Source organism: Gobius niger (assembly GCF_951799975.1).
Source record: "Gobius niger genome assembly, chromosome: 16".
NCBI classification, from domain to species: domain Eukaryota; kingdom Metazoa; phylum Chordata; class Actinopteri; order Gobiiformes; family Gobiidae; genus Gobius; species Gobius niger.
The window spans coordinates 9,426,817-9,542,362 of record NC_136867.1 but is presented as its reverse complement, the minus strand read 5'-3'; the positions used below and the strand labels follow the sequence as shown (position 1 = coordinate 9,542,362).

The window sequence follows — 115,546 nt, the reverse complement described above, 5'->3', positions numbered from 1 at the left end:
TGCATACAACAACAAAAAAGTCAAAGCACTTGGATAACACTAACAAACATATTTGTATACAAATTTTTCATTTTTTTATATGTACAAAAACCAAACTAAAACAAACACAAAAAAAGGAGTTAAGAGAATAAATAAATAATAATTAAAATAAAATAAAAATAAAAAATAAAAAAAAAGGGAAGAAAAATAATATTAAAAAGTAAAATAAAATTAACCCACAAATAATTTCAATATAAATATAAACAATATATATTTAAGGTGCAACAAAAGTAAATACAATTGGTATGTAATTGCGAAAATAATAATTAAAAAAATTAAAGCGTATTAGTAGTAATTATGGGGCTGCTTTTTTTGTTATGCTAATTTTTTCTTTGTTATGCTAATTATGTGTAAACAATCACACCTCCCTAACCCCCATGGTGTCTAGACACAATGGCGCCACTACAGGTGCATGGGCAAACCGGTTCACACCTCTGTAGACCCCTCTCCCCTCTCACCTGCCCTCCCCTGCTGCATTCCATATTAAGATCTCACACCCACTGTGACATCATAGTAGACAGCTATGCTTTAAGAGCTATACTATCTATTATTTTATTTTAGTGAAATGTGTGCGGGCGTAAATACGGGATTCTGTAAACAAAACAACATAAAAATAAATCGTTTTTGTTTACCGTTTGAACCAGCTGAAGAGTCCTGACCACCTAGGTGTCTAGACAAGGCTGACACCTGACATTAACATACAGTATGCGCATGATCCTCACCCCCCTCGCCACCTGCACGGTGAAAAGGAGTTTGCTCAAGGTTCTATCTGATTCTGAAAAAAGAAAAGAATGAACTATGGATCAAAGCAAAGCTTTTGCATGTCAAAGACTGACAAAGACTACAACTCCAACCCAAACCAAAAGTCATGCAAACTGCAACCACTCTTAACATAATGGAAAGTACACAAACCAAAGAAAGCACTCCAAACATCCAACCTGCGATCAATGCAGCAGACCTTCACCACCAAAATTTGACAGAGATCACAGTTTACTGGTATATTTTTCTTTAAAAGCAAAATGAAATATCAGACCTGCTCATCAAACGACAAAAACAACTCAACTACCACGGCTAAATGAGCTCAATTTGTCAACCAAAACCATAATCACAAAGCTGCCAAACAAACTGAAAGAACAGTTCAGATATATTGCATAACAGTAATTATGGGGCTGCTTTTTTTGTTATGCTATTTTTTTCTTTGTTATGCTAATTATGTGTAAACAATCACACCTCCCTAACCCACGTGGTGTCTAGACACAATGGCGCCACTACAGGTGCATGGGGCACCTGCATGCAGGTGTATGGGCAACCGGTTCACACCACAGCAGACCCCCTCCTCTCACCCTTCCCCTGATGATAAAGCATGTGACCCAATAGCTGTAACGACAATTGGTTGACGATGTTGTGTGTGACAAACTGTTTTTAAAAGTTTACTTTTAAGTAACATTAAACAGCTATGCTTTAAGAGCTAAGCTGCAATGTTTCATTTTTATTAGTCTTAACTTAGTTATACTAGTTTTGGCTATTCCAAAGTCATTTTGATTGTTAGTTTGTAAGCTTTACTTCTGTAATGTTTCTTTAGTGGAATAATACAATACTAATAAGAATAGTGATAATAATATATTTTGTTGTTTTCATTATTTTATTTTAGAGAAATGTGTGCGGGCGTAAATACGGGATTCTGTAAACAAAACAACATAAAAATAAAACGGTTTTGTTTACCGTTTTCCATAGGAAAACAAACACTGAATTAACGTTACAGATAGAGCAGTGTTTTTGTGTCTGACTTGGGTGTCTTTGAGCTAATGCAGTAGTAGTAGTTCATTCCTTTAAATGTAAAAACATTTCCAATTCTTTGTGTACAACACGACCGAAAGGGTTTAGGCTGAAGTGAAAACTTATTACGTCTAACCCAGTTTACCCAGACTTCCACCAGAGAAAAACAAAACACAAACATTAATAATGAACAATATCAAGTGTCAAACAGAAGAGAAATAAGCATGTATCTGGAGTTAGTAACATAAATTTCTGTATTCCAACAAATATGTATACATACATTTTTAATTTAGTTGAAACTAAATCATGTCATTATTATTTTTGATTTATTTTTTCTTACTTTATTCATCCTAAGCTGATATATTCTTGAATTTTAGCAGCTTTAAACAACTTTTTGAAAGCTTTGACTGTTTGGGACAGTTTTAACTGATCTTCCACAGATTAACACCTCTTACAGAAATACATCCACTCTTTTTATTCTTTTTAGCTTTTTTGAAAATAGCAGTTCCTCGGAGGTTATACTGACTTTTCCTGTGTTCAAAAAGCTCCTGGATGGGAGGGGGGAGAAGATTATGCTTTGTACACTATTACTAATGTATTTAGATCAACAAGATCATGGATTTTCAGTAGGCTCAGCTCTACAAAGATAGGGTTCGTTGGTGCATAGAAATCTGCTTTAGTGATAATTCTTATTGCTTATTTTGGAGTACGAAAATAGGATGAGTATTGGATTTATTATTTTTCCCCATATTTCCAGGCCATCATTTGGGTAAGGAAGTATGAGTTATACAGTAATAGAAGAGATTTTTTATCGAGTACAGTTTTCAATTTGCCAACTACAGCAATGTTTTTTTCTAATTTTGTTTTTTAAGATAAGATAAGATAAACCTTTATTGATCTCACAAAGGAGAAATTCACTTGTTACAGTCGGCGTTACTTATATATATATATATACTTATATGCGATTTCCATTCAAGTTTACCATCAATGGTAACTCCTAGATACATGCATTGTTTTGGCATGGCTGTAGTGATGCAGTGTCTGCCTTCTCAGACTACTTAACTCGCTTAGCTGATGAATATGCATGTGGGCTCACGTTGCTAAAGCTAGGGGTCAAGAAATCTGTTGTTTGAAGCCTCTTCAGAGGGATCATGTCCCAACATAGATCTGAAGTGATTTTAATCTGTCTGTAAATAAAAACCCGTTTTTAAAAGTTTACTTTTAAGTAACATTAAACAGCTATGCTTAATATCCAACGTTTTATTTCTGTTAGGGTGCTATTGTTTCTAACTTTTAATCGCACAAACATGCTGATGTAAGAACTTTTTTCAAAGTATGCTGCACTTTGGTTGTTTTTATAAGTTATATTGTATTTTGCTTCAAACTGTGTTCCTTTTGTGGTGAGAATGGGGACATAATGGCTTTTACAATAATTATAACATTTAGTTTTTTTATTTTAGTGAAATGTGTGCGGGCGTAAATACGGGATTCTGTAAACAAAAACAACATAAAAATAAAAACGGTTTTGTTTACCGTTTGAACCAGCTGAAGAGTCCTGACCACCTAGGTGTCTAGACAAGGCTGACACCTGACATTAACATACAGTATGCGCATGATCCTCACCCCCCTCGCCACCTGCACGGTGAAAAGGAGTTTGCTCAAGGTTCTATCTGATTCTGAAAAAAGAAAAGAATGAACTATGGATCAAAGCAAAGCTTTTGCATGTCAAAGACTGACAAAGACTACAACTCCAACCCAAACCAAAAGTCATGCAAACTGCAACCACTCTTAACATAATGGAAAGTACACAAACCAAAGAAAGCACTCCAAACATCCAACCTGCGATCAATGCAGCAGACCTTCACCACCAAAATTTGACAGAGATCACAGTTTACTGGTATATTTTTCTTTAAAAGCAAAATGAAATATCAGACCTGCTCATCAAACGACAAAAACAACTCAACTACCACGGCTAAATGAGCTCAATTTGTCAACCAAAACCATAATCACAAAGCTGCCAAACAAACTGAAAGAACAGTTCAGATATATTGCATGTGGCGTCCAAGAAGCACTTTCACTGACATTATAATTTTTGTTGAGTGTCAGTTAAAAATCATCACTGATCCCTTATTTGGTGAACTTCAAACTCAAAGTGTCGACTAAGAAACTGTGAAACCAAAAAACAAGACACGAACCAATCTAATATCAGATCTGTAAAAGTTAATAATCCCAACTCTACGTTTTTGTTCACAACCTGAATCTCATTATTTAAGTTGTTGTCCCAAGTTCACAACCCTGCAACATAATGGGAAGATTAATTTTGTTTAGGAAAAGAGACTTTGCTTTAAATGTTTTGGGTATGGACATTTTACTGTTTCATGTAAATGTTTCAGTGGATAAATCTATCAAACAGTGATCTGTCTGAGCTCAATCCTGATGTCCATAGTACTTTCTCAACAGTTGAATCACAGCAAGCCCAAACGGGGACCAGTGGAGTTGGTAAATTTTCAATCATTCCAGTTGATGTGAAATCAAACAAAGACAATAAAATAGTTCAAACATATGCATTTTCAATAACATCAACATCAAGTTTCTGCACAGAATCACTTCTGCAAAACTCAACTTGAAAGGACAGAAAACAATTAGCAAACAATGTCACCTCAACAAACACAATCTACTTAACCTGACAATTGATCTTTCAGTTTTCCAGTTGTGATGGTAATGACTTCTATTCCGGGGAGTCAAAAGACAATACCAGTGACAAAAGTGAGTTTGCTTAAGTCATGTGGATCTTCCAGAAATTGAGTCAAATGTTGAATTGCTAATCAGATTGACTGCTCCAAAGTTGCACTAGCCACAAAAAACAGTAAAAATGATGGCCCTTTTGCTGTTAAAACGTCATTAGGATGGATTGTAAATGGTACTTGTACGTGACATAAACATGTCAACTTTGGTCAAACTGTTCAATAATCTGCTCTATGTCACTCTGGTCTGTCCACACTCGTATTTGCTGCAAACACTTACTTCACATGCACATCTGTGAATACACTCACACTGTTGTTCTATGTTCTATGTTCATGTGTTTTATGTTTCAAGTTGCACGATCTAACGAAAAATAATTCCTAGTTGTGAACCTGCTCATAACCATGACATTAAAAACGATTCTGTTTCTGATTCAAGCAAAAAGGATTGACAAAACGGGGAAGGAATGAGAGACAAAAGTGGCAAATAATGTATACGGGAAAAACGACAATGCTATTAGCAAATTGAGTTGTTTATGGTATTGTAAAGGTTTCGAAAAACAAAGATGACAAAATAGCAAAGTATGAACATTAGTTTAGGGAAAATCTAAACTAAATGTCCTAAAGTTAAATATGGTTGCCGATGGTTTAATATGGTTGCCGATACACACAATCTACATAACCTGACAGATGATCTTTCCGTTTCCAGTTGTTAGGGCAATGAGCGTGTTGTAAACTCAAAAGACAAAACCACAGTGTCTAAATCCAGTGTTAAACCTAGACCGAAACACATGTCAGCAGCAAGCTGAATAATGCAACGTACTGAGAACAAATCTTAACCATTTTCACAATAATTGCATAATGTTGCCTGAGGAAGAGTCCCAAAAGAACTATATTGTAATTAGAGTAAATTCATGAGTCACAAATTAGAGTGAATATCTTATTATAAAAGATTATTCACACCAGTTTGTTTTTCATTTGATACAGCTAATAATATTCTTTTACCTATTTCTTTTACATAAGATGAAAGTCATAATGATAACAGGCTGATTGTTCAAAAGGTTTTCTTTTAAAACAACTCTTAAATAAACTTATAATCAATTAATCTCTTGTTTCTTTGTTGTGAGCCACACGGTAAAGGATTTGAGAAATTCTCTGTATTTTCTTCCTTAATTTCACGAATAATCACAAAAGGGCAACATTTTTCTACACAGTAATCGTAATTTAAAATTTTAGGATTGTGTAATTCATTGTTAAAAAATGACTCAAAATGGGAAGGTTGTGTTTCTACTATGGACTCCTTGATTGCCTCTTGTTTATTTTGCATAGTTGGCAAACCTTCTCGGATTTATAAATGTGTTTGTCTTCAAGGGGGCGTCTGTGTCACTTAGACAGTAAAATGAAAACAAAAAAATGGAATTTGAATATTTACAGTATAGTTAGGTTCATTACAGCACTATATTAATCAAGCTGCACAACAGTCAGAATATTAAGTAATACTTACTATTCACAAATATAAAGAAACCACTTTTCTGTGTTTTTTATCATGTACACATCATAAGACGATGTTTACTGTCCATTGGACATGTATTTGTGTATCCAACTCACAAAAGCAGAAACTTCAACGTGATTCAGCATTTAGCTCAGATTACCCTTTTTTAGCTAGTACAGGAGGTAAAGGCAAATCTTACATTAGAAAAGTTGTACTTTTTAAAATGCTTATATATGTTGTGATTTATATTTTTTGCTTAATTTAAACGTTTTTGTTAAATGTACACAGGATACCAATGTTATTATTTTTTGTTTCATTCGAAAGTAACAATAAAAACAGCTCCCCAAAAGACTGAATGAAAAAAGAGCAGAAAACAAGAATATGAATCTGTTACTTTACAGTCCCTTTACATCTGTCTGTTATTTTGTTCACGTCCAACTTTTCTAAATATTTGCAGTTTTACAGATGTCGTGTGCATTTTATGTACAGCATATACAATATACAAGTAAACATGTTTGTTCAAAGTAAATATCTCACATTATCTATGTTCAAGTTTAATCTACATCCTTCTTTAACATTGCAGCGTATGCATTCTTGAATGCCATGAGAGTTCCTGACTCCTTTACTTCTTTCTGAAGTTCATACCATAAACTAATTCCTTTCACAGTTTGTTCCATTGTTTTGGAATTGATCCTGTGTGTGAAAGTTTTGAAGACTATCTAGTCGAATAGTTTTTATTTGTAAAAAGAAAAGGTTTAGTGTGCTATGTCCATAAAGGTTAAATTGTTTTATCTTTATAAACTTACTAACATTTTAATTACATTTGAATCAAGTTATAGGATTAGTAAGACAACGTGAAACTAACATGTTTTACTAAGACAAAAAATTTAATTGATATTGTAAAATTTACTTCTGTGGTAAACGACTGCCTTAAGATTTACATTTCTGCTGAATTATCAGGGTAAACTGTGTACAGACACGGTATTATGGCGTTAAAAAAATACTATTTTGTATTTCTTCAGGGCCATCACTAGCTTTCTGCTATCGTTATATGTTGTTTGGGATGCCTATTTGCCAAACTATTGCACAATGACTAGGCTAATTGCTAAAAAATGCTATTTAAAACAGACAGTACAGGGAGGTAAACTAAAACATTTTTGTTTTTGTCTTTTTAAAGGAAGATGTTGAAATTATATTTTCCATACAACTAAGATGTATTTGAGTACCATGACCTTCAACAGAACCACAAAAGTTGCTTTGTAAATAATCAGCAGTATCTTTAAAATAGGCAGTAGCTGGAGGTTAAAGGGACTATAAGGAGTTTAAAAATGTTAAAATTAAGTATTTTCCTCCCCCTACATGTTCCAGCCATGTCCTAATGTGTAGAATGAGCTCAGACCTGTTCACCACAACTGCCTCTAAAATCCTGTACGGTCACTCAAAAATGTGTCACTTCGGCCCGAATTGCCGTCATGCACGGGCTTAATATAGAAGGTGCAGTTACACATATGGCCTGAGGTGGCAGTAGTGAGTATAAAATGGCGAACTTGCTTCCAGCCCCTTTAAATAAAAGGCCAAAAGGTCTAACCTAAAAAACGGTTGAGATTCACTACCTTGCATGAGCCACAAGCAAATACTTTTATGACATACAGTACATTGGGCAAAGACAATAATGTGCACTGGGGTCCCTTATAGATCCAAATATCCCGAAGCTACCGGTTATCCCGAAGCTAACTTCCAACTATATAAATTCACTTCACAAAGAATGTTATGTGTTTTTCCTCATAAATCTCTCAACTGCCATAACAATTTACAAATAATCAAAACCAAACACTGTTTGTTCCTTTGAAACTTCACTTATTATTATGAGTAGTCAACCTCTAACAACTTGTTTGTTGTGTCTCCCTACATTTCACTATCTGGTTCCATAAAGTGATTGGACCAAAATAAATCTAAAAACAAAATGAAGAGCGAGACTTTCCACTTCATATAAGATAAAAACTGAATTGATCTCAAATTGGAGAGACTCTCTTGATAGCTGCTCCTACACTGTGAGGTGCATATAAGAAAACGATGCAATCAAAGAACTAGGTAATGTGCACAAACAAGTATAAGTAAAGTATTTTGTATAAATAACACACTGTAAAAATAGCCTAATCCATCACTCTGTTACATAAAGTCAATTTCTCGCAAATCAATCTTCTTGATTTGCTCAGAACTAAATTTTACAATATCAATTTATTAATTTTTTTGTCTCAGTAAAACATGTATACTTTCACGTTGTTTTACTGATCAAGTTATAATTATTATATTATAATCTTAAAGATACTGCTGATTATTTACAAAGCAACTTTTGTGGTTCTGTTGAAGGTCATGGTACTCAAATACATCTTAGTTGTATGGAAAATATAATTTCAACATCTTCCTTTAAAAAGACAAAAACAAAAATGTTTTAGTTTACCTCCCTGTACTGTCTGTTTTAAATAGCATTTTTTAGCAATTAGCCTAGTCATTGTGCAATAGTTTGGCAAATAGGCATCCCAAACAACATATAACGATAGCAGAAAGCTAGTGATGGCCCTGAAGAAATACAAAATAGTATTTTTTTAACGCCATAATACCGTGTCTGTACACAGTTTACCCTGATAATTCAGCAGAAATGTAAATCTTAAGGCAGTCGTTTACCACAGAAGTAAATTTTACAATATCAATTAAATTTTTTGTCTTAGTAAAACATGTTAGTTTCACGTTGTCTTACTAATCCTATAACTTGATTCAAATGTAATTAAAATGTTAGTAAGTTTATAAAGATAAAACAATTTAACCTTTATGGACATAGCACACTAAACCTTTTCTTTTTACAAATAAAAACTATTCGACTAGATAGTCTTCAAAACTTTCACACACAGGATCAATTCCAAAACAATGGAACAAACTGTGAAAGGAATTAGTTTATGGTATGAACTTCAGAAAGAAGTAAAGGAGTCAGGAACTCTCATGGCATTCAAGAATGCATACGCTGCAATGTTAAAGAAGGATGTAGATTAAACTTGAACATAGATAATGTGAGATATTTACTTTGAACAAACATGTTTACTTGTATATTGTATATGCTGTACATAAAATGCACACGACATCTGTAAAACTGCAAATATTTAGAAAAGTTGGACGTGAACAAAATAACAGACAGATGTAAAGGGACTGTAAAGTAACAGATTCATATTCTTGTTTTCTGCTCTTTTTTCATTCAGACTTTTGGGGAGCTGTTTTTATTGTTACTTTCGAATGAAACAAAAAATAATAACATTGGTATCCTGTGTACATTTAACAAAAACGTTTAAATTAAGCAAAAAATATAAATCACAACATATATAAGCATTTTAAAAAGTACAACTTTTCTAATGTAAGATTTGCCTTTACCTCCTGTACTAGCTAAAAAAGGGTAATCTGAGCTAAATGCTGAATCACGTTGAAGTTTCTGCTTTTGTGAGTTGGATACACAAATACATGTCCAATGGACAGTAAACATCGTCTTATGATGTGTACATGATAAAAAACACAGAAAAGTGGTTTCTTTATATTTGTGAATAGTAAGTATTACTTAATATTCTGACTGTTGTGCAGCTTGATTAATATAGTGCTGTAATGAACCTAACTATACTGTAAATATTCAAATTCCATTTTTTTGTTTTCATTTTACTGTCTAAGTGACACAGACGCCCCCTTGAAGACAAACACATTTATAAATCCGAGAAGGTTTGCCAACTATGCAAAATAAACAAGAGGCAATCAAGGAGTCCATAGTAGAAACACAACCTTCCCATTTTGAGTCATTTTTTAACAATGAATTACACAATCCTAAAATTTTAAATTACGATTACTGTGTAGAAAAATGTTGCCCTTTTGTGATTATTCGTGAAATTAAGGAAGAAAATACAGAGAATTTCTCAAATCCTTTACCGTGTGGCTCACAACAAAGAAACAAGAGATTAATTGATTATAAGTTTATTTAAGAGTTGTTTTAAAAGAAAACCTTTTGAACAATCAGCCTGTTATCATTATGACTTTCATCTTATGTAAAAGAAATAGGTAAAAGAATATTATTAGCTGTATCAAATGAAAAACAAACTGGTGTGAATAATCTTTTATAATAAGATATTCACTCTAATTTGTGACTCATGAATTTACTCTAATTACAATATAGTTCTTTTGGGACTCTTCCTCAGGCAACATTATGCAATTATTGTGAAAATGGTTAAGATTTGTTCTCAGTACGTTGCATTATTCAGCTTGCTGCTGACATGTGTTTCGGTCTAGGTTTAACACTGGATTTAGACACTGTGGTTTTGTCTTTTGAGTTTACAACACGCTCATTGCCCTAACAACTGGAAACGGAAAGATCATCTGTCAGGTTATGTAGATTGTGTGTATCGGCAACCATATTAAACCATCGGCAACCATATTTAACTTTAGGACATTTAGTTTAGATTTTCCCTAAACTAATGTTCATACTTTGCTATTTTGTCATCTTTGTTTTTCGAAACCTTTACAATACCATAAACAACTCAATTTGCTAATAGCATTGTCGTTTTTCCCGTATACATTATTTGCCACTTTTGTCTCTCATTCCTTCCCCGTTTTGTCAATCCTTTTTGCTTGAATCAGAAACAGAATCGTTTTTAATGTCATGGTTATGAGCAGGTTCACAACTAGGAATTATTTTTCGTTAGATCGTGCAACTTGAAACATAAAACACATGAACATAGAACATAGAACAACAGTGTGAGTGTATTCACAGATGTGCATGTGAAGTAAGTGTTTGCAGCAAATACGAGTGTGGACAGACCAGAGTGACATAGAGCAGATTATTGAACAGTTTGACCAAAGTTGACATGTTTATGTCACGTACAAGTACCATTTACAATCCATCCTAATGACGTTTTAACAGCAAAAGGGCCATCATTTTTACTGTTTTTTGTGGCTAGTGCAACTTTGGAGCAGTCAATCTGATTAGCAATTCAACATTTGACTCAATTTCTGGAAGATCCACATGACTTAAGCAAACTCACTTTTGTCACTGGTATTGTCTTTTGACTCCCCGGAATAGAAGTCATTACCATCACAACTGGAAAACTGAAAGATCAATTGTCAGGTTAAGTAGATTGTGTTTGTTGAGGTGACATTGTTTGCTAATTGTTTTCTGTCCTTTCAAGTTGAGTTTTGCAGAAGTGATTCTGTGCAGAAACTTGATGTTGATGTTATTGAAAATGCATATGTTTGAACTATTTTATTGTCTTTGTTTGATTTCACATCAACTGGAATGATTGAAAATTTACCAACTCCACTGGTCCCCGTTTGGGCTTGCTGTGATTCAACTGTTGAGAAAGTACTATGGACATCAGGATTGAGCTCAGACAGATCACTGTTTGATAGATTTATCCACTGAAACATTTACATGAAACAGTAAAATGTCCATACCCAAAACATTTAAAGCAAAGTCTCTTTTCCTAAACAAAATTAATCTTCCCATTATGTTGCAGGGTTGTGAACTTGGGACAACAACTTAAATAATGAGATTCAGGTTGTGAACAAAAACGTAGAGTTGGGATTATTAACTTTTACAGATCTGATATTAGATTGGTTCGTGTCTTGTTTTTTGGTTTCACAGTTTCTTAGTCGACACTTTGAGTTTGAAGTTCACCAAATAAGGGATCAGTGATGATTTTTAACTGACACTCAACAAAAATTATAATGTCAGTGAAAGTGCTTCTTGGACGCCACATGCAATATATCTGAACTGTTCTTTCAGTTTGTTTGGCAGCTTTGTGATTATGGTTTTGGTTGACAAATTGAGCTCATTTAGCCGTGGTAGTTGAGTTGTTTTTGTCGTTTGATGAGCAGGTCTGATATTTCATTTTGCTTTTAAAGAAAAATATACCAGTAAACTGTGATCTCTGTCAAATTTTGGTGGTGAAGGTCTGCTGCATTGATCGCAGGTTGGATGTTTGGAGTGCTTTCTTTGGTTTGTGTACTTTCCATTATGTTAAGAGTGGTTGCAGTTTGCATGACTTTTGGTTTGGGTTGGAGTTGTAGTCTTTGTCAGTCTTTGACATGCAAAAGCTTTGCTTTGATCCATAGTTCATTCTTTTCTTTTTTCAGAATCAGATAGAACCTTGAGCAAACTCCTTTTCACCGTGCAGGTGGCGAGGGGGGTGAGGATCATGCGCATACTGTATGTTAATGTCAGGTGTCAGCCTTGTCTAGACACCTAGGTGGTCAGGACTCTTCAGCTGGTTCAAACGGTAAACAAAACCGTTTTTATTTTTATGTTGTTTTTGTTTACAGAATCCCGTATTTACGCCCGCACACATTTCACTAAAATAAAAAAACTAAATGTTATAATTATTGTAAAAGCCATTATGTCCCCATTCTCACCACAAAAGGAACACAGTTTGAAGCAAAATACAATATAACTTATAAAAACAACCAAAGTGCAGCATACTTTGAAAAAAGTTCTTACATCAGCATGTTTGTGCGATTAAAAGTTAGAAACAATAGCACCCTAACAGAAATAAAACGTTGGATATTAAGCATAGCTGTTTAATGTTACTTAAAAGTAAACTTTTAAAAACGGGTTTTTATTTACAGACAGATTAAAATCACTTCAGATCTATGTTGGGACATGATCCCTCTGAAGAGGCTTCAAACAACAGATTTCTTGACCCCTAGCTTTAGCAACGTGAGCCCACATGCATATTCATCAGCTAAGCGAGTTAAGTAGTCTGAGAAGGCAGACACTGCATCACTACAGCCATGCCAAAACAATGCATGTATCTAGGAGTTACCATTGATGGTAAACTTGAATGGAAATCGCATATAAGTATATATATATATATAAGTAACGCCGACTGTAACAAGTGAATTTCTCCTTTGTGAGATCAATAAAGGTTTATCTTATCTTATCTTAAAAAACAAAATTAGAAAAAAACATTGCTGTAGTTGGCAAATTGAAAACTGTACTCGATAAAAAATCTCTTCTATTACTGTATAACTCATACTTCCTTACCCAAATGATGGCCTGGAAATATGGGGAAAAATAATAAATCCAATACTCATCCTATTTTCGTACTCCAAAATAAGCAATAAGAATTATCACTAAAGCAGATTTCTATGCACCAACGAACCCTATCTTTGTAGAGCTGAGCCTACTGAAAATCCATGATCTTGTTGATCTAAATACATTAGTAATAGTGTACAAAGCATAATCTTCTCCCCCCTCCCATCCAGGAGCTTTTTGAACACAGGAAAAGTCAGTATAACCTCCGAGGAACTGCTATTTTCAAAAAAGCTAAAAAGAATAAAAAGAGTGGATGTATTTCTGTAAGAGGTGTTAATCTGTGGAAGATCAGTTAAAACTGTCCCAAACAGTCAAAGCTTTCAAAAAGTTGTTTAAAGCTGCTAAAATTCAAGAATATATCAGCTTAGGATGAATAAAGTAAGAAAAAATAAATCAAAAATAATAATGACATGATTTAGTTTCAACTAAATTAAAAATGTATGTATACATATTTGTTGGAATACAGAAATTTATGTTACTAACTCCAGATACATGCTTATTTCTCTTCTGTTTGACACTTGATATTGTTCATTATTAATGTTTGTGTTTTGTTTTTCTCTGGTGGAAGTCTGGGTAAACTGGGTTAGACGTAATAAGTTTTCACTTCAGCCTAAACCCTTTCGGTCGTGTTGTACACAAAGAATTGGAAATGTTTTTACATTTAAAGGAATGAACTACTACTACTGCATTAGCTCAAAGACACCCAAGTCAGACACAAAAACACTGCTCTATCTGTAACGTTAATTCAGTGTTTGTTTTCCTATGGAAAACGGTAAACAAAACCGTTTTATTTTTATGTTGTTTTGTTTACAGAATCCCGTATTTACGCCCGCACACATTTCTCTAAAATAAAATAATGAAAACAACAAAATATATTATTATCACTATTCTTATTAGTATTGTATTATTCCACTAAAGAAACATTACAGAAGTAAAGCTTACAAACTAACAATCAAAATGACTTTGGAATAGCCAAAACTAGTATAACTAAGTTAAGACTAATAAAAATGAAACATTGCAGCTTAGCTCTTAAAGCATAGCTGTTTAATGTTACTTAAAAGTAAACTTTTAAAAACAGTTTGTCACACACAACATCGTCAACCAATTGTCGTTACAGCTATTGGGTCACATGCTTTATCATCAGGGGAAGGGTGAGAGGAGGGGGTCTGCTGTGGTGTGAACCGGTTGCCCATACACCTGCATGCAGGTGCCCCATGCACCTGTAGTGGCGCCATTGTGTCTAGACACCACGTGGGTTAGGGAGGTGTGATTGTTTACACATAATTAGCATAACAAAGAAAAAAATAGCATAACAAAAAAAGCAGCCCCATAATTACTGTTATGCAATATATCTGAACTGTTCTTTCAGTTTGTTTGGCAGCTTTGTGATTATGGTTTTGGTTGACAAATTGAGCTCATTTAGCCGTGGTAGTTGAGTTGTTTTTGTCGTTTGATGAGCAGGTCTGATATTTCATTTTGCTTTTAAAGAAAAATATACCAGTAAACTGTGATCTCTGTCAAATTTTGGTGGTGAAGGTCTGCTGCATTGATCGCAGGTTGGATGTTTGGAGTGCTTTCTTTGGTTTGTGTACTTTCCATTATGTTAAGAGTGGTTGCAGTTTGCATGACTTTTGGTTTGGGTTGGAGTTGTAGTCTTTGTCAGTCTTTGACATGCAAAAGCTTTGCTTTGATCCATAGTTCATTCTTTTCTTTTTTCAGAATCAGATAGAACCTTGAGCAAACTCCTTTTCACCGTGCAGGTGGCGAGGGGGGTGAGGATCATGCGCATACTGTATGTTAATGTCAGGTGTCAGCCTTGTCTAGACACCTAGGTGGTCAGGACTCTTCAGCTGGTTCAAACGGTAAACAAAAACGATTTATTTTTATGTTGTTTTGTTTACAGAATCCCGTATTTACGCCCGCACACATTTCACTAAAATAAAATAATAGATAGTATAGCTCTTAAAGCATAGCTGTCTACTATGATGTCACAGTGGGTGTGAGATCTTAATATGGAATGCAGCAGGGGAGGGCAGGTGAGAGGGGAGAGGGGTCTACAGAGGTGTGAACCGGTTTGCCCATGCACCTGTAGTGGCGCCATTGTGTCTAGACACCATGGGGGTTAGGGAGGTGTGATTGTTTACACATAATTAGCATAACAAAGAAAAAATTAGCATAACAAAAAAAGCAGCCCCATAATTACTACTCGTATTCATTCATCATAATTTAATGAACTTACTATATATTGCGTTGGTATAACACTTTACCTTAAAACAAATAAATAAAAAATAAAATAATAATAGTAATAATAAAATAAAATAAATAAAATAAACTAGAGTGTGTTGGAATTGGGCTTAGTTAGCCTGGAAAAATTGCATAAATGGTTGCCATTTATTGTGAAATTTTGCGAGATTACCTTGTTTGGAGTATCTTATTTTTTCCAATTTTAGAAAGGACATGATCTCAGTGATCCAAAGTGTGTTGGACGGGGCATTTGTTGCTTTCCAATTAAGGAGAAGATGGCGTCTCACTATCAAGGAAGTGAAAGCCAGGACCTCTAGCTGCACTAATGAAAAACGGGTGTAGTCTTGAGGAGTACCAAAAACAGCTAAATGAGGGGATATATCAATGGTCTTGAGGAGAACTTTAGACATGGTGTCAAAATAAGTTTGCCAGATATTCACTAGAGTTGGGCAGAAGAAAAACATATGTGCAAGATTGCAGGGTGAACCAGAACATCTGTCACAGACATCAATTATATTTGGAAAAATTTGTGATAGCCGGGTTTTTGAATAATGACATCTGAACACTACTTTAAATTGTATTAAGGTCAAGCGGGCGCAAATGGAGGTTTTGTGAATACGGCCCAAAACCGAGTCCCACCAATCAACATTAAAGGTTAGGCCCAACTCTTTCTCCCAAGCCTCCTTTATCCCAATGGTTAAATGATCATCATAAGACTGGATAGTACCATAGACTTTTGAAATTAAAGATTTTTGTGAAAGATTCAATCGTAAAAGATCATCCCATGTCTGATCAGGGGGGAGTTGTGGGAAATTAGGAAATAAAACTTTTACACAGCTCCTAATTTGAAAGTACCTAAAAAGATGTGATGTTGGGAGATTGAACTCGCTAGCTAGCTCTGTAAAAGAACAAAAAACACCCTCTTTATAAAAATCCTTAAAACATTTCAGCCCCTTGTCATGCCATAAAGTGAAAGTAGAGTCAGTTAATGCAGGTTTGAACGCATGATTCCTCAACAATGGGCTTGATGAGGTGGGAATGAGAAATTTAAACTGCTTCCTAAATTGAAACCATATCTTTAATGTGGAAATGACCACTGGGTTACTAGTAAAGCCAGAGGGGTTGACTAAAGCTGCGCCAGCTAGTATCGCCAGTAAAGAGGACGAGGGACATGATTGTATTTCCAACTGACACCAAGGTATGTTGACCAATTTTAGCCAAAATATAGTTCTTGTTATGTTCGCAGCCCAATAATAAAATTTCAAATTTGGTAGAGAAAGGCCACCATCAAATTTGCAATTCTGAAGAACTTTTAGCCTAACTCTAGGTCTCTTACCATTCCACAGAAATTGAGTTATAATTGAGTCCATGCTTTTGAAAAAACCTTTAGATAAAAAAATAGGTAGGCACTGGAACAGAAACAAGAATTTGGGGAGGACATTCATTTTAACCACATTAATTCTACCAATCAGAGAGAGGGGGAGGGAACTCCATCTTTGGAAATCAGCTTTAATCTCAGTCAATAGGGGAGAGAAGTTCACGGAATAAAGAGATTTGTAGGACCTGGCCACATGAACCCCCAGATACTTAAATCCTGTAGGACTCAGTTTGAAAGGAATATCAGATTGAGAGAGCTGCATTGCTAGGGCATTAACCGGATAACATTCACTCTTCGAGACATTGATCTTATATCCCGAAAACAAACCGAATCTGCGAAAGAAAGAAAGAATAATGGGGCATGCCATTACAGGATTTGTGACATATAGTAACAAATCGTCAGCGTACAAAGAAAGTTTGAATTCGACACAAGAACGCATAATGCCATTAAAAATGGGGAAAGACCTCAGATAAATGGACAAAGGTTCTATCGCGAGAGCAAAAAGGAGGGGAGATAGAGGGCAGCCCTGCCTACAGCCACGATTTAAGGGAAAATAACTAGATTGAACGTTATTAGTTGTAACACTGACACAAGGTGATGTATAGAGAAGGTGCATCCATGATATAAAAACATTCCCAAATCCAAATTTCGTCATAACTGAAAACAGGTAACTCCATTCAACTCTGTCGAACGCCTTTTCTGCATCAACAGAGATTACAACCTCTGGAGTGGCTGCGGCTCCTTTCGAGTAGATAACATTTAATAATGTACGGACATTATAAAAAAGCTGCCGTCCCTTTATAAAGCCCGTCTGTTCCTGCGAAATAATTTTTGGAAGCACCCTCTCTAGACGACGTGCCAAAGCTTTAGCGAGAATCTTGGTATCGACATTCATTAAAGAGATAGGTCTATAAGAAGTACACAGTTCGGGATCCTTTTCCTTTTTACAAGTATTTCATTCTTGATCTTGATCAGCGAGGAATCACTTATACTTAATCGGCTCATTGTCTCATTGTCTCTCTCCACCTCTTGCTAAATCATCACTACAGTATATTATCAGCGAGCAAGCACATTTATGACAAATTTCACCAAAATTATTTCTCAAAAACCTGGCCCTATTGAACACTCATTGTGGTTCTCCTCTTAGTAATTGTTGCCACTTGTTATGGTTGAGGTGTTGCTCCTAAAATGGTGCTCAGTCTGAAAAGTGGGAGTTGTTGTGGTAAATGTGTTGCACGCTTTGACCTCTGGCCAGCCTCCTGTGTGGGGTATTTAAGCTGCACATCAGATCCATGCATTACCCCCATCACTGCAGGGTTAGCTCTGACAGACAAGATGAACTGCTCTTCACTCGTGCTCCTCGGTGTCCTGCTCATTTGCTCAGGTGAGATGATGATGTTCATGGTCATCGCTTTTGGTCAGTAATCGTCAAGGTATTTCTTAACTCTTATCACTGTTTTTAGTGTGGATGATTCAGGGAAAACGAGTGGCAGTCGATGACGGCCCTCAAGAACAGGATGAAGTGGACACCACTGAAATGAAGGTAATGGAAGTAAATTTATAAGATTGTGAGTCATTCCTTAAATCTCAGGAAGCTTAAAGCAACACTGCATAGAATTTTACCCAATAAATCAAATTGAAATACAGGCCTTTATTTTATGACAGATATTTTCATCATCAGCTCGTCTCCATGGAGATGTCGACTAAAATTCAATTCAATTCATTATTATTTGACAACTAATTTCACAATGAGTCAAAATAGTTCATTCTCTCGTCCTTGTTGTGGAGCAAGGGGTGGGGAGTAAGGGGTGGAGGCACATATAGTCCAAAAGGTTGCGCAGTGTGCCTTTAAAGTATATGAAATTGACTGTAAATACCTTTCACATTTTTGTCACTCCCCGACAGTGCCTGAATTTATATATTTTAATTTGCTACAAATTTGAGATTTAACTTTTGCCATTACTTGCAGTTGCCAGGCCTATGCTGGGCCTGTAAGTGGGCTTTGAACAAGGTGAAGAAAGAGGCTGGGAAAAACGGCACCGAGAAGGTAAGAGAGCCTCGTCTTCTCCTCCACAGAACTCAAGACTCTAAAGTGAAATAAATGTGGCTGTTTTCTGCAGACGTTCAAGTCCAAGCTGCTGTCCGTCTGCGACAAGATCGGATTCCTCAAGTCACTCTGTAAGAAGTTCGTGAAGGCCAACCTCGAGGTGCTCGTGGAGGAGCTCAGCACCACGGATGGCGTCCGCACAATCTGTGTCAACGTCAAGGCCTGCAAGTGAGTCCCAGCTCAGGATAAAGAGTTACTTCAGTATTATCATAGTAATGCTTATGTTTACCTCTCCTCAGGCCAAAGGAAGCAATGATGGATGATTACTTTCCAAAAGATGGGACCTTCAGTGGACATGGAGGAGTCGGCTGGCGCAATTCAGAAAACGCTTTAGAAATATAAAAATAGAGGCTCAGATTTGCAGAGGTGAAAAACTGTAGATTAAAGACAAAGTGTTTTTGCTGCTTCCTTGTGTGGTTATTTTACAAAGTCAACTCACCCTGGCCTCTAGCGTTGCAGTGCATTGTATGGATGTTGTGTTCACATTATTCTGTTATGTTTTATATTTACCTACATATTTGCTAAATTTTGCTTGCATTTTGCTAAATATTAAAGATAAAGTTTGCAAAATAATACAATATGTTTTCTTGCAATCATTAATTATAAGGTCTATTTTCCTATAGACTCATTTCTAGGCACAAAGGTTATATTGAAGTATTCCGATGTGTTTAAAATCAGCCAGTACACGGCTATTACTTTCTTTTTTCTTTAATTTAAAACAAATTCAGAAAGCCAGTCGTAATATATAATATATTAGTGATGACAGCTCTAAGAATGTCATATGTTTGTATGACATATTACTGCTTCAAAAATGTTGCTAAGTTGCACTATTTTGAGTTACTTTTGGAAAAAAATAAACTGGAAATAGCAATAATGCCATTGAGCAAATGTGCAGTCAGAGACTTTCTTTTCCTTCACTTTCAACATTCTCTCTGTTTTCTGCTTCTCAGTCGTACAGGAGTTGTCCATCTTCAGTAAAGGTTCTTGAGTTATCTTCTGTCCTCTATAGTTGAAGTGTCGAACGTTTCGCCTCTCATTCAAAAGGCTTCATCTGTGCACTAAGGTTCCAGCTCAACCCGCAGCCCAGATAAAGACCACAGGGATGAGTTCAGCTTGGCTAAGTCCCTTTCCTCTATTAACAGCTACTCTCACCTGTGGGTAAACATCTTTGTAGTTAAAGGAACAGGCTGCCGTTTTTACATACTGAGATATGTTTTTACCTGAGGTTAAACGAGTTGATGTGTACCTGTCTGGTCTTTGCGCGTGCCCTCAGTCACGCAAAACGACCAAAGATGATGTTAGCATTTGATCTCTCCCAATGTATTCCTATAGCTCCAAACGGGGGTGAAGTTGGAAGCTGCCACGCTCTTCCACGGGCACGCACAAAGACCAGACAGGTACGCATCAACTCGTCTAAGCTCAGGTAAGAACAAATCTCAGTGTGTAACATCGATGGCCTGTTCCTTTAAGAGACTTTGTAGTTCTAAGTCCTAACGACCAAACCCACACCCGAGTTTCAGTCTAAATGGTCATAATCTCCACTGAATTATCAGCGGAGAATTATCGCTGACGAAGCCTTTTGGATGAGAGGGGAAACGTTCGACACTTCAACTACAGAGTACAGAAGATAACTCAAGGACCTTCATTGAAGATGGACGACTCCTGTATAACTGAGAGCCTACACAGACATCAATGTCCTCGATCAGGGGCGGACTGGGACTGAAAAACAGCCCTGGACTCTGACCAGCCTGGCCCAAATGAGCGTAATTGTGCACTTCCACAAATACATATTTTAACCTCTTACCCCTTGCCTTAACCGAGCGAATATTCCCCAGTTCGGTTTATTATTATTTTTTATTGGTATAATCAGCAAAAAGAACTGGAAAGGTGGTCATAGAAACAGAAGCAAAATCATTAATATAAATAAGAAATAATAATGGTCCCAAAATTGAACCTTGTGGTACACCATACTCCACGGAATTCCTTTTAGATTCATGCTTTTTTATACTGGGCTTTACCCAAATCTAAAAGCTTCTCGACTGGACGGCAACAATGTAACGCCTCATTTGAAAGCTAAGACCTACAAAAGTGACGGAAACTTTTTGTCACGTTGCCACATTTTTGTCATATTTTTGTTGTTTTTTTCATTATTTTTTGTTGTGTTTTTCTCACGTTTTCGTAGCCTTTTCATCACATTTGTTGTCACTTTTTTGATGCTTTTCCGGCACATTTTTGTTTTGTTTTCATCCTCTTTTTCTCGCTATTTTGATGCTTTTCTTTTTAGCTTTTAGATTTGGGTAAAGCTCGGTTGAGGCAGGACCGGTGGCCCTAGAGCCAGTGGCCCTTCTGTGCTCTTCCAGAATGGACATATGGCCAGTCCGCCCCTGCCCTTGATATTATTTTATTTAACACTCACAGTGTTTCTCATCTTGGGGAAGCTGCTCTGAAAGTGGTGCTCAGTCTGAAAAGTGTGAGTTGTTGTGGTAAATGTGTTGCACGCTTTGCCCTCTGGCCAGCCTCCTGTGTGGGGTTTGTAAGCTGCACATCAGATCCATGCATTGTCTCCATCGCTGCAGGGTTAGCTCTGACAGACAAGATGAACTGCTCTTCACTCGTGCTCCTCTGTGTCCTGCTCATTTACTCAGGTGAGATGATAATATTTGTGGTCATCATTTTTGGTCAGTAATAATAAAATTGTATCTTAATTGTGATAATTGTTTTTAGTGCGGATGATTCAGGGAAAACGTGTGGCAGTCGATGACGGCCCTCAAGAACAGGATGAAGCGGACACTCCTGAAGCGAAGGTAATGGAAGTAAATGAATACGATTGTGAGTCCTTCCTTAAATCTCAGGAAGCCTAAGTGACATTACAATAAAAAAAAAAATGTAGTTTTGCTTAACATATTTATTCTTTTGGCTGTTCCGCTCCTCCCTGACTGTGCCTGAATTTGTACATTTTGATTTGATAAGAATTTGAGCTCTTTTGCCATTACTTTCAGTTGCCGGGACTATGCTGCTGGGCCTGTAAGTGGGTTATGAACAAGGTGAAGAAAGAGGCTGGGAAAAACGCCACCGAGAAGGTAAGAGTTCTCTTCCACAGAACTCAAGACTCTAGAGGCAAACTTTTTTTTTCTGGGACTGGCAGGGAAGTAATAAATGCGTCTGTTTTCTGCAGACGCTCAAGTCCAAGCTGCTGTCCGTCTGCAACAAGATCGGACGCCTCAAGTCACGCTGCCTGAAGTTTGTGAAGGCCAACCTCCAGGTGCTCGTGGAGGAGCTCAGCACCACGGATGACGTTCGCACAATCTGTGTCAAGGTCAAGGCCTGCAAGTGAGTCCCAGCTCAGGGATAAAGAGTAACTTCAGAATTATCATGGTAATGCATATGTTTACTTCTCCTCAGGCCAAAGGAAGCAAAGATGGATGACTACTATCCAACAGACAAAAGCTTCAGAGGACATGACATGGAGGAGTAGACTTCAGACAACGCTTTATAAAAATTAAAAATAGAGGCTCGGATTTGCAGAGGTAAAAAAAACTATAGATTTAGGTGTTTTGCTAATAGGATGCACAGATGTGGGTATTTTCAAAGAATCAAAATTACAAGGAGTTTAACTTTTCAATGTAGAAGTGCAGTGTGTTAAAAACTGAATTTCAGACAGTGCTTAAAAAGGAACTCTTTATTCCCCACAGCTACTCATGTGTCAAGTCAGACAGAGCTGTTGCGGAGTAAGTGCCACCTCAAATTTCCTGCATCATTGTGTGGTTATTTTACAAAGTCAACTCACCCCTGGCTCTTATCGTTGCAGTGTATTGTATGAATATGTTTTATTGTGTTCACATTGTGTTTATTTTTGTTATTTACCCACATATTTGCTATATTTTGCTAAATATTAAAAATAAAGTTTGCAGTAAGTAATGCAATATGTTTTCGCAATCATTAATTATAAGGTATAATTTCTCTGCACAAAAGGTTCTATTTAAGTATTCTGATGTATTTAAAACCAGCCAGTACAAGCCCACTACTTTAATATTATTTTTTTCCATCTAAAACAAGTTGAGACAGACACAAAGCCAACATAATTTCACACGGTCACATAAATAGGTACACAAAAGCATCCTCATATACGTAGGGAAAGACATTTAAAACTATGACAAAAGTGAAGTTCATGTTCGGATGAGTCTTATGTGCTGGACGGTACGGCCATGAGAAACTTGGCGCCCCTGTCCAAAAAGTGTCCCCGTGTGTCTCGCCGGTGTCTGAGGGCGTCCCGGTCCAGCTTGTTGAGAGTGAGAGAACAGAGCCTCATGTCCCTGACCAGCTCCGTGAGAGAGTCCAGGCCCGAGCCGTCCCATGGGCCGCACACCTCACAGCCTGAGCACAAGGAGGAAACATCAGTACTTGAGTGTTTTTAGCTAATTTAGCAGCTAAAATAGAACAAATGATTGACAGTTGTAATGTAGATACAGAATATATATCTACCAATATAGATTTTTGTGGTCCGATACTGGATGATGGAGGTTGGTGTGGCCGATAGCCGATACATAGGCCGATATTTTAAGTAATTTAATGTGATGCAATTTTTTTTTTTAATCTCTCAAACAGCCTATAGTTAAACATCTATTATTATAGTAAAGGTTTCAATCATAGAAGTACATCTATTAGAGGTCGACCAATGAGGGTCGTGTGTTGGCATTCTCCATTACTATTCAACCACATTTTTCGTTTCTCTGCTCAGTTTGATTGTGTCTCACTCACCCTGAAGATTGAGCAGGCTCAGGGATCGGCCCGTTTCCTTCAGAGCTGCCAGTATGCTGTAGAGGCCTGCAGAAGTAATGGCGGGGTTTCCTGAGAGGTCCAAACTCTCCAGAGTGGGACAGGAGGGCAGTAATCTACAGGACAAACACAAACAACACTATGCACCATCTGTTGCCCATGCTTCAGAAGGTATTGAGCTAAAATAACAAACCTGGCCAAAGCAACCACACTGTTGTCCGTCAGTCCGTTTGCTGCCAGACTAATGTGAGTCAGTGAGCACTCGTTCTGCAAAATTAAAACAAACCGTAAAAACCGCCACATTACATATCATAATAGAGATTAGAGCAGACTCAGACCTGTGAGAGGACTTTGGCCAGTTGCTCCAGTGCTGGGTGATCCGTCGGCCCACCGCGCACTGCCGATAGGTCCAGGTGAGTCAGGCTGGTTAACGGCAAAGTCTTCAACACCAGCTCGAAACCAGTGGAGCCCAGGGCATTGTGGGAGAGGCAGATGGACTTCAAATGGCCCGATCCTGTAAAATAGAAAGAACAAAAGATTATATCAATTATCGTCAATTTGGGACCATATGGGAAACTAACAGTGACCCACATGAAGAAAACCGTTACCTGCGAGGGCTTGGGCGAGCATCAGCCGGTTCTGCTGCAGGAAGCGTGCGGTCAGACCACAGGCCTGCAGTGTCAGCCTGGCCAGGAGGGGGCAGCAGCTGAGCAGGCAGGACAGGGGCTCAGAGATACCGTCGCCCAGCACGTTCATACTGAGGTCCAGCTCCTCCAGGCACTGGCAAACAGAGGAGCATGTGAAGGAACAGGCCACCGTTCTTCGATACTCGTACCGGTCTGGTCTTTGTGCGTGCGCTCAGTCACGCAAAAAGACGTTGAGAGACGTTGTTAGCATTTAGCCTCTCCCAGCTTATTCGTATAGCTCCACACAAGGGTGAAGTTAGAAATGACAAAGCTCTTCCACATTTTTCCTATTTAAATACAGTGACGTGAAAAGTTGCACGATCAAAGTATAGTTAGACATAATTAAACATGTCGATTTAAAGTCAAAGTGCTCCTATGGTATTATTAGGCCTTTCCATATAGTGCCCCTTTTTATCCGCTTTCGACATGTTTAATTTTGTGTAACTATACTTGTATTGTGCAACCTTTCATGTAGCTGTATTTAAATAGGGAAAACATGGAAGAGCTTGGTAGCCTCTAACTTCACCCCAGTTTGGAGCCATAGGGATATGCTGGGAGAGGCTAAACGATATCAACATATTCGGCCTTTTTGCATGACTGAGGGCACACACAAAGACCAGACAGCTACGCATCAACTCGTCTAAGCTCAGGTAAGAACATATCTCGGTATGTAAATACGGTGGCCTGGTCCTTTAACAGTGAGAAATTGGCCTTCTGTGTGATGTGTGTGATTTCAGTTTGACACAGGAAAGGGTAGCGCTTCTCAGTCACTCACTTTGGTTTAACACGTACGTATGAGGTGTTTTTACGAGCCGTTACATGTGTAATGCAATACGGAAACTACAAGGTGGCACCCGTCAAGTTAGTAGAACATTGTAGACAAGACACATTTTTGTAGACTATTCATCAGTTTTTGTAAAAAGGTAAAAATTATAGCAAGAGATCAAGAATTATTTTAACAAAATAGGATCACTGAAATAATGTCTTCATTCTTATTACATTTAAATTTTTCCTCACTATTTGCTCCCCCTGAGTTCCTTGGGAGCCGTTTTATCAAGTGAATTTCTCCATTGACAGTCACACAATGGACATACACAATGGAATAACTTGTATAAGCACTTTTGTAGGTACATAATGTAATAATAATGTAATTAGGGTCAGGGCTTAAGGTTGGGGTTAGAGTTATGTCTTTTTACATTATGTACCTACAAACTACAAATACATATTATTCCATTGTGTATCTAACCCATAGGTACAACTTATTAGACATTGTTACAGAGCACATAACATTGTACAATATTTAGTTAGGCACAATGTAACAACTGTAAAATAAAGTGTTACTCTTTTTTTTTTTTTATTCCAGGAAGCAATACTAATCCGGGTTTATTGCATTGATAGTTTATGATGAGTTGATTTTACATATAGAGCCAAAACTTCTAAAAATGCACCGTCATGTTTTTCTGTTATGAAGTGGTAAAATGACTTGTGTGTGCTGATTTACAGGAAACGTGGGATGACTTTGTCCCCTCAGAGCGACAACTGCTTTCTCCAGTCCCTCCCCTGTGATGTGGTTGGCTGAGATGTCCAGCAGCCGCAGCCGGGGCATGGTGACGATGGTGGCCATGAGCTCGGGCAGAAGGCTGTCGCCGAGACGGTTACCGGAGAGACGCAGCTCGGTGAGGCTGGCCTGCAGCTTGAGCGCCCGCAGGAGGGGGGTGAGTGAGGAGGCGGGCAGGCTCAGGGCGCTGACCGACACTGACGAGCCCCCGCCTTGCAGCTCACACAGTCGACTCACACGCCTGTTCTCTTCTGCTCCAAACAGAACAGATATAGAAATAAAATCTGCTGGGTATACAATGTAACTATTGTTCTTTGATATTGCAACCTTTAATTGCAGGTGATTGCCAAAGTGATTGCTATAGCCATAGCCATAGCAATTTTAAAATTGAAAGTGACTTAAGATTTGACTTTGTAGATAGTGTTTGACATTGTTTGTAGAGTGTTTTCCAATTGGCATATCTCCTATGTTTAAATTAAATGTGTTTTTTCTCCTGTTCTTACCCACAGCCAGGCTCTGACAGGCCTTTTTGTATCGCTCCGGGAGAGGAGGCAGATCCCAGGAGCAAACCTCAGCCACGACCTAAACCAGACTCAAATAAATCACTTCACGTCATGGCTTACTCTAAACATACGGCCCTCTTCCATAACACTGACCTCTTCGTTTGTGTGCAGCACGGCCAGCAGCAGGTCCTGCGGTGACAGCAGAGCGCCCTCTTTCTGCAGCGAGAGGCGAGGCAGCAGACCACACTTGTGGTAATACCGCTGGGCCGCTTGCTCACACAGCCACGCCACAGTGCATGAGTCAGCCTCACTGCACACGAGAAACAGGGTGCAGAGCAGACTTGACTGACTCTCCACTTAACACGATTTTGTTGTAAAGCACTTACTTCAAATGTATTGCAACAAAACCAACCCAGTGACACTTTTTCCATCTCCATTATCCCACAGAAGTAGTTTTGCATGTTGATTGTCATTTGACTCTTTGCATAGCTTCAACTCATAACAACGCCGCCCAAGGAGTGATTTCCTGTTTCGATCAAGCACACCAAAATAAAAGCACTATCTTATTCATTAGTTAAATTTCGTTCTGCCCAACTATAAACAGACACAACACTTAATATGTGTGTATTTAATTATATTCTTGTAATGTTGCAAGTACCTGCTGAACTAATCAATGAGACGAGCTGTGTGCTTTTATTTTGGCGTGCTGGAACAGGAAGTCACTTCTTGGGCGGCGTAAAGTTATTCACAGTCAATTACCACCCAAGTGTACAACAGATTGCACACTTGCTGACTGAGGACATTTCTTTAATAGACTGTGCTTTGTCTGCTACTTATGTAACCTGTATGCCCTTATGCTCCTACAGTGAATAAAAATGAGTCCGCCTTTTTCTCTGTGACTGACCTCTGCAGCACCGGGATGAGAAAGACGTCCTCCTGAACTCTGACCCTCACTCTGATTGGTGCAGGCAGAGCGCTGGCCATCGGTGTGACCATGGTATGGGTTGAAGGCTAAAATACAACATGAAAAACATAAAGAACAATAGCGTCAACATGAAAATGAGATCATGAGTACAAATAGTTTTCTTTACCTGCGAGTACATGTGTGGAGGTGGGGGAGGCGTCTCTGCCCGCAGCTCCTCCTCATCGGTCATGGTGGGGCTATGACAGCGATTGACCTCTCTCCGCCCCAAGCGCACCATCCCGGGCATCTGGGTCATCTTCACCTGCTGAGGCTTCACCGAGCTGGGCCTCTTCACAGAGAGACTCCTGCTGGACGAGGGTGGAACTGCACAACAGAGAGAAGAGTATTTCATCCCCAATAAACTCTTACTTCTAGGGGGTGACCTAAGTACCTCTGCTGGTTGGCTCCGCGTGTGTGTATCTGCTTTGACTTCTGCTCGTTGAAACGCTGCTCTCTGCTCTCACTCCGTTCTGTTCTGCCTGAAGCCTCCTCTTCTTCTTTGGCTGCATATCCCCTAGGTCGTCCTCCAGCCAATCATCCGCCACGTACTCCTCCTCGGGCACCAGGGCCGACTTGTTGCTGGTGGACGGGGGAGGAGCGCTGGAGAACTGCGGCTGTGAGTTCATGAGAGTCCTCGCGCTGCCCAGGCCGCGGATGGCGCTGTGGTACTCCTGTCGGGCGAACACAGTCGGGGCGGGGGTGTCTCTGATGCCGTCTTCAGCGCAGTTTGACGAGACGTTGTGACTGCTGGCGAGGGGGGCTTCTTTTTGAGTGGAAGCAGTGTGGGTTCCGTTGTGCCTGGGTCGGACGGGGCGCAGGGGGCTTATGGGAGAGTCTGCGTCACTGTCTTCTGAAGAGCTGTCGGCCTGAAAAAGACATAAAAAGAAAAGAAAGCCTGAGTTCACAATCTATCTCGGACACTTTTTTTTACACTATGAATGCAGCATATACTAACTGAGTGATTGATGGAGGTTGGAAAGCAGACATTTGCTAAATGAATAATGCAATATTAAAAGACTTGAAGTGTCCTGAATACGGAAACATGAATCCAACACATTTACATTGTTTATGTAAATCAGTTTAGTCACCCCTCACACATAATTTAGGACATAGTTAATCTGTGACCCAAAGGCAGATTAATACCCCAAAGAGAAGCTGTGTATCTGTCCCTCTGGCCCGCTGCCTGTGCTGTGGTTTGGGGCTGGCTCCTGCGCTCCCCTGTGAAGCCCTGCTAACGGGGGCCCAGTCCTGGCTGGAGGAGAGGCCTCCTCTGGAGGATGTGAGCGGCTCAGAGTTCTCCGCATCAAACAGCTGGCTGTCCTGCAGGGCATCCAAGGGTTTGGCGGAAGCAGGAGCTGGAGTGACTGAGGCAGACAGGAAAAGGGAGCTTTGAGTTCGACACAATGCGAGACAGCAAGAAATGTGTAGTATTTTTATAGATGTGAAAGGGACCGAAATACGAAAACACAATAAGGATGAAAAAGAAGAGAGGCGCTAATGAGAATTATCAGTATCTGCCTTCAAAATATATAGTATTACTATTAAATCAAATTTGGGACACACAAAAAAAGAAAGAAAATGCATTTCTTTCTTTTTTTTTTTTAACAAATATTCTCCCTTGATTGACAACAAGTGACTAGTACTATAAAATGTGTTTGGGTTATTTTCCACGGTTAAATCTCTCACCTAATCCTGCCAGTGCTTTCCTTACAAGTCTCTCTGTTGCGGCACACTCTTGTTTTGTTTCTCTGTCCAACTCTCTCGAGTATGTTCTTTGCCACTGGTACAAGGTGTCCATGGCAGAATGACCCTTTAGAAAATAAAAAATAACTAAATAAAAAAATATAAATCTTGCTGTACATTTTAATGCCATTTATACTTTAAGCTCAGAGTTTACCTTTGAGTTGCGTAAAGTGACAGATGCTCCTCTTTCTATCAGGAGCCGGGCTACAGCCAGGTTTCCACAAGCCAGAGCGTCATGGAGAGGAGTCACCCCCTCACACAGAGGGCCCCCGGGGTCATTGATGTAAGCCCCTCGATCCAGCAGCACAGCTACAATGTCTGCAAAACACAGAGAAGATGAATAACAAGAAACTTAACAAGAAATGTTTTGGGATTGGAACAGCTGTTACCATAGTGTCCGTGATTACTGGCTTCATGTAGAGGAGTCCAGCCACAGTAGTCTCTGGGGTTCACTGGATGACCCTGACCACACACAAGAGGTTTTGTAAAGAACACAGCAAATCCAACAGTATCATTCATTTAAGAAGTGTCTGTGCATTGATTAGGTTTATGTATTTTCTGGGCATTTTACCTGCTCAACAAGATATTGGACTTGTTTGAGGTTTCCATCTATACAGGCTCTGTGAAGAGACGTCTCGCCCTTCTCATTCCGCTTGGTCCACTAAAACAGAATAGATACACTTAAAAAAATTAGGCTATCAAAGTGAGATCATGAGATCTGTACTTTGTGGCAGGTAAAAGTGAACTTACTCGGCCTGTCTTTCGCTTTCCTGTCACCATCTTGTCATATCCTTCCAGATCATCGTCTGTAAAATGTCAAGGGCTCAGCCATAAGTGTGCGTTATAGCCCCTAAACATTAAGTACAGAGTGGTGAGTACCTGAGTCAGAGAGGATGACATCACTGTCGTCCAGTGGCTCACTGTTCTCCATCTCCTCCCCTTCATCTTCCTCTCCCTCAGAGTCATCTGGGCTCCAGCCCTCGGCAGCACACAGCTCCTGCAGCAGCGCCTCTGTATCTTCACATTTAGCAGAGCTGCTTCGACGCTGATATGAAAGCCAACGCCTCAACACGCGCTTCTGTGTGAAAAGAAATATTAAAGGCTTTAGAAAAAGCTTGAACTGATTGTCTTGATGAAGTAGTTGTCTGACCTGTAGTCCGGCCTGTCCAGACTTCTGCGCACACTCTAGCGCTTTACTAAAACTGAGCTCTATGTCCATGAAGTCGCAGCCACTGTCCTCCTGAACCACTGCAATGTTCTGCCAGGTGCTACATTCCTGCCGCGAGGACAAAAAAACAGGTTATGTTGACCCTTACTATTGTGATATGAAGAAGTAAAATGCAGGTTACCTCCGAGGCAGTGCCCGATCTCAGGACGAGTTCCTGTCTGTAGTGCTCCACTGCCTTGCTGTACTGTTTCAGATCTGTGTGGGTCGCAGCCAGTGAAACGTGGATCACAGCCAACTCTCGAGGAGGCTTTCCCATCGCCTCTGCACCAGTTAACTAAAAAACAATTAGCATGTTTGACAAAAGCCAGATCTAAGACGTTTATGAACCCATTTGTGTTTTACTTGGGCTTGATATGCATCCAAGGCTTTAGTGTAGCAGCCCACTTTACAGTACAGGTCTCCCAGCTGCTCGGCCACCTCCACAGCCTGATGGGGGCTGAGTTTTCTGCCCTGATCCTCCCCCAACTCCTCCTCCAGTTTAAACCCCTTATCCGCTGCAAAACAACACCGACTATGAGCTACATGAAGAAGCATTTAAGATAGTAATGTCAGACAGTAAACAATGACTCCCTTCACCATATTTAAAAACTTTCTTCACTGCTCGTTTGTCAGCAGGCTGCTGCAACCCCAGCTGCAAGGCCCTCTTCAGAGAACGTCTGGCAGCCACGAAATCTCCGAGACACAATTGCACCTGTGATGAGATAAAAAAACAAACCTTTATCCAACAACAAAGTCTACGGAGTTAGTTTAGTTAGTGCTCGGTGGGAAGATGTGATTCCAAACCTTTCCAATGCAGTGATAACACTCGCTCTCACTGAACTTGTCTTTCATTTTCCTGGCACACTCTTTGGCCTGTTCTAAGCAGCGCACCGCATTTGAGGCTTGGCCATTACGGAAGAAAATGTTGCCCAGATTGAAATTGGCTCGGTAGAGATCTTCGAGCAGCTGGCTCTTCCTGAACATCAAGAGAAGAAGGAAATCAATTCATATGCAGTCGGGGGAATCCAAGCCAATCCAGATTATATAAAGAAAGAGACAATAATAATAATCATACTGTATTACACATGCAAGAAAGGTATTTTCTTACTCTGCAATGAACACACTGCGCCTTATGAATTCGCTGCAGCGCTTGTGTTCTCCCAGATGATCACAAACCAGACCAAGATTCAGGAAGAGGCGCGCTTTCATCTCACAAATCTCACGCTCTGGCACCATCCCTAGAAAACAGATGCAAATCCGTGTTAATTCAGTGATTATATAGAACAAGTGGCCTTGCATCATGAGGGTACAGACCGTCAAGGCGGTCATTAACAATGGCCAGACTCTTCTTAAAGGCATCCTCCGCTTGTTCCAAACTGCTTCTCGACTGGTCAGACTCATAACGGAATAAATAAGTGCGACCAATAGTGGCCAGGGCTCTTTGTTCCTCCGCGTGATCTGAGACTGAGCGGGCCAGGTCCAAGTGCCGTCTCTGGTGCTGGTCATAGAAATACAGAATTACTAGCATTCCGTTTCCCCAGAGAGATGGCAGCATTAAAGCAAACACAGCCAAGGCCATGACTTACTTTCAAAGCAGCCTCAATATTTCCCAACTCAGCGTAGCATTCTCCTATTTTACGATTGGCTACGGCTCGACCAATCACATCGTTGAGCGCCTCGGACAGGGACAGTTCCTGTTGGTGCTCCTGAATAGCAGCCTGATAATCGCCTAAGACAAATCAAATACCATATTAAAACAGCAGCATTTTAAGGTAAGACAATTTAACATTTCCTGCTTATTCAGACACTCTGTCTATTTCTAAAGACCTGTAAACCCTTGCCTGTTTGTGGTGATCCTGGGTTTTTAAAGTCCAGACAGCTTCATATTACTTATTTTGATCGTTTCACTGTACAAATTCCCAACGCTACTTCACTATTGATGACATTATTTAGGCGTTATGTGTATGCACAACCCCTCCTGGAACCGCCACCTTAATGTGGTGGAGGGGTTTGAGCGCCTGAATGATCCTGGGAGCTCTGTTGTCGGGGGCTTCGTGCCCCTGGTAGGGTCTCCCATGGCAAACAGGTCCTATAGGTGACGGGTCAGACAAAGAGCGGTTCAGAAGTCCCTTATGAGAGACCAACAGGCCCGGGTTAGAACCATGAGGCCGTCCTTCCGTGGACCCACCACCTGCAGGAGGAGCCATAAGGGGCTGGTGCTATGTGATATGGGCAGCTCCAACAGCTGCCCCCACGACCCGGCAACGGAAAAGTGGAAGAAAATGGATTAGACCGGGAGCCAGACCCCCTCCTCAGGCACATTTTTGCTACCTTTTCCAAACTAGTATCTTTCAATAGAGTATATCCTGGGTCATTACCAGTGGGGACCCCCCATTGCAACTCAGCCCCGTTCGGCTGTGGGACCCCAAAAACCACTTTAACGGGACAGGCTTCAAACGGAACTTTGTGATTCTCTCCAAAGTAGTGCTGTGGTCACATACAGAGTCACAGATGAATGAAATTTAAAACAAAGAAAGCGGACATGATGAGGAACAAAGGAATATGACAGTTTTGGGCTTTAGCTTTTTCTTTTTCCATATATTCAACTATATATCTGCAAAAATGAAAAATAAATGTCATATAGATAAGAAAAACCTTTTCAAATATAAATAGAAAACTGCCCCAACTCATTAGCTTCACATTAAGCCCAAGATGAGCTCAGTACCTCAAACGGATCATCAGGATGGATGGATGGTGTATGCACATAAATTAATGCAGGCGCACTTTAATGTAATACTGATATTCCCTTGACTATGGTAGGTCCGTTGGATAAGGTGGCTCTGAATTAACGACAAACTATTTAAGATAAAATAACAATACCAACGTGTCCAAACAATGTCTGAAGATGTAATAGATAGAACACACTAGTGGTTTAACTACAATGTTATGCGTCTCAAACACATCCACAGAAGACGTCACTCCGGGCAGTAAAACGATGACATAGTGGAGGCATTTATGTTACAATAACAATAGCTGGCCTGGAGATGCTTGACAGCCCATGATCCATTCTGTCACTGAACTAGAACTGGACTCGCAAAGCTATTTGGACTTCTCTTACCATTTCTTGACAGCAGTTCACCCAGCTGATTGCAGAGGTTTGCTTCCTCCTTGAGGTTGTTGCTGCTCTGGGCCTTGCTCTTTACTTTCTGCAGCTCTGTGGCAGATGATCGATTTCTCATAAATTAGTACTGAGCTATATTTGTAAATCAGTTAAACATAAATGTGTACTTACGTTTGATTTCTCTGGCAAGACTCATCTTGGCGAAAAGAAAAGGAGAGTGTCCTACTACAACCAGCCCAAGCGCGGCTCTAGCTTTGTTGTTGTTGCATGCTAACGGATAACTTTACCACCTCGCACACGCACCTCATTAATATTGTTGACTTCATCTGTTGCCAATTTCAGAAATCTGCATCAATTCAATGTCTGATCAGACATTTGTACCACTAGATCAGACGCGGTGATCTTGTAGTCGCTGGATATGTGTAAATTTCACAAAGCCCCGCCACTACCGCGGAAACCAATGGCTGCGCTGTCATGTGACTGTTTCTCCCTGAGCACTGTCTTATAGGCACTGGCAAGGAAAACAACACAAGACCAAAACACATACAATAAAAAGATATTATGAAGATTAACTAAAAATAGACCAAAGCAAATTACATCATCTCTGTGTTCTCGTCACTGTTGTCACTCTTTAAAAATTGCACTAGTTATACCTGAGAGTCAAGAATTAGGGAAAGCTGCAGATCCGGAGCCGAGGCGGATCGAATCCACCGTGATAGTGCGCCCTCTGCTGGATTTAACGGATCTCGACCGATCAGCTTTTAGGAAGATTGGCGTTGATATGTTGATATTAAAGGAGCTATACCTGATTTTGCTTATAGAAATGGAATGTAATTTTTTTGGTCCTCCTATAGTATATATTGTAAACTCAAAACGTTTGTGGGGGAAAACAGCTGCATCGCACTGGAAAACATTTGTATCAATTTCATGCTATTTTTTTTTATTTATTTTTTTACATTTTTGTGAAAGTGACCCTGAAAAGTAACTCCACAAGTTGTGAAATGTGCCTATAAACCTGTCCCTGTAAAGAATGTGGATGTTATATATTAAGAAAGTTACGATTGAGTCGCCTTTCATTGCTTGCAATCAGAAAATCAGGTGCTATTATAAACAGCCCAGATTTTGAAGAGAAGAGACTGCCCAGATGAGGAGAGTTTGTTTTTTTCAGTTGCACCACTATTAGCTACATTTCTTTCATTCACTAGTTGATGATAGTTTGTGCGGTGGTCATAACAGCATAGCCTAGTTTTGTGAAAAAAGAGAGTCACAAACACCAGGGCGTGGACACGGGCGGCAGGCTGGAGAAGAAAACTCAAGTGTCACACACAAACAGCTTTTTGAAAAGGATGTAGGTTTATGGTTCTCCAATCACAACCTTTGAAACACTAATTTACTGTATTACTGTCAGAGAACTCATCACAAAGAAGCAGCATTTTAAAAAATCCACAATTTTGTTGAAGGCACCAATTCCAGGAAAGTGAGAAAGTTGTCAACACTTGTATAGTACACTTCAAGTGTATGCCATTATTATTGATGCAGACAAAATATTTCAAAGCAGTAGCCTATGCCTACTCCAGTATACATCAGATTACTCACTGCGGACACAGATGTGCTTCATCACCGATGTGTGGCTAAAATATTCCATGTAATAAAATAGGCAACATGATTGTAACCAGTCAAAGACGCAATCCATCCACTTCAATATTGTTTGACTGTCACTACTGAATCGTAAATCAGACTTTTACGCAAGTACTGACAGTATTCAAGTAGGAGTTTCCCTAAAGACTTGATATTACTGTTGTCTCAAAGTAACTTGAGTTCATATTTTTTTTTAAAGTTCATTCATTTGGAACTTTATCTTCTGTGCTGACATGAAAAAGACCAATCATCCCAGGGTGTTTCTCCAACCCAACATTCAACTGCAAATCCTTCAACAACATTCATCAGCTCCCATGTATTGACAACATAACTACTTCCACTTTATTACAATAAAAATGACATTAAATTCCTGGTGGACTGTGAACAAAATCTTAAACACAAAACTATAGCATTGTATAACAAAAGTATTTGTCAAAACAATGGCACAATCAGCAAACATATCATACAACTTTAGAAATCCATCTCCAAAGTACAATAAGACCTGCTACCTCTTTGTGCAATGGAGCAACAAAATTAAAATTTAAATATTTTTAATAACAGGAAGAAGAAGACAGACATTGCTCTCCATCTTGTTTAAAAAATATTTTTATTAAAAATAATAAATAAAATAAATATATATATATATATATATATATATATATATATATATATATATATATATATATATATATATATATAAACCGCAATTTTTTTTTACTGTCACTTTGACGCCCGAGTGAGAGATTACACGAGAGGTCTGTATCGTCATTTCTCACTTTCAAAACGCTTTCTAACACTTTGTTTCTGTGCTTGTATGTGTTTTTCCAGATTTACTGAACACACCTCAGCTCAGATCATGGCACGGAATCTGCGGCTCTTCCCTGGTGGTAAGTGTCTATATCATACTGTATATCAACAAATGTTGCAAAAATAGCTTGAATTTTCAATGTTAGGACCTGTTTTGTCCGTGTGAGGCCAATGCGGCTTTTGCTCATGCTAATGTTTTTGGCAAAAGCGCTCAAGTTGAAGCTAATGAAATTGGTCAGGTTTAGTTACTTTCACTCGACGATTTCATTTTTGGGCATGGCTAATACCTGATAAACATGGCTTAAATGTATCAGTAGGAGTCCTAAGTAAAAGGTTATCGAGGAATTTGTTGGAAACTTCAGGTAGTTTAGTTTCACGACATCTTGTTGTGGTCAAAAGTGGTCAAGCTAAACTGCACCTTCATATACAAGGCGTTTATATTTAGCGTTTCATTCATTCACTTGAAAAATGGCTGTTTTTTTCATGTTTCGTTTTTTGATTTGCAAACCAAAATTGAAAAACAACTTGTTTTTCCATTTTTTAATTTTCATTCCAATGAGGAAAATTCAAATACCCAAAAGTACACTGACCGAAGCTTGTACATTTTCAACATTTGATTGTGCTTTTGCGACATCTGACATTTTCAACAAAAAAAACATTTTTAAAGGTGGTCTTTTATGACTCAATTTTCAAGAGATGCACAAGAGTTCAGAGCAACAAATTCAATCTTTCATTCCAAAGTTGTATGCGTAAATTTGGTGCGGTTCATCTGGTGGTGCGTAAAGGTACTGCATCATTAATCCAACTTTTGATTCCTCGTCGACAAATGTGAATCTTTTATTGATCGCTATCATCAAACTCTGATCGTTTGGCCGTTTTCCTTTACAGCATTAGCAATCATTTTACGCACAATTGTCTTTGAAGAGCAGATATTTGTTAGTTTGTTGTGGGCGAGGCAGCTTTCCCGCTGTAGACTCCACAGAACAAAGAGCTGGATTAAACAATCTTTACGATGCCATCCGCGCATGAATCTATATCCTTCAGATCTTGATCCGATGAATCCTCCTTTAGGTCCACGGGCAGGTTTTTTACTTGTGTAGTGAGTATTTGTCAACAACAAAAAAGGAAACTTAAACTGCGACATAAGAAAACTTCAAATAAACACTTAGACGCACCCTGGGTTTTTTGGTTTTACGCAGCATTCAAAAGAGAACAATATCCAAACAAACTAAAAGGTTCAAAAAGGATTTATTTTCCAGATTTGGACGGCAAACAGCAAGATTTCATGTCAAAGGCCTACTTGCTTCCTCTCCGACGTGACTGGTAAAAAACCATTAGCCCACCCAGGTGCGTGTTGGACATGTGCGCTACTATATCCTATATATACCCTATATCCCGTAGGTGCGCAATAGAAGACTAACCAAGTAAAACAGGGGTCCTCAAACTACGGCCCGCGGGCCAAATCCGGCCCACACTTGTAGAGCACAAATCCCTGAGTAAAAGTAAGTCTTTAGCCCATTCCTGTGCGGAGTTAGGATATTTTAACTAAATAACCAGTTTACTCATTCCAGCCACTAGGGGGCAATTTGAATAAATAAATAAAAATTCCACAGGTGTCCAGCAGAGGGAACTTACATGAGAGATCAGAAGATAAACACATTATAGCCACGTGGTAAATGAAGCTGATGAACTCATGAATAATGACTACAGTACTTTGAGAAACTTGTGACACAGGCTTGTAAAGCACAATACAAGTGTAAGAAGTTATTACTTTGGTCACATTACATGATGTTTTATTTGAAAATATAAATAAATGGAAATTAAAACAAAGTGTGAAGACTTGGTCACTATTTTTACAAACCACTACAGTGAAACAAATCTGTGCCTGAATCAAGTGTTGATCTTGTGGATATAGTAGTGGGGACGACTGTGCAGGCGAGTCATCTCTACTTCACAAAGAGGCATTTTGCTCTGGGTCATACAATCCTGTGTTATAGCCAACCCGGTCTGCCCCCCCATCACAGTCAGGAACATTAATTTGGCCCCCAGAGAAAAAAGTCTGAGGACCCCTGCTCTAAACGGTACTAAGTGCTAAGTTTTTTAACAGTAGCAGGGATAAAACCGGAGCTTATAAACAGTAGCTACTAAATAGTACTTAAACAGTGCTAAAATTAAACTAAAAGTAGATAAATGCAGATGCAGTGAAGAGACTCACCAAAAGTTGTCTTTGAAGATTTTGTATTAAAGTATTAACAGGCAATAGAGAATGTGACCTTTTATTGGATGGACGCAAGCCAGTTTATGGAGACTCAAAAGCCTTATTAATGACCTGCTATCAACCTTTGGAGCCAAAACATGCAAGTAGTAGAAGTTCTACTGGTTACCGGCATGAAATTGGAAATAGTTGAAGTGGATGGTTATCGACTAATGATTATAGACTACTGACGGCTCCTTAAAAGGTCACAGAAAATAGCTGCTGTCTACAAGGGCTTCACTAAGAGTTCGAAGCCTTGGATAGTTTCTTAAAGCTCAGAGTTCAGAAAGTCTTTCAGATTGTCGAGAGCAATGCAGCACCACGATCTCCGGGCGGCCAAGGAAGAGTGTCTGACGCTGGCCTCTCTTCCTCCGCCACCAGGATGAGAAGGAGGGATCTCTTCTCCATCTCTCCATCTCTCCATTCCTTGCACCTTCTCGCCTCTGTGCACCTTCACCTACATCACCTCCGCATCCTCACCCCGTCTCTGCGAGATGCTGTCACCACAGGCGACCCCGTTTCAAGACGCGGTGACACATGCAACTCAAACACATCTGTTAACAACGTAGCAATACTTCACAAATTCAAAACATCAAATAAAGTCAAAATGTTTCCTGTATCAAAATCTCTCACTCGTATTCAGGTGAGAGCAAAAGTAATATAGCAAAATGATAATTATAAAATCACACATATAAGAGTAATGTGGTAAGAGTAATAAATCAAAATAACACGTCAAAATAATACTTTTTAAGAGTAACATGTATGAGTAATGTGTACACATCAAGGGGAGGTGACTTCATAACAGGCCAGACGCCCAGCTTAACGATAACAAAAAAGAAAAACATACTTATGTGTAACTAATAAACAAAAAGTGACATTTTAGCTTTAAATAAAAAAACTGACAAATAGCTCCTACACTGACATATGTTCTTACCTGAGCTTAGACGAGTTTATGCATAACTGTCTGGTCTTTGTGCGTGCGCCCAGTCCCACAAATAGACCAAAGATGTTTTCAGCATTTAGCCTCTCCTGAGACGTCGAAGTGCTCCTAGTATTATTACGCCTTACAATATTGTACCCCGAGACAGTTACGCATCAACTCGTCTAAGCTATGGTAAGAACATATCTCAGTCTGTAAAAACAGTGGCCTATTCCTTTTTTGTTTTTTCATAGATGAGTTTCCCTCTACTCTTTTTCTGTCAGTGACTGGCAACATCCATCTTAGTTTGGACTTTTTTGTTCTGACCCACTGTGAATCATGCACCAGCATTTTTCTGTTAAAAGCTTTGGCGTGTCTCGGGGCTGAGGAAGCGTGAGGAAGAATATTTGTGACCGTCGTTTCCACCCCCACTTGCAATATCATCAGAAGAAGCAGCACTTATCACTGATTCTTAAGACTATTGCTTCTTTATCGAATACAAATGGATATTAATGCTATAGGGCAAGTTGACACAATGAACATTACTATTACTACGCAAAAAAATAATCTGACTGGCACTTTGTGAGTAGCAAATTCCAACACATTCTGTTGTGGTGTTAGCTTTAGTAAGTGGTGGCACAGCTTGGATAGGGAAGGAGATTTGGCAAACTTTATTGTGCTGCTTTTTAACTAATAGACCCAAAGCTGTAAATTAGCAGGACATTTTTTATTTGATATTCCTCACTTTACGTTGTGCTGCTTTAAAACCACAAAACAGCGCAGAACTGATGACTCAAACTGCTGTACTGCATTTTGGAATATCATCCTTTTTTTTTAACTTATCAACTGTGTTTCTAAGTATCCAAGACTTTTTCACATGAAAATCATTTCAGTTAAAATGTTTATTCCTATGTCATTAATCAACTAACATCTGTGACCTTTGCAAAGTCACATTCTGTAGCACGTTGTAGCCTATTTGAAAATTTGAACTTTACATTTACGTAATGAATCGTTTGTATAATGTTTGTCTGAGTATTTGAAACAAAATAAATAAACAAAAAACAACTAGCTTAAATGACCAAAAGGAAGAAAAATAGATACTGTTATGTGGGGAAAAGGCTTGTGTAAGTCTTCATCTGTTTTGGGTGGTTTGGGCTTTGTCAACATTATAGTAACAGTTTGACAAATGACAAAGCCTTGGTGAAAAACGTCCAATACTCTAAAACTACCCAGTACAGATGACAACTTGAAAATCCACTCTCTAAAAATGGAGCACTCCTACAAATTTCTCATTCATCTTTTCTTATTTGAGCGACTGAGTATTTAGCAGATGAGTTGACGAAAAGAAATAACAGGTATGACGCCCCAAAAGTAGTGGCCCCCAATCCAAACTGACATATCCTGTCAGTCCATGTCCTTGAATCCAAGTGTATTAGAAGTCAGTCCTTTGTATAGACAGAAAAATGCATGGACACTTCGTTATATGTAAATGAAACAATACAAAGCACACACAGGCAGGTCAGCTGTTACAAACACATAATATGCTTCACTTTCTCACAGGCAGCAAAACATCAAAAACCATCCCCGAGCAGGAGGGTTTGCTTTGTCTTTTTTTTATTTTCATTTTGGCACTAGTAACTAACCATTTCACACGTGTTACATGTGACGGCTTCAAAGCGGGACCGCCGGAGATGCCTTTTATCTTCTGGAGGCTGCCTGTTCCGCGCGCCGTGCCTCATCCCAAACGCATTGACCTCACAAATGCTGCATCACCGTGAGGATTGGAGCAGAGAGAGAGAGAGAGAGAGGGAGCACATCACACATGCGAGCAGCGTAGGATATGTGTGCGCAGCGGAGCTCAGAGGCAGCCACATCCGCCGCTGGAAGGGATCAAATCTGGACCATCTGACGCGCGAGGATTTATGGCTTTAGTCAAAATTGCTTTTCCCACTGTTGCAGATTAAGCACCGTAGGATGTTTTCCGCACAGGCCATGTAGAGCGGTGGCGGTGTTGCTGCTTGCCGCCTCTGTAGTACTGCTGTCTCTCTCCACTCTTGCAGGCGCTCACAGCGGGGGCAGCAGGGGAATGCGCGAGGGCACCGGCGCGCTCTGGCTTTTGGAGGGGAGCGATTTTTGACTGCCGGAGAGGCTCGTCCTCCACGGAACAATGCGGGTGGATGCTGTTGTGGCGCTGCTGTGTGTTTGGCACCTGTCCTGGGCTGCCGCGAAGTTGACCCAGTCTAGGAGTCGCAGGCTGGAGACCTACAAACAAAGCAGGTAATACTTGACTGGGGGAAAAGATAGTGGAATGGCTGTTTAAATTTGGGCACATTGGGGTTTTATATAGTATATCAAATTAGTATACCACAGGTACTAAAGGTTAGGCATCCCAGGTCAAAATGAATGTTAATGTGAACCAGTGTTAATTTTGACAACATATTTTATTTTAGTTTTAGTCTTCGTCTTTTGACTAAAATGTAATTTAATTTTAGTCAAGATTTAGTCAAAAAAAAACGTTTCAATTTTAGTCTAGTTTTTGTCGACTAAAATTAAGACTAATTTAGTCGACTTATATTTATAATATTCATTATAATCATATTTAATCTTGGTCCTCGACTTCATGGAGTTGTTTCCACATGAATAAAGCTCAGAGCTGATCATTTGGCAGTGAATTTAAATGATATGAGGCTCTTTCAGACGGTCTATAGAAGTTTGGATGATTTTAGTCTCTCCCTTTCATTTTTATTTAGTCTTATTATAGTCGACTAAAATATCTGGACATTTTAGTCATAGTTTTAGTCTCATGAGAAACTTTTAATTTAGTTTTAGTCCAATTTTAGTCGTCAAAAATATCACTTTGACTAAAATTTAGACTTAATATTTTAGTCGACGAAATTAACACTGATGTGAACATGAAGCTACAGATGAGACATTCCTGTTACATTTCAGACTACTTTTTGATTTTTACTTTTACACAACAAAAAGAAAAAAAAGGCCACAGCAAAAGTTTGAGCGCCCTGCCAAGCTATTACCTAGTAGCCCTCCCTTTGGCAAGTGTCTCAGCTTGTGAATGCCTTTGTAGGCAGCGAAGAGTCTTTGAAAATGTCTTCTCAGTTGTGAGAGATGTCTGGACTGAAGGTCCCCCCACAGATGTTTAGGTCAGGAGAATGTGAGGGCCATGGCAAAAGCTTCAGACATCCTCTTTATAACATCAGCTTTGTCACAGATGGTGTTGCGTTTGCTGCCCGAATTTGCTGAATTCAATTGAATCCCTTCTTTCTTCACCCGTTAAATATTTCCTAGCCTGTGACACTGGCTGAGATACAAACCCAAAGCATGATGGATCCGCCCCTATGCTTAAGAGTTGGACAGCCGTTCCTTTTATGGAAATGTGTGCCCTTTTCTTCTCCAAATAAATGTTCTTTTTTGACTTTCAGACGGCTGATTTTTGCCTTTTCAATGCTATATAATGTCCCTAACATTCCCCAGCTATTTCATATGAGCGTGAATAATAGTTATCTGTGTGTGGTGCTTTGTTAGCCTTGTGTCCAGAGGGAAACCCGCCAAAGGCCCAAAGTTCTTTGCCCCACCCCACAAATCACTAAGTAGAAAATAATAAGCAGCTGGTTAATAACACACAGTAACGGTCTTCATTACTCAAGACATGATTCTTATAATACCATACGGTCAAACTGTCTTGTGAATGTCCCATCCCTTCAGATCTCAGAAGCGAAGCAGAGTAGGGTCGTGTTAGCACCGGGGTGGGAGACTAAGGAATACCGGGACGCCGGTGTGAATGAGGGTCGACTCCAGGGGAAACTGTGCCTACATACGTAGCACCGCCCATTAAAACATATATGTGTGTTTGCAGTTTTGCCCAGTTATATCAAAACAGTATTTTGATATATAGAGAGTATTTATAAAAGGGCAGATATTACAAGATTGATCTTCTCTTCTGCTCATTTTTATTCAGACTGTATTGGATTGGCAGTTATGTTGTAAAAAGTTGTTTCATTGTCACTTTTGAATGAAATTAAGATGAAATATTCACAAACATCTGTTGATTCTGCGGCCCAATGAAAACGCTCCTGTGGATCACGTTTGAACCTCTGGCCTGCTGTAAATATCAACTTTTACTCAGTGGTAAATGTGCAATTCATCTCAATCCATGGATACATTTAGTAAGACATAAAGACTGCAGTTATTTATGCATCAGTATTTTGTAGTATTTTCCAACGTTTGAAAAAACAACAGTGAGCTTCGTAGTTTAGACCTCCTCAAACCTTTTCTGAACTCTGTCGGATTCTTCTATTAGTGACGCTTCCGTCTCCTCTCAAATGTTAACGCTCTTGCTAATGTTTAAATCGTGCACAGTGAAGCGAATCATGATTTCTTTTTGTTTTTAATTCACAGACATACATACTCACATCACCACAGAAATTGTATAAATAAAGTCACAGTCAGGTCCTGTACCAAATTGTGCAGGAAGGTCGGGGGTTCGAATCCCACCTCCTGAAAGTGCACATTGTCGTTGTGTCCTTGGGCAAGACACTTCACCCACATTGCCCCCAGTGTCTGCGTACATTGGTGTATGAATGAGAGTATGAATGGGTGAGTGGATCCTTGCTGTAAAGCGCTTTGAGTGCCTAATGTAGGTGGAAAAGCTATATAAGTTGAGACCATTTACCATTTACCATTTACAAAAATAAATACAATCTCACCATCTTCAGCTTGAACAGCAGTTGATCAAATTGAATAATAGAAATGATGTACTTGCCACAAATCCTTATTCCATGCTATTTTTCATGTCAAATGTAGCTACAAGTGTTCAATTAAAGCGCACGAGCATTTCACACTGGATATGTCTCTGCAGCACCACCACGTTTTGTGTTGTCATATCTTGGTTCTAGGTCAGGACTGAGCCGGTCTCTGTTGTTTTACACGATGTTGCCCTGTGTTCCGTGTGGTGACCTGCGCCGCGTGTGGAGAGAGGGGCAGGGGGAAGGGGGGGGTTTGGCCGCTGGGAACGCTTGCACTCAGACGCCAGATTGGAAGAGAGAGAGGGAGACCTAAATCCCCGCATCTATTTCTGTACTACTTCTCCATGTTGTGCTCTCCTGGCCCACAACCGCCGCGGGCCAATCAAAATCCATTCAGCCCCCCCCCGGCGGCGGCGGTCGAAGTTGTTTTGGGGCCCCGTATTTGGGCTAATTGCTGCCCTTTTATGCGTCACCGCCGGTTTTAAATCATTTGGAAAACGTTTGGAAAGCGTCAGCGTCAGCCTGGCTTTTTGCAACAGTTGAAAAATGGATGGAAGCGGGTTTGATGTTCGGAAAAGCTGTGGGTGATTGCAGATGTTCGAAGATTTGTTCACAAAGTCGACGGTTTCGAGGGAGAGGATTTTCTTGTACTTTGCATTAGAACATTTTTTTTTGGTCAGCGCATGAAGCTAGATAATCCACTACTATAGGTCATAAGCCGATGTACTCCTTTGCACCAGTCCTAAATCCTGGTAAATATGAGGAAGGGTAAATGCCTGAAACGGGAGAATCACCCAAAATCCATTGATCTGTACCAAACTGAACAGTATCATATTAATATCTATCTATCTATCTATCTATCTATCTATCTATCTATCTATCTATCTATCTATCTATCTATCTATCTATCTATCTATCTATCTATCTATCTATCTATCTATCTATCTATCTATCTATCTATCTATCTATCTATCTATTTATCTATCTATCTATCTATCTATCTATCTATCTATCTATCTATCTATCTATCTATCTATCTATCTATCTATCTATCTATCTATCTATCTGTCTATCTATCTACAGTGCCTCTCGAAAGTATTCATACACCTTGAACTTTTGCACATTTTGTCATGTTTACAACCCTAAACATGAAGATTTTATTTTGATTTTTTTACTGAACGTTCACACACAAGTAACCAACAACTGTGAAGTGAAAGCAAAATGATACATGATTCTGTTCATTTTCAAAAAATAGAAAACCGAAAAGTGGGGCGTGCATAAGTATTCATACAGCATGAATGAATACTTTGTGGAACCCCTTTTGCTGTAATAACAGCAGCAAGTCTTTTGGGGTATGACTCTACAAGGTTTGCACATGTAGAGACTGACATTTTAACCCATTCCTCTTTACAAAACAGTCAGATTAGAAGGAGAGCGTTTGTGAACAGCAGTTTTCACATTATTCCACAGATTTTCAATAGGATTTAGGTCAGGACTTTGACTGGGCCATTCTAACACATTAATATGTCTTTATTGAACCATTCCATTGTAGATGTATCTTTGTATTTAGGGTCATTGTCCTGCTGGAAGGTGAATCTCCGCCCCAGCCTCAGTTCTCTTGCTGACTCCAGCAGGTTTTCCTCCAAAATGTCTCTGTATTTGGCCCCATCCATCTTCACAACTATTCTTACAATCTCCACAGTCCCCGCTGAGGAAAAGCAGCCCCACAGCATGATGCTCCCCCCGTATATTTGACACTGGGGATGGTGCACTCAGGACGATGAGCAGTGTCAGGTTTGCTCCATACATAACGTTTTGCATTTGGGCCAAAAAGTTACATTTTTGTCTCATCTGACCAAAGCTCCCTCGTCCACATGAAGCTGTGTCCTCCATATGACTTCTAGCAAACTTCAAACGGGATTTCTTATGGCCTCCTTTCAATAATGTCTTTCTTCTTCCACTCGTTCATGAAGGCCAGATTTGTGTACCACTTATAGTTGTCCCATGTACAGATTCCCCCAGCTCAGCGGCAGGACTTCACAGCTCCTCCAGAGTTATCTTGGGGCACTTGGTTACATTTCTTACCAGTGTCCTCCTTGTTTGATCTAATATTTTAGGTGAACGACTGTGTCTTGGTAAATTGGCAGTGGTGCTATACTCTTTCCATTTCTGAATGATGGATTGAACAGTGCTCTGGGAGATGTTTAAATCTTGGGAAATCTTTGTATAACTTAATGACCTTGACCTTCATGATGTTGTTTAGTGACCAATACACTCCGACCACAGCTCTGAGGGCCTAAAAGAACAGCTGAAATTATACTGAGGGTAGATTACACACAGGTGGCCTCTATTTAATGGTCAGGCCAAGGTGTGAACATTCTGGAGTCATTAGGAATGTTATAAAGGCAATTTAATGCACTCAGAAAATGCTGTATGAATACTTTTGCACGCCCCACTTTTCACTTTTCTATTTTTTGAAAAATAACGGAATCATGTATCATTTTACTTTCACTTCACAGTTGTCTGTTACTTGTGTGTGAACGTTCAGTTAAAAAATCAAAATAAAATCTTTATGTTTAGGGCTGTCAACATGACAAAATGTGCAAATGTTCAAGGTGTATGAATACTTTCGAGAGGCACTCTGTCTGTCTGTCTGTCTGTTTGTCTGTCTGTCTAACTACGTCATAATTACAAAAGGAAAAACTGTCATATGCACTTTAGCAGTTATATTCAAATAAATAAATAAGATGTAAGCCCTGTGCACTTGTGTTGGTCTTACTGAAACGAGATTTTGAAGAGCACAGAAATCTGCAGTGGCCTCTGCTCTCCCTGCACACAGTGTTACTTGTTCAGCTCTTGCCCGCGGCGCAAGTGCCAAGTGTTTGGGAGTTCATCTGCGGCGTGGCTGATAAGGTTCGCCCGGCGAGGCAAAGTAATGAGGCTGTATCAGCATCGACTGATTTGCTTTTCAGCGCGCCCTCGTCCCATCCTAATCCCACTGCTCTTTGATATCACCAAAACATATCACTGCTCATGCTTCAACAGCTGTTATTTATGTAAGTCTGCCTTCCGATTATGAACGTACTTCGTTGTATTGAACATTATGCTTTCATTATGAAATGATTGGTGACGTGCAAAAATGCCATCTGATTTACCCAGAGACAGTATTTGAAATCCCACAGCTCCAAGGCCATATGCAAGTGCTCGCTCCTTCAAGAGAGCACCATCCTTTTGCAGGTGCTTTGTGTGCACCTGCAAAGCTCAGGGTTGTGTGGTGTGGAGCTATGAAGGTTATAACTTACTTTTACCCTTTCGAGAAACATTAATGAACGCATGCGAGGTATCATTTATAATTGTAACAAGGTCAGAGTCAGCTAAATCTTTTGTGTGTATCACTTTCCACGTTGACCTTTTAGAAAATGCTGCAAAAAGCATCCCATTACCACAAATTTGAGGTCAGTAGCTGTGCCGGTGCCTCCAACGGAAGCAGAGGATGGTGAGAGTGGATTGGAGCAACATTTCTGCCAAGAGGATTAAGAACCAGATGCTGTATACTATAGGCACAGATGACTAGCACTACGGGCCATGAGCACCCAGCAGCACGAGCACCCACACGCCTGCTCACCTCCTGCCTTTGTGCCTTTGCGCCTTTGTGCTCGCTCCTTTCCTCTGGAAGTCACGACGGTCTTCCCTTGCCTTGTAAGCGCTGCTCACGGGGATTTGTCCCGCCAACTGCTGCATGCTCTGCTCTATTAATCCAGTTTAGGGTTTTTGGAAAGCATCTTTTCTTCCTGCGCGTGGCCTAAATAAGCAGCTGAAGAGATGTTCATGCGGTGACGCTAATTGTGCTCAGAGGAGACTCTTTTGGTCATTTTATTGTGCATGAAATGACACTTTGGTCAGCTAGAATTTACTGTTTCCTCTTGACATCCCCCATTGTGTGTTTTTGAGCTAATTCATTATTTTAACTATATTGTTTTCTTTCCTTTTGAAGTTCTTCCAACAGACCAGTGCTTGTTTTCATTTTCTTTAAGCAATGTGACTGAAAAACATATAAAGGTGTGTTAGTTTGGGACACTGTGAGACATTTTGAGTATGCTCTTTCCTACAGGGTTTAAATGAATGGGCCGGACTCCCACATAGGGTGAAAATGTTGTTGGTGTCTTTCCATGAGACTAGGATTATTCCTTTTGCACATACGTACATCTATAAACATTAAACTGGTCGTGTCCTGCAGTTTTCATTCACTCATTTACATAACTTCTTTTTTTTTATATCAAAGGTCACGAAGAGAAACTCTAATGGATGAAGGCGGGGGCCGCAAGTCTGGAAGGTCCGTATTTTCTCCCACCATACTTCCAACAACACATTTGCTTTATAAATAAGCGAATATCCTCTTTTTTTTTTTTACTTTTACAGTCCCATCTATAAGCGAAGCCCGGACATGACCAAGTCTCCCATGACCAAATCAGAGCAGCTGTTGAGAATAGACGACCACGACTTCACCATGAGGCCGGCCTTTGGAGGTAAAGCGCATTTGATTTGGACGTAAGCGCCCGCGATGCCGGTTGTGTGTGATTATGTGTCATCCAGGGCAGCGGGATAAGATGTTACTGGTTGTTCCTGAGGCTTAAAGCTCGGCGCCTTAATGAGATATCCGTGCAGCTGTGGTGGACTTTGCGCTTGTTACTCTGTCTGCACGGTCTTCTCACGTGTCTTTTATGCCCCTGTTTGTTTAAGGGATTTGATGTCCATTTTTTCTGCACAGGAGTGAAGTCACAACAAAATGAAGGGATATGTAAATCATTTCGAAGTCAAAGTGCTTGATTTCATAACTTCAGTAAAAGTACAGATCCTACTGGTCAAGTTTTGCTCCAGTAAATGTAAAAGTTGATCAGTCAAATTGTTGCTAGAAAATGTAAAGTATTATCTAAAGTATTCAAAGTAGAAAGCCCAAATCCATTTAACCTCTTAAACTTGAACAGAGCGCATTTTCTCCAGTTCAGCTTTTCCCAGTTCTAAAAGCTTCTTGAAAAAGGCAAAATGGAGACAGAAACGAGGATGAAAATGCAACAACAAAGTGACAAAAAAGTGGCAAAAGAGAGGACATAACAGTAACAATAACACAATAAAAAAAAGGACAAAACCACGACTAAAGAGTGACGATAAAGCAACATGAAACCCAAAAGAGAGCGACTAAAAATGTGACAAAAACGTGACAAAAAAAAGCCACAAAAATGACACAAACACACAAAAAAAGCGAGGAAAAAGCAACAAAAATACAACAAAAAAAAGAGACAAAGATGACAAAAAGGCTTCAAAAATGTGATACAATTGCGGCAAAAAAGTTACAATCAGTCATGCAGGTCTTAGCTTTCAAATGAGGCGTCACACTGGTTTTCGGTTTGGGAAAAGTCGAACTGGAGAAAATGCGCTTGGTTAAAGTGGGGGGGTCAAGAGGTTAAATAAGATGATTTCACCCTACGGCAACACAACGGGGACAAACCTACTGTCTTGATGTGACTCAGTAGCATTTGACACTAGTTTCAGGCTTTTGAAATCAAGAAAACACATGGGCAAGTAGAATTTTTACCTTGGAGCCTTTTTTGTTTTAGAAAGTGGAGTAGAAAGTATTATAATAGTGATATAATATAGTGATAAAGTCTGCTGCCTCTGCATTTTAGACCTCCACAAATACAGTACATTGCAGAGTCTGTTTAGCGGCTCATATTTCATTCTGAATCTCGAAAGATGAAAAAAGCACTTGCTATGCATTTCAAAATAAACGCAAATTCAAAATTTTCCCGATGAACTGCTCGCCCGTGGAATAACTGCTCATCAGCTGTGTTTGATCCGAGCTCGCTGTTAGGCTTGTGTATCCTCTGAGACTTAATGAAAGCAGCACATGCTATTTTACTCATGCGTCAGACCGCTTTTTTTAATCACGCCACAATCTGTTGCTGAAAGTGACCTGGCGGCCCCTTAGTGGAATCCACGTTCACAGGGTCCCTTCAGGACATCGACTGTTTTTGCCCCAAAACAGATTTTAGCCACCACTGCATCCACTTTGATTCATTAGTGTGACCTGATTGCGTGGGGAGGAAACAGCAGTGACGCAGTAGTTTAAGCACTCGCCCTTCAGCCGGAGTAGTGGTAGTTCAAACTGCCCGGCCTAAATGCGCACAGCGTTTGTGTTTGTGCCAGCTTCCGACTCCGCATCGTGTGTGACTGTTGTGCATGAGATAGATGTGTCAAAATAGATCATGTGTTGCACTGTTTCAGGTCCTCCCATTCCTGTTGGAGTGGATGTCCAGGTTGAGAGTCTTGACACGATCTCTGAAGTTGACATGGTAAGGAATAGAAAACAATTAGTACTTGAGAATCCAATTGCAGAGTATGAGAAAACTTTAGAAGGCCACGTTTTGCCATGGATAAACAAATGTGTTTCTCTATCGTTTCCTCTCCTGTCAGGACTTCACCATGACGCTGTATCTGCGTCACTACTGGAAGGACGAGCGCCTGTCGTTCCCCAGCAACAATAACCAGAGCATGACGTTCGACAGTCGGCTGGTGAAGAAGATCTGGGTCCCCGACATGTTCTTTGTGCACTCCAAGCGCTCCTTCATCCACGACACCACCACGGACAACGTCATGCTGCGCGTCTACCCCGACGGCAACGTGCTCTACTCCCTCAGGTCTCACTCTCCCCGCGCTCAGTGGCTCCAGCCTCATTTTTAAGGCGCAGTTCTCGCACAAAGTCATTCACCGGTGCCACTAAATATGTGTCCTTGGTACGCCTGTCCTGATCCTCGTCACACCCCCCCCCCTCACCAACGCAAACCACTGATCAGGATGTTCACAGCTTCAAAGGGAATGGGAAATGAGCGGTTTCGGGGAAAAAGACTCGCTCCTCTCCTGCTGCGTTCTGATCCAAACATCAATGCGCCCAGAACGACCCCCAGTGCACTCAAAACTGACTTACTAGTTATGTCATGAGGAGACAATATGCTGCATTATAGAGCAGACCAAACCAAAACAAATGACTTTAAAGTCATATAAACATTGCGTAGTTATGGGAATTGACTGCACGGCAGGTTCTGTGTTGAATGTTTAATCTGGTTTTGGGCATTGATGAAGAAGAGAGATAAATGTCAGTGTTAAATGAGGGATCACTATCTCTCTGTAGCATCGAATCACTGCAGGGAATGTAAATGATGCCCTAGTTTGAGCCAGAATTCATATTTGATGATTCCTGAGTAGTTTTACACACATGAAATTGGCTACGAGGACTTGAGGACTTGTTTTCTGTACAGGGTCACGGTCACCGCGATGTGCAACATGGACCTGAGCCGTTTCCCGTTGGACACGCAGACGTGCTCCCTGGAGATCGAAAGCTGTGAGTTCAAATGTTCTTCCGCGCAGAGAGAAACGGGGCGCAAAGATAGACTGACTGAAACCTGCCGTGTTTGCAGACGCGTACACGGACGACGATCTTATGCTGTACTGGAAAAAGGGCAACGAGTCTCTGAACACTGATGACCGGATTTCTCTGTCGCAGTTCCTCATCCAGAAGTTCCACACCACCACCAAGCTGGCGTTTTACAGCAGCACAGGTATGGGATTCACCGGGCGGGGCTTTCCAAACGCTTTAAGCCGTTGCTAAGGAAGACTCCGCCCACCCGGGAGGCGACAGGTGCGTAGAAGGCGGGGTAACTTATGCAGAACGGAAAAAAAGCTCCCGCACTCTCTCACTCTTTCATTCTCACATTTTTTGCTGATCTTCGTCAGGCCTAACAAGGTCACCAATTTCAAAACAGCAGCCACATGTTTTAGTAGATTTCATCTTTTGATGATGTTTCATTTGCATTACATTGGTTCCCAGTCGTTTTTGGGGAGGCCAGCCCGCAGGTTGGGAACCACTGATTTAAAAACTAAATTTGTGACGCTTGATCAATCATATTGTAAACACTATTTCTCCTACTTTTTGTAGTTGTTTTTTTGTTTCAATGGATAAAACCTTTAAATTTATTTTAAATTCTCAGGCTTCTTGTTAAGTTGGCACACATCGTCAGAGATAGTACTTTTTACAAGTTTAATAATTCCACACAATTTAACCTAAAAAACTAACGTTTTATTGTGAGACAGAGCTGGCATTAAGGTTCTAAGAAGAAGAAGAAGAACTTTATTTCTATAGCGCCTTTGACAGACATGGTCACAAAGCGCTTTACATGAGACAATTATACATTCACCCCACACTCGGTGGAGTTCAGTTTCCCCTGCGGGAGTGACTGACTGAAATGTTGTCGCGACTGCTCACATCTGCGCCAACCACTCTGACCACCACCGTGCATTAACACACATCAATCATCCTGGCCTAGTGTACATGTTTTAGTGGTAGGGCAAACCGGAGTGCCTGGTGGAAACCTACGCAGACACGTGGAGAACATGTGAACTCCACACAGAAAGGCCCCGTCCAGGTGGAAATGGAACCCGGACCTTCTAGCTGTGAAGCACGAGCGCTAACCACTGCGCCACCATGCTGCCTGTGTGGGGCACGATTTAAACCTCCACAAAACCCTCCACACATTATACACTTCAATATGTGACACCCCTAATCTTATTAGACATACTTGCTATTTAAAAAGTCAAAATACTGTAGTTTTTAGTTATATGACATCGTGAGCTTATCTCTACCTCTAGTTCGATGCCTCGTGACCTCCAGGAATAGTAGAATTCCTTTTTCAGTAGAAAAGGAACTGTTTTGGTTATTTTAAATGACACTCGACGAGTCATAATAGGATATACTAAATCCCAGAATGAAATAATCAAACCTCTGCCAAGCATTTGTAGGCTGCTTAAAAGCCGTAGCGAGAGCCCTGCAGCGGGCTCCTCATGTCACTCAGCTCACTAATAGGGTTTATCAGTTGATGGCAGAGTAGCCCGGGACCTTGGCTCAGTGTTGGTTTGTGATTGCTCTTTCTCTCTCTCTTCAGGCTGGTACAACCGCCTCTACATCCACTTCACCCTACGGCGCCACATCTTCTTCTTCCTGCTGCAGACCTACTTCCCGGCTACGCTCATGGTCATGCTGTCCTGGGTCTCCTTCTGGATCGACCGGAGGGCTGTGCCTGCCAGGGTGCCTTTAGGTGACATACACCATAATCGATTGTTGATTTTGCTGTTGTAAAGGCTTCTGTCATTTATTAACGAGTGCCAGTCATAATTGTCAACACATACAGTGAATATTGTCTTTGAAATGTGTGTGGTATTCTTTCCTCCAGAAGAGAGGGCGTCACTGTGTAGCACATTGTCTTGTATCTGCACAGGTTTTGCCTTCTACTGTGCACAATCGGATATGACTCAGTTACTAACTATGGCTCTGGAAGAGTGATTTTGTTAATCGCCTAGAATTGGCCTCCCACAGCTACAAATGTCCAGCGGTCTCAGCTCATTGGACTCTGCTTTTCTCCACCAGGCATAACCACGGTGCTGACCATGTCGACCATCATCACCGGAGTGAATGCCTCCATGCCCCGGGTCTCCTACATCAAAGCGGTGGACATTTACCTATGGGTCAGCTTTGTCTTTGTGTTCCTGTCCGTCATAGAGTACGCAGCGGTCAACTACCTCTCCACAGTGCAGGAGAGGAAAGAGAGGAAGCTCCGGGAGAGGGTGAGTCAACAACTACTGCAAAATGAATGTATTCATATGTGTTCAGGAAAGGATTGCAACTTGACTGGGAACAATGGTTGAGTTTTTGGAAGTGAGAGAAAGTCACTGCCAACTTGTGTTAGCTAGTGGATCTGGCAACCCAGATCTTTAGGCACTGTCAAGGACACATCCAAGTAAGGCCTGGTTAAAACGATTAATCTGTGTAGATTTATAAAACCAAGACTAGCTATCGTCTGTTACTAACAGATACATATTTCTGAAATTGTTCCCTGTAAGCTGTTTTCAGGGCAAATATAGTGCAGCTTGCGCCAAATGATGTGGCATGTGGAGCCAAATTACATTGATTGCCTGAGGGAGATTTGCAAAATAAACCCATCTACGTATAAATGTGCGTGTCTGATGCTAAGGAAATTGTGTGCAAGAAATGAAATCCATCTTTATGTACAAAACTACAGATACTCATTTTCTTCAACTGAACTGTGGTCCAGAGGTACGTTTTTGATAAGACTGCTGCTAGATTGATCCATAGATAGATAGATAGATAGATAGATAGATAGATAGATAGATAGATAGATAGATAGATAGATAGATAGATAGATAGATAGATAGATAGATAGATAGATCTATTAATTGACCTTCTTATCCTGTTCCTCCTGCAGCTGCCGTGTACGTGCGGCATCGGAAACCCGGACGACCTGATGATAGACCCCATGATCACGGGCTACGGCTCCATGGACGGCAACACCACGGGGCATTACGGGATGCCCGAAAATGGCGGGCGGCAGGAGCGCATGCTAGCTCAGGTGGCCCTTAGTGACCCACAGCTCACCGGGCAGGTCAAAGCCAGGAGCTACGTGAACATTTGGATCGACACCCACGCCATAGACAAATACTCCAGAGTGGTTTTCCCTGGAGCGTACATTCTCTTTAACATCATCTACTGGTCCATCTACTCATAACCTCCCCTGGATTAGAGTGGCCCTAATGATGGGCCTATCACAGATCACTTAAGGGATCAAGGGCAGAGGGGCAGCAGCACAGGGGCCACCAACAGATGGGATCTTTGCCTTCTTGACCTGGTCTCTTAAAACTGACCAGCTGTATGGCGGGCTATTGTTTAATGAGCATTTTTATGTTGCAACTGGAGTGAATTATTTGCCGCTGCGCAGAAAGGACACGGACTTTGAACTAGATAGTTCTCGATGCCGTGTCCAGAACTATAGTGTTTCTGATTGGACGACGTTCCTTCACATAGAATGTTCAGAACCGGCCCAGTGGGTGCATTGCAACCTCATTTTAAAAGGTTTGCACCCTCAGTTTTGGTTGCATCATAATGGATTTTAATGGCAAGAATCAAGCAGTTTCAGTCAGTTTGTCCTTGAACCAGTGCTGGTTCAGAAAGTATTCATGCCCCTCTGTGTCTGATACTGAATATGTGTGTACTTTTTTTTTGTTTTCTTAAAGGGACTTTACTTTTTCATCAGATTTTGACCCCTTTTTGTCCCATTTTGACCAAACACAACATTGGTTATAATAATAACTTTTATGAAGCAAAAACATATATATATATATCCATTCAGCCCCATTGATAGTAATGATCCCGAGTGCTCTTTGAAGGAGGAGTCTCGTCCTCCTAAGCCCTCACGGGGCGGGTTGACCGGCTACAAGCCTCCACAGGGCTCCAGAGCCAGTCAATCATAGACTTAGGCTTCAGCTTTTTATTTCTGATATACAAAAAACAGAGTGGTTAAAAATATGACACAGAGGTCAGCGTTGTCACGTGGGTCATAGCAAGTTTTAGAAAAAGAAAAAACCCTTTGGAGCCAGGCTTTTAAGCAGTTCAAAGTCTTCATGGGAACGCTGTTTACCAAGTGTCTTTTGGAGTCGCCTCTGGCCACCAGGGGGTGGTATCACAGCAATGTTAGCTCCCCTCCATGAGGACTAAAGTGAAGCGCTTTCCTCGCCCATTGGACAAAAATAATGTTTCCCTACATAAAGAAAAAAGTCAGGTATAGAGCCTTTACCACAAGCTGCATCTGAGCAGCACTACTCCATGTTCAATATGAAGTTTACTCTTTTTCATCATTTTCAAAACACTTCTAACACATTTTTTTTTCTTTTTTGCTGTTGGTTGATTTTTATTTTTTTAAATTATTTTTTTCCGTTTTTTCCCCCAAACAAAAATATTAATTATATATGCTGTATATATATAATTATAAAAGGTCTGAAAACTTTCTCAACCAACCATGTTTATACGCACATTTCCACCATACAGGAACATGCTGAGGCAATCTTTTATGGGCATTTCTATTGTCAGAGGGTTAGAAGTAGCTCTTTGGCCAAAACTGTGAATTTAACATTCCATGATGGTTAGCTATTGTTGTGAGGTTAAAAAAATGACACAGAGTTTGATAAATATTTTGTATTGTATGTTTTGTAAGTCATAATCGCTCTTTTACCCTGTACAGCCAGCTCAAAGACCATCACATGCTTCACTATTAGGAGTTTGTGACATTACTGTTATTATTTTGCAAATAGAATAATACATATTATTATTATTATTAGGTATAATAGTATTCATACTATTCTTGTATTTTTTATTTATTTTATTACTGAAGCTTTTCTACTGTGTAGTCCTGTACAGGGGTGAGTTGCTAGTTCTACTGTCTCTTTCAGCCAATTTCTCATATTGTTATGCAAAAAATACAGAACCGTTGTGTTTTCACTGAGATTTCACTGAAAAAATACAGTTATTGAAAGTATGCTGTGACAAAAGATTAAATGTTTTTTTATTTGGGTTAACACTGTGCCTGTTTTTATGAATCATATTCATAGTTCCTGCTGTGCAACAACACTCAAATCTGTGTATCCACTATTTACTGTGTGTTTTCACCATGTGTAAAGACATAGTCATTTAGCATGTTTTTACTCTTTTGAAAGGGGCAAAGGGAATGTGTTTGGGGATAAATCGAAGCGGCTACCCTCTGGTTAGTGGACCAATGCTTAGCCCTTTACGCCCAAACTTTCAATTTCTATATTCTCAGGACATTAAGCCCAGTACATGTCATACGATAAGTTTCATATTTGGTAAAACTGACTTTACAAATGAGTGCTGAGTCCCATCTGGCTTTAGTTTAGTCCTCAGGGCAAGCAACTGTCTTTTTCAGCCCCATGGGCGCAGCAAAAGACCACACAGAAGCTAAAGAAAATCCGCACTGAGGAGCAAATGAAAACGCACTCTTACTCGGGCTGGCCTGCTGGAAGGAGAAGAGAGACAAATGTGGTTCCCATAGGTTTACCTACTGCAGATGATATACTTTGTACAGCATGGATCACTGCCAAACTCTGCAGGAGTTTATAAAGCAACCTGTCTTGGGCTTTTGAGAGGACGTCTTCAAAGTAAATAACTAGATCAACATTTGTTTTGTAATTTAATATTTATGACACCTCACACACTGGCTCTGGAAACTCAGTCCCCAAAGCCTTTCATGTATTATAATAGGTTCTATTCATGTCGTATCAAAACATTCAAATGAGCCGAAAGTTTAACATTGAGGTTGTTGACAGGCCTGAATTTTTTTGGTAGAACTTGCCTCTTAAGTCTCAAAATTTAAATGTTCTGACATGGATTAAGTGACTACTAACTACTAACTAACTCAAACACATATAAAATCAAAGAAAATACAAACCACTTTGCTTCGTAACTTTGTTTTTTTATAGTCAATCTTTACCAGATAAAAAGACATTAAACCTAGAGCCTGTAGAGATGTACAGGCTGCTTCCCTTCATCTGAAGCTAACATTAAATCCAGTGTCTTACACGCAGTCAATGAAGATGCTCTCATGACCCCCTGCATCAGCTTTTAAAATATATACATATACAAATAGCTGAACCTGCATCCATGTACATCCAATGCATAAGCTGTGGATGTTCAGTGGTGTTAAATCTGCTTAAGGCAAGTGCAAACCAGTGCAAACCTAAGAGAAAAGCTGCCCCAAGATACACTGAATTATATAACCATGACAGCATCCGGATCGTAATTACAGGAATATGTTAAAAAGGCTGGCCTTACGTAATGAGCAACACACACTTTGATAAAATGTCCACACTGGGGGATAAATATATGATAATGTTTTGTTTTTAGAGATGCTTAAAAGAAGATTTTCCACTCCGTAGCAACAGCATCCTTGAGGCACGTCTCAGCTCTGGTGGGATGGTCAGGTCCTCAAACCAAAAGCAGCAGTTGCAGGAGGGTATGAGGCCGAGGAATGCAATATCTAACACAGCACATTCATAATCTTGCTATAACACCTGGACCATCAGTTGCATTGATGAAAAACATTTCTCCAACTTTCAAAAATATGCATAACTGACAAATTAACTATTCACATGCAGCAATAATTAGTGATATATTTATTGTTTATTACAGCAAAAAAAAAAAAAAGGGCTATTGTTTCTGAATAAACCGGGTTAGCAGAAATAATTATAGTTCAGCCTTTTTGGCATAATTCAAAATTGATAAAAGACGTTTTATTAGTCCAGTAAAAGTCAAACTTGAGTAAATACAATATCTATGTGCAAATGTCATACACATAGATAAAGTCTACCATACTACAATGAACTTCGTTATCTAGAATGGGCTTTAAAATAACATGTTTCAGAATCCTATCAGAAACAGTTTCTGATCAATAACAGAAAGCTGCAGTTCAGACTCCGTCCAGCAGGCGTCGCTGTGACCCGGGCCGCACAGCAGGAGCAGGAACTGTCATGTGGCGTGTCATGTGATCTGTGCTGGCTTCACTGCCTCGGAAAATGTCTATTTGAAGGGGTAAATACGCATCTAAAGCCGGATTTTTTTCTTCATAATGTTTGTCATGTGCTTTAGATTAACTAAACTTTAATTCGTACGTATGACTGTCATGTTAAATTGAAGAATTGTTCTCGTCTTATCTAAAAGTCCCAACATTCTGCTGCGACGTTTGTTATTTTTGTTGACTACTATGAGCTAATCTTTTCCACTTTTCGCTACAGATACTGTCTAAGAGCTGGAGACATGGCCGATGTGAGTATGTCACTGTTCTTGTTAATATCAAGGGCTAAGAAGTTAAAGTAGTTTAGTTTGGAAGAACGTCACTAAATCTAAAGCTCAAAGTTACGTAGAGACGCCAGCAACTGTCCCAATGTCTGGAGTGTTTATGCACACTTATAATGGAAAGTGCTATTGTTTTCTATCACTACATCTTGGAATGAATAAAGTTGCATAATATATATATAGGCTTTACGTTGAACTCATCTTGCCTAAAATGATGCTTGAATAATAAAACTGAACCCCAATCTTGTTTTGTAGGATTTTAAAAAATACTTGTACAAACAGCTGCAAAGGTTGGTGTTGTATTTTTAAATGTCATAATAATGGTGAAGGTTCTGTAATTAGTGACTGTGTGTTGTGTTCACAGTGTGGAAGGACTTCATGCCATTGTGGTGACAGACAGGGATGGTGTTCCAGTTATCAAAGGTAAACCACAGAACCACGCAACCCTTTTATGTGCAGACGCGGTGAGCCTTTGTGTGTTTCCTTGGCTATTGCGGTAGTAAGGGAATTTATGGAGAAATATACTTGATAATACTGATATTATTGCATTTTGTGTAGATGGATTTACAAACTTGTACAGAAAAGTTGAACAGAAGGTAGAATTTGCTTATATAAACACACAATAAACCTGCAATGACTTGTATCTCTGCAGTTGCAAATGACAATGCTCCGGTCCATGCGCTGAGACCCGGTTTCCTGTCCACCTTCGCTCTGGCCACGGACCAGGGCAGCAAGCTGGGCCTTTCCAAGAACAAGAGCATCATCTGCTACTACAACACATACCAGGTAAATATACAACCAATTCAATGGTCAAATTTGAACTCTTTAGATAACACAATCTTCACATATGAGCGATGGAGGCACTTATTTATCTATTTCTCAACCAACACAAAAACTATTCAAGGTTCAAAGAATGATTAAAGCAGTAAATCCACATAACTGAACTTACTCTTTGCCACTTACTTAAAAACATGTCACCATTACCACTCCTTTTTACAAGGCGGACACTTTTCTTAATCTGATGCAAATAATTTCCCTTTCCCGGTAGTTTCTAGAATGTGTTTTCACACCCATACAAACAAGTTTTCACTAAATTATATTATGGTGGTTGTTTTTCATTAGACCAATGTTGCTCATTTTAATTTATAATTGAAATACAAACAGGACACAAAACAAATACAATACATACCATTATAACACACACAAAAGTTGCTGACCTGTTTGTTTCGCTGCATGTGTAGATCGTGCAGTTCAATCGGCTGCCGCTGGTCATCAGTTTCATCGCGAGCAGCACTGCCAACACCGGTAAGACTGGTTCGGATCGATGCATCATTCTTCAGTGCTTTGAGATGTTTGAGATTGTCAACCACCGTTTGTGCGCAGGTCTGATCATGAGTCTGGAGAAGGAGCTTGCCCCGCTAATAGACGACTTACGGCAAGTGGTGGAAGTCACATGATCGTCCCGTAACTCAAATGATCCTGCCCAGAATTCCTTGGTTAACTAATCTAGCATCATCTAAGATTGTATTTGATTGGCTCCTTGTGCAGTGTCTTATTTATGTGCTCTGAATAACCTGTGTGTTGCGTGCAATGTAAACGACACCTAGCTTTCTTCCGGAAAACAAAAACTGGCCTGTCCGTAAAATTCAGTTGTCTACTACTATTGTTTATTAGTTCAGACCAAAAAAAGACTTTCAAGTCATGCAAAACCCTGTTTTTTTTTCTATGCTTTGTGAAAATGTAATTAAAAATATTGCAACCAAACGTACGTTTATGTTTATTGTACTGAACAAAGCTATTCACATGTCAAGCACAAATGCTATGTGGCCATACCGCCTCTGCCCAATCCCGTCAGACCTTGGAAGCTAAGCAGGGAAGGGCCTGGTTGGTACTTGGATGGGAGACCGTTTGGGAACACCAGGAAGCCTAGCGAATGTTGTGAGTGAGTGGTTGGTGGTGGTCGGAGGGGCCGATGGCGCAGACTGGTTGCCTCGCTTCCGTCAGTCTACCCCAGGGCAGCTGTAACTTACCACCACAGAGTATGGAGTGAATGAATAATGCAATGTGAAGCGTCTTTGGGTGTCCAGAAAAGCGCTATATAAAACCAATGCATTATTATTATTATTATTATTATTATTATTATTATTATTATTATTATTATTATTAAATAGGAAGGAGGGTCAGGCAAATCTTCAGTCTAAAAAAAACAACGCTTTATTGAAGTTTCAAACACATTTTTAACCAGCATCTTACAGCATCTTGTCTGAAAATCTCTTACACTTTGGAGAATACAGTTCATGCTTCAGTTTAGCAGCGATAGTTACACTTTCAAGTGAATCCCCAGAGAACCTTTGACCAACATACAATGGGGGGGAGGGGGGGGGAAGTTGCATGCCATGTACAAGTTTGATTGCATAATAATAGTCTGTCCTGAAAAACTCCCCAGAGTTGGCTTTTGTAGTAATAAATAACACCTTACATAGCAACATTGGAAATTTCACTTCAAAGTGTGTATGTACGAAGAAAGGACTTTAGTGGGGGTTTCTTGGGGCATCTGTCATCGGCCCTTCCTTATCTGTGACTGAAACACACATATTAATAATAATACAGTTATTTTTAAGTATAGCATGTTAAATGGAAACATGAGGGTTTTTTTCTTCAAGCCTGCTCTCCCACCCCCTTTATCTCACCAATTAACTTTGCGCCTAAAATGCTTATTCTTCTTTTGAAGGCCTCTGGTCATCTGCTCAGCCAGCTCTGCTCCCATCTTTTCTTTATTTGCAAACCCATATTAACCTAATTACTGGCTCTGACTACAACAATCTTATGATGAACTTTTCCAGATGTATTTGAGAATTGGCAAAGGCACTCACCAACTTCCACTTGAGAATCTTAATCCACTCGTCAGCCTCTACTCCGGTCTTTGCACACGCATAAAACGTCCTCTCGGGAAACACCATGCTGCGAAACAAAGTTTAATTTTACAACAGTTTAAACTGATCACAAAAGTATTGGATTGGATTTCTTATGTTTAGAGTTGACTGAACTGGTAATAAACAGCCATATCACAGCCTTGGCACCACCACCACGGGACACAATTTTAGCAGGTGCTGAGGGGACCTTTGAGCAGATCCTTGTGGAATATTGCACATCATGTTGCTTTGTCACAAGATCAACAAAAACAAAATTCATCTTTTCTTTTTCTTTTTATTTCAATGCTCACGACCATGTCCAGGGTTTGGAGCACGAGTTCACAAAACCAAACAGAACAAAGCAAAACATAATTTCAACAAAGATAGAACCTTTTTCCAAAAGTTTACAAAGGACTTCTTGACTTTCATTTGGATCAAATAAGTTTAAACATAGAAGGGTGTCTTAAATAAAATCTAAGCAAATTGGTGATTTCCTGAGTTCTCCAAAAATACGAAACCGCAGTCGTCTAAGATCTGTTTCACTGTTACGCGACATGTATTCACCTTCTCTAAACAGGTCAAACAACAGATTTTGTGAGAACATTTTGTGGCTGAGCTTGGTTTCCTCACAATCTGATCATTCTCTTCATAAACATTATCAACAGAGGGTATCGGCCCAGCTCCCCATACGCACTCTTACTGCAAGTGCTCATTTTCACTTTTAAGATGTATTTTTAGAAACCGAAGATTACGTTTCTCAAATAATTTTGATTTTTCAAAACCCCATACTTCACATGCATACAACATTATAGGGCAGACTAACTTATCAAAAAGTTGTATTTGGAGCTCTGCAATTACATTCTTGAAAGAGCCATTAAGAGAAGTAAGTATTAAGTAAGTATCAAGTATGCATCTAAATCATTCACGTATAAAACCAATAACAGCGGAGGTACATTCGCTCCCTGCTGGACACCTCGTAGACTCACAAATGCCTTTTTTCCCTCCTTGGGTGACATGTTTGCAAGAGTGTGGCTTTAATCATCAAAATGAAATCCCGTGGCCCATTTCATGATGACCAAAACAAAAAAAACAAAAATCCACCTTTTAATGCAGCTGTGACAGAAACACTTCTCCTTCCCTCCCCCATTTCCTTTTCTCAAACACTTCCTCATTATCAAAATACTGTGTCAAGCCTGACTGCCAGGGAAAGTACACTCTTAAATCAACAGCTGCACCTGTCCAAACCACTGCGGTTTTGTTTTTGAAGTTCCTTCCCAGATTTAAGATGATTGTAGCTCTATGGTAAAATAATAAAATAATAATCAAACAAACGAAGAAGAAGAACTATGTAGACCATCATAGTTGTTTTTAAATGATCTCATAGCATTTTATCCTGGGTCTGCCCAGTTGAGATGAACCTCAACTCCTGTTTTGGTTCGGGGAAAGGACCTTTGACTGACATTGGGGGGCTTTGTACTCACCAGAAGCAGTTGACTCTGTCCTGGGAGTAGTCGAACTGAACAGCGGAGCATTCCCTCAGGTCCAGCGTCCGGATCGGCTCGTCGCACTACAGCACAAACACATTCGACATCAGCAGCGGACCATTAGCTGTGAAGGCCGTCCCGACTGAACAAGCACAGCACTTACCTCCCGGTCTCGGAAATACTTCAGCTCATATCTGCTCAGAGTGAACCAACGCTGCTTCCAGCTCTGCACATGCAACCACAGCATCGGTAAGTGGGAAAATTGGACATTGATGACACAGCGCAGAAAGCTATTGTACCTTCACAAAGGATCCTTGTTTGATCAGGTAGCCCTCTTTGGTGCCCAGCTGAAAGGAAAACAAAACAAACACACATAAAACAAAAATTAAACTGGCTCAGAAGCCCACAAACAGACCAACTTAGTGCTATGGGCCGATTGGTTTGGATGCGAGTTACCGCAGGAGCATTGGGCACGAGGTCGTTCTCATTGCGTCCCGTCTGTATGGCGGTGTGTACGCGGACGGACTCGTAGATAGAAGGCTCCTCGACGCGCCATGGGTACGGGCTTTTGAGCACCATCAACGTTCCTAGAGCCCAAGGGAATACACAGTCACGAAAAGCAGCTTACGTTCATGAAACACACTGACACTGTAGGGGGATTGTTGTTGGATCGATGCTGCTGCACATACAGTATGAGTATGTGGGTTTGAGACCTGGCTCTGACAGTTTGTTGAAATTCTCTCCCTATGTTTCACCCTGAGGTTTCAAGTCAAATAAAGCCCATGAGATGTTCCATAGAGCTGCAGTTCATCTTCATCGTCTGGTGACACAATAGCAGCCTCACCTGTGTCGCTGCCCAACAGCGGCTGGTTGGCAAAGTGCTTGACAAAGTCCTCCAGTGTGGGGAACTCATTGAAGCCAAACGCGTAGCTGCTGTCTCTGCGAGTCACGTGGAAATGCTTCACTGAGTCCTTGGCCCTGTGTGTGACATAATACAACGTTATCACTTCTAAAGAGCCTGTAGTATATTGCGAGGTGGAGAATTTTGTTGTTTTCTGGTTAATGTCTAGAATATCAACATGTGAGCGTAGGTAAAAGATGTAAAGTGAGTGATCGGACCGGACAGAGAGGGCGAAGCACTCCGGTCCCTCGTTGCTGTTCCTCAGGAGGTAACTTCCATCCACACCATTATTCATGAGTAGAGCCTCAGCAGCGTGACGGGACAGGTCCCCGTGGTACCACCTACAACACACAGCCATCACTATTATACTTGACACTCACTCTGTTACTGCCCAAAACCCTCATACAGTGTGTGGTTCCAGGTGTGCTTCACTTGAAAACACGTCAGTCTTTTTGACTTGGAGGTTTACTTTTTTATTTTAAACACTTTTAAAAACACAGATTCCACAATTAAAAGTTGTATCTTCTTTAAATCATGTTTTAATAAAAGGCATTGCCATCCATAGCCAAAACTGTTGCTTTTTTGTCTATTTGCTCGCTGTCCACAATCATTGAATGACAAATTGAGAAATCCTATTGGTTTGTGCTTTCTTTAATTAACATTTTCGGCATTTTTATCATTACACCCCAGCACTTCTTGTTAAAATAGCTTTCAAAGTGACAAAGTGGCAAATTCGAAACGGACTCGGCCCGGAGTCGGACTCACCCGAGTGTCTCCAGCTCGTCGCTCATGTCCTCAGCTGTGTGGCCAGGGGACTCCATGGGCTCCGCTCCCTGGACAGACACCGACCTACTGCGCGCGCTGGTCCCGCTCTGAGGCACCAGCACCAGCCACACGATGCATCAGGAACTTAGAGAAACCTGCGAGTGTGACGTCATCGGAGGAGGAGTAATTTTAACACATGATGCAAAGAGTTCAATATTTAAAGAAGTAAATGTAAATGGAGAGAGAGAGAGAGAGAGAGAGAGAGTCAGAGTGAAAGAGAACATGTAATTACAAATGTGTTTATTGCTAGTTCATAGAGTTCATAGTCAGTCAAAGTGATGCATATATTAATCTTGCAAAAACAAGAGAATAAGTTAAAGGCAACTTGGTTCCAGTCATCACAAACAGGGAGTGCGAAAACAACAGATTCTAGCAAATGAGCTCATCCTTAGGTGGCATTTTCTTTGCAAATGCAAAATTGTAAACTGGACGGTAACAACGTGATGAGCGTGAGAGTGGAGAATGTAATATTACTGAAATGATCATGTAAGGCACATTATTATTATTATTATCACCATCATCATGACCATAATTACTGTAATTGTTATTACTGCTGGGAGTTCTAGTCATGGAGACATTGTTGATAAGTGCCTGTAACATGCCAATCCCACACCATAGGTTCAGCAATGAAGATCTTTACACACAGACAATGACAGCACAGGCATGCACGACTCTCCTGAGCCGCTGTCACACTCTTTGGATGATACAAGCAACTCACAAACAAACAATAAATAATACACAAATGACCGATTTGAATGTTGCCGTTTCAGAAACATTCAAATCAACCTTAACAACAACACGACAGGACAAATTCATTTGATTTGCATTCAGTTTTACAGGTGAAATCATGAAACATTTCAAATAGCACCCCGTGGGAGAAAAGGCTCATGTGTGCTTGCCTATCATTTCTCCTTTGGTAAAACTGCAGTTCAGTCCGTTAGATTAATAAATATTCAACATTCCCCGTCAGTTCCTACACACAGTCATAGTGGACAGTTTCCTTGGATGAGCAGATGATCAGTCATGTGTCAGTCTGGGGCTGTCAGGACAGCACAGGACCACTGCTGGGCTCCACCTCTGGGCAGCTGCCGCTCACAGAAACCCTGTTTGCACTGGAGCTCAGGTCCCACCGCTGTGCTGTCCTGGCAGAGTCTACAGCCGGTCTGTGCTGACCAGAGAAGAGGCCAGTGTTGTTCAGCACTCGGAATAACAACCTGAAACAAACAGCAGGGGTTCTCTGAATTACAGTATACTTACGGTAAGCTCCAACATCTGAGAATATTTGTACATAAAACAGAAGTAATGTGTGGGCATATATTACCTGGGTAAGAGTGCAGTTACAGTAGTTAGTGCACACAAAAGGTAGAAGCTGGGCTGGGACATTTGCCGCGTTTCCACCCCCAGGGGGACGTTGGGAGGGCTGCTGGTCACACATAGAACACTGATGAGCAGCACAAAGACGAAGTATGAGCCGGCACTGACCAGAAACACCAGGCCATGGATCCACGTCTGCACACAGGAATCAGAGCATATAGACATCCACTCATCAGAGACTCTAGGCCAGGGGTCACAAGTTCAATTTCACCAAGGTCCAAAAAAAAAAAAGGTCAAACAAAGGGCCGGGACATACAGGCTTAATTCACAGTTATATGAGGATTTTTTAGCCTTTATTAAATCTATAACTGTGATTTGAAGATAATGCAATTCATTGAATCATGTTATTTACTTATTTTTGCTCTAAAAGTACAGATTCAGACCAGGTTTAGTCCAGGCTCAGAACTGGTTTAGTCCAGATTCTGACCAGGTTAAAGGAATAGGCCACCGTTTTTACATACTGAGATATGTTCTTACCTTAGCTTTGACGAGTTCTTTAGGACCTGTCTGATCTTCACCCGTGCCTTCAATCACGTAAACACAGCGCAGACGGCGTTAGCATTTAGCCTCTCCCTCTCTATCTCCAAAACAGAACAAACAGATAGAAGCTACCAAGCTCTTCCATGTTTTCCCTATTTAAATATGGTTACGTGAAGTGTTACACTACAAAGTATAATTACACAAAATTAAGCAATGTGGATTTTCTAAGCGGATAAAAGGGGGAACTATATTGTAAGGCGTAATAATACCAGGAGTAGTTTGAAATCCGCGCAGTAATCTTCACTTTACTGTGCGGAATTACTCCTGGTATTATCCGCTTAGAAAATCCACATTGTTTAATTTTGTGTAGTTATACTTTGTAGTGGAACACTTCACGTAACCATATTTAAATAGGGAAAACGTGGAAGAGCTTGGTAGCTTCTACCTTGACCTGTTTTGGAGCTATAGTGGAGAGAGGGAGAGGCTAAATGCTAACGCCGCCTGCACTGTGTTTACGTGACTGAAGGCACGGGGGAAGACCAGACAGGTCCTAAAGAACTCGTCAAAGCAAAGGTAAGAACATATCTCAGTATGTAAAAACGGTGGCCTATTCCTTTAAGTCCAGATTCAGACCAGGTTTAGTCCAGGTTCAGGCGCATTATGATCGCACTTGGATATTTGATTAGGGTGGCCTGTTTTTTTAAGCAAGCTGTTTCTAAAAAAATAAAAAGTGTCATGGAGCTCAGAGGTAGGACTTTCTCTTTCTGTTCATCTGGGCTGTTGTTTACCGCTCTGCAGTCAGAGAGGGAGAGGGAGGGAAAGAGAGCATGCAGCCGCTTGTCTGAGGGTATTTACGGTCGGGTCCAAGGCCATTTAGTGACCTCTGCTGTAGGCATTGACCACACCCTCTCCTCACAGTTCAGAGGCACTGACCAGAGTGTGGCTCTCGATGACCTGGTGCAGCAGGATGACCAGCAGTGTCGAGGTGTTTATTGGCGAGCCAAAGGACAACATATCAATGTCGGAGCCCACATAGGCCTGAAATACAAAACATGTTTATGTTCTCCAGGTACAAACTCAATTACAGTTATAGTGACATATTATGTTATTGTATGGCACAAATGGGTGTTAAACTTACAAGATATGGAACAAAAAAGCAGATAAGGCTCTGGTAAAAGGCATCCAGGATGTTCAGCCAGAACTTCAAAGGATCATAGCCCTATGAGGAACACTGGGTTATTCTTGTAAATACAAAATGTTTGGGTTTATGTAGCCATGAAAATGTTACCATATGGATTAATTATTAATTAAAATTAAGATTTTTTTTAATATATGCTTTAACATCGCTACTTTACCATAACTGAAAGACAGTACTTCCACAGTTATTAAAGCAAAGATCCATTCGCTCCGTCAGATTAAAGCTAAAGTGCTTCCGGTGCTGAAGGCCACTGACCTGAGAGGACCTTGCTGTCTTATAGAGCTCAGGGTGGGCCATCAGGACATCTACAGGAATGTCCTTGTCCATCACTCCATAGATCAGAGGAGGCACAGAAGTGAAGATCAGGTTAAATAAGATGAGAACCCACGCATTGGTCATGACACTCCCCGAGAAACCACAGAAGAACTGGTACCAGAACAGCAGGTTCACATACATCTGCGAAACACAAACAAACCCGAGATAAAGAGAAGGGAGAAGAGTGAACTCAACCTTTCTCTTCAGCTGTTCGAGCACTTTTCTCACCACATTCTTGTAGATAAAGTAGAGGATCATATTTGCCAGACGAGTGTAACACCAGCGGCCATGCACCAGCAGCAGTTTCCTGAGGTGTTTGAACCTCGAAATGGCAAAGTCACTGGACATCACAGCCTGCGAGAGAGCACAGATACATAATCTTCCAAAAAAGGAATGGACTTGCATTCTACTGAGTCTAAGTATAAGTATAAGTGTTTGTTTTTGTAGTTATGCAATGACACTTTCTTAAACAGGGAGGAGTCAATACCTGCATGCCCTCTTGACCCGAAATCCCAATGCCGACATTTGCCACTTGGATCATACTCACATCATTGGCTCCATCGCCTGTGAACATCATAGTCAGCTCAGCAGATAGAACAGGAGTATTTGTGTGCTCATACAAAATCTAATGATTGCGTGCAGGAAAATGAAAGCATATGTATTTTTATGTGGCTCTCACCCACTGCCAGGGTCATGACTTTGAGTTTCTCCCCGACCAGGCGCACCACTTGGCTCTTCTGCAATGGAGTGGATCTGCAACAGATGACGGCTTTGCAGTGCTTGCTCAGCTCCAGAAAGTCACTCTGGAGCTCAGGCTGCAGTGCCCAGTCCAGAGTGAGGCCATCGATCACCAGCACACAGCCAGCTGTGCCTGTGTCAGGGGCCCCTGGGCCGGCGGTCCCTGAGATTTCATCGACATAACAAGTGACCCTCTGAAGAAAGTCCTGCACTAAAGCTGCACAGCTTTCCTGAAAAGACAATCAGACTCATTATTGCATGATTATACAAGCATTATTTGCATATTCATGGTGTTCTGTTTTTTGAAAAAAAAAAAAAAAAAAAGAAACAGGTCAAATCAGAATTGGAAATATTTCATATGTGGCCTTACTGACCTTACTGTCACAGTTGGCTGTCAGCAGCTGATCCGAAGGGCCCAGTAGTTTACAGGCAAAGGCAATGTTGATGGCTGTCTCCTGTTTGTCCCCCGTGAGGATCCATACTTTGACACCAGCTCTCTGTAGGGCTTCAATGGTCTCAGAGACCTCTTCCTGCAGGCGGTCCAGGATCCCTGTGGCCCCTGAGCACAAACACACATGTTGTATTTCCACACTAATGTGTGACAGTGTGTGCGTGTGTGTATCCTCCCTTACCCAAAAGAGTCAGGTTGGTCTCCAGAGCCTGAGCTGAGCGCTGCAGCAGCTCCTCCCTGTTCTCAATGCTGCTCTCTGCTAACAGCTGTGTCTTCAGCCACACCTCATACTCCTCCTCCTCCATTGCCTGCACAAAGACAAAGGGCCGTGTCAGGTTTCAGGAAGCTGATACAGTGTCGCCGCTCCCTGTACGGTGATCACACGCTGCACGTAGGGCACCAGGTCCTCCGAGGGGCACCACATTGAGGCCATTGGGGGCGGCACCATTAAAAAATTCTGCTTTGGGCACAAAAATGGCTTGCAGTGGCCCTGAGCTGCTATAACACTTTTATCATGTTACCCATTTACCTTTGTAGCGATACACAGTGTGCGCAGACCCTCTCTGGCATAGCTGTCCAGGTGTTTCTGCGTCTGCATTCGGATGTGACTGTAGACCTCCTGAGCAGACTGCAAAGCTGCAAAAAAGCAGTTATTTTCAGAGACAACAAACCTTTTAAAATGGATACTGTGCTTTTTATTCTACCATATGGATAACAGGTCAATATGTATGTATGTATGTATGTATGTATGTATGTATGTATGTATGTATGTATGTATGTATGTATGTATGTATGTATGTATGTATGTATGTATGTATGTATGTATGTATGTATGTATGTATGTATGTATGTATGTATGTATGCAATATGAAAATAAATATCAGTAGTGACTGAATATCAGCCGAAGCAGCATAGTTACCTGTGGGTGTGCGTGTCAGGTCCATGAGCACAGAGTCCGCCCCCTTGGTGTAGACCACCACCCGCCCCGTGAGAGGATGGCGCACCACCACAGACATCCTCTTCCTGTTAGAATCGAAGGGCAGGACATGCAGCAGTGGCACCTGGACAGAGCCCAGGGCGGGCAGCTGCACTAGGAGGCTGTCTGCTGAGCGGGCCCTCAGTGTGACGCTGTAGGCTTGGGCTGCGTACACCAGAGCCGCCTCATCAGGGCTCTCCGCCTCATACACGACTGTGTCCTCACTGTCCACTGTTCTTTGCTCCTCTGCACATGGCGTCTCAGACTTGTGGAGGTCAGCTTCTTCAGCAGCATCCAGAACTGCACCACCTACATCAGGAATAGAAAAAATAAGTTCTCACTCAATGTGGACACGTGCTTTTCATGACGCGTTTAGGGTATACTGTATGTTCCACAAACCCTTTTTGCAGATTACTTAAAAATAAAAGTCAATAACTGCAATTTTTTACTACAAGTTTAGCAATGGCCAGAAAAAGTTTGAATGATTTTGATCTTATTTAGACATTTTTCTTGGTGCTCTTATTACTGAGGATAAACATACCATTTATACTGGGGTCCTCTCTGGTTGGTGTGTAATGTGAACTCTCAGCATCATTGGAAGCCTGAGAGACGGTGAAGGAGCCCATCTTTCCTCGGGTAAATATCTTGGAGGCCAGGATGCGGGGGCTGCTCTTTAGAGGGGGCGGCAGAGAGGGCAGCACTGGAAGTGTGGACAGGTTCAAGCGCTGGAACATCAGTTTGATCTCCTCCAATGACCGGAAAGGCGCCTGAGGCTGAGAGAGCTGAAAGTATGCAGGACGTACTGTTACCTACACTCCAATGCGTTGAGCACAGTTAAATCAATCTCCATTTTCCAGATTTTAAAAGCAAAGACGCACCACATTTTTAGTGTGGCTGGGCGAAGACACCACCACACTGTTACAGATGGCCAGAGCCAGGAAGAAATCGGTGATGAAGGCGAGCTCCTGGCTGGAAGAGCCTTTGGCCGAACTGTTGACCACACTCAGGTCCGGAGAACACAGCCAGTTCAGCTTTCTCACCAGCTCCCCGTCCGGCACCACCTCCTTGGCCTGAGCAGCACAAACGCACATAATACATAGCACTTAGAAGCTTGATTTATCTTGGCGTATGTATGCAAACAGACCATGTGGCTGTCGAAGGCACTGGGTCGGTGCAGGCTCTGGCAGGACAGCTCCTCCTCCTCCTCCTCGGACTCGGCGGTGAGCGTGTTGAGGGACACAGAGCTGCGGTTACAGCTTAGAGACCGGCAGCTCAGAGACTTCCTCCTGGAGCCAGACCGGGGAGTGAGGGAGCAGCGCCGCGTCTCCTCCTTCTCTGCACTGTACACTTCCAGTCTGCGCCCTACACGAGTGCGGAAAATATAATCTCTTATGAGAAGATAAAAGCGAGTGACACAAGATACAGATATGGTTCTCTGAGGGAAGAGGTTATTCTCTGTCCTAAAATTGACTGTTTTGTTTGAATTGTGAATGAAATCTAGTGCTTAAAGCTCAAAAATGGGCTTAGAAGAATAAACTCTTCAAAACGTAGAAGCCATTGCAATATATGACGCATTGTTGTACACCTCACCGTTGTCGTGATGAGGATACTCCACGCCGTATACGCTGCAGCGGCGAAACACCATCTTGTTCTCTGTCAGAGTGCCCGTCTTATCGGAGAACACGTACTGCACCTGCCCCAGGTCCTCGGTGATGTTCAGGGCGCGGCACTGGATCCTGCAGTCCATCTGTTCATTGTACAGGTCCAGGTCATTGTGGATGAAGTAGACCTGGCCCAGCTTGACTATTTCAATGGACACATACAGGGAGATGGGGATAAGCACCTGTTAGAAAAGAAAGAGAGAGAGAAGTGTTATATGTTAACTTGTTATGTTAGCTTGCATGAGGTAAATGTGTTGTGTTTGGCTCTTGTTCCAATAGAAGTGAACATATTTGATTGAGGCGATTACTTGAGCCTATAAACTGCCCAGACATTACAGTAGTGCTTCTGGCTTACCTGTAGAACTATTATCATGGTCCAAAAGACATAAAATCCAGCCAGTGCGGGGGAGGTTTCTCCGTCCACTTGGAAGACTGGATCTCGGAGCTGCTTTAACCAAATGCCATGCCCTGAATTCATAGCGCGATATATTAATAAGAGCTTTGTGCGATAAAGCCTTCTGAGTGTGAGGTGCCAATACAAACCTATAGCAGACGTTAGGCACATGATCAGCAGTAGCAGCACGCACCACAGCACGTCGTTGTTGAGGCGGCGCTCCAGCAGGCTGCGCTTGTACCTGGGCCCACTGTTGTTCATCATCGCTTTGGTTTCATGACCTGATCCAAATGGGACATGAGTGTTAGTGCAAGGCTTATTTGTTCTACACTGCAGAGTAAGGGAGGCACAAAGCTGACACAAAGCGAACCCACTCTCTTTTGTGATTCTAAACAAGACCTTTATAATTGGTTTTCTTTGTCTTTGTAAATCTTTTTTAAACCCTTTATCCACTAGGCTTCAAACTTGAGAATGGTCCCTGGGAAGTGCACATTCAACAACAAAATATGAGAAATGATGATTATCCCTCACCAGCATAAACCACGATGCCCACCACAGACTCAGTGTTGCGAATGGTGCAGCTCCTCAGCAGGAGGTTGCTGTTATGGAGGCCGACTCGAACCCCACTGGCGTTTTCCCTGAGGACACACACACAACAGTGACTACATTAAACAGCACAGCGTTCACTGCAGGCTCGAGAGACCTGACGCTCAGAGCTACGCATCAGCTGCAACATCATGTACCAATGCATGCGAGCAATGGAAAGATTGGTGACAGAGGGATTTTTTCTGGTCATGTTTCATTTACTATCTTATCTAACCCAAGGAAAAAGTCAGATTTATCCCACGGGAGATGGAATAATGAATAAAAAATGAAACCTCAAACGTTACTCAGGCTAGAACATAGTACATTGTATTAATAAGCTAATTAATATGGATGAATAAGATCATGGAAATATAAATAACTTACATATATCCTCTGAACCGGCAGAGGTTGTTGTTAGGATTTTCACATTGAATACGCCAATGAAAGTTTTCAGGAACAAACTCCCCTTCCTGGAAAAAAAGGTAATCAGTCTGTATGAAATTATTAAGGAGGTACATTATATCTACATAAGAAGGTTAGGCTACAGCACTAATCATTGTGAAGCACAGCTCTACTCCCATAGAAAACAGAGCGCCACACAGAGTAATAAAACATGACCTGGTCTATTCACGCTGGTTTGAATGGAGTTAAACATTAACACATGTTTGCTAAACATAGAAACACAGTTTGAATATTATTGCATATTGTCAAATAAAAACAAGAAAATAAACATGGAAAAACAGGATGTTGTGGTTGATGAAAACCACATGTGTGAATATGTAATGATGAGTGTGTCGGTACCTCCATCTTCGAGACCACCTGTCGTTGTTTGAGGTTGGTCTCTCCGTCCAAGTTGGCCGTCTCGATGTAGCAGACCCCGCGAGGGTCAGAGGACTGGAGCAGCAACATGTCTGCAGGGATGATCTCGTTACACGACAGGCGCACAAAGTCCCCCACTCGAACATCCTTCCAGCGGCAGTCTCTGTACTCCCTCTGTGTCCTGCACACACATCATAGGATAGTGAGTGACACGAGTGCAAACCAAACATTATTAGTCGCACACTGGCAGTTATTGTGCTCCATGTTTTACTGATTATCGTCAACGTTGTCCCACAGGTTCCCGTTGTACCTGCAGTAAACGCTGCACCGGAGCCTGTTGACCTCGTGATCTGACCTAAACCTCCTGAAGTCCTCCCAGATGTCTTTTAAAGCTGTCACTATCAACACCAGAATAATGGGCAACACAGATATCTCGGGCTGGAATGCCTCCACCACGGGAACAAAGTTGAGCGCAGCCAAGAAGATGAAGTAGATATTGGCGAAGCGATGCAGCTGCTCGAACAGGTTCTTGGGCACGAACGACAGCACGGTGTACTTAGTGGTGCGTATGCGGTTGTTCGGGTAAGACTTGAGGAGGGGCGTCAGCTGATCGTCGGAACAACACGAAGACACCACGGTCCTCTTCTGCCGATGCAGGTCAGTGGGCTGAAGCGGACACCCGCACCTCAGCCTACACATTAGTCCTGCACAGTTTTCCAGTCGTATTCCAAATGTCCTTCCTCCGTGCGATGCACATGCTAAACTCTAACAGAAAGACTGGGCAGTAGAATATTGCTTAACACTCCCTGAAACACCACACCTGTAGTAAATAAACTCAAGGGTCAACGTTCACACCTGGTGCCGAGTGGGTTAAACGGTGTTGTGATGTACACATGCTTTTGTTTCTTCTCTTTTTTGCACTTTTTGTTTCTTTTCTCCTTGGTTTTCACCTCTGTAGCTTTTGCATTCATTTTGTTTAGGGAAGTGAAGGGTTCCTTGTTTTTTTTATGTCCTTGAAAATAACAATTTTGGTTCAATATGAAACAACTAAAAAAACAGTACGAAAAGAAGACAGAAACATCTTGAAAACTGTATAAAAATTGTTGAACACCTATTTCTTGTCCTGTGTCGGTATGTAAGTATGTTTGGATTGGGTCATAGTCCAATAGTGAGCTCGAAGGAGATTTACCATATTTGGTGACTAATATCTGATTCAGATCCAACCATAGAATTTCTTGTGGATATAGTGGCAGGGACTTACCCGCAGTAGACTTTGGCTGTGTTGTTGTTGATCCTCTTGTCAAACACATAGCGCCTGTAGTCTTCGAGAGCGTCTTTGATGGCGATGACGGCGAGGACCAGCACCAAAGGAATCATGGTGATCTCCTTCTGAAAGGCCTCCACCACAGGCACCCAGTTCAGCAGGGCCAGGAACAGGAAGTACAGATTGGCCGCTCTGCCCGGGTTCAAAACCAGATCAGTGTCACCAGAGTTGAAGATGTTGGCAACACCACACATCATTTAGATTACATGTGTCCAGTAAAATGTGTATAACTAAATAACATCAATGCCATGATAATATGGTATTATCATGGTAATATGGAACCATATTTATTGCAAAACTGCGAGGAGCCCTCAGGGCTAATATTATAGTCATATTTCAAAAGACTAATTAGGTGTTTCATAACAGCAATTTCTTCATGTGGCTGCTTTGACACAGCAAAGGACTCCGACCTATTCTATAGTACACACAACAAAAATATTAACGCAACACTTTCCTTGTTGCTCTCTTTTTTCGGGGGGTGAACTCAAAGACATGAACAACTTTTTATATGCATAATAGATCCATTTCTCCCATTGTTTACAAACCTAAATCCGTGTTAGTGAGCACTTCTCCTTTGTCAGAGAATTCATCCCCCTCAGAGGTGTGACATATCAAGACGCTAATTAAACAATAAAAGTCTGTGTCTGGTTTGACCACCATTTGCCTCACGGAATGCAGCCCATAAAGTTGATCAGGTCACTGATATGAAAAACAAACAGGTGCATTTTATTGATGCATTTTATTGAGCATGTTGGTGTATACAGTACGACAACTGGATGTGCTGCACTGGTTGAGGCAAATGTTGGTCACACCAGACACTAGACAATAAAGCAAAACTGAATATTTCAGAGTGTCCTTTCATTGCAGACAGCCTAAGGCACACCTGTGCAAAGTGCGGTCGAATCACCATCTTGATATGCCACAGATGTGAGGGGGGATGGATTCTCTAACAAAGGAAGTGCTCACTAACAGATTTGAGAACGATATTTGGGAGAAATTGGTCTATTGTGTGTGTATATAATTTTGAGTTAATCTCATGGAAAATGAGAGCAAAAACAAGAATCGTGCGTTTAAATTTTTATTGAGTGTAGTTGCCATTTTTCATACTGCAGCAACAAAACCATTTATTATAGACCCAGCAGCTTTCAAATGTTACTGGTACGTCTACATTATTAATGCAATTCAGATATTACACAATTTTAATATCCAAAACAGCATTGACTTTTGTTTCCTGTAAGTGTGTGGTGTTCAGACGGGTACAGCCCACCTGTGGAACTGCTGAAACAGGTTCATGGGGATGAAGGTCAGAGGGCTGTACTTGGTGGTGCGGATGGCATTGCCATTGTAGACTTTGCTGATGCTGTGGTACTCCTCTTGGTGGGGGCCCCAGCGGGCCAGGACTGTTCTCCGCTTCCCAGGAGTCCTTTGAGGGGAGTACTTCTCAGACACAGGGTGTGGGGCCGAGTACCAGCTCTGAGTCTGGTTCACAGCCCACAGTCGCTGACAGCGGTACCTGACCCAGTGCAGCTGCTCCATCTCAAGTCCTCAGCTCAGCTGCCTGCATTACAAACACACATTTAACAGACTTGAAAATGAAATGTCTATTGTATTGTCCCTCCATTGTTTTGTTCATGTTACGAACAAATGCTGTTCATGTTTGGACAAAAGGAAACTAATGTAGTTGGAGAGATTGCATCTGTGCTGTTAACATCTTGCTGCAACATGCCTAACCTGATAACCACCATTTTTCCATACAGTGCTGGGGACATTCTGTTATGATATTGTAGATACTGTAAAGAGCACAGAGAACACGGTCTGTACACTAAACAACAAGTCAACACCAGAGAGACAAGGATAGCAGAAACTTCAGTAATAACAATTCAGCAACACAGTTGAGTTGTTCTAAATCTCTGACTGACCCTGGTTGACTGACCCTGGTTATCCACAGCAGGGGTCATGTTGCAGAAGGAAAAGCGATTAAAGCATTTTTACTATGAGCTTTTCTATTCTAAAAAGGTTTGTGTGCGAATCCCTTTCAATAAAAGTAAACCTGACTAACAGAGAACATTATCAGCCTGCGCTCCTGTAACCGGTGGCGGCGATACAGTAACTGCGGAAGTCAGGACAAGGAAGAAAATGTCGCTCACCTGAGGTTTTTTGAAGGGTGACTGAAACGAGCCTCTGTCCAGGCGTTCAGACCATAGTCCTGGAGCTGCAGAATCCTGCTCCAGCGGAGAGCTGCCTCAGTCACAGCACGGACACGGGCAGAGGCATCACTGAGCTGCAGCCGCTGGAGCTCACGGCACGATCTGTCAGTGCAGTGAAGCGTTCGGCAGCAGCACCACACCTTTTTACACTTTTGACGTAGCCACAACTAAATAGTACATAACTGAACAGTCCTTTAAAGCTGTATGCATAATCAAGGATACACACAGAGCAGCATACAAAAACATACAACGATTCAATGTGTATTTCTTTAAATCAGACGAATACGTCCATGAATCAGACACGAACTTAATGTTAGTATTTTACACAGTGGCTTTGAACGCATCGCACTTGCTCACGTGACCGGCGTCAGCTGACTGACAGGACAACGCGGAAACTCCTCACTTTAACAGAGCGCTGGCAGAAATATGACTGTTCTTTTACTAAATAAACTCACAGACACAGAGTGCCGTAAAGTAAGTAATCGAGTGGACATCACTATAGGCTTAATCTGCACGTTTCTAGAGTTTGGTCAGCATTTGGTCACATTAGACACACCAGAAACTAGCTGGAATTGTGGAGACTAGAATGCATGTTGTTATTGGATCAGATCAAACATAAGACAGACTTACTAATATTAACAACACAGTGCTTTAACCAACAGCCACCTCTAGGCAGTAACCCCAGGGTTGTCTTTCCCAGTTGTGCCATGCTGTGGTCGATGGAGTATGTGGAAGAAAGCATCCTCAAAGGCAGGAGTACAGCGCCACCTGCAGTTTGGACGAGTGGATGGGCCTGAACAAGTCCCTATCAAGCCTTTTCTGTCTGGCAGCTGGGGGACACAGCTCAGATGAGGAGGTGAGACAACCAAACAGTGACTTACTGTTCCATGAAAAGATTGTTTCCACACAGTTATTTGTTGGATGTGTTAGGTCTTGGCCGCGCTGTCAGATATCACACACAAAGATGTTTTACTGAGTGTGATAAAAGCTCGACGACACGAGCTCTGCCGAGCGCTGCGGGACAGGACCACCTCCATCTCCTCCGCTGTCCTGACTGACTTCGACTGGCAGCTCAAGGTGGGAGAACGCAACTCATTTTCTTTATCTTACTAGGACAGGGGTAGGCAAGTTTTCTAGGCGGAGGGACGATTTTCTTTATTGTAAACAGACCGAGGGCCCAAAGTAAAGCACAACACTGGAAAAATGACCATCTTAAATGAGATAAATGACTTAAAATTGCTTAAATAAAAGTTCTTCTATGTTGAATTTGAGTCGGTTTGAACTAATTCAAGGTACAAATGCTTTAGCGCCAATGGAACAATAATAAAACCCACTTCAAATCAGACTGTTTTTTCACTTGAAAGGACACAAAATTATCTTTATTAAGAGAATAAACTACTAGAGGTTTTATCTCGTCTAAGACCAGACCAAATCTACTCAAACCTTAGATTGAATCTCTTAATTCAAGTAGATTTATGTAATTTCTTGCTTAAAACGATTATTCTTTTTCCAGTGCACTTCCTTCAAATGCCAGTGTTGTACATAATATATGACCCTCATTGGGTGTATTGACAGTATTTCTACCTTTTTTTCTCCCATTTTACTCTAATAATGTTAAAAGTACTCTCTGATTTGTGTGATAATGGTTCAAAATCACCTTGAGGGCCAGAGGTTCTGTGCTGAAGGGCTGGATTTGGCAATCGGGCCTGACGTTGCCTGCCCCTGTACTAGCACATGCACATTAATCACTGGAAACCTCCACAGCTCTGGAGTTTAGTACGTCTGTTTTTGGCGTAAGTTTACCTGTTTGTTTCTTTGTGTTTTGGCAGCTTGCACTGTCCAGTGACAAGATCTCATCTCTCCAGACCCCACTGCTCAGCCTTAGCCTGGATGTGAGGGAAAACGGGGTCCTGCGTCCGGTTACTATGGAGATGACCCGAGAGGAACTGAACACGCTCATCGCTTCATTGGATGCAGCGAACAAGGTACACCAGCCAACACACTCTTACCTGTCTGGCATTAAAAAAAAAGTGTCATTCCACATCATGTACGACGTTAACAATTTGCTAAGGATGTTATTCCAGGTCGGTGCATGAATATAAAACCTATTTAAAGTGAATCTTAAAGTGCATATGACAAGTTCGACCACTATTTCCCTGGAACATAGCAAAAAGTAACTATGTTTAAGATTTAGCAAAACGAGTACAACTACCTCACTGCGGTAATGTTCAAATAGTTCAACTTTATTTATACCGCGCATTTTGTACACAACTCAATGCTTTTATATGAACCCTATCTCAAAAAAATAAACAAAAATTAAGCATTCCCTTTGGTTTATTGTGTTATATTATAGACCTGGAATCCATTTTATGACCCAATCTCAAGCTCCATAGGAAAGTGGTTCAAAATGCGACATACAAAGAGTTAAACATTACAAAACCGTCCCTGTGGAACCATACTGTACATAAGGGCCATGAGAGAGTCCCAGTTCTATCCTTGGGACATGCATGTAATTCTCCGTCATTATGTCACCTGTGTTTTAAGGCATAACAAATTCAGTTTTGTCTTTAAAAACTGTGATTGATCCCGGTGTTATTTTGTCAAACTAAGTAATGATTCGAAAATCCCGTCATATGCACTCGAAGCACTCGGCAAACTGTGAGTCCTCCATTTGCGTAGTTGTTGCTTGAGTTATTAATGTCATCTATTTTTACAGGTGGTGCTACAGTTGAAGTGATAACCCTATTACTGAAGAGGCAGAAGTGCGGATCTAGGCCAGTCTTGAGCTGAGTTGTTTGATCTCAAAAGCATATCTTGGAGCATGAACCCCACCTCGAAGGGTTTCCAAACTGTCCCGGCGTTTTGACTGTAAATCATGTGTCACGTTTTTATAATTTATGCCAGCGGTGCTTTGTTTTGTGTGAAGCAAGTCGTGTTTTTACTGTAAATAAAACCATGTAAAAGTCAGCCATACTTTGCCATTTTTCTGGTCCAGCGTGCTGCAATAGTTTGACTCAGAAATGCATTTACAACATAGACGATCTTTCAACACCTTTTATTGTCCCATTTGCAACCCGTTCCTGGTTCTATTCATTTTCGTTTAGTGGAATAAGGAAATGCATGCAAGAGTAAAATATGAAAATACAGTCTAGAGAAAGAATAAGTCACTGCATTATAATAATAATGTATGTCCTCAGCAGGTATTTTTAAACTAGCTAATAAACAAACAGCAAAAAAGCATTTACATTCAGTCATCTTTGTCTGCTTACTCGTGTGTGGCGTGTACTGGACCCTATCCCAGTAACTAAAAAGCATTTTTTATAAAGTATACTCTTCTCTCTATATATATTTGTATCTTATAAATGTACATGTATTTACACTAACTTGTAGGGCTGGGTACTTCTAAAAGATACCTCTGGGGTACCGACAAACTGGGACAATGGGAGGGGGGAAAATATATATATATATATATATTCCAGAACTGGAACCAAGAAATCTATCACTGTTTTGAAATCCAAGATTCAATGCCAGATGGGTCCTGACATGGCGCTTTAGATGGTTATAGTTATAGTCCCAGTCCCAGCACAAATAAATTATACATTTTGCTCAAGGTTTTTTTTTTTTTTTTTTTTACAGAAAATATGAACATTAATCTGTTTTGTGGTTCTAGATGAGTGGTTGCAGCCCCTACAAATATGTGGCAATAAAAATAAAAACATCCTAACAAGCTTCCATTTTAAACCTATAAAGTTGAATTCGATATTTTTAGTGTCTATGGCCTCTTTTTATTTGTGTATGTTGGATGAAGGTATAAAACCTACCTAGAGTAGAAATGATATAAACATGGCAAAAAAAAAAAAAAACGATGGACACCTGTGGTCCTTCTGTCTCATGCAAAAGCCTTGATGAAGTCCACACAGGTCCAAACACTTTGGCTTCCCTCAATTTAATGAAGGACTGTTAAAGGCCCTATACCTGATCATTATTATTTATTTATTTATTTATTTACAACAGTAAAAGAGTCGAAGTGTAACCGTTAGTTGTGTCCAAACTCATTCCCAACATCCCTAAGGCATTTCTAACATCCCAGTTCTTCACAGAGATGATTTATAAACACGAATTACAACTTTCAAGGTCACTATTACAATAATGCTAAAAACTAACCTCGATAAAATGCTTTATTCTAACATGAATAGTCTTTTTTTCTGGATATTTAATAAAGAGGAGGAGGAGGACAAAACACATTTAATTGAATTAAATTGGGTACAGGGCCTTTAAATTCTTATAGCCACATTTTGTTTTGTTTTTTTTGCCATGTTTGTACTTTTTATTACACTGCAAAAAGTGATCTTTAAATAAGTCGTTTTCTTGGATTAAGCAAATTTGTCCATGATTCCAGTAACCAATTCCAAAAAATCTGTCCATTGATTTCAGAAAAAAACAAAAAGCATCGACAACAACCTTTTCAACAAGTAAATTAAGATTTATTTTTTATTTTTCTAATCTAGTTTTGAGTGTGATGAGTTCTTTTTTTTTTTTTTCTTAATAGAAGTATAAAAAACATGCCCCATGGACAGATCACTTAAAATCAGATACTCAAATTGACTTATTTCAAGAGAAAGCATTACTTTCTGCAGTGTAACAGACAGGTTTTTATACCGCATTGTTTTCTACAAGTTGGACCCAGTGTCTTTTATCATTTGTGTTGGATTTTTACAGCTTGCAAACTTTGTATTTCCTCTGACCAGACAAAGCCCAGGGGACCCTTGGAGTCTCTGGTCCCCTGCTCCCCAGCTTGAGAAACCCTTCCTCGATAATGTTTGAGAAAAAAAAAAGAAGAAGAAAAAAAGTAGCTTGTAATAAATCGTTAGTTGTAGTCCAAACATATATCTTTCCGAACATATTACTAACATCCTTTTTCTTCAGGGATGAGTTTGTAAGAATGTCTCACGACTTTCAGAGAGCAAAGTGGCCCAGTCATGTTTACAATATTGTCCTGCACCAGGCAATGATGGTAGTATATTCCCGGGTTTATGATTGTTCTTAATACGCTGCAGACACCATGGAGTGAATTCTTTTTTTTCTCCTCCCAATCAGACGTCTGCAATCACAAAACACTGCTCAAAATGGATTTCACTCCCCTACAAGTATAAAAAAAAAAAAGGAAGTATCTTAGTGTCTTTAATGCAGGTGCTGAAGAAAATTAACATTCAGGTGTCCGTATCCAGGTATTATTTAACTACTGGCACCAAAAAAAACAAAAAAGAAAGAATAAAGAAAGCCACCCAGCCCTACGTATTTGTGACTTTTCATTTTAAAACTCTTATGTTCAAAAGTCCATCCAGCCGGTTTCACTCTCAGGTCCCTCTAGTGCACATAGTAGAGCCAGTACACCAGGTTGAAGAATGTGAACACGATGGGGAAAATCACTCGGGACCACTTGTCTATAGCGTTGACGTCGGTGAGGTCCGGGATCTTGACTTTGAGCTGGGACGCCCTCCTCCTCAGGCGCCCCTTCTTGTGGCTGAGGGGGCGTTCGATGGCGGGGCGGCCGTACAGGTCCCTGCTGGTCATGGGCTTGCGGTACTGGATGCTGGCGCTGTCGTAGGAGAACATGGTGGCCCGGGGGTCCGTGAGGGCGCCCATGATGTCCGCGCCCCCCATCTCTCCGGTCAGGCTGGTCAGCAGGATGTTACCGTGGGCGTCCACCTGCACAGAGCGCGGGACAAGAGAGTTGGAGACCCGATTTCAAGATGGTTGTAAAGGCCGATGAGCAGTGGTGGGAAGATTAGCATCAATATGTGCATCTGTTCATTTTCAGATAACTACTAACTACATCATTGTCTGTGTAGGCTCTCAGTCGTACAGGTTCTTGAGTCATCATCTGTACTCTGTAGTTGAAGTGTCGAACGTTTCGCCTCTCATCTAAAAGGCTTTGTCAGCGACACTAAAGTTCAGTTGTGCCCGCAGTCCAGATAAAGACCATGGGGAGGAGTTTCACAAAGCTAAGTCCCTCCCCTCTATGAACCGCTACTCTCACCTGTAGGTAAACATCTTTGCAGTTTAAGAGTCTTTGTCGCTCTAAGCCGTAGCGACCTAACAGACACCGATTCTTAAACTCTTAAACTGCAAAGATGTTTACCTACAGGTGAGAGTGCCGGTTAATAGGGGGGAGTGACTTAGCTTTGTGAAACTCCTCCCCGTGGTCTTTACCTGGACTGCGGGCTGATGAAGCCTTTTGGATGAGAGGGCGAAACGTCAACTTCAACTACAGTGTACAGATGATGACTCAAGAACCTTCATTAAAGAAACTCAATCATCGTTTTGTACAAATGGTGTTTTTACTTTGACAATAGTTTTAAAACAAGGGGCTCTGGGAGTTCTCCCCCCGGCAAATTTTTTTAAGGAATTCATATCAGTGTTTGGAATATTTCAGTTGGGTTATGTTTCTCAAAATGATCGAAGGGGACAGAGGATACTTGCCTGGAAAAATCCAGACTCACCGCTGTACCAGCAATTGAGTCCGGTCAGCACCATCATTTCCAAAGCAGAACATATGCAAGCAAACAGGAAGTGGAGTAAAGCGATCAGCAAAGGGCGGGCTTGTGTTGTTGTTGCAGTGCTATTATTGGTTCTGTGTTAATATTGGAACCGGGGCGATGAATCCCAAAAGTCTCTTGATTGTTGATGTGTTTTTGGTCATTAACCGCCCATAAGAAAAAAAGCTCTCCTGTGCATCATCTGAAGATTGTTATTAAGGGAGCTTCAACGTCCCAACAGTGACGCTACTCGTGAACAACCCGTGACCGCAAATAAACAAATCTGACTCTGCAGATCTGCTTGATTTTGGCTTGAGCAGCGAAGGAGGGCGGGCTAACTGGACTGATGTCCCTGTGTATTGAAAATACAGAGGGGTATCATGAGAGGATGCACGCTGGAGGGCTGGATTTTGCCCCTTTAGGCCTGGCTCCTGCCTAAACTTCACCACCCAATTTAAACGCTGACCAGTGTTGACCAGTAAGCCTGTTTGTGTCATAACTTTTTCAACAAACTATATTCCGTAAACCAGCATAGCATGTTGCTCACCTGAACCTTGTTGCTCTCCAGGCGATTCTTCTCATTGTTGGACTTCGCTGCCTTCTCGGCCACTTTCTTCTGCAGGTGGGGGCCACGGCCAAAGAAGATATAGTTGACGAAGGCGTACTCCAGCAGAGCCAGGAACACGAACACGAAGCAGCCCATCAGGTAAATGTCGATGGCCTTGACGTAGGGGATCTTTGGCAAGGTCTCCCTGAGGTGAGTGTTGATGGTGGTCATGGTCAGCACCGTAGTGATTCCTGTGGAACAAATCCAATTTGACTTTTGGTCTCAGAACCAACGCTCAAAATGGGGAAATGATTTAGAATGAAATATCGAACCTAATGCGACTCTGGCAGCTGAAGCGTCATAGTTGATCCAGAAGGAGACCCAGGACAGGATGGTGATCAGGGTGGAGGGCATATAGGTTTGCAAAATGAAGTAGCCAATGTTCCTCTTCAGTTTGAAACTCAAGGACAACCTCGGGTAAGAACCTTTGTGAGAGTGGAGAAAAAGCACACTAATAACAGCCTGTAACGTTTTTCCTCTCAAAGCCATTCACATAAATGCACTCTTTCTTCGCCTGCGTCTTCCTCATATCAGCTACAGGACACAACCTCTCTATGAGCTCTCTTTTCTAACCAGCTGTGAAAAAAAAGAAAACAGAAAAATAGTATTGTTGCTGTTACTGGCGTGTTCATTTAACAATCTAAAGCCTGGAACGTTCCGCAGTGTGTCTCTCCTGGTTATTATTTCATCGCTAGTCTGACCTGTGGAGAACACAGCTTTGGTGGCCAGGGTCTGGTAGTCGATGATGGAGAACTGCGGAAGCTCGATGTTCTCCACCCCAGTCACAGAGCCGGCGTTGGCTCCTCCCTGCCAGAAGAACTCTATGTCGTCTGTGGTGTACCCATCTGAAAGCAAGACCCCACAGTCCCCATCAACACAGCCTCATTGTAGTCGTAAGTCGTATTTTAAGTAGGAGGTGAAATAATATGCTTTCTCTTTTTTTACAAACACAGAAGAACGTTGATATAGTCAACCGTATACTTACAACTTTCTATTTCTAGTGTGCAGTTTTGCTCGTCCAGCGGGTATCGGCGCAGGTCCATCATGCAAGCGGCAGTGGTGGTGATCCTTATGGAGGCACATGTCAGTCATGTTCAGTGTTAGCAGAAAAATATGGAAATACAATATTAGAGATGGAACTGGTAATCCGCTCGTCTTCCTTCCCTTGAAACGCATGCACTGATACCAAAGTTGCGATGTCTTTGAACTCACAGTGGAATAGTTTGTTCTGTTCTGCTGCTCTGGTAACATTGTGAAACATTTATGCATGCTTTTTGAATCTATAACAAATTCACCTCTCATTGGTAAGGTCGATATCAGCCTTGGTATTGCTCAGAATCGAATCGAAGCTTTTCTTTTTTTTTTTGGTCGCTCTTTTGATGCTTTTCTGGTGCATTTTCTTCTCGTTTTTGTCGCTATAATGAAGCCTAGGCGTATATTCAACCTGGGAGACAAATTTCAACATCATCTACCTCCAGCCAATGATCCTCCACCAGGGCAAGAGCGGCACCTCTGTAGCAGCCAATCGCCGCCCTGGGTCCCGCTTTTAAGCCTCCAGCAATCATGGTTCGTTCGCTTCCCAGCCGTGCTGCGACCCACCTCCTCCCCGTCTCCACCTCTTCTGCCACAGCTTCTCTCTGCTCCCATACCACCGCCAGTGTCCAGGGGGAAGACCTCCCTAACTCCAACCTGCTCATCCATACTGACTTCCATTCATACATCGATGTCTACTGCCTGGGTCTGATCGCCAAAAACAATATACACATGTCAATAAATCCTTCATAATCACTGCCTTTGTCTGTTTGAGTCTATCCAGGTTGAACTGGCTGTGTTTTTCTTCAAGAAGATTTTAAATTTGGGTTAAAGCCAAACTGTAGAAAATGTGCTCAATTCAGTTGGTAAGAAAAACAATTCACTTAAGTCAAGATTGGATTGCTTTAGAGTTCAGGATTCATAAATAAATTGCAGGTTACAGTGTAGAGGAGATTGGCCATCCATACATGATTAATTTATGACGGAAGCATATAAGTTGATACCTGATACACTACGAAAATGTTACACTGCATTTCCACGGGAGTCATCTTCTCAACAGCAGATCCCCCACACGTGCCAGTGGTTTTGTGAGTGTACTCAGCAACTGCACTTTGGTTGGTCGGTGTGGTTGCGGGACAGTTACCTTAGCCCGTAGAGGACAGTGCCGTCAGGGTGCAGGCGGATCATGCGGTTCTTCACAGTCACTCCGTGCACAAAGGACTTCTTGTCGTTGATGAAGTAGGTGTCTGGCACCCACAGCTGGTCGGCCACGCGGTTGTCCAGGGTCAGGTTGAGGGGGATGCCAGTGTAGGACAGGCGCTTGTCCCTCCAAGACTGCTGGAAGTACATTGTGATGGTGTAGTCCTGCGGAGAGAGAGCGGCCAAAACAGCTTTTCTTCTGGAGCCCGGTAAACATGTCAAATCCTGTGCCCGTGTCCAATCAGGAAGTGAAATAATAAACCTCACAATGTAAAAAAAACAAAACCCGATCTTAGTTATAATTGCGATAGGTTATAAGATTGCAAAATGAGGAGTACGCGAACTATCAAGGCCCCTCCCCTCGCCTCCTGATTGTACACGAAAGCCACTCTGAGTTTGCACAATGAGTGGAGAGAGAGAAAGAGATTTCAAAAGTAAACAATCAAGCTCCCGCCCCCCCCTCCCTCCTGATTGACCCTGATGGGCCGTTTCACAGGAAAATCTCGTCTCATTGGTCAAAGCTATGGCACCGTGGCTTCTGATTAGTCGCCAAGGAACGGCAACTAAGCAAAGGGCGGGACTTAAGAAAAAACTCAATTGTTACGCTGTCAATTATATGCGATCTATTGAATATGTAAAGCGTTTAAACTTACATAGTAGGGCTGCACAATATATCGCAAAAAATATTGTATCGGGATATTAGGTGATGCAATATCTGTATCGCAAGAAGCCACAACATATCGCAACATCACTAAAGTCTTCATCAGACTGAGGTCGACACATTTCTTTTTTGCAAACTCAGCAAACAAAACAAAAAGTGCATTGAACTTATAAGTTAATTATATGTGTGTTTAACTAAAACTTAGTTCAATTGAAGTCTTGTTTTGGTCGCAATGTTGTCTTTTTTTTTAAAAAGTGTTCTTTTGACATCATTTGCTGAAAAACTAGTGACTTACGATTTGTATTTAATTAAAATGGAACATATCCTGTTGAAATGTTTTTTTTCTTTTAGTGAAATATCGCAATAATATCGTTATCGCAATGTTGCACAGCCGTGTCGCAAATCGCAAGTCACTTCAATATCGTTCAGCCATATTACATACTATCACTTTAACTGTGCTATGATAAACATTGATGCAAAGCAGATGCGTATCATAAACAAGGATGTGTGTACAGTATTTCCCACCCAATTCAAACCTCTCATCAGTCGTTGTCAACTACTGACTGCCAGCTGCCTTTGCATTTCAACCAATCACTTCTCAAGCAATTCATATAAATGCACTCTCTCCTGCCTTCTTCCAGTCATTCCAGCTTTAAAGCCACAAGTCTCCTCCAGTCCACCTCCCCCCCAGCAGCCTCACACAAGCAAGAATTACTTGTATCTTCTTTTATCACATTGACAGCAGACAGATAAATACAATCTAGAATCTCTCACATTTACCCATTCTATCACTGAGCTTAATTACCGATTCATGCATGTATTTGGAGAAAGAAACGATTTCATCACAAAATCGCTGCCTACAAGTGTGCGCCCTTCATCTCCTAAATAGATGCTAAATAACCTGTCAACAAAACGCCTTTAATTTCTAAAGTTCTAACAGCTCCAACGGCGAAACTGGGACATTTTAATAGCGTGTCAAACTTCTGAACACTCCGAGAGACTGTTGCAGGTCGTTGCACCATGCCTCAGCTCTACCTTAAGGTTTGTTGTTTGTTTTTTTCCATCACAGAGTAAGGCACTTCTCCAACTTTACTGTTTCTGTGCACTGCAGTAAACAAGAATATAGAAATTCATGCCATGTCATCACTACTGCAGTGTGCTGCTGCATGACCTACTTCCAACAGCGCTCTACTGTATGTGGGTGCAGTGAGGTGCTTAGTCTCCACTGTGGGTGCAGTGGGGTACTCCCTGGTGTGTACAGTATGTGGGCGCAGTGGGATTCGCTCTTGCCCACTGCAGACTGTGTGGACCATCACTGTTTGGGGTTGTCTAACAAATACAAAATCGACAGCAGTCGGGTAAGCTACATTAACAACAACAGAAATAGCAACAATTCTGTATTGCTTTTTAGCCAATGCACCAAAGAAAGTGGTGGTTAGTGGTGGTGGTGCAGTGGGGTAATCTCTTATCTCTACTGTATGTGAGTGGAGTGGGGTACTCCCCAGTCTCTGTAGTGCCGAGGTGTTTGGGCTCTCGCACTACTTTAAAAAACAGCATGCCAAGATATCATAGTTTTCTGTTATCAGTGTGATGGGTGTTTATTATGGGGTTATTATTGTTTTGTCAAATTAAAATATATGAAGAAGAAGTAACGCATTATCAAACTGATAATAATAAAATATATTTAATTTGATAATGTTGCTGCAATGAGTATTTGCCTGTAAAAGCCTGCACAATACTATGATCTGAAAGAGTCCCACTCTACTGCTTGAGCTTAGTCGGTAGATGTGGGTGCAGTGGGGTATTCTACAGTATGTGGGGTAATCTCCTTCTACTGTATGTGTAGAAATACTGAGCAGGGTGGAAGCCCATTCCACCCTGCTCAGTATTTCCCAACCTTTGTTGTCACACGTACCCCTTGAGTCTTTCATCCACCCTACCTCGAGGGCGCTGCCGATTATTTAGAAAGTGATGTGTTGTGGTCACAGTAAACACTGTCAAGCTGAAACACTTTCAACTCCAAACCTCCCACTGCCAAACATCAATAACTTAACTTCCCTTTTGAAAATAACATGAAAAAACGATTATGTTTTATATTCTTAAATAATTCCAAGTACCCCCTGCTAAGTGCTCACATACCCCCACGGTCCGTGTTCCTCTGGTTGGGAGACAAACTCCCCCTTGTGAAGGGGTACTCCCTAAAATCTGCTATGAGATTTTTCTCTGTCATTATTTATAGCCTGCATGTGGGCGCAGTTGACTGCACGTCTTGTTCTCTACTTTGTGCTGGGGTTCTCTGCCTCATGTGGACACACTCATAATTGTCTCCACTCTGTTGGTTTTGGTTCAGCAGGGTACTCTTACAGCTACCCTGTGAATACATTTGGATTCTCCTCCAGCTGTGTATGAGTGGAGCAGGGTCGTCTTCCCTGGGGTTGTCTCTGCTCTGTACTATGGTGCAGTGTGGGATTCTTCTGCATATGTGGATGCAGTGAGGTACTCCCTGCTCTCTCACAGGCCCCTATTCTCTGCTGCAAGTGCCCAGTGGGTTCTATTCGTTTTCTACTCCTGGCAATAAACTTCCTGCTCTCTAGATGAGGGTGTTGTGTGGTGCTCCCCATTAGTCTCTCCTGTAAATGAGAAGTAGTTGGCCTGTTCCAAACAGTTCGGCTACGAGATTATGAAAAATAAATACGGCAAAGCAGGAACGTTCGCTAACACTTTGAACTTGGCCCCACCCTCTGCATGTTATGTTTAATGCATGTCTAACTTGCATAATTAATCAAAAATGCTGCATGATGAAACTTTGAATATCCACAATGTCACACACACAAAAAGCCCGATAAGCACAGCATCGCATTCCCATACCAACATGTTCACCTGCGCTCGCTTTTCTCTGCATCAGTGCTCCACAAAACTCCCGGGCCTTATGTAATTACTGCAACCTACCGTGTGTCGGCCTGTCCCCCTTCACTCCGGGAGACAGCAGCCTTCACCCCGCATAAGTCACCATGCACACCCTGCCACACCACTAACCATGTTCACTTCGGACACCATGTCGATGCTGGCGATGTCTATGCTCATGCCAACGTCCACAGGTGCGCCTGCAAGAAGAGGCACACACAGCGTTAAGTGCCAGTGCGTCAGGATGAGCGGACCACTGCAGATATACGCCGGACTGTACCTCCAAAATCAGGCCTCAGGCGGATATCATAGCCCTTCAGCAGCTTATCCACGGTGGCTTTCACAAAGGACATGTTACTGGGCTCGTTGGCGCTGGAATGAAAGACAGAACATATAAGTTGCGCCTGTCCCCCCCAAAAAAGGGAAAAAAAAGGGGGGGGGAAAAGACAGCTTGTGATCGCGAAACATGACGCGCGCGCTCTCCCGTCTCACCTCTGCGAAGCCCACGCCGCAGCGAGGATGAGGGACAGGCAGAAAAGCCCGCATAGCCCGCGCCTCACACCGGCCCCCATGCCCGTGCACCTGAAGGATCCCACACAAGACTCTCTCAGGCTGCGCAGTTAGAGCCCCAGAACGCGCACCGCTCTCCTTCCCCCCACATCCACACGCATTATCAGCCAAAACGAGCGCGCTCAGAGAGACATGCAGCAGTGGCGCTCAGGAGAAGGGGGGGTGGGAGGGGAGGTGGGGGGTGGTGGGGGGGTGGAAAGAAGAAGAAGCAGAAGAAGAAGAAGAAGAAGAAGAAGAAGGAAAAAAAAAAAAAAAAAAAGAAAACAGTGTGAAGTCCGTAATGGGGGGAAGAGTGGCTAGTTCATCCGTGTTCTCTCTATCCCAGCGCGGTCCCGGACGCAGCGCGGCGCTGGCAGTGCATATGGGAACAGCGCGTCGGCTGCGTTAAAAATTCTCCGTTCGCGCGGATGTGACGAGAGTCCGGGTGGTGGGGGGGTGGGGGGGTGGGGGGGTTGGTGGTGGTGGTGGTGGGTGCTGCTGACTGCAGTGCTGCCGACACAAGAGCTCTGCCTATCGCTGCCTCCGACTCACTTCTTCCCAAACAGAGTCAGGAGCAATCAGGAGAGATGAACTGTGCCGCGGTCATGTGTCCCTTATAGCGCAGATGGATCAAAGGGGGTGCGCGCACACGTGAGAGCCAGAGGGTTGGGATTTTTTTTCCTTTTCTTCCTACACTGGTGGTGGGATTAATTGATTTCAGTGATCAGATGCGTAATTTTTAACCAATAGGTACAGCCCCATGTCCCTTTTTTTTTTTTTTTTTTTTTTTTTTTGTGCATTCCCGTCCCGTTTCTAACCTACCTCCCCCACCTGGCCACTGCTGCGCGCCGAACTGCATTATTAATCGGCCTATATGAACGTGTGTGCTCCAATGCTCACTCAAGGCACACTGCTCGTACCAGTCGTCGTTTTGTTGTCAAGATATTAGCCATAGCCTTCGTGAAGAAAAAAAAGTAGCCCAACTATAAGACACGAAAGAGAACACATGGACTAGGCCGATCAGATTAAACACCGTGAAGACCGACGGATGCAGAAAAAAGCTCTGACCTCAGAATATACACGGATGCGCGTTATTATTCATTCATTGTCTATTAATTCTACAGTAGTGTCTTCCCATTTCCACCTGCCTTGAAGCAAGTACTGTTCCTTGACAGCAGAGGGCAGTCTAACGTCAGATTACAGCACAGGGGAAAGTTTAGCAGGAGCATAAAGGGTCTGTTTTAAACCGAGACACTGCACAAATGTAAAGAGATGTCAATGTGAGACTTTTTTCTGAGATCAGGTTAAAATCAAATAATAATACTTAAAAAAAAGAGCACGTTTTCAGTTTATTTTGCACATGAGCGTAATTAGGCGTAAAATATTGTCCAAAATGACATAATTGCTCTATTTCAGGGGGACCTTTAGAGTTATTGTAGATATATATGCTAGTTGTTTGCTTATATCAGTGAGGTTTTGGGATTATGGGCCTAGTGTTTGAGTTAATAAGCCTACAGGGGCAACAAATGTGAAAGCAAATAGAAATTAGATATCAGGCAAAAAATATATATATAAATCGATAAGCTAATAATAATTTAAAAAAATGTATGACTTTACAATATTGGTGTCTGAGTTCAGTGCTAATTCAAGTGGAAGTGGAATATCTTTAAAGGCGCACTGTGTAACATTTTGGATCTTACAGTAGCCAGCCAATACAAAACATGCTCCCAATGACCAGACAAAGAACATGCATTTTTCACTTAAAGCCACATCGTGTAACATTTTATCCAATGAATAGGAAAAAAAATGCATTGTAGATATTTATCGTTGAATAATTGCTGCGGGAAATCAAAGAATGTATTTGGAGTAAGACGTAGCATAGTTAATATCATCTTTAGGTAACATCTCAATGGAGACGTCCCCTCTCCCAGTAAAGTTCAAACGTCAGGTTTTAGAACAGGCGAGCTGCTCATATAGTAAACACTATTTGTTTGTTTATTTTCCCGGTATTATTCAACGATAAATATCTACAATATTTTTTTTTTTTTCTATTCATTGGATAAAATGTTACACGATGTGGCTTTAAGTGAAAAATGCAGTTTGATCAAATCGGACTTTTTTCCAGCCGAGTCTTCACGTAAGTACTAAGTTGGGGAAGATGCTCAATGTATAAGCGCTTTTAGTGTGTGGGGGGGGGGGGGGGGGGGGGGGGGGGGACAAGGCTACAGCTTTAAATGACTTGTTATCGCCTCTGCCCTGTGTGAACCCATGAAGCGATTGGCGCGTCAGTCCGGCGTGCAGCCAACCGAGGCGGCAGTCAGCAGCTTGTTGTGTGCCACGGGTGGTTGAGCGGTGAGCGCTCCAGTTCGCGCTCAACTTGAAGCTTTCTTGGACCCGAAACCTCCGGATTTGATGGATCTCTGAAGTCACCTCAAAGACCCCTCAGCGCGTGGTCAGAGCAGGGGTGAAGAGCGCTGACGTGGCGGACATACAGGCATTACTCGGGCTTTACCGTTCGTTTTGTGCGCTTTTTCCTCCCCCGACCCTACCCATGCCGCTCCCACCGCTCTACGGGAGGCACCGGGGCTCCCACTGCCTCCTGCTGCTGTCTCTGCTCCTGCTGTGCCACTACAGGTGAGTTGGAACATCGACTACATCTGTCGTTCACTTAACCATCAACAAGGCATTGATAGGCGCGTACTTCAATCAGTGTTTTCTAAGTTAGTTTCCTGTGCCCATTGTTAGGGTATTGCATTGTTCCATCCACCAGCATCAGTGAAGGATGTAATGGTGCCATTCCTAGTCTTCTCTTTCTCCAGGTGTGAAGCAAAATTCAATTCGACACGCTCTTCCAAAGACATCACCACCTTTACCAAGATTCTGGACAGTCTTTTGGATGGATATGACAACCGCCTGAGACCAGGGCTTGGAGGTATACTAATATTCAGAACATTGTAGCATTCACAGCATATTAACACCAAGGGAATTATCCGTCTAGTGCGAATTTGCAATTATGTTCCAAATATCTGAGCATTAAAATGTTTCGCATATACGTTAAACCCAGTTTTCCCTTTTTTTTGATAGTTGCTGACAAAGCCTCGTGAGGTGGGAGGCGAAACCTTAAAACAACCCACGCAGTCCGAACCTTTTAGCTTTTTCATTGTCTTTTTTTGTCCTCTTCTTCTTCTTTAGATCGAGTGACTGAGGTGAAGACGGACATCTATGTGACCAGCTTTGGCCCAGTGTCGGACACGGACATGGTGAGTTCACAGGCTAAAACCATCAAAGCTTTCATAGTGGCCTTTTTCCAAAACGTAGTTGAAACGGCCGGCAATCCCCATAAAAGAGATTTCCAAACTGGCTCGTGCTTTATTCTTGTTATTCTACGCAATCACAGACAGCCAATTTTTTTGCTCATTGTTGCTTCCTTCTTTGTGGTGTCTGCTCAAATATTTAAGTGGCTCAGCTGCCGAGGAGGGGGGAGAGTGCACGTTAAGTGGAAGAGATTGAAACAACACTTCTATAAAAAGGGAGAAAGAGCTTGGGTTTCTTATGTATTTTTTACAGTTATCATCAAAGTTGCATCAGATAATGTCAGTCACTCCATCTGCCCTTTGTGCGCTAATAGCACTGCCCGTATGGTCTGTGCATTAAGAAGACCTCTGTGTGTTATAAAATAGGCTACCGCACATGCAGAGCATTGGCAACATCAGAAATACAAAATGTGCAGCATGTTTCATTGTTTTTTGGTGAACTGGATTGTGTTATTACTTGGTTGCTCTGAACATTGAAAGGGTTAAACGGTTTTGGGAAATATCTCATTGCGGTTTCTCCATTGTGATTGGAATTACTTGTGTGAAAAGACTGAAATATGAACTGCTAAACTAATCCAATGTCTTCTGAATCCCATGCTTTTCAGAAGAGGTTTGTAGAGCGTTAAACTACGGGGGTTGCCAGGTTTTAGACATATTAATACCCCAGGGAGATGGCGTATTAGCTGTGCGCAAATAACAAGTATTGCGTAATAATTGCAGCCTTTGCGACTATTGAAATCGTAATGTTGGATTTTAATAAACAAATGTGTTTATGTCCAGGGATTGTGTCCACACTCAGAGCATATTGTGTTCCTGCTGCTGGTACATGCAGTCGGAGGTGGCGTGGCTCTAAGGCTGATGGATATGAGAGCTGACACTTGCCTGTGGTAACAGTTGGCTTTAACCCGCCAATGTTCTGACAGCCTGAAGACTGCCCGTGGACCCGAAACCCGAGTGAAATAAATCCGCTACGATTACATGCATTTTCAATTAAAAATATTGTTTTGAGAAATCATTTCTGACACCGAAGATAACAAAACATTGGTGGCTTTTTGGATTTGTACCACAGCCCTTCTGTGTGCTGTGGGAAAGGCTGCATCCCTGTCTTTCCTATGGGCTTCTCAGCCAGGGTCACAGTGGCAAATCATCTGCCCCTTATAGTGCGCAGTGATTCACATGGGAGTTTAACTTGAGGCCTTTGTGTCAAGATTTGTGAATCGTGTGGCTAAACATTTTCAGTATTCCGCAACACACACTTTTTTAAAATCCCCTCAGCTTCATCGCATGTTTGCAGGGTTTTTGCTTCTTCTTCCTGTCCGATTCCTTTTGTTAGTGGTTCTCTGTTGTACTTTTCACACAATATTTGAAAGAAATGGCTAACTAATAGATAGAGGTCTAAAGGTCTCCCTCCTCTATTTCCAGCAGAGGCATGAACTAGAGTTGGGAAGGATGCAACAGTAACGGTAAAATCAATACTTGAGAGCAAGAGGACCTGCTTTGTTGTGAAGGCCATTTGAGTGCTGAAACAGTAAGACGAAGCTGTAAAAAAAAAAATCTCTCCTTATGAATAGGGAGGTCACTTATTGATGGAACAGAGCTCTGTGCTCACTGGGAGCTTGTTGGTCAAGATCCCCTGTTTAAAACGACGTAGACACCCTTAATACCTAATACACATTAAGGCTTGTTCATTAACATGGGGACTTGATTTGATTTTTGCGTCACCTTGCTTAGGGGGATGTGTGTTGCCTGTCTCTTTGGTTTAGTCCGTTTGCCCGTGAAAGAAATCGACCTGATCCGACAAGCCTCCAACCTTTATTGCTGCAGCGTTGAGAGAATGCCGTCGTTAACGCGATCCGCTTTGTTTGTGTCTGATGCCTGTTGTCCCCCCCCCCCCGCAGGAGTACACCGTGGACGTCTTCTTCCGTCAGAGCTGGAAAGACGAGCGGCTGAAGTTCCACGGGCCGATGAACATCCTGCCCCTGAACAACCTGATGGCCAGTAAGATATGGACCCCGGACACCTTCTTCCACAACGGCAAGAAGTCTGTGGCCCACAACATGACCATGCCCAACAAGCTGCTGCGCATCATGGAGGACGGCACCCTGCTGTACACCATGAGGTACGACGCAGACATTCTTTTACGAAATGTGGACGTTCACGTGCCTCTGTTGCTTTGATTATGACTCTTTTTTTTTGGGGGGGGGTGTCTATGTCCAGGCTGACGGTTCAAGCAGAGTGTCCCATGCATCTGGAGGACTTTCCAATGGACTCCCACTCCTGCCCTCTGAAATTTGGAAGCTGTAAATCTTATGGACTGTTCTGCATGACTTGCATATATTCACATATCAGATGCATGTGCTGTTCTTGTGTGGAGTGGAATGGTTTTAAGATCAGTTAAGGTCTGTATCTCTCCGGTCATGCTTGTTTCCTGCGTCAGATGCCTACACCAAAACAGAAGTGACGTACATCTGGACTCGAAATGCCACTGAGTCCGTGGATGTGGCCGCAGATGGCTCCAGGCTGAACCAATACGACCTGGTGGGGCAGACAGTGGGCAAGGAGACCATCAAATCCAGCACCGGTGAGTATATTCTATAAGCTAAGGAAGTCACAATCTGTAATAATGGTAATGACGTCTATAAGTGTATAGAAAATGTATGTATTTACCCATACGTCGCATTGTATTGGCAAATGAACTTCCTATCTGCAAAAACAAATACTAATTTTGTTAATTTCTGGAGATTATATTTGATCTGCTTTTCAGGTGAATACACTGTGATGACGGCCCACTTCCATCTGAAGAGGAAAATTGGCTACTTCGTCATTCAGACATATCTGCCTTGTATCATGACAGTCATCCTCTCCCAGGTTTCCTTCTGGCTCAACAGGGAGTCTGTTCCTGCCCGAACTGTGTTTGGTGAGTCAGACGTGTATTAGAATATGAGCACACAGCTTGAAAACCTGCTTCCGGTTCCTTAAGTAGACAGACAGTGTTTTGTTTTTAGCTCTGTTGTTCTGGGTTAAAGGTAGTGTATCTTTAAGCCAGATATTGTTGAGCAGACACTGATTAGTTTCAGACGGTGACATAGTGGTCAGCACGCTGTCAGACGATGTGGCCTTTCTGTGTGGCATTGAATGGTAGGACAAATGCGAACTACAATCCTTATGTGAGAATTATAAAGGATACCTATATCTATCCTGATCCAGCAGGACTTTTGAAAAAGCATACTGTATCTGTGTGATTTTAATTTCATCTTTCAGAAGAAAATATTAATATTCAGCTCGAGTGCACATGAACACAGAAGCAGAATCATTTGAGAGGAGACTGAAATATAAGCAGCTAAACTAATGCAAAAATCACATCGCCTTTCAGAACGTTTGTTGGTCTAAAAAACAGTGGTGCCAAACTCACTTTGGTTCATGTGCACAAATTCCGCGTTGATCGTGTGCCCGCGGGCTGAAAGATAATAATCATCAAATATGAATTCAAGAGCATTTGAAATGTATAAGATGATGGTAATATAAGGACACTGTGTTGTGCTGTTTTGCAGATTACAACAAAATAAATCAATTAGGTGCTGATATTTGGTTGTTCAATAATCTCAATAGTATTTTTGTATTCAATTGTTTATATGCCAGAGCAGACATAAATGTCTAATAGTCCTCTCAAAATCCAAAAGGCAGTTACAATGATGTAGAAAAAGATACTGATTGATTGATTTTATTCATTTGTTTATTTTGTCAGGACAGTCCAACTTAATGAAAACACATTATGTATGTAAGCGCAACACACCGGATTGTTAATTAATTTTCCCCCACTCCCTCTCAAACACACTCACTATCATCCAAAAACATGTACAATGGTCACATGTTTTTAGTGGTTGGGGAAACCGGAGAACCCGGAGGAAACCTATGCAGACAGAACATGCAAACTTCACACAGAAAAACTCTGGCCGGGGATCGAACCTGGGACCCTCTGGCTGTGAAACATGAGCACTAACTGCTGCACGTCCATATGATTTGAGAATTGCCTCAGGGGTGGATTAAAACTACAGGAGCTGGATGTGGGCCACGGGCTGCATCTTTGGCTTCCCTGTTTTAAACTACAGCACTGTGAACAGGTTAATACATAATAAGAGTATATATTTTTATAAAATACCTTTTGTCATTTCCAGCTTTAACGACACCTTAACTGTATTCTGCCATTGGCTTAAAATGATGAGTGAAGCCTCATACTCATACTGTACTATCAACATAGATTTAAAAAAGCGAGTGTGCTTAATTTTCAGGTGTGACGACAGTGCTTACAATGACCACTCTAAGCATCAGCGCTCGTAACTCTCTGCCCAAAGTGGCCTACGCCACAGCCATGGACTGGTTCATCGCAGTCTGCTACGCCTTCGTCTTCTCTGCTCTCATTGAGTTTGCCACTGTCAACTACTTCACCAAACGTGGCTGGGCCTGGGATGGCAAGACTGTCGTGGAGAACAAGGTACAGAAGAACATTCCACTTTATATATTTTTTTTTATCAAATTACTTCACTCCCCAGTGTTGCCAGCAGAGGGCATCACACACTCTATCATGTGTTCTAACTTTAGAACAAAGTACCGAAAGTCATATGCAGTGTGAAATATCAATGCCAGTGTGTTTGATTTCTTTTCTTTAATTATGGAGTTGACCGTGTTGACGTTCTCCCCGTGTTATTCTCGGCCTTCATCACACAAACCACATTTTGTCATTTCTTTCCTTGTAGAGAAAAGAAAGGTCTATCGTGAAAAAGAACAACGCGTACGCCGTGGCTGTGGCTAACTACTATCCCAGCCTCACCAAGGACTCCCCCATCCCCACCATCTCCAAGTGCGGCCTCATGGACACCAGCAAGAGCCCCGCCCTCACCAAGCCGGAGCAGCCCAAGAAGACCTTCAACAGCGTGAGCAAGATCGACCGCCTGGCTCGCATCCTGTTCCCTGTGCTCTTCGGGACCTTTAACCTCGTTTACTGGGCCACGTATCTCAACAGAGAACTGGTCATCAAAGACATGGAGACTTTCGGTTGAATGCTGCACTCCACACCGACACTAATACACAGCGGCTTCAGAAAGCTCTCTCCTCGAATTTTTGATACGCTGCCTGACCAAAATAAAAGTCTAAGATCTTGTATCGATGCTGGGAGAGTGTGACCAAAGGCCTTCTTCTCATGCAGCACATCCCAAAGATTCCCAATGGGTTTAAGATCTGGCCAAACCATGTGTGAAAATTATGTCTCTGTGCTCCTGGAACCACGTTTCCCACAATGTGAGCCCGACGAATCCTGGCATTGGCATCTTGGAATATGCCTGTGCCGTCAGGGAAGAAGAAACCCATTGATGGAATAACCTGGTCATTCAGGTTGTCATTTTTTTTTTCTTTTGGCACATTGTGTTGCTGAACCTGACCAACTACAGCAAACCCCAGATCGTGCCATCTTTTTTATTGGTCAGGCAGTGTATTTTATTATGTAGCAGTCTGACACTAAAATCATACACTTTTATGTTGATCAAAATTCGACACTTGTAAGAAAATGTAGGTACATGTTTCAGCCGCCTTAGAACAAAAAACAGACCCTACTCCAATACTAGCTTTGATTTGGGATGTTTTTTGCCATCAGACTTACATAGAGGGGTGTGAATACTCCCTGAGCCCGCTGTGATAAGACCTACACACTGTCCATGGGAGCAGGCAGGTATACGGCACATTCCACGTGACTATGAAGCCTGCGTTTCCTACCTCATTCTTTTCCCGCCATCTAATTTGCCGACCGCAACCTGCTTCCCTTTCACCTCTCACCCGATCTCCTTCTCGAGTCGTCCACGCACACGCACCCCCCCCTCTCCACTTCACGCGTGCCACCCGAAGGGGAAGTTTACGCCACGTCTTTGTGCGCACACCACACGAGGGATGGAGAGTTTACAGACGAAGTGTACGCCGTTGTTTTTCACGCTTTTGTATGTGTATTGAGTGTTGACTTTATTGGTGAAGCGCGCTGCCCGACAAAGAACAACAAAACGGAGCCTGACAGTGCTTTCGGTGCGCTACATGTTTGTCTTATTCAGAAATCACTCTCCCTTTGTGATTATTAATTGGGGGGGAAAATGAGACCAGCAACTTGTACTGTACTTTGTTGTATTCACTCATTGTACCACGAGATATTGTGTATGCTGCTATTCCACATTGTGATTAACTGTATTGTCTTTTGGATTTGCCTTCACTCCACACTATGCTTCAAAAAGAATGCACTCTGACAATCAACGTGCCAAGGTACTGTAATTGTTTTCAATATGAAAATAAACATTTGTAAAGCAGTATATCGCGTGTGCTTGTGCTGCACATCCCTTTGTGGTTGGCTCTGCTTACCCTGCACATTACCTCAGTGATGCCTCAGCAGCCCTCCGAGCATCTGATTCTCTGTCCTGTACACTTCGCACATTCAGCCTGCTCGGAAACACGTCTCACAACAAAAGAACTACACAGTCAGTGTGTTTTGATGTGGACATTTTGCAGATTCCACTTATTTAAATATAGTTCAGCCTATGTTTTCTGCCCGAGTTACTGTATCAGCATCACATTGATGAAATAGTGATTTGTTGAGTTCATCAAATAGCCTCGTTCATGAGAGCTGTCAGCATGAACACATCAGTGTGACACATGCACTTGCAGGGATCTGACCTTTTAAAGCAACAGTTTTCTTTCAAGTGGAACATTTTCCCAGGCCTTGCCAAAGAAGGCTGTTGTCCTCACTCATATCACAGTCAAACTGCGTGGATAACCTGCTCCGCCCCCAGCAGGAGTCATGTACCACTCACTGTATCCCTGCAGCTCAGAGGTTCACTGATATTCAAAGAAACCGTCAGATCAGTGCAACTGTGGCTCTGGTGGTTTAGTCTGAGAACCAGAGGGTCGGTGGTTCTATTCCAGTCCATGCTGTCGTGACCTTGAGCAAGGCACTTCACCCACTGTGCCTGTGTAAATATAGGATGTGCATTGCTCTTGCAGCTGTGCAGACTCCTCAGTGTGAGTGGACATGACATGACGGTGTCATTAGTGCCGCGCCTGTGGGCACAGTGTGTGCGCTGAGTGCTGGTGAAGGCAGTGAATAGAAGTGAACAGCAGCTAGGGGCAGAGTGGTTTGTGCTCCTCAGCGCCTGTGTGTGCCGCTACTGCAGAGAGAGCGCGCGCAGTGAGCGGCTCCCTCTCCTCTGCAGATCACCCCTGGCACGGCTGTGCGCCTTCATGTGCGTCTGCGTGCACTGGCCACTGAAACCGAAGCAGCTTCTGTGTTGACGGGCGCATCCAGCGGGACATGATGCTGTGGCGGCTCTTCGCTCTCCTGAGTCTATGGTAAGCTCAAGAACAGATTTAATAGGCTGTAATAAACAGTGTCTTTGTCAGTGCTGCAACGCGGGGAGCAAACCCCCTTTACTGAGCTCATTTTTCCCCCCACAGCGGGGCCTAAACCCGTTCAGCGTGAACAGGCGGGTCACACTCCCTTGTTCTTTAAACAAATCCTTGTTGGGAGCTGTGTCCGATACGTCGAGGTGTTCTTTTAGCTTACGCCAAGTCAATTGGACTGTGTCTTTTCTCTATTGGCTAATCCCGGAGCCACACTGCGTCTGCGGGGCCAGCTCCGCTCCGCTCTGCTCTCACAGCAGCTCACGTTAGCCAGGGAAATGACACCAATGTCTTTGATGTTAATAATGCGGATGTTTGTGTGAATGTGCACCTTTATTACCCTGATGTTTGCCTTTATGTGCTGCTGTGCTGCAGGTATCACACCATTCTAAACTGAACTGACCTTATGTTGTGTGAGACTTAAATACGTTCTCATTTCCCTTTGCTTGGTGTAATGTGAAATGTTTTAAGCAAGAAAAGGGGCATCTACATATTCTAAGTTAGGAATGTATTGTTCTTTGCCATTTAGCTTTTCATTTATCACAGTTTAGCAGCTGAGACACACTTGGTCCTGGCATGCCTCACGGTACGGCTATGTGACAGTCTTACTTGATAAATAATTAGTCAGTTAAACTGTGGTCTCCCCAGAGAACTGGGAAGTGGGAACCAGTGGGAAGACACTGTGCAGTGTTTGTATTGAGCAGGCTGGTAGCCTCCGCTCAGACTGCCTCCTCTGGTCACAAGGTGACTCTGTTTTTCATGAGCAGTTGTTTCTTTTAGCCCACGTCGCTCTGACCCCTTGAGCCCCCTTTGTTCCTGATGTGCTTCGTACAAACCTGTGATAGAGTATGTCCTTATGTGGCTTGCAGTGCAGCCTTTGGGTCCGGTAAAAAGGAGGATGAGGACTATGAAGATGTGCCTATTAACAAGACGTGGGTGTTATCACCTAAAGTCTACGAGAGCGACGTCACTCTGATTCTGAATAAACTTCTGCTCGGCTATGACAACAAACTGCGGCCAGACATCGGCGGTAAGTGCACCACGTCAGTAATGATAAAGCATATTTGACAGATGTGTAACAAACTGAGGTTTGTTTCAGTGAGGCCAACAGTGATTGAAACAGCCGTGTATGTGAACAGCATTGGGCCGGTGGATCCCATCAACATGGTGAGAACACTACACTTAACGTCAGGCTTCTTCTGTCCAGGTCTTCCTCATTACAAACACATTGACTGTGCTCTTGTTCTACAGGAATACACCATCGACATCTTCTTCGCCCAGACGTGGTACGACAGCCGGCTCAAGTTCAACAGCACCATGAAGCAGCTCATGCTCAACAGTAACATGGTGGGCAAGATCTGGATCCCCGACACATTCTTCAGGAACTCCCGTAAATCTGACGCCCACTGGATCACCACCCCAAACAGGCTGCTGCGGCTGTGGAGCAACGGGAGAGTCATGTACACCCTGAGGTGAGACTGTCCGCCACCCCTGCTGGCAAGAGCACATTTGTATGTCACTGAATGATACTTACATTTGTTTTTGTGCAGCTTAGTGTGCATATATATTTGTCTTTTTGTACCTTAATCAAATACCACCAAACCACCTCTAAAAAACTAATTCTAAAAAGCCCCTTTTTCTGTGTCACAATTCTGTTTTTATCAGGTTGACTATTAATGCAGAGTGCTACCTTAAGCTGCATAACTTTCCAATGGATGAGCACTCGTGTCCACTGGAGTTTTCAAGCTGTAGGTGCTCACGTATTTTCCCTTCGCACATTTTCTTCTTCCATATTTCTCAACGCCACATTTCAGACTCCGCGCTAGTGCCTTCCCCCGGGCTAAGTCTGTGTGTCCCGCTCATGACCATTGTGCTTGAGGTTGCCTTCTCTTTCTGGTCCCCTGCCAATGTATGCCCATTACCGCTGCAGAGAAGAGCCCGCCCAGCCCTCAATACTCTCTTTATGAATTATGAGCCTGCTCCAGTGTGATCTGTGCTGTCTGTGCCATTCCTCATCCGTCATCAGCCCCTGTGCTTTTAGACTCATGTCCTGCTGTTTCTTCACAGATACTCTCATGTAGAAAGTGCAGTCTCAGAAATTTACTCGATGAACATAAACCCAAGAAAAAAGTACTTTTGTTTTACTCAATAATCAATAATATGGGAACAGGGCTGCAAATGCATCCCCTGCGATCACTATAGTTGCTATTTTTGATCCCAAGACCATGTTTTTACGGTATTGTAAAGGTCTTATTTGGATACACGATACTCCACAAGCTACTGCATTTACTCATATATCATTTGGGTCTGGCAAAGCTGGTGTGATACTGTTAGTGGAAGTAACAACTTCTGACCCAAATGCAATTGGGTCAACTCAGAAAGCCTCTCTTAACCAAGCCTATAGTACTACATCCATTCATAAGTCACCATGCATGCAATACTTTTCATTTTGATGTCGTGTATTGGAGTCACGTATTTACTCAACCACGTCAACTGACCTTTTGGCAGAGCTTCAATGATAAACACAAGGTGTTTGTTGAAGTACATATGACACATTAGACTGATTTTGTACTAAAACATAGTAATAACTTTGAAAATGTACCCAGCTTTCTTTATTTTGACATTTTTTGTAATGTTTACAGTTTCACTTCCTTATTGTACACTGACAGGAAGTGACATAAATAGAGGAAAACAATTCTAAACTGTTGCTGTGCCGACCATGTAATGTCAAAAGGAAATGAGTGAGTCAAACTTTAGCCCTGTCTATGTCAGCAGCTCAAAAATTCAAACAAAAATCACTTTTTTGCCCAAGATTTGTTAATTAAAATTGCTGCTTCGCTGAAATTTAATGATACTTATTACTTACAACAAAATCCATCCAAATAAGTCCTATTTTAGCGTTAAAAGCGTTAAAACCTGGCATATGCACTTTAAAGCTACAATAAATAGAGCAAAATACAACATTCACTTTATTACAAGTGTATTATATTGTCCAAAAAAGAAATGAAGAAGGCTCGCCTCTCCTCAGACCTGACCTGGGACAGGGGCATAACCAGCTTGTTTCCATGGAAATGTTGCTGCTTTGCTTTAACTTGTTAGCTAAACTTTAGGTCTAAATAAATAAGGTCCTCATCGCTGGCATGTTTGCTCTATAATCTGCGTGTTGATAGAATGCACTCTGTCATTCTATCGCTCGATGGTCATGCTGTCTTTTTTTCATCCACCAACGGAAAAAGGACTTGTCCGTGCTTGACCTGCCGCTCTCAGCAACTCATTGATTCAACGTGAATCTAGACTGTAATGTTCTGAAGTGAAATTTATGAGACTGCAGTGGTCAGTTACATTATCAGTGCTGTTTTAGGGGCTGTTTACACCCATTTAGCCGGAAAGACTTTTGATTCAGTCGCGGATTGGCTCTTTGTTTGCATCAATTTGGCGATGGGGTGTTTGTTGTGTTTTCCCAGCTGATGTTCAGTGTAAACAGGCCCTAATTCAAATGCGGTGATCGCGGCACGCTGGCAGATGTCAGCTCCCTTCGACTGTAACAGTGAACTTTCAGTGGCTTCAGGAAGCTTTTCAGACCCTCTTTAAATCAGTTCATTTCCTAATACCGTAGAATCAAGAGAGGGATTGACTACTTCCTGATGCCACTGTAAGAAATGCATTGTCTCAGACCTCCCTCTGCGTTCCCACAGACGGTTACCCCAGGAATGAGATCATGTACCGGTGGCAGCGGCGAGCGGTGGAGGTGGCCGACCAGCGCTACTGGAGGCTGTACCAGTTCGCTTTTGTCGGGCTGAGGAACTCTTCTGATGTGGCGCACACTCAGTCAGGTGACCATGCTCCAACGTCGTTTCCTCATCCATCCCAAAATCCATGTTCCACGATCCAGGTTTTTGTTTCATTCTACCCTCCAAACACTGCTGCTTCTTTAGGTGAGTGGCCCTGTCCTCAGCCAGTCACAAGGCGTATTACAAACCCCCCCAAAAAACCTCTCTGCTACAATAAAATGTCTTTACAATCAAGAGCCTACACAAGCACCTCGACGAGGAAGTGTTTTTTTTTCTTTCCCGAAGCCTTAACACTTAAAATGTGATTTATTTTTCTAACAAGGTTATGATATGTGACCTTGAATGTGAGCAGATATACTAACACCTAGTGCCCGTGGGTTTCAAAAGCATTCTTGCGTTGCCGTAGAAAACAAGCAAAGGTCATTACACAGAGTAGACCATTATCTTTTGCTCGGTTTCCCCGCAGCCTGACAGCTCGAGCTTCTCCTATCTTTGACATCCAGAGTGTTTTTACAACGGTCTATTTTTCTTCCCGATAGGCGAGTACGTGATCATGACCATCTTCTTCGACCTGAGCCGGAGAATGGGGTACTTCACCATCCAGACGTACATCCCCTGCAGCATGATCGTGGTGCTGTCCTGGGTCTCCTTCTGGATCAACAAGGATGCCGTCCCCGCGCGCACGTCGCTGGGTGGGTGGCACTTGCCTGTACAGATAGTGGGTCACGGCGCTAAGTTTAGAACCACTGCCCGAATCTTTTTCCTTGGCTGGCCTGAATGGAAACAATATTGCAGGCCAAGGGCTGAGTGCAAGACTGTTGTACGTCTCAAGATTTTCTATACAAAGTAGGCTATTTTAAGAATGTCTCGGATGGTCGGATGAACTCGTGCACTTGCTCCACATATAGAGGCAGCCTATACTTTGAAGAATTGATGCTATTTTACAACCTGTTTTGATGTCGTTTCAAATCCCAGGCATCACCACGGTGCTCACCATGACAACGCTCAGCACCATCTCCAGGAAGTCTCTGCCCAAAGTCTCCTATGTCACCGCCATGGACTTGTTCGTGTCGGTGTGTTTCATCTTCACCTTCGCCGCGCTCATGGAGTATGGCACGCTGCACTACTTCACCAGCAACCGGCAGAGCAAGAAGGCCAAAGCCAGCAACGCACAGGTCAGCATGTGGTCGCCATGGTCTAGCTTACCACCATCAAGTATGGTATGAATGGAAAATGCACAATTGTAGAGTGTCTTTCTGTAAAAGCATCTGTAAAAGCGCAATATACATCGCGTTCCAAATTATTATGCAAATTGTATTTCAGTGTCATAAAAGTTTAAAAAAAAAGTTTTTCAATGAAACTCATGGATGTAGTTGTGTCTCAGGGCTCTTTGAATCACTGACATCAATCTCAGACGCCTGTGATGATTAGTTGTCAGGTGAGTCCAGTTGAGGGATAAACTATTTTCATTTTCAAGCAATATAGGAAAGAAAAAGGATCTCTCTGCTGATGAAAAAGGTGAAATAGTTGAATGCCGTGATCTACGTATGCAAACCCTCAATATTTCATGAAAGATCAATCATAATCATTGTACTGTTGTAAGAGATTTCTGGCTGATTCAGAGCACACACAGTTTTGTGCAGATAAAGGCACAATGAGGACGGTTTCTGCTAGACAAATACATCAGATGAATAGAACAGCTGCTACAAAGCAGCAAACAGGTATTTGAAGCTGCTGGTGCCTCTGGAGTCTCCCAAACAGGTGTAGGACCCTCCAGAGGCTGCAGCTGTGCATAAAGGATGGAAGAATTTTGAAGGTGCTATCACAGATATATAACCTGACCTGTTTAGATGTTTTTTGATTGAAATAGCTTTTGATTTCAGTAAATATGACCTCCTAATTCTGCAAATTCAACAAATGACCATTTTCAGTTAAATACAACCTTTTAAATGTATTGAAACTATGAGTTGCATAATAATTTGAAACAGTAGATTTTGAGTTGTTTATTATATTTATTTTTTCATAAAATCACTGGGAGGTTTTTTCAATCACATTCTTATTATCCTCTAACAGTTAAAGGCTTGAAAATTATGCTGACTGTCATTTGAGTTCATAATTTAGAAAATGCATAATGATTTGGAACGCGGTGTAAGCCTAATGCATTATTTGTTCGGATGTTTTGCTGATGTTCTACTGGAGGCTCGGGGCATGACCCAAAGTTCAATTAGGAGCAATTTTGTGAAACTGCACCAATAATATGCTCATTATAACTTAAGGTCATGCCACGCGGGTCATAATGGGTCATCATATAGGTATAATTGATTTGCTCCTCCATTTACTGCTTTTCACCTCTACATTATTTTATTTATAACTACCTGTATTTGAATTGCCTCCTGAGGATAAATACTGGAGCTACTCTCTTCTCATCAGTCATGTGACATCTCATTCTGAACTGTCTCGTCTCAACAGAAGACCTCCAGCCTGGTGAACATTCGTCCTGGGACGTCTCTGCTGCAGATGAACAACATCCTGCCCTACCACGAGGAGGACGACTTTGCCTACGAATGCTTGGATGGGAAGGACTGCGCCAGTTTTTTCTGCTGCTTCGATGACTGCCGCTCGGGAAGGTGGCGCGAGAACAGGATGCACGTGAGGGTTTCCAAAATCGATTCCTACGCCCGCATTTTCTTCCCCACCGCTTTCGGTCTGTTTAATTTAGTGTATTGGATAGGCTACCTGTATCTATAAGGTATAACATGACGCCTTTGCTGGGAAATAGGTCATGTTTTGCCAGCCTTCTGTAGATTTTCCTACTGTCGGCAGTTTTGATGATTGGAATTTTGAAATTTATAGCAAAAGACAGGGTTTCAAAGTGTGAATAAAATCTTCTATAATTTAAGAAGACTTGTACAAAACGGATACATTATTTGACATACATGTTTCCCTTAACAAAAAAACTAGTACGTTTGTTTTGATATTCCACTAAACGTATAGGCCTACACATCACTGTGCAGCTGAAGGGTAAACTGGAAATATTTTTGGAGGTTTGTTGTCACTCATGCAGTATATGTCTAAGTATTTTCATGAAACTGACCTGTGAACATGTTTGTGCAAGCCCTCCGTCATTCAGGAATTTTTATTTTTTTAAATCCGATCTGAATTGATTTGAGCTTCGCCTTTCAAAGCTTCTTCAAGCTCAACTGAAAACAAACTTAGTGTGACCACTAACAAAACTGATATTAGTGCCAGGAGAAAGTATTTACTTCTTTCTCCTTGTAACTAATGTGAAGTGGCATATCTGACCACTTGACAAAGACTAACTTTATTAGGTTACATTAACTTTTCTCTATAGAATTAGCTCTAACTAAATCCCCATATGTTAAACCTGATCATTCATCATAGCAATGTGCATTGTCTCCACAGAAAAGAATGAAACATTTATGTTAAGTAAAAGTATTATGTCATCTTTTCCATATTATGTTGATTGAACATAATAATTTAAAGCAAATAAACTCAAAATGAATGAGTTGTATCCACTCAACATAAACCATTAGTCCTGTACTCAGCTGGCCTTGGATTTAAACCAAAGAATCCTTGTGTACTTTGTGCATGTTTCAAAAAAATGTCAAGCTGTTTTATCATTTTTCCAACACAAGCCAAGTTAGGTCCAACTCTTTGTATGTTGTTCAAACCAGAGGCAACGAATGTCACAAAAGCCGAATCTATGCAAACATTGGCATCAAGACAGAGGACTAAAGCATTATTATTTTTTGTACATAGTCGTAATGCATTTGACACGTACCAGCTATCTGTCCCAGCAGTCCAAATCAAGTAGTCAAATAATAATTATTACCGTATTTATTGCTTTTTTGACTTTGTCTTGGCTCATTAACAGAGCTGTGTCTACCTTTGAGGAGGGCCCTGTGCAAAATACACAGTCGCTCATGTATAAGTCATTTTTTAACAGATGCGAAAATGAACGAAGTAAATTTCTGTTGTATCACTGAGCAAAAATGGTTGGGGACCACTGCCCTATGGCGGATGTGAGACCTGCTTACAGCTAGGCAAACATGGACACTTTCCGTCATCCATTTCTGTCGTAAAATTCTGTCTTCTGTGGACGATTTAGTGAAAAGAAATGTAAATATAGAGTAGGAGTTTGAAAACATATATATATATCATTCTGATGTATACGCTTTTTTGCCCCTCATATTATTCTGTGTTTGCGCAGTGTAGTCGTATCACAGTGTTTGTCACATGTGTAAGTTCCATTCATGAAATCTATTGTCATTCTTTTCTTCTAGAGTATCTTTTTGGGGTTTATTAGAATAACGATCAAAACCTTATACCTTTAGACAGAGCTTATAATGGGCAAATGAATCTCAAATCACTAAATGAAATCAAAATAACAATAGACCTATGTAGCATACAGTGGCTTATGACGTAGTGAAAGGCTGTCTTGCATATGCCTGCTCCATTTAATAAGTTACATGATATGATATTAGCTCAATGCTGTCGCCACAGGTAAACTCAACAAGTGCAATTATATTTTTGTTTGTCATCGTGTTGAATTGGATTCCAACGGTCCGCATGTCTGGTTTGTCTTTGCTGTTTGCTCCTGAGTGTGTTTTATATTCAGAGTTTGGAAATGACGCCAAATGAATAAACACGTCTTTCTGTTGCGTTAGAGACATGAGCAGCCGACATTTATGTATTGTGTCCATCCGTTGTTTTCCATGTGTGTAAGAAAAGCCATTTGCTGCTGTGACTCCTGATTTGCCACACTGTGAGGAAATAAAAGCGGTAAGAAGCAGTGAGTAGTCCTATTTATCAGTGCTCTGTGTGTGTGTGTGTGTGTGTGTGTGTGTGTGTGTGTGTGTGTGTGTGTGTGTGTGTGTGTGTGTGTGTGTGTGTGTGTGTGCGCGCGTGCGCGTGCGCGTGTGTGTGCTTTATTTGTGTGTGGATATTGACTTCTAAATAGTATATTGTATATAGTATATTGTGAGAGCAACCGCCGCGCTGCCACTGTGTGTCAACCAGACCCGCAGCACCTTGGAGGTCGGGGAAACTGTAGCACTCGAAAGAGACCTGGCAGCGCCTACTGGGTTTGTCTCTGCTTCAGAGCGTGGTGTCCTGCACTGGTCAGCTCCTCTGGCCCCTCCTTCCTCTTCCTCCTGCAGCTCCGTCCTCCACAACAGTCTTTCACCATGTCCTTGTTTGTCCCTTTTTTGTTTCCTGTGGTTCCTCTTGTGACGCCTCTGCTGTGCTGCAGGTGTGGGGGCTCTTGGTGCTTCTTCAGTGTCTCAGAAGAAGACATTTATAGGTCTCAAATGGGTTTAGCTGATAAGCTAAAAGGAGTTTAAAGGTACACTGCGTTACATTGGTGGCCAGCTCGACAGAGAAAAGGCAGTTTTTGGATTAGGACCAATTGAAATTATATTTGGCTGCCTTTAGTAAACATCTCCATGGAGATGAGCCAGAGAGCGTCCCGCTCAGTAAAGTTACGGGCTGGTCTCAGCAGAGGCGAGCCGCAAACACAGCAAACACACATGTTTGTTTGTTCATGTATTGGGTCTTTTTCAACCATAAAAATGTCTGTAATGAAACAAATGCATGTTGTAGAGGTAGCACTTTATAATATGTAGATGAGTTCATGCATGATTTTCATGATACATTCATGCATTACTAAATCATGACATTTCAGGAACAAACATGATGTTGGTTCATGGATGAATTCATCCCTGAATTAAATGTCTAACTACTGTAATGAATGTACATGATAATCTTAATAATTCATCATGATCATGAGGATCACATAAGAATACCATGAATTCACTGAAACGGCAATGAAATGACAAAAAAATAACCAGTCATGATCATGAGGATCATACATGTGCATCATGACTCATGGCGGAAATCTACTTGCAAATTATGGACACAACGTATAATTTTATAAGATAAAATGTACGGCATTACTTTACTTTATTTGTTTATTTGAAGAGGACAGTGCACATTAATGAACACTCAGTACAGTTACTTTGTGTAATTGTGCCACATTTAGCCATGGGCTACTTTCCATCCGTAGTCCATGTACATTTAAGACAACAAATATTTAAAACAAACAAACATGGACATATAGTATTTACACTATTTACAACACATTATAAAAAGTTTCCTAATCTGTAGTAGTAAATGTTACAAGTGATCACATGATTGATTAGCTTTTGACCACAGTTTAAGCTCTTTTTTTTTTTTTTTTTTTTAAACACTGTAAAGGTGGACTCTTGAATAGTAATTGGAAAACTATTCCAGGTTCTGCACCCGTTCACAGATATTGTGTTTTGTCTGAATGGAACCTCACAGTCAACTCCAGTGGCTGATCTGGTTCTAAGCGTTCTGTCTTTTCTTTTAATGAATTCCTCCAAGCCATGGAGGGATTCATAGACAAGTTCATTCATGAACTTATCATTGCTAATCCTTAATACATCATGATTTCATTATGATTATGTCCCCTCAACTAAAGTGGCGCATTATTCTTAACTTTTTAACCTTTTATAGACCAGCTCTGGAGATCTTATTTGGTTATGCTGTATTTATAATCATTAGTAATAAAAGCGTTTACATCGTTTTTCTCACATAAAAATTCCAATTGAGGAAACAATCCAGAAATCCTTGCTTCTTCTTCAGGACTAAGATGGTCTCTAACTGCTTAAAACGTTTAGGGTAATGCACCACTGTAGGGGACATCATTTGCAAGTAGATTTCCACCATATGAGTCATGATGTTCATGCATGATCCTCATAATCATGGTTGGTTGATTATTTTATTGTCATTTCATTGCCGTTTTAGTGAATTCATGGTATTCTTATGTGAACCTCGTGATCATGATGAATTATTAATATTTTCATGTATATTCATTACAGTACGTTTAATTCATCCATGAACCAACATGTAATCATGTTTGTTCCTGAGAAGTCATGATTTAGTAATGTATGAATGTATCATGAAATCATGCATTAATTCATGCATAAGTTCATGAAAATCATGCATGAACTCATGTACCATTATTATAACGTGTTACCACGTTTTGTCAGAGATAAGGATAAAAAAAGCTGGGGCACTTTGTTGGTCTGACGAGCCTGACCACCAGATGGCGCCACATTACAGAGAAAGTCGACTTAGCTGATAAGACTTTCCAACTGTATGCGCCCAGTGCACTGAAATGACCGCGAAGCGTGCCTTGTCTGTCTATTTTATTTACGCAGTACGGAAGCAAGCATTTGTCTTGTCACTAAAGCAAACATTTATCTTGTCACAAGAGCAAACATTTGTCTTGTCCTCCAGCAAAAAGCATTTGCCGGACAATGCCATGAGTAATTGTTCAATGTTCCTGAGGTCTATAGCCTTGTCAGATGGAAATCATTTATTTTTATTTTTTTTGGTGTGTCACGCATGCTGAAAACAAATGTTGTTTATTTAAAGCACTTTTTTAAAGTTGTTTTGTTTGGCCTGAATGAACATGTCACCGTGAGGCATATAAGGCCCATACCTGATTTGATGAAGGAGAGGCAACGTTAACATTTGTATTTGTGGTCCAAACTTATCCATTACATTCCCTCACACAATTCAAACATAGGAATCAGACATAGGGCCTTTAACACGTTAAAGGAGGATGGACATGGGGGTCTGTAATAGCAATCAGACAGAGCTCCTGGTTCAAAACAAAGTCATCTTTATAAAAACACTGGAACCCTGTCAGGATCACCAAGACACTGCACAAATCTATTGAACAAATATTCATCCTTTCCATGTGGACTTTAATATCTGCATTGTTGACAGTGCATCACATTGGTGTTGATATGAATGCCAAATGGTAATATGCAATGTTTTGGTTGAAAAGTAAATCCAGGTCATTTGCATGCACTCATGAACAAATATAAGATCTGCCTTCAATAACACTTTTAAGTAAAACCACCCAAAAAAAATACGTAGGTTGGCTTCTATTTGAATAATTTATGTTCTGTTGTGATGTGTCCAACTACTATAACAACACTGTATGTATAGCCTGCTGGGCCGTTACATAAACAACCAGTTCAGGAACTAGAATGAAACAGTTCTCCAGGTCAGAGTTTTCACTTCTCACACTGTGCCGCTTCCAGCCCCTTTGTTTGTTTGCCAAGTTGTCCTCACCTGCCCCACCTGACTCCCAGTGCACTAGCCTGGAGTGCGACCTGACACGCTACTGCGGGGAAACCTGCCTCCATCTGGGGCATCCTCACTTCTGCCAATAACAGCCGCTGCCAGCGAACATTACACCGGTGTGCGGTCTCTTAAGAGTCTTTATAGTGACATTTGTAAAGCTGTTGCTGACACTAAAGACAATATATGGACGTTTATATGTGATTTACTCCGATGGAATAGACGCCCACTTTTCAAATAACTTTTCCTGAGCTATTGTTAACCTTTTCAGCATCTGTGGACTGTCTGCGACCCGCGATCAACAGGAACAAATTCACTCATTCTTAGTATGAGTTAAAAAAAAAAGAGAGATAGAGAGAGAAGAAAACACTGTAACAAACTTGAATGAATAAATACATACTTGGTAGTTTCAAAAAAATGACCAAAACTAAAAACAAAATACAAACTGCACAAGCCAAGAGGGAAATACATTTAATATACTTTTGCTTTAAGCTCTTCAAACCTCCAGCTAGGATTTGGTTGCCAGATACTGGGCTTTTCCCCTGATCATGCAGGCAAAGGTTCATCCTGGAGCCCATAGGGGGAGATGTGCCTCTGCGGACCACGGCTGTGGTGGCCAGATGGAAGTGCAGAAGAGTGACGAGGCAAAGGGCAGCCGAGGTGAGCACAGCAGGGGACAGTCAGCTGAGAGCAACACACGTCTCCCTAAGTGCACACGGGCAGACTAATCATTGCCAAGTGCAAATAGGAAAAGATCTACAAAAAAGCATTGGGCCAAGTTTTGAAATGGCTTTACCTCGTGCTCAGATGATAAGGTTGAGGCATATCTTATTGATCCCTGTAGGCACATTCGTCCTCTGTATTGGACACTGGATCGTGCTTGCTGTGAAACCGCTGAGCCACTGTTGTGGCCAATAAAGGTGGACTCTGGGTTCATCTCTATGTTTGTTCACTTAATATAGGCGGCATTCAATATTGTTTGTGTGCAATCCACATGTCGTGGGGTGTATCTAGACTTTCTCACCAGGTTGGCCCAGTTCGGACACAGTTACGTGGCAACTAACCCCAGTTGGTCCACAGATCCTAAGGTCAGCGGTGCTGTGTTGTGGCCACCTTGCCTACAGTATCTATGAATTAAGTTCATCTTTTAAAGAAGAGACAGAGGAAAAGGTAATTCTCTGCAGAGATGAGACTTCCTAAAGTTCAGAAATGTATGGAACAAAGAAAAGCATCAGAAGAATGAACAAACTGGTATGTAAATAAGCAGACAGGCATATTCGCAACATTATACACTCAAAGAATGGACTTAGCTGATAACTGATCGTACTGGATGACAGGGCTGATCCTGGACATTCCCATAATGGTGTGAACATACACTATTCCTTTAGTCTTGAATAACGAGTGATCCAGGGATATCATTATCTCACGTTTTGGCCACTGCTCAGTCCAGTCTCAGGCACTATAGTCTGCATGGTGCATATTTTGACATTGTGAAGTCCCATTTTGAAAACTACAGTATAAATACAGTAGTGTATAACAAAGGTTTAATGATTTCACACCTTTCATCCTGACCTCCCACGCTACTTTCTCACCTCAGCATGAAAGTGTGCGTCAGTCACAGAGGGAATGCGGTGCAAATTACAATGTTTGAACAACCCCTGTGATGATATAGAAGGCTGTCAGAGATCTAAAGCTCTATTCCATACATACAGCATTATGAATATTTCTTCATCTGTAATTTCTGTGCTAATGACTAGGCTAAGTTTTTCCACGACGACACCTCGGTAATGGGCATGTTGGCAGAATTATATACATTGCTATTGATTGAAGTCGGGGTGTCAAAGCGACGTGGGGTGCGTTTGAATGCCCTTCCGTAACCTGCCTAAGGATGTGACGACATTTCAGCTTTTTATTAAGTGCAAAAGGGTGCCATTTTCTTTTATAGACCCAATATCCTGGAGATTTGCACGTGATTTGTGGGATGATGGGAAGGATGTTAAGTTTGTTCAACTATCCTTTGGAGCGCCGTGTATGGTCATTAACTATGATATATAGAGCTTTGAAGACAGACATATATTCTCTGC

At 41.5% G+C, this 115,546-nt stretch overlaps 11 protein-coding genes across 12 annotated transcripts; 7 read left to right on the top strand and 4 right to left on the bottom strand.

Moving 5' to 3' along the window:
* The first annotated feature begins 18,102 nt into the window (after positions 1-18,102).
* LOC306976076 (antimicrobial peptide NK-lysin-like) lies at positions 18,103-19,287 on the top strand. The gene is made up of 5 exons (XM_079573936.1): positions 18,103-18,171; positions 18,251-18,330; positions 18,757-18,834; positions 18,908-19,062; positions 19,134-19,287. Exons 1-5 carry the CDS (start codon positions 18,123-18,125, stop codon positions 19,234-19,236), a joined length of 465 nt encoding a protein of 154 aa, XP_079430062.1. The 5' UTR covers positions 18,103-18,122; the 3' UTR covers positions 19,237-19,287.
* Positions 19,288-21,444: 2,157 nt separating this feature from the next.
* Positions 21,445-22,372, top strand: LOC306975990 (antimicrobial peptide NK-lysin-like). Its single transcript, XM_079573816.1, has 5 exons — positions 21,445-21,539; positions 21,619-21,698; positions 21,894-21,974; positions 22,070-22,228; positions 22,304-22,372. The coding sequence occupies exons 1-4, from the start codon at positions 21,491-21,493 to the stop codon at positions 22,226-22,228; spliced, it is 369 nt and encodes a 122-aa protein (XP_079429942.1). The 5' UTR covers positions 21,445-21,490; the 3' UTR covers positions 22,304-22,372.
* A 672-nt stretch (positions 22,373-23,044) lies between these two features.
* On the bottom strand, positions 23,045-33,888 carry tonsl (tonsoku-like, DNA repair protein). The gene is made up of 28 exons (XM_079573797.1): positions 33,624-33,888; positions 33,450-33,545; positions 31,918-32,060; positions 31,646-31,829; positions 31,440-31,569; positions 31,136-31,307; positions 30,929-31,043; positions 30,695-30,846; positions 30,474-30,626; positions 30,275-30,400; positions 30,004-30,202; positions 29,875-29,930; positions 29,696-29,785; positions 29,514-29,586; positions 29,279-29,442; positions 29,068-29,191; positions 28,525-28,745; positions 27,773-28,247; positions 27,509-27,705; positions 27,322-27,428; positions 26,571-26,727; positions 26,418-26,496; positions 25,858-26,165; positions 24,279-24,450; positions 24,009-24,184; positions 23,864-23,937; positions 23,653-23,786; positions 23,045-23,268 (listed from the first exon to the last, which is right to left on the bottom strand). Exons 1-28 carry the CDS (start codon positions 33,646-33,648, stop codon positions 23,078-23,080), a joined length of 4,293 nt encoding a protein of 1,430 aa, XP_079429923.1. The 5' UTR covers positions 33,649-33,888; the 3' UTR covers positions 23,045-23,077.
* Positions 33,889-40,743: 6,855 nt separating this feature from the next.
* On the top strand, positions 40,744-54,921 carry LOC306976037 (gamma-aminobutyric acid receptor subunit rho-1-like). Of its 2 annotated transcripts, XM_079573883.1 has the most exons (11): positions 40,744-41,039; positions 41,131-41,347; positions 48,113-48,163; positions 48,250-48,356; positions 50,113-50,180; positions 50,302-50,525; positions 51,144-51,226; positions 51,303-51,443; positions 52,824-52,976; positions 53,306-53,502; positions 54,162-54,921. In XM_079573883.1, exons 2-11 carry the CDS (start codon positions 41,238-41,240, stop codon positions 54,459-54,461), a joined length of 1,434 nt encoding a protein of 477 aa, XP_079430009.1. In that variant the 5' UTR covers positions 40,744-41,039; positions 41,131-41,237; the 3' UTR covers positions 54,462-54,921. The 2 variants fall into 2 exon arrangements, with proteins under 2 accessions (XP_079430009.1, XP_079430008.1); XM_079573882.1 differs by having other exon boundaries at positions 40,744-41,347.
* A 3,323-nt stretch (positions 54,922-58,244) lies between these two features.
* lamtor3 (late endosomal/lysosomal adaptor, MAPK and MTOR activator 3) lies at positions 58,245-60,311 on the top strand. Its single transcript, XM_079574022.1, has 7 exons — positions 58,245-58,330; positions 58,534-58,564; positions 58,850-58,884; positions 58,959-59,017; positions 59,247-59,380; positions 59,836-59,899; positions 59,978-60,311. The coding sequence occupies exons 2-7, from the start codon at positions 58,556-58,558 to the stop codon at positions 60,049-60,051; spliced, it is 375 nt and encodes a 124-aa protein (XP_079430148.1). The 5' UTR covers positions 58,245-58,330; positions 58,534-58,555; the 3' UTR covers positions 60,052-60,311.
* A 496-nt stretch (positions 60,312-60,807) lies between these two features.
* Positions 60,808-64,718, bottom strand: dapp1 (dual adaptor of phosphotyrosine and 3-phosphoinositides). Its single transcript, XM_079573935.1, has 9 exons — positions 64,657-64,718; positions 64,110-64,232; positions 63,835-63,968; positions 63,447-63,577; positions 63,290-63,337; positions 63,154-63,216; positions 62,988-63,073; positions 61,468-61,555; positions 60,808-61,175 (listed from the first exon to the last, which is right to left on the bottom strand). Exons 1-9 carry the CDS (start codon positions 64,710-64,712, stop codon positions 61,152-61,154), a joined length of 753 nt encoding a protein of 250 aa, XP_079430061.1. The 5' UTR covers positions 64,713-64,718; the 3' UTR covers positions 60,808-61,151.
* Positions 64,719-64,986: 268 nt separating this feature from the next.
* atp10d (ATPase phospholipid transporting 10D) lies at positions 64,987-76,701 on the bottom strand. Its single transcript, XM_079572904.1, has 23 exons — positions 76,299-76,701; positions 74,969-75,163; positions 73,690-73,888; positions 73,273-73,358; positions 72,835-72,941; positions 72,453-72,584; positions 72,265-72,377; positions 71,839-72,091; positions 71,393-71,610; positions 71,127-71,318; positions 70,790-71,030; positions 70,192-70,557; positions 69,802-69,908; positions 69,454-69,580; positions 69,196-69,380; positions 68,763-69,051; positions 68,571-68,647; positions 68,312-68,437; positions 68,024-68,224; positions 67,709-67,789; positions 67,504-67,608; positions 66,038-66,225; positions 64,987-65,930 (listed from the first exon to the last, which is right to left on the bottom strand). Exons 1-23 carry the CDS (start codon positions 76,565-76,567, stop codon positions 65,759-65,761), a joined length of 4,029 nt encoding a protein of 1,342 aa, XP_079429030.1. The 5' UTR covers positions 76,568-76,701; the 3' UTR covers positions 64,987-65,758.
* A 779-nt stretch (positions 76,702-77,480) lies between these two features.
* commd8 (COMM domain containing 8) lies at positions 77,481-80,864 on the top strand. Its single transcript, XM_079574176.1, has 5 exons — positions 77,481-77,712; positions 77,939-78,094; positions 78,169-78,315; positions 79,068-79,223; positions 79,955-80,864. Exons 1-5 carry the CDS (start codon positions 77,665-77,667, stop codon positions 79,973-79,975), a joined length of 528 nt encoding a protein of 175 aa, XP_079430302.1. The 5' UTR covers positions 77,481-77,664; the 3' UTR covers positions 79,976-80,864.
* On the bottom strand, positions 80,276-90,923 carry gabrb1 (gamma-aminobutyric acid type A receptor subunit beta1). The gene is made up of 9 exons (XM_079574175.1): positions 90,674-90,923; positions 90,462-90,553; positions 90,314-90,381; positions 86,561-86,781; positions 85,370-85,452; positions 85,086-85,229; positions 84,657-84,809; positions 84,325-84,575; positions 80,276-82,947 (listed from the first exon to the last, which is right to left on the bottom strand). Exons 1-9 carry the CDS (start codon positions 90,751-90,753, stop codon positions 82,606-82,608), a joined length of 1,434 nt encoding a protein of 477 aa, XP_079430301.1. The 5' UTR covers positions 90,754-90,923; the 3' UTR covers positions 80,276-82,605.
* Positions 90,924-93,023: 2,100 nt separating this feature from the next.
* On the top strand, positions 93,024-99,198 carry gabra2a (gamma-aminobutyric acid type A receptor subunit alpha2a). The gene is made up of 9 exons (XM_079573288.1): positions 93,024-93,364; positions 93,550-93,662; positions 93,923-93,990; positions 95,943-96,163; positions 96,262-96,344; positions 96,482-96,625; positions 96,809-96,961; positions 98,334-98,536; positions 98,799-99,198. The coding sequence occupies exons 1-9, from the start codon at positions 93,282-93,284 to the stop codon at positions 99,099-99,101; spliced, it is 1,371 nt and encodes a 456-aa protein (XP_079429414.1). The 5' UTR covers positions 93,024-93,281; the 3' UTR covers positions 99,102-99,198.
* A 1,999-nt stretch (positions 99,199-101,197) lies between these two features.
* gabrg1 (gamma-aminobutyric acid type A receptor subunit gamma1) lies at positions 101,198-108,393 on the top strand. The gene is made up of 9 exons (XM_079573289.1): positions 101,198-101,421; positions 102,342-102,502; positions 102,572-102,639; positions 102,724-102,944; positions 103,138-103,220; positions 105,168-105,305; positions 105,803-105,955; positions 106,239-106,438; positions 107,733-108,393. Exons 1-9 carry the CDS (start codon positions 101,384-101,386, stop codon positions 108,009-108,011), a joined length of 1,341 nt encoding a protein of 446 aa, XP_079429415.1. The 5' UTR covers positions 101,198-101,383; the 3' UTR covers positions 108,012-108,393.
* The last annotated feature ends 7,153 nt before the right edge of the window (positions 108,394-115,546 follow it).

Bases quoted from the DNA above. Each gene is read 5' to 3' on its own strand.
- LOC306975990 (XM_079573816.1), top strand. From the start codon at position 21,491: ATGAACTGCTCTTCACTCGTGCTCCTCTGTGTCCTGCTCATTTACTCA. The intron at 21,540-21,618 runs GTGAGATGATAA...AATTGTTTTTAG, and splicing joins TGTCCTGCTCATTTACTCAG to TGCGGATGATTCAGGGAAAA. The intron at 21,699-21,893 runs GTAATGGAAGTA...CATTACTTTCAG, and splicing joins CGGACACTCCTGAAGCGAAG to TTGCCGGGACTATGCTGCTG.
- atp10d (XM_079572904.1), bottom strand. From the start codon at position 76,567: ATGGAGCAGCTGCACTGGGTCAGGTACCGCTGTCAGCGACTGTGGGCT. The intron at 72,378-72,452 runs GTTTGTATTGGC...CTATGAATTCAG, and splicing joins GTGCCTAACGTCTGCTATAG to GGCATGGCATTTGGTTAAAG. The intron at 68,438-68,570 runs GTATTGACTCCT...GCTCTCTCGCAG, and splicing joins CGGGTCAAGAGGGCATGCAG to GCTGTGATGTCCAGTGACTT.
- dapp1 (XM_079573935.1), bottom strand. From the start codon at position 64,712: ATGGAGTCCCCTGGCCACACAGCTGAGGACATGAGCGACGAGCTGGAG. The intron at 63,578-63,834 runs GTGAGGCTGCTA...CTTGGGCTCTAG, and splicing joins GCTGTTGGGCAGCGACACAG to GAACGTTGATGGTGCTCAAA. The intron at 63,074-63,153 runs GTAAGTGCTGTG...TTTGTGCTGTAG, and splicing joins AGTATTTCCGAGACCGGGAG to TGCGACGAGCCGATCCGGAC.
- lamtor3 (XM_079574022.1), top strand. The intron at 59,381-59,835 runs GTAAATATACAA...CTGCATGTGTAG, and splicing joins GCTACTACAACACATACCAG to ATCGTGCAGTTCAATCGGCT. The intron at 59,900-59,977 runs GTAAGACTGGTT...GTTTGTGCGCAG, and splicing joins GAGCAGCACTGCCAACACCG to GTCTGATCATGAGTCTGGAG.
- gabra2a (XM_079573288.1), top strand. From the start codon at position 93,282: ATGCCGCTCCCACCGCTCTACGGGAGGCACCGGGGCTCCCACTGCCTC. The intron at 93,365-93,549 runs GTGAGTTGGAAC...CTCTTTCTCCAG, and splicing joins CTCCTGCTGTGCCACTACAG to GTGTGAAGCAAAATTCAATT. The intron at 98,537-98,798 runs GTACAGAAGAAC...CTTTCCTTGTAG, and splicing joins AGACTGTCGTGGAGAACAAG to AGAAAAGAAAGGTCTATCGT.
- LOC306976037 (XM_079573883.1), top strand. From the start codon at position 41,238: ATGCGGGTGGATGCTGTTGTGGCGCTGCTGTGTGTTTGGCACCTGTCC. The intron at 51,227-51,302 runs GTGAGTTCAAAT...CCGTGTTTGCAG, and splicing joins CTCCCTGGAGATCGAAAGCT to ACGCGTACACGGACGACGAT. The intron at 51,444-52,823 runs GTATGGGATTCA...CTCTCTCTTCAG, and splicing joins GGCGTTTTACAGCAGCACAG to GCTGGTACAACCGCCTCTAC.
- gabrb1 (XM_079574175.1), bottom strand. From the start codon at position 90,753: ATGGGGGCCGGTGTGAGGCGCGGGCTATGCGGGCTTTTCTGCCTGTCC. The intron at 90,554-90,673 runs GTGAGACGGGAG...CTTTCATTCCAG, and splicing joins GCGGCGTGGGCTTCGCAGAG to CGCCAACGAGCCCAGTAACA. The intron at 85,453-86,560 runs GTAACTGTCCCG...TGCCTCCATAAG, and splicing joins ACTGTCCTCTACGGGCTAAG to GATCACCACCACTGCCGCTT.
- gabrg1 (XM_079573289.1), top strand. From the start codon at position 101,384: ATGATGCTGTGGCGGCTCTTCGCTCTCCTGAGTCTATG. The intron at 102,945-103,137 runs GTGAGACTGTCC...TGTTTTTATCAG, and splicing joins AGAGTCATGTACACCCTGAG to GTTGACTATTAATGCAGAGT. The intron at 103,221-105,167 runs GTAGGTGCTCAC...GCGTTCCCACAG, and splicing joins TCCACTGGAGTTTTCAAGCT to ACGGTTACCCCAGGAATGAG.
- LOC306976076 (XM_079573936.1), top strand. From the start codon at position 18,123: ATGAACTGCTCTTCACTCGTGCTCCTCGGTGTCCTGCTCATTTGCTCA. The intron at 18,172-18,250 runs GTGAGATGATGA...CACTGTTTTTAG, and splicing joins TGTCCTGCTCATTTGCTCAG to TGTGGATGATTCAGGGAAAA. The intron at 18,835-18,907 runs GTAAGAGAGCCT...TGTTTTCTGCAG, and splicing joins GGAAAAACGGCACCGAGAAG to ACGTTCAAGTCCAAGCTGCT.
- commd8 (XM_079574176.1), top strand. From the start codon at position 77,665: ATGACTGTTCTTTTACTAAATAAACTCACAGACACAGAGTGCCGTAAA. The intron at 77,713-77,938 runs GTAAGTAATCGA...TGTCTTTCCCAG, and splicing joins CAGACACAGAGTGCCGTAAA to TTGTGCCATGCTGTGGTCGA. The intron at 79,224-79,954 runs GTACACCAGCCA...CTATTTTTACAG, and splicing joins CATTGGATGCAGCGAACAAG to GTGGTGCTACAGTTGAAGTG.
- tonsl (XM_079573797.1), bottom strand. From the start codon at position 33,648: ATGAGTCTTGCCAGAGAAATCAAAC. The intron at 31,570-31,645 runs GTCTGTACCCTC...TCTGTTTTCTAG, and splicing joins TGTTAATGACCGCCTTGACG to GGATGGTGCCAGAGCGTGAG. The intron at 30,203-30,274 runs GTCAGACAACTA...CTTTTCACACAG, and splicing joins CTGGACAGGCCGGACTACAG to AAGCGCGTGTTGAGGCGTTG.